At 36.8% G+C, this 144179-nt stretch overlaps 1 protein-coding gene across 2 annotated transcripts; it reads left to right on the forward strand.

The window, feature by feature from the left end:
- The first annotated feature begins 21215 nt into the window (after positions 1-21215).
- LOC139123053 (prolactin-releasing peptide receptor-like) lies at positions 21216-71507 on the forward strand. Of its 2 annotated transcripts, XM_070689021.1 has the most exons (6): positions 21216-21558; positions 21786-22263; positions 51703-52104; positions 64258-64473; positions 65519-65730; positions 70761-71507. In XM_070689021.1, exons 2-6 carry the CDS (start codon positions 21805-21807, stop codon positions 70837-70839), a joined length of 1368 nt encoding a protein of 455 aa, XP_070545122.1. In that variant the 5' UTR covers positions 21216-21558; positions 21786-21804; the 3' UTR covers positions 70840-71507. The 2 variants fall into 2 exon arrangements, with proteins under 2 accessions (XP_070545122.1, XP_070545121.1); XM_070689020.1 differs by lacking the exon at positions 21216-21558 and having other exon boundaries at positions 21699-22263; positions 70761-70975.
- The last annotated feature ends 72672 nt before the right edge of the window (positions 71508-144179 follow it).

Consider the following 144179-nt stretch of genomic DNA (forward strand, 5'->3'; position numbering starts at 1 on the left):
TGTGGCCAATCAATTCCATACACAAAACAGAGAAGCGTAAAATACTTTAAAATAAACAAAACACACTGAACACAAACAATTGAGATATGAACAATGTGTGCAGTTGCTTTCCCTATTTCATAGATAAATATTTAAGGGATAATTCTTCAAGTGAGATCACAAAATTGATTTATTACATTTATGGTTGACAAGTATTCATTCATGGGTGATTTTTCATCACATTTATGGCTACCATTTATTACAATTATGGTTGGTGTTTTTATTAAATTTCTGCTTGATTTTTGTTACATTTATGAGTGATATTACATTTATGGGGGCATTTTATTACAATTATGGTTGATCTTACATTTATGGAGATTATTACATTTATGGAGGTTACAGAGAATGTGATATATTGGATAGAATTGCGATGCCTGGGTACTAAATAAGGAAGTTTATATCTCCTTCTGCATCCTGCATCGAAATAAATGACAGTTGTACAATCTGATTCATCGTTTTTCATCAATCAGACTTTCTGCCCTCTATTTGTACATCAGAACCATGTATTGCCATATTAATTATGCAGTTTTATACAATTTTCAATGTATTAAAATCTGCTAAAATATGTGACGACGAGGCGCGAGTGATGGCAATGAAAGATTATCACCGTGCTTGTATTGTGTGTTTGAAATTCAATAATGCAGTTATGCCAGCCAACAAATACAACCTTGCACTTAGTTTTGTGTAGTGCATGTTGGGATGTTATATCCCGAGGAATATGTCTAATTCAACGAATAGGAAAATTCTTCTAGGATGATATTGCACTGCGGTGAAGAATTTTTCTTTTTCAAAAAGACTGTCAAAAGTTCGGTAGTTAATTGACTTCCCTGCCCTTACAATCTATTGATTGTTCTAGGGACTACAGAGTTACGTACATGAAAGCGAGTAATGCCTTTAGATATGTCGAATCGATATAGCTCATAGAGCATGGAAGCATCACAAAAATACATCAATTGCGATTTTCAAATGAAATAGGACACCATAGTGAACTAATGATGAAAATACAATTCCGGGAAGACTTACACGCTTTGGCCATAATATGTTAGCGATTTTGCAGCAGCGAAGAGGTCAGAAGCGAAACAAAGACAAAGTTGCAGTCATCGGTGGGTGGATTCATTTTCGTCACTTCCTTAAAATTCACTTTTACAAGATTTTTGTTGTATTTGAGTGTAAAACAACGTTGATTCTGCTTATGGTGGTTGTCATGACAACAGGCAACTATAGAAAGAACTCTATCATTGCAGGAACTCTATCACTGTCGCATTCCCTTGAACATCGTTTGATATTTTGATGTGTTCATTCCGACACATAATATCAAAAAAAAAATGCATAAAAAATGTTTGTGATCAGCTTTAAATGTGGCAGGTAATCACATGAAAAATAAATAAAATAAGCTCGTCTCCTGTTAAACTTTAATTCTGAAAGCATTAAAATGGTAGGTTCGATCCTGTGTGATAACGGTGAGTAATTTGTGAAATGGACATACATAATTATCGGGGTAAAAATACCCTTTGCCAGATGAAGATGTAAATTTAATCGCCCGGTACAAAAGGATATGGTACTTAGGGAAATTAAACTTTTGAGATCACTGACGAATCGGCATAGGTCATTTAGCACTAGTAATGTGAAAGGTCTTCTTAACAAACGTTCACTAAGAAGACCAGCGTCGATTTAAGATAGGCAAAAGGCATAAAGAACATCTAAAGCTGTAAGTACGCTGTGATGGTCTATGGCGTGTAATTAACAAAAGTGATTATTGCTTACAGAATAAGTCTGAAATGGCTCTAAACATATTCTTATAACACAGTGACCACAACTAAGCGTAGACTCTTTAAACTATTATGAGAACATATTAACTCAACATATGCTAAAGTTGGCACACCTCTTTGCCTGGAGCTATTCATATCTCAGTTACTTAGGCTTCGAGTGTTTCTCAGTATGTCTTCTCATTTGCGATACAACAACAACAGTCGTTTGGTTTACTAACACATTAGTAGTCCACAAATTGTTATTTATAAACATGTTTGGCTATATGATCTGTTATAATAATTTTCGTACCCCAAGGCAAAATAACCCTTACGAAAAATGTAGAAACTGTTAAGAAATACTGTGATCTAGGTGTTCATCCTACGTCCAACTTTTAGACTGGAACACCTATATCGATTTCATTTGCATAAAATCTGAGCGATTACTTGGTATGGTAAAACATGCTCTCGGGTATAAGTGCAACACAAAAACTATAAAAGCTCTTCATTGTTCACTAATTTGTAGCCACCTGCTGGAGTGTGGGAGTGTTGTTTGGACGGCAAATTCTGATTGAAATCTAGTCAGATTAGCAAGAATCCAGAAAGCAGCGACTAGATGCCTGTTCCATTATCCTACTGGTATTAATTATAAACAGAGATTCATTTCGTTCCACTTATACACCTGCCCTTATGCAAATAGGTGTTTGACCTTATATTCTGTATTACTGGACTATATTTTATGAATAATTAATAAGTTTGTCGAGGGTCATCTTTTAACATTTACACCCGTACTCGTGTAAGTGCTGACTCAGACATAATGCGAATAAATCGCTTTAAGACTCTGTTTTACGGCCACCTATTTTTTAAGCCACATTGATGGGGTAATTTACCCAGGGCATTACTGACCATCATTGTAGCGCTTACATTTACCCGGGTGATAAAAAGGGTATTAGAACAAACTTCATAGTTCATCTGATCTTCAAAACATTTTTGCATGAACAATCGATCAACTGCTTTGCAATAAATATAGACCTACATAAACACGGTTTTATTCTTTTTATTCGTTTTACTGTAAATTGTTTTATATTTTACTTCAGCTTTTCATTTTTTCTCTTTTTGTAGTGTGTTGAGGGATACTGACTTTGTGTAGGTGATTTGCACCTGTTTTGGTCACAGAATCCTATGTATACCCTTTTTTTGCGATAAATGATGGAAAAATCTTAATAAATTAAGAAAGAGACAAAAAGAAAAAGAAGAACAAATAAAAATAGGATTCTATGAAATCTAAGTTTTCTATCAATAGAAATGGCGCCAAAACTGTATAAACTTTTATAGAACTTCTATAGTCATGTAAAGAATATCTATGAGCTATAGAGATCTGTAGAATTACTTTGTCTTTTCATAAAGAAATTCAACACAAGCAGATTCTTCCTATTTCGTTTTCTTGATTGACTTAATTTGCGCCTTTTTGTGTGCTTTTTTCGAACTGTACATTTTATATTTCTTGTTTATTGTTCCTTTATTTGCACGTTTCGTCTTTATTTGCACGATTTCGTCATATTTGCAAAAAAATCCAGATATGTCAAATTGAAGTCGTTTACATCACAGACGCCGGCCACAACCTGACTTCCGTGTAAGTAACGTCTCACAGCTTATTGAGAGGTTGAATGTTTTCAGCTAAGTTCTTCCCTTTAAATTTTGTCGGTTAGAAGGATTCTTGCGATGTTAATGGTTTGTGCACTTACTAGGTATATAGAATGACTCTGAATTATTTTAACACAAAATCCATATTCTGACAACAAATACACCAGAACTCTGTAAAGCAAATTAGAAGATATTCACTCTACATCTGCTCATTTAATTCCATTTGGACAGAAGATGCTCACCTGGACAGGTGCAGCCAACGAAGCTGTTAGTGTAAAAGGTGTTTGTTCTCAGACTTTCAGCAGGCAGGCAAATTGAAAGACTATTTACTGGGCAGGGAGAAAAAGTCAAATTTTACAGTGGACGGGGAAGAAATTTCAGATTTTAGAGTGAGCGGGAGGAAATTCCTGGCGATGGGTAACGAAATAGATAGAGGGAGGGGAATGTCGTGGTTGATAGAACTTCAGGGAAGATGGAGCACTTGACTCAGAGGGGAGCAATTTCCGAACGTTGAGATCATAAGTATAACAGTCAGGTAGCTTTACACTGAAGACGGATGTACTTTACATCAATGGACTGAACACCAGATTATAGATAAATAGTTGCAAAATGAGAATATGAGAATAGGTACGTATAGCAAGCAATGCGGAACTTTCAGTGGCAAGGAGATGGCTGTAGGGCGCTTTAAGTGTCGTGCGGAGTGGCGAGCGGGCAAACCATAAATACCGAAGGGCAGTGGGTATCACAATTTAGTAGGAGTGTATATTTTAGGAATGTGCAGCCGGAGGGCAGTTACGAACAGCTCCACTTCCCTCCAAATTTTAAGGTCAAAAATGATATTATGTTAAATCAGTTATCGGCCTTGATAATTTTGTAAAATTGACAGTTGGCTGCACATGGATGTACGTTATTTAGGAATGCAAATGTTCCTTCAGCTTGCCATGTCATATGCTAGGGGATACGATTGCAACCATCAATGATTTGGCATACTACGGTACCCCTTTCGTTAGAAAAACTACCATACGTTGCACTAGGTTTGGGAATGAATAATGCGATATTATTTTGTGATTGATACAAGAGTAGCTGTTCTGTGTAAAGTCATTCACGTTCGGTAAATAGCTCCGTTTAGCAACTTCTTGTGTTGTCTGATGTAAAATAATTAAATAAGACAAATTACATTGCTCGATGGTCAACTGCTCGCCTTAAATGATACAGAAGAGATAACAAAATAGATTTCCGTCGTTTTTGTACATGACCAAACTGATGTTCGTAAATGCATATTCCAAATTCCTTTATACCTTTTCCGTTATTTGTACGGGTTTCATACATTTGCAAAACATCAAAGATGTATTTATAACGTAACTAGGACTTCTGTATGAACTGTTTATATTTTTCTCTAAAAAACATTCAGATACAATTCGTTGAAATATGACCCACAAAAATAGTACTTCGTCTACAATTATACGGTCGAATTTCGTCAGTGTTTGATTTTCATAAAAATAATATTTGGATCAAATATGCGTGATTATGTGAGATTTAAATGTGCATCAACGACAAAAAGATGGCATAAAATGATTTTTACGATTTCCGATAGAAGTAAAGCTTTGCTGGAATCAAAAAAGGAAGAAATTCACGTCATGATACACTTTGAACATAAGGACAGATAAATAGTACAAATGCCTACCCTGTAAAGTAATCTTTTAAGCGTCCCGAGGAAAAAGTAATCAGCAATACTTCACAGATTTAAGTTTAAAAGATTCGGAAGACGTTATACACCATACCAACTTGTATATGTAAAGACCATTCTTTTAGAGACCCTAACTGTAGAGAATTTGTAAAATGTATCTTTTTTACAATACACGAGATACAAAAGGAAACCTCTGACATAAAAAATTACAAGTTGCCATATGCAGGGCAAAAATCTAAGTTAACTGTAACAAAAAGAGACACAATCATAATTCAAAAGTTTATAGTAATGGGGCTATACGACCGATTATACGAGCACCCCCTCTGTACAAAAAACCACAAGCAAAAAACGCTCGCATTGCATTAGAAAAGAATACGCACTATCCTCACATGAACTAAGCCTCCCCAAAAACGGCACATCCTCCATAGAACGCGATATCGGCTGGCAGTCAGCACGACTCCATTAATTGAATACACGATGAAGTGAGCTGTCATAATAAGGACGTGTCATTGCTGGTTTTGGGCGCGGTAATACGATCGTGCTCCAATGTTTGGCCAGATACTTCTGCAATCCAAGTCATCTCGAAACAATATCGTAGCAAGGGGCGTCCAGGTTGACCGATGTGCATAGCATACTCATTCCATAGTTGTAAAGTGTCTAGAGCATCCATGCGGGCCGCCGGCGCACCAAGGTCTCCCGTCTACTAATCTCTTGTATCATTTGGCATTTACGTAATGTAACATTATTCTTTTAAGTGTCACCATGAGTGGTGCGTTCCGTGATATGAATTTGACACTGTGAAACTATACCAACACTATCTGATTAATTGATTGTGCACATTTATTGCATTCCAAGGCCTCCGGCCAATATGCAAGAGTTTATAGGTTAAAGTTTAAGAATTAGGGGGTGGCGTACAGTTAATTAACAAGTATCACAAAAAAAAAAACTCTTACAGTTGTGGAATAATAATTTTCATTCTAACATTGAAGGCTTTGAAAAAGGTGGCAAGTATTAAAATTAATATCATTTCGGAATCTGATGTACTCATGAGTTTGTTTAACCTACGAAAATTATATTCATTAGTTGCTGTTGAGAGTAAGTATTCCAGAGCATACAGTAAATTGGACATACTAAAATAAAGTGGCATGAACTCAGCATCGTATCTTGATCTATTTATTGAAATTAGACACACATGCAATACACACCAAGTTGTATGATAAAAGGGATGATTTTAATTTTGAAATCATTAACTTTCCCTACTTGACCAGTAATATTCCGTCGAGTCCAGCTTATGGTGTGTACATTTCACAACTACTGAGATACTGTAGAGCTTGTGATTCATATGGAGACTTTCAAGAGAGACACAGCTTATTAGTCTTAAAGCTGGTGAGAGAAGGATTTTCACAAAGTAGGTTGGTTAGATCTTTTAAGAAGTTCTATGGTAGATATGGAGATCTTATATCTAAATATGGCAAATCTGTCACTCAGATGATGAAAGACAGTATTCCCGACTTTGACTCAGAACAGTAATTTAGCAGATAGCTGAATTACCGTACAATAACTTTGTCACACTAGTTCAATCTTGACGGGTGTAGCATGCTAGCAGGGTACGCTTACCCATTCCGGACACCTGGTACCACCACTTATATAGTGGTTCAAGATTGTACTACCGATTTTGTCAGTGATCTTATGTTTCTTTGTGTGTTTGTTTTTTACTGTTTATTGGACCTGGTAATTTATTTGCCTTGAATGATAATGATTGCTGGAATCGATTTGATGTCATATTGTCTTGTTTACAAAAATGACATATTCTCGCCAAGGGCAACATTACATGTCTCCCCTCTTCTATGGCTAGCGGAAGTGATGAACGTCGCAAACAAGCAAACGTTTGAATACAATTCCAGTTACAATTCTACAATAAGCATCTTTCCGGTTCTCATAGGCCTTTAAACTGACAATTAGATTTCAATTTTGGTTTTTTCTGCAAGTGAGGCTCTCCATTTCTGCTTAATATAAATTTCTTAATTCAAAGTTCGCTAAAATTACATCTTTGTGTCCTATTTCTTGTGCAATCTATCCATAACCTAACCCATAAGAAAAAGTAGTTCTTTGATGCCCACGTATGACTTCCTTAATTATCTAGATTACAGAACACAATGTATGCTTGCTTCGGAAGACTATCAAGAGGCCTTTCTAGAAGCGTGATCCAGAAACGTCTACAAGGCTTTAAAGTGTGATAATACACAGGGAGATTACAGCTTCATTTGCTTCTTGAATCGACACTCCCAGAAGTTTCCTACTCCATTTTCTCTGAATCTTTACTACGAAATCACAATACTTGAAACACTAGAATTCCGCTCCATAACAGAGGATTGGCAATACTATAGAGTCAAACAGTTTAAATGGCTTTCGTATGGTACAAACTCAAGTTTCTACCTGGGAATGGACAGCAAATTCAGCTCTTTATTGGCTTGGCTTGCGAATGTTTGTACAGCTTTCGACCAAACATTTCTTGAAGAAAGGAGTAAGCCTAAGTATTTATACAATGATACAACACTAACTGAATCGTACCAAAATGCCGGTGACCATCTTTAAGAAAAATGCCGATTTTTATTTTCTCTAGATTGACTTTCATTTGCCACTTTGGCGGAAATGAACCTCAATCAAAAATAGAATTGAAAATTCCTTCTAACATAGGGTAAAACATTTGCTGAATACTTATAAAATTCACAGAAGCCAATCAGGACTAGGGGCTTTCCCTCACTTTGACTATTTTATTGAACTTAAAATTTCTTGTTCTGTGATCCTGCATTTTAGTATGACGGTCAAATCTTCTTCACTTTCCCTTTAATCTTGTTCAGGTAATTCATTAAAGTCACTTATTTCTTCCTCTGCGGAATGTAATAAGTAAAGATCTCCCGAATGTACATCATTACAATCAATGTGTAAAGAGCTGAAAAAATTATACCATGCCTGCGTAGTAATATCGTTTCGTACACTTGCTCTTTTATTCACTTCTCTTTCTAAAATGGCCCAGAACTCGCCCTAGTTATAACATGCAGCATCTATAACATGTCATTGTATTCTTTTGAAGCAACTCAGAAAAATTCTGATCTTTACTGATCTTAAACCATATGGAAGCAACATCATTTAACAAAAACGACGATGAAAGTCTTCAGCTATGTGTAATTATCAATGACGAGTACAAACATCACGACCAATACGCATATCCGTTGGGCCATAAACAACTTTCACCTACCTTCTCAGGAATGGAAGCAATGATACCTTATGATCATGATACTAACCAGACGCTCAAGGATGACATTCAATCTACTCTGCATCTGGTCTTGCTATATCAAATTTCCTAACCAGATATGAACTGAATATGCTCACGTGTTTTACAACAGGTTCATTAATAGTAGTGCGCTTCACAGAACAATGAGATATATGTTATCACTATATGTAGCAGGTTTTTCAACTTCGCACAGTACTCTCAGAGTTTAATCACTAATTACAAAACTTTATTTAATATGCAAATGAGCTGTTCATTAACTTGACACTGCTCAATGCTTTATGGGACAATTAGATATCCATCAGATCAACATTTGTAGCACGTTTTATTTAATTTAATGCTGTAATTTTAGAGTAATGTCACTAATTACAAAGTTCATTAAATATGCAAATAACCCTAAATTAACTTGACACTGTTCAATGATTCATAGCACAATTAAATATTTATCAAATCAATATCTGTAGCACGTTTCACAAAATTTTGGTGCCGAAATTTCAGAGTTATATACCTAATTACAAAGTTTATTAAATATGCAAATGAACCCATAATTAACTTTACACTACAAAATGCTTTACAATAGAGTTAGATATCTGTCGTATCAGTATTTGCAGCAGTTTTCATCACATTTGATGCAGTTATTTCGGAGTTATATGACTAATTATAAGACTTCATGAAATATGCAAATGAGCTAATTATTAACTTGACACTGCTCAATGCTTCTCAGTACAACTGGATATTTATCAGATCAACATCTGTAGCAAGTTTCAGCAAATTTAACGCTGTAATTTTGGAGTAATATCACTAATTACAAAGTTTATTAAATATGCAAATGAACCCTTAATTAACTTCACACAACTAAATGCTCTACACCACAATTAGATATCTGTCGGATCAGTATCTGCAGCAGATTTCATCACATTTGGTGCAGTTATTTTTGAGTTATATCACTAATTACAAAACTTCATAAAATATGCAAATGACCTATTTGTTAACTTGACACTGCCAAATGCTTCTCAGTACAATTAGATATTTATCAAAACAATATCTGTACCCAATTTCACTGACTTGGGTGCCGTAATTTCAGAGTTATATACCTAATTACAAAGTTCATTAAATATGCAAATGAACCCTTAATCAATTTCACACTACTAAATGCTTTACACTACAGTTAGATATCAGTCGGATCAGTATCTGCAGCAGATTTCATCACATTTGGTGAAGTTATATCGGAGTTATATGACTAATTACAAACCTTCATAAAATATGCAAATGAGCTATTTATTAACTTGACACTGCCAAATGCTTCTGAGTATAATTAGATATATATCAGATCAATATTTTTTGCAAGTATCATCAAGTTTGGTGCAGGAATTTCAGAGTTATCTCACTAATAACAAAAGTTCATTAAATATGCAAATGAGAAGATAATTGACATGACACTCACAGTATCATCATAATGTTCTTAGATTGTCATCTGTGGAAAGTTTCATGAAATTTTGTGCAGTATTTCTTGATATATGTCTACACTGTCATTACCGTCTCCATAGGCAAACCATTGTACGGAAAAAAACGATATTGCATAACTTCATTAATATGCAAGCCACACTAACCAAAATCTAATCAGTTCTTGCAAGTAGCACATGGTACTTGTGTACCAAATCTGACTTGAATCCGTTCATGCGTTTTTGAGTTATCGTGTAAACAGACAGACAGACACACACACACACACACACTAACACACACACACACACACACGGACAGACAGACAGACATCGCTATGACAATAGCCCACGTGTTTACACACGTGAGCTAAAAATGAATGAAACAAAGAGTGCTTGTATGTCGTACACGGCGAGAATGTGAATTGGAAATGTTATCAGGTCACGCAATATTGATGTCCGTCTAATAACGTTCATAACTACGTAAACACAGCTTGCACGCACTAGCTAATAGCATCCGAAATGAAAAGCATAAGTATATACTCTTAGATTGAGATTGGCATTCGTTTCAGTACCGTAGAATAAAACTTAATCAAGTTTGACTTCCCACTGTAATCGCATTCAATGACAGAGAAGTACGAATACTCTCTATGATTCCCATGACTACATTTATATACCCATTCAATATCACTACCAGCAGATTCTGCACAAAGCATGTAAATGAATTGAACAATTTCAACATTTTGTATGTATCCAGTAGAAATATTTAATGTGCCATAAATAAGTAGGTTTTGATGTTGAAATATAATTCATATCAACATTATGTATTCAGCATATATACTAATAGTCATAAAATAGACGTTGACTTGCTTCTCAATTTCAAATAAACTTGAATAACTTTATCTTTTTGTATGGCGTGTCCTAGCTAGCTAATGACGACATAATACAAACTGAAATATAGAACATGAGATGATAATATGCAGACATTCCCAAATTGTAACGATATTCATGTGGACCTGTTAACAGGCTATCCTTGTGGCTATAAATACCTCGCATGCAGGTTTCTTTTTGTGATAAGCAGTCGTACAAGTTAACATTTTGCGACCATATAATTCAGTAAATTTTCGATCGGATTCGAACTCACAACGTAAGTCACCCAGTCACCCAGCGAAGACAACACAGTCAAAACCGCTCGGCCAAATCTCCATTCTTAAAGATTTTGTGGTCCAATTACCGAGCTAAGGCTGTTACAATTATTCTAACTGCGACCCCTTCACACACTGTAGAGTTCATTAGGCTCTAGTACCAACAAGCTCTTACTTTCTTGCTTAAAACATGAATTCCGTTTGCATCTCAGCAAACATGAAAGGCAACATTAGCTTTGCTGACTGTTGCTGAGTTGCTGTCAAACTGTCGATGATTCATCTCTTAGTTCACAATGCAACATATATCAGTACAGCTAGTTTTCATACGGGTTCGAACCCACAACATACGGCATCAGTCGCCTAGCGGAGAGGCCACAGAGAGAACCGCTCGGCTAAATCTCCACTCCCAAAAAAGAGTGGTTCAATAGCCGGCTAAGTTGTTACATTTTTCTGACTGAGACCGCTCCAAACTATGTAGAATTCGTGAAGCACTCACGCACGCGTGCTCACTATCACACATTGCACATACAACTTTATCGAAGCGAAGAAACGAATTCATCGCTTTAACTGGGCGAATGATAACCTCGGGGACAATTCTGTCCACCAGCAGAGTTACCAACCCAGGGTAGAAAATACAGCTAGTTTTCATTCGGGTTCGAAGCCACACCCCACTCAGTATTCATTCATGCAAAATACAGTGATATTGTTTCGATATGAAAATTTTATACCAACCATTCCTTATCAATGACAAATATCTATGTATCTAGCATTTCAAATACATATGCTTTACACAAACAATTTTACCAATCAATAATTTCTCCAAAGAAAGTTGTCAAGTTTAAAACATACGAAAATCTTGGCAACTGTTGTCATGATTACCGAACTTTAAACAGAAATATCGACTTCAAAGTAGCACATGTTCACATACATGTAGCAAGGCATGAGAAGTGTTGTTTCTAATGACGGGAAATAGCATTAGACAAATGTCAATCCTCTGATAATTGCAGTGCACGATAAAATACAATCATGCCTTGCTTCCGGTATAAGACTTTTTAGCATGTTGAATATAAAACTTCTTTTATAGTCACTGTCTGTGCGTAGTCGATAGGAAATCAAATGAAGTAGTTCTTCTGCTCGCATTCAATTTCGTTAATATTTCTACAAAACAATAAAAAGGCAATTCTTTACATTAATGTGTAAATTATGTGCCATTTTTTTTTCTTTTTCAATTCTTCGATACCCTAAATTCAAAGAGGTAAATGGAAAATTGCTAACACATGAACTTTAATAGTTTCCTTAAAATATCCCCAACTTAATTATTGGCTTCGAGATCGAAACAATCTTATTTTAACTTTAAGCTAATTCTTACTGTGGGAGATGGCTTCTGCTAACAGTGATAACCATGATTTGTTTTATTCCTTCATCCTCTACATTCCGAAATGCAGATGGACTTTTTGTACGAGGAAGGGGTTCACAGCTGATCCGTGGTGATATAGCCGAAAAGAATTTAATCAACTTCCTTTAGGTTTCCATGTGTCGTCACAAACTATGCTTGACCAAATAAAATACCGACATTTAGTATGCCTTCTATGGTCAAATGTTATCTTCCGGACAAAATCCAGTTGAAAGCAGAATCTGCATATAGCATACACATTGATTTTCTTATCAATCATAAAGTTAAATGACATAAATTTAGCATTTTTGCATAACTAAGCACACCTTTTTTTCAAAAGTAATATCGACATAATACAGTATGCAACATTTAACAGCAACTGCGTATCTACTCACACTAGTACAGTGTACATACCGAAGTCCATGCACACGTTAACAGGCTATGCTTGTGACCATAACCTACATAACCTTGCATGTAGGTGATTTTGGTAACACGTAGTAATAAATTCAACGTATTTTAGCTGGATGAAACTGTTTGCTGCATCTGTTTGTTGTATTTGTGTACAGAATGGAGGAGGTATGTAGTCGACTTTCACAGAGTGTCCTGTCTAACTGGGGTTGATTCAATCAAACAAAGCACAGGGATGAAAGATTATCAACTTTTAAAGGTTATAAAGGAAATTGCCAGTCACCAAAGTTCTGTTCTTTCTTCTGAAGACGTTTTGTCTAACAACTAATTTGTCAAAGCGATGAAGAGAACAATACTTAATTTAGAGTCATTTTTATTAAAAGGTTACAGAACAAGGCAAAACATCTTTTATTTTAGACGCAAACTCGGCTTTTGGTCGAATATTTGCATATTCTTTCATTTTTGCTACATGCAAAACCTGTACTGTTTGTTTATATTTATTAATCATTTTCGTTCGTCATTCGGAAATGGCTCAATTAAAAATACAAGAAGTAATGAGAAAACCGTGTCTTTCCGTATTGATCAACAGAACATAAAAAGTGATATCTAATTCCAAGCAGCGTTTCCTGTCTGAAGAACTTGACCATGTGCCATATACTTGCTATCTAGAGGGTGTCAGTGGTTGTATGAAATGTACATAAGAAGTTCAATGACAGATTGTTCTCTTCGCACGACTTATTTTATGCATATTTTAAGAAACAACTCTAAAAAGGTGTCACTTTTAGGTAATATTGTACTTTAGGTGTCATTTATCGGTCTTCTTTTTCAATGTTGGTTAAATGTCTTGTTCAATTTACCAAATTTTTCTCCCCGAGCTTTGATGAATGTTTTTCTAATTTCAACCGTAGGGGTTGTGATGTTCCAGCATTTTTTCACAATTTGTGTTTGAAATGGTAACTACGGTTCCTGTTCTATTCCCAACAGCATCTTGAAATGTACAATATTCAGCTTGTTAACTGTCCTTGTGTTAACTGTACTGTTATTGTCATTGTTAACACGTGATTTCTGTGTCGATCAAGAATTCAGAAGGAAAACATTAACAGTACTTGCTAAATGTTGATAGTTTCAACATGCTTTGGCGAGTACAACAAGAACTCGTAATTGACATATAATTTGATGAGTTAAAAGTTACAAAAATTACAGCTACTCATATTAAACGTTATCAAAAGTTACAGCTACTGGTGTTAAATAATGATCAAACTTCAATATATAAAATATATTATATATATATATATATATATATATATATATATATATATATTATATATATATATATATATATATAGCTTGTAGTCCTTCTGTCAAAGGTACACAAAAGTTAATAGATCTCTGTACTCATTATAGTGATATTCACGACATCATTTTCAACAGTAAAAAGACTAACTGTATGTGCGTGTTTGCGAATCACAGTAAGATTCGGCGCATTCCATGTGTGTATCTGAACGGGGTTAAATTAACCTTTGTTGTTAAGAAAAAACATCTAGGGTTCGTGTTAAATGACCATTTCAGAGATGATGATGACATTGAGCGGCAGACGAGATATTTTTACGTAGTAGCGAATATGCTAATGAGAAAATTCCACATGTGTACTTTTCATGTTAAATGCATTCTATTTAAAGCGTATTGTTATCAGTTGTATGGGGGACCAATATGGAATAGCTATTATGCAAATGTCTTGAGAAAATTGAAAGTTGCTTACAATAATGCAGCACGACTGTTATTGGGTTATGAGAAACGGAGCAGCGCGAGTCTAATGTTTGTATCTAACAGAATAAGCAACTTTGATGCTCTTCTGAGAAATCAGATAAACAGCCTGAGACAAAGACTTTTGAAAAGTAGCAATGCAATTGTACGAAATGTATGTAAATCATTGTATTTCAACTCAGAGATGGTAAAGCACTGGAATAAGTTACTCTATGTTTAAATGTCTGTTTAAAAAGAAACCCATTGGATTATGTATGTAGATATAATCAATTTTTCTATCTTTTCAACCATAATTTAATTTTGTAACTGAATTTTCATACTATAGCCTTATTTGACTATTATATGGACGCTCAAGTCCGAAATAAAGATATAATAATAATAATAATAATAATAATAATTATAATAATAATATATATATATATATATATATATATATATATATATATATATATATATATATATATATATATATAATATATAATAATTTATTTGGACTGAAGTACACTATAATTAAAAATTATAACTGACTTATATTTCATTGATAAATCTGCGTATTTATTCTTTTATTTATTTATTTATTTATACTTACATTTATGTACATACATTTATTTATTGGAGTGAACTTTTTATTGCCATTCGGCAAAGTTATTCCCATTATCCTGTAAGTACCCCGGCAATTTTAGTTTTTTATGAAAATTTAGAAACATCATAGAAAGATGTTACTAGAACCACTCATCTAGTCAATATCAATAACGTAGCTTTGGAAACCTCGTCACAAGATTACAAAACGACAAATATCTAATTACGGAATTTTCCTCGACAAACGGATTCAGTCGAATAAATCGGAGTCGATTCGCAATTTGTTGACCTCTCCAGGTAATTACTTATATAAACGATCTATAAGTGTTACTAATTAATACACTTTTATCAAACTTTGCTGAAAATATTACAAGTTATATCTTTTTTGGAAAATATTCTCAAATCCCTGGCAACAATAAACAAAAGTCTCTTGAAATTTGTAACTTTTGCTCAACAAATATGATTGCTTGTTAATGAAAACAAATCACACTGATGTTCATTACGTCTGCACAAAAATATTTCACTATGAAGTATCGTCTTGTTTATTTGAATAATGTAACCTTCATTTTCGGCCAATTTACATATTCTTTTCTCGTCCATCTTGTCAGGTCCAAGCATTTTAGGCTTGGTATCATTTGTTGGTATCATTTGTATATATTTGTTGTGATTCGACCTTAACAGAAAGGCGTTTTAATGGAGTAATCTAGATACAAAGAGAAAGATCTACGAAATTGAGTATATAATCGCAGATGTTATACAAACGTTAATGTTAAAAGATCAAATTAGTTCGACTTGCACCTTGAGTTCGCCGACAAAAGTTACCTTTTTTGGGTACACTTCAGGGTCATGTTATTCATGTGATGTACTTTTCATGAGGTTGGAATCTCTTTGGAACATCTGTGATTCACACTGGCACAAGGTAATCATCAGATTGATGTATATGAAAATAAGACGTCATACTGTGGACTGACAGACATCCAGACACAGAGTCTTTGACATTTCCTTGAAAATATGCCATCAAATATGACAAGCAATGGTCTTACATGGTAGAAAATAGGTAAACGCTTTTGTTATAATATTGCACTTTGGGTCACAAATGCTTATTTTCAAAATTAGACCACAGACTTCGTTAGCAAAAACTTTCAAAAACGGAAAGTAAAATAAATAACTTCGCATTATTTATCCTTAATATATTGATTTTTGACCATAACTTTAATGCAAAGTATCTTGCTTTTGTTGAGATTTTCATATATATATATATATATATATATATATATATATATATATATATATATATATATGTTTCTCTGCAATAATAGGAAAGCAAAGAAATTTCGGAATATGTCCATAACACGTAATTATAAGACGTTTGTAATAAAGTCAGAATAATATTTGTGCCAAACAGGCATCGACACATATATAGAACAGGAAAGAGCAAGTACATGTTCATTTCAGGTTTCAACTTGTATGACTAAATGTCATGGACATACTTTTGTATCAGCAATAATTTTCCGCCACACCAACCCTGGAACGATCAAGTGGCGTGCCCTGGTGTGATGACGTCATTGTGCTTTCAATGGCACTCGTTTTGCTAAAATTGTGAAAGACGCGCAGAGAAATGATAAGTGGTGCATAAAATAAGAGGTATTTAGCTACGGTACACCGCTGTCGTTCACCAAAGAAACATTTTCTTGGAAGTAAGAACCCGTCGCAAATTTTCCTCAATATAGTAACCTTTTCCATCCCGTAAAGTAACGATGGTCACGACGAAATTATGTTTATAGTTGAGTTCAAATTTTAAGCACTCAATTCTCTGAAAGTTAAAAAACATGCATGGCAATTAACATATGCTTTTTTGTTGTGAACACCTGAGAAGTTGTGCTCTTTGTTAATGCACCCTGATACCTGTGAACTGTATATCATCATTCCATGGATTGCCCAAAGTGCGTAGACCTGCCTACAACAGTAGCCGACGTTAGCCGAAATGTAGTCACCCTTTTTCATTATATGGTCTCCCTCAACAAAAATTAGCTAAGCAAACATATCCTTCAGTCCGACCACTAGTGTGTAATGGAGCTCTCTTGTTTGCTCCCTCATCCGCTAAAGAACTACACTCTTCAAATATCTTCAGCCAAAAGACCTTTGAAGACTACATCGCTTAGGAGTTGCTAAGCCTGCGAACAGAAGTTTTCCATTTAACCGTAATGCTCACACTGATGGAGGAATTTGCTAAGCACATCGTTTTAGAGGTTTACAACATTGTGAGACTTCAGTGTAAGCAAATCAGAACCACTGGAGCAAGATTTTTGACTATGCGGTGGATTGTTAAGTCGTGGAGGGCATATATGGCAACATTGTACATGTGCACTCGGAACATTTTCGTAGTGGAGGAGAACTCCAGAGACTAGCTTTCCTCTTTGTTATAGCTTAGAGAGTCTTCCGCTCCACTGTCTAGGGTTAGAGTAATCTGCTTAGAAATGTAGAAAACGCCTCGGGGTAGATATTCGGACTCCCACACACATTTTACAATTCTTTTTGATCTACCACTTTTGGGGACTCATTTTAAAAAATTTGGAGTAGGGAAAATTATGTCCCCCTTAGTTTTTCGAGAATCGATAATTGTTTTTTCCCTAAAGAGTTAAAACAGACATGGTAGCCATTTTGAATTTCAAGTATCAGTTTACTATTGATGATGACCCCTGATTTTTCTTTTGGGTTTGGTGAGAGAAATGTTTCCAAGTTTCTTTTAGGAAATTTGAGCGAAAACTTATAAGTCGTTCATTTTCGAGGCGCATACTTACTACCTTATACGTAATCCTTTTTCCAAAGTCTTTTTATCGTCCAGAGAAAATAGTAATCAAAGATTTATCTTCCATTTCGTTTGTAATCACTATAAAATATAATTTGGGTAAATTCATACTTTACCAAGATACGTATGTTTAACAAACTTTGACAAAATATACTTTTGCCGCGAACTTTTTGTCAGTCGATATTATAACGTTTAACGTTGTTCTTAAGCTCGCTCTCTCTCTCTCTCTCTCTCTGAACATTAACGGTAAAGAAACCGACAAATATATATGCATACACTCCAATGGTATATTGCAGTGCACGTGACAGATCCAGTGAATTCGTTTATACTTGTTTCACATTTAAATCGTAAACATATCGATAACAAAACAGTTACTTTGATACTCTGACGATGGCAGAGTCCGCAAACACCAAAATACTTCAGAGTCTGCTCAGCCAAGCGCACAGATCCTGTAAAAAGCATGTTGTTTGCCTAAAGCTACATGTATGTCTTGAAATACCTTTCCGTCTCGACCTTTTCATATTCGCCATTTATTATTGTGTCATGATAAATCAAAGTCATGCGATGCATTTAAAATCAGGAGTGTTGTTACAGCGGAGTGAAAGCCCTCGATAAATGTACGCTGTAAGGCATACGTGCACTCGCAAAGTATCACAAAAACACCCCAGGGAATGCTAGGGAATGTGAATTTACAGACATATGTTTCCCAGACAGTACGTGTCACGTGAAAACCAATTGTTTTTAAATATTTCTCGATTTTGTGTTTTTAAGATGTTGAATACAAAAATTACTATAACTTGAACGGGCCGTGAAAAATATCTAAAATTTCATAACATCATTGAGTCTGATGTTTTTGGAAAATCATTGCTCCGAGCTTAAATTCATTTTCTTACCAAAGCTTAGTCGACATTAATCAAATTCGCAAGAGATTTTGATACTTCACAACAGTGTCTTGCATACATAATTTTCCACTGGCCCTTATGTTGGTCATGTTGAGTATATTGTACTACATTCTACTTCTAACCAGCGGCCTTAAGGTGATTTATTGTATCTTTATAATATGGGGAAGGGGGCTTTTCTGAACCACTGCACTAAGTACACTCAGCTTTCCCACTTATACTTTAGAGGGCTGTCAGTATGCTATAATCGCTCTCCTGTTTTTGGAAACGTCGCCGTACACTGATTTGTCATGGCATATCACAAATTGCTATGGTTTCTTGAGATTTTGAGAGGAAAAGTATTTCTCGACATAGCTTTAAGGGTAAAGCATGCTTTTCGAAGATCTGTGTGCCTGTCTGAGCAAAGGCGTGCCTAGTGCGTTTGGGTACTAAGAGCGTATTTGTCAAAACATATACATCACTTTAGATATAGACAGAAATTTGTCTATAGTTTCATTTTATTAGAGACGCCAAGCTTTTAACTCACAGCGAGTAGTGATCATAGTGTCGAGTCCTCGCAATTTTGCATCAACTTATCACAGTCTTGCCGCCATGAAAATGTTTCCCAAGGAAAATGGTTTCAAAAATGCTTGCTTTTCCTTGCTGAAGAAGAGCGCAAACAAAATAGCAACTCTGTAAAGTCGAATGAATCGTAAGCACGTATATAGAAGCATCAGCGAGTGGTACTAGTTGGCATACCGATTAGACTGAAGTGGAAATTTGTCGTTAAAGCGACTTTTGCAGCAGGAGCTTGTTCTTCCTGGCAGTAACAAAGTAATCTCAACATCTGAGAAATGTTTTTCCCTGCTGTTTTTGAATACTCCAGATGGGGTCAGAAATCCTAAAAATTATTGCATATATGTACATTTAATGAAGCGTTAATGTACCCCCTCCCTGTCCATAAGGGACGAAAGCAAACTTTGCGCGACGTAATATGCGTGGCGAATCTGAGTACATTATGGAGGGTAAAGTTTACCAGAGTCTATTGTCGGCCAGGAGGGGTTGGATTTGTAGATGTAAAAAACATCTCGGGCCATTATCGAGGATAATCTGACGGGATGACGTCACAAATTTCACTGGTATTGACAAAGCTATAATATAATTGATAGTGTTACATGTCTTTATTGCATCTCTCGTCAATAAAGCACGCAGCCCTGACTCTCAGGTGAAACCTGTTACGTGTTAGTGCTTTTCTTGATAGAATATTGGAAGAATGGACGCGATATGGCTGTTGATTAGGAAAACAGTCTTTCGCTGCACACTGTGATATCTCTGGACTGCTAGCCAGTGTCAAATACCGCCACCACAGGGCCGGAGAAAAGCATTACGACTTTCTGTACGACAGACGCGCTGCCCATGTTTTGCGTTCCCTATTTTCCAAGTGTGAAAGGTTTGACTGTTTGGAAAGTAGCAATTGTACAGCAGAAAAGGATTCTATAGGTAAGGTACTTTTTGATTGCTTGATTAACAAAGCGTAATTTGCATAATTCTCGGTTCGAATAGGTTACTCCTTTCAGACTAAATCCAAGATCTCTATGTCATTTTCGTTCCGCCATACGTATTTCAAGAGTCAGAAGGCGTGCATTTTATATACTCAAAGCATTTGTTGTAGTTTTGATCCGAACACTGTGTATAAATAATTAGAGTCCAACTAGTCACAGCAGCTAGTCAGCAAAGCCTGCGTGTTTTGATGTACGATATTACTGTTGACAGCAAAATTTAAATACCCGCGAATCTCCCGTAGATCAGCGTGCAGCATGTTTATTGCTTTAGTATCTCGACTTGCGGCCTGTAGCTTCCGAAAGTTCACGGTTGTGTTCGTTTAGTAGGGCTGAGGCGCAGTCTGACAATTTCTGCAAATAGTTCTTGTAAATCTGAGGATCAACCTACACTAGCAGCTGACAAATGTGCATGTAACCAGTTACATTTCATTTCAAAATAAATTATTTTTACTAAATGCCTCAGGCTGCTAAACATTTGATGATAGAGGGCGCAACATTTCACAACCATGAGATAGACATGTGCCCATCTGAATCATGATCAAAGTATGAGGGATAAGTTGTACGGGCTCGAATGTTAAATATGGCTGTCACACCGGCAGATATGATTGAAACTAGCACACCCATTAAAATATGTTAAGTCATCGTTAAACCTATCTTGTTAAGATTAAGAATGATACTAAGTCAACAATAACAATGTGGTTTCGATGCCGATCACAAACGACAGCGCGTGCCCTCACATCTGTCATGACTCATTGGACATAGTCCCACTGTGATCTTTATTCATTTTCCGATAAGAAGCCTTGCAGTAGCAAGCACCTAGATCTTTCCATTGCCATTAGGATGCGGCTGGTATCGAAGAGGGATGCGTCTCGCTTGCTTTGCATGTGACAAGTTATGCACCCGGCAGGTGGTCCGGTAGCTTACTATCTTAAGGGAATGTGGACCTGGAGATGAGCATGCGCGGGACAAACAGGCTTCACAGACGTCACGCGGAGCCCTGCAGAACGTGGACCAATTTTACATAAATAGCAATGACATACATGCAGCCCTGGGCAATCGATATTTGATAGTGTTCCTCCGACGGATATTACAACGGTATTCTATTTTCACAGCGCAAGAATCCATCGTTGACGAAAGCTAGAAGCTCGCTACGGCATCCAGTCATTTCAGTAAGGTAAATTGTTTACTGACTACTTGTATACGTATTGGAACCAGTAAAAAAGAACTCAGCTATATGACCTATCATCAGATTGTATTTATCAGATTCGGTCCCAGTCCACCGAAATAGAATTAGTCGTCTGACTCAGTCGCATGATCAGCAACAAATAGAGGTATTCAAGATTCGCCCGTGAATTTTTCCGAGTATTGAACGGTATCACAAGTTCTCTCATATTCACACAGGCTACATCGACGCCAAGATATGGATTACTATTATAATTACGAAACCAACTTTACCGACGCTAACTTTACAGTACCTTCCTGGCAACTGCTCGAACTCACAGCACTGTTACTGGCTAAAATTACCCGCTCTCGACAGCGGGCGGCAATGGCAACGGTTGTCGAGAACGACACAGTAAGTGACAATGTGACTGAAGAATTCATGGATTACGAGGAGATGTCACTTCCCTTTGAGTGGAGAACAGCCTTAATTTGCGCTTTTAGTATTAATATTGCACTCTCGATCATTGGAAACATTGGAGTCATCGTAGTACTGCTCCTTGGTCGAGCCAAAACAGTCTTAAACAGGTTTCTGATGAACCTTGCATTGGCTGATTTGACGATGGCCATATTCTGTATGCCGTTTACTTTTCCTACCATCATGTACGGTCGTTGGATATTCAGCTCTGGGATGTGCCCGACAGTAATATTCCTACAGCACGTAAGTAAATTGACCCCCTCTCTCTCTCTCTCTCTCTCTCCTCTCTCTCTCTCTCTCTCTCTCTCTCTCTCTCTCTCTCTCTCTCTCTCTCTCTCTCTCTCTCTCTCTCTCTCTCTCTCTCTCTCTCTCTCTCTCAACATGAACGTGTATTTGATTGTTCATGTTCTCATATTTGGCATAGGCTTGATTGTCTGTTATTGCTGTATACAGCGTATCCACTTGTTTACGTTGTAACTGTTATATACTTTTCGTTTTTGTATTATATTTTTATTTTCAAACGAACCTGTTATTGGGGCAACCTGTTGGTTCGAGATTAAATAAATTAATGTTGAAATGTATTAAGTTTAGCCTTTTTTTGCTTTCCAATATAATATTTGTTGTGCCCTACACTGGGATCGATTGAATTATTGATGTGTAATATTGTGAGATAATCCGCTGCGAATTGATACCAGCTTCTTACCACTTATGAGTTCATCTTGGCTGAAAGCCAATTGTTTGAATAATTAAGATTTTCTAATACAACTCGCTGTACACTTATCTGTGAGTGAATTGATTGAGTAGACGAGCGGCCGATTCCGGAAAGAACCTGAAAAACAAGGCAACATGGGCCACTTGGTCGGGTAGTGGACTCTATTTCTTAGGGTAATGATTTTCGAGACCAGGGACAGTCAAGAGTAGCAGACTCAGGATGATAAGATTGTGACGCGTGCATGATCTCGTACCCAACAGCAAGACACTTTATTCCTCGTTGCTTCACTCGGTCATGGACATAAGATACAGGATCCTGTAATAGGAAATACATGTACGCCTTTGAACGATGGATAAAGCATAAAAAATACAAAAGGTTTACATTTGCCCTTACCAAACCGAAGTTCTTTTCTGTTTTGTGTGAGCGAAAGAAGCCTTCGTCATGGCGCACTTGTTGATTTGGCCACCGACAGGCAACGACCCGCATCGCCTTAGTATTGTAAATTCCTCCATTTCCAACTAGGTTTATTGGTCCTCATACAGCGTATCCTTTTGACACCACAAGTTCGATCACACCACTTAGTTTAAAGAGGCAATCCGGGTAAAAGCGCATCCTTTTGATGTCACAAGATCGATCACATCATTTAGTCTAAAGAGACATTTAATCTTTTAAAGTATAACAATAAGTAGCTTATTGATAAAGCCCATCGTCTTGCACTGCCATATGCAGTGTCAACATACTCTCATCGTCCATTCAGAGATGGCTAAAACTTAGGGAGAAAACTTTGGTAGCCTCAGTACTGGAGATTCAACACTAAAAGTGAAAATGAACAGTGTTTGGTATTTATACGAAAACGTATGTTATTATTAAATGTCTGAAAATTTAAATTACTATTGTATTATAGATATTTATTGAAATCAGAATTTATTCCGTGGCTGTGTATCCTCAATTTTCGTGATTTAATCACCGATTTTTAAGAACAACACGTCAATGCGATTATTACTTCAACAAGAAGCATAATCAATATAAGGCTTTGACGCAAAACATGTTGTAATATGCCTAGACACGTGAAAATTCATTATACTTTCGTGTAATCCAATCAAGTAAGGACGGTACGAAAGAAAGATGTCTTGAAATGGCCTGGTTAAATTTATGAAAACCTAATATTCAGGAAAAAGACGCAAGCACACACTGTACGGACATCAAATTATAATATTTCTTATCCCTTCCTCGCATGATTTTTCTATACTCTGACGTATTTGCACATATTAAATAGTAGACCTGTTAATAGGGAAAATTCAATAATACGATTTTATGAAACAGAGTGTTAAATATTTTCCTCTTAAATTAAATCTGTAAATTAGTATGTGGATCTTGAACATTGCGTCTGCTATCTTTTAAATACTTGTCATGGAATCATGGTGGAGATAATTTTTAACTCGTAAGTTACCGAAGAAATATGATTTTCCATTTTACTGTAAGTATTCCTGGTTATTTTTTGTTGTTTTTCTTATTTTGAAGTCTTGCTTTACTTTTTGTGCTAAAAAGATAAATTAAAAATTGATTTACTGGCAGTGATATTTTACAAACTACTTTGTTATAGAAAAGGCCTTACGTGTCTCTGGTCATATTTCGCAGGTATTCAAGACATGTAAATCATGTATTCTTCCTCTGTAGGCGTGTATTCAGCAAAATCCTTAGCTAGCTGTGGGATTACACGGAATATCTCACCGATGGAGTCAATAGACACGATATGTGGCGTTCCCTAGTCTCGGGCGGTGATGAATTACTAGAAGTCGCTGGAAAAAAAACTACATTACCTTGATATTCTCATATTGCAGTGCTTCCTTGATATTCTCATATTGCAGTGCTTCAGAAAGAAATACAGGAATTGAGAAAAAACGTGTGTGTATTTCTGTCACATGCCTTTAAGGAATAGAACAGATCGGTCGGGAACTTTTTTCTCTTTTTTTAATGGGGTGGGACCCATCAACATGTGCTAAATTTGACGATAATCGTACATGTACGTGATTTTAAAAAATGCGTCAGAGGGGTATAATAGGGGATAAAGGATTACAGAATATACACATTTTATTGGCCTAACAAGGAAAATCGCCTTTTATTTTCTAAATGTCGCGGCCCTGAATTATATATATTTTCTTTCTGGTCCTACATCATCGTGATCAGTCCCTCCAGCAACCTCCGGAAACGGACTAATCCGACCCGATACACGCTCATCTGTACATCAGACCACAGACAAATAGAAGAAACAGACTAGCAACGTGGCATGGCTTTTGTTCCATGGCCTTTTTATATTAAAATGAGCTTCACAGGTGTTTGATTTTTTTGAGACCTTTGTTCGTGGTTTATAATTGCACGAGATTATGCAAAAAGTACGACCAGATGGCATCGTGCTGCTAGTCGCGTAGCAACCAGACTTATTTGGTGAACTCTCAGGCCAGAAACACAGCTTCACGCCAATCAAAACATAACACGCCCGCAGTTTCATAAACACGTCCTTCAATATCCAACTTTTAATAGACGACCGTAAACCATTGAGTAAAACCAGACATTATCGATAGAAGATTTTCAAATTTGGTTGAAACACACTCATTATATATTCATAAAAATGTGAGAGGAATTTTTAAAATGGTAAAAACTCACTTTCCCGAAGCTCCCGTTTTCGCCAGCATGCCGATTCCACTCATCACCACATGAAAACAATAACACAAACTTTGCCGAACAAACTTTCGCTTAAAAATTGGCGAAAATCCGGAAACTTCCTAAGGGTGCATGGTCGGCACTCTTCGGAAAACCGAGGCGAGAGCTACAGGAGGCGAGGCGAACATGGATGACTTACGCAACCGCTTCACGCCTTGAACAATACCCGTTACAAGTCTGTTTCTATTTGTCTGTGATCAGACAAAAGACGATATCATCATAGACATACTTAATATGTTTTTTCCATTCAAAACTCTTTAGCTTTCCAAGTCGACAAACCTCATTTGGCTAACACGCATAATTATTTGTTTCTTGCCCGCGGGCATGCCCGCCACGGGGCGTACCTTTGCCCTGTTTTCCGTCACTACCTGTGCGAAATTATAGAGCTATGCCTTAAACATCGAAGAAAGGTCATGAAGAACGTTTGTCGCAGCGCGAAAGATATGCACGGTAACCGAATGATTTTCACAGCACAGAGCGTGAAAAGCCAGGTGAATGCGTTGGGTAAACTTGCAAATAGCACAATGCCAAAGAAAACTACATAAACGGTAGATGAGTGAGACATATTTAAACAAAGGCAGCTAACTTTGAAAGATAAGAGCATTGTTTAACATTTAGAATCACCTATGTTTCATAATAAACTCTCTCTCTTGCATAAAACCTTTGAGTCACACTAGAAGAATGGCAGTTACAGAGAAAGCCTGTCTAAGATTTCTTAGCAGTCGCTCATTGACGACCGGGTGCAGCTGGGCGAAAAATAACACAGTCCATTAAGTTGAATAGCTGTAACAAATACCCTGGGCCCCATTTTCTGCCGTAACTACTATGCTGACAAATGTAGAAAATTGAGTATATTGTTGCAGTCAGTAAAAAATACGAGAATATTTTCGTGGATACGATGGCAGCATTACTATTAACTTGATTTCGGACCGTGTTTAAAATAGAATGTGCCTCGGAGACAGATATTCAGACACTTGAACTCTTGCAAGACTCTTTTCGGGGCTCAACTTGAAGCTTATGGAGGAGATAAAGCTTTTTCCTGCTTAGTTTTGTGAAAATCGGGAATTTTATTTTCCCTATAGAGATAACCTGGTTATGGCTTCCATTTTTAATTTCAAATATCGGGAAATATTTGGTAATTCGTTTCTCTAGAGCTAATGTCGCAGCAATGTCTGTCTGTCTCTCTGTCTGTCTTTCTCTCTGTCGGCGCGATATCTCAAGAGCTGCTTATCGGATAATGCTACGAAGTTATCAGATTTTAGTGGGTGTGGCTTACATATTTCATACTCATTTGCACAGTTCATGATTTTAGAAAAACCGACATATATTCAAAATTGACGAAACTTGTTTGAAGAACAATAATGAGCAAACTCGGTTTATATTTTTTAGAACAATTAATTACTTAGTTGCATATTCGACGAAATTCCTAATTAGAGACGTCTATCTGGCTTTGTGTAATTAAAGTTGACAATATGTGCTGGGTTCATTGAAGATACTAAGTTAAAGATAAACCATTATGGAAATCATTTAGCACTTTTAATGTAGTTAATTACTAATTTGCGTTTTAATGACTTTTCGTAAGTTGATGAAGCTTGCTATGCACGTTGTAGATACTATGATATAATATTACCAAAAGTCAGTTTTTAAGTTTTAAAATATCATTACTAATTTGCATATGTAACGATTTTTTTCTAATGAGGGATATGTCTTTAGTGACTTGATTCAGGGTCGATGGAACTTGCTATGTTCACTAAAGAAATGTGATAAAATATAAATGAAAGTTATTTGGCATTTTTACATCAGCGATTTACTAATTTGCATACTTAAATAACTTAAATATCTTCAGGGATATCAGACTGGAAGGACTTTTAAAAAGTTTATGAAACTTGCTAAGTATATTGGTGAAACAATTATGTTGTATTAGTGAAAGATATTTAGCATTTTCATTTCAGCTAATTTATATTTTGTATATCTAATGAGCTTTCAAAACTTGACATCAATAGCTTAAAGGACTTAACCAAAGACAATTTCACTTGCTATATAAAGTTGTGACACAATGACAGCAGTCAAAGAAATTTAGTATTTTTATTTCAGCTAATTACATATTTATATACTTAATGACTTTTGTAATTGATCTGTGGTGAATATTGTTCATGATGTTGATCATACCACTTTCAATGAAGTTGCAAACGTGTGGCAAAAGTTTAAATTTACAGACGACTGCAATATACTGAAACACATTTTCAGTTCATATCTGGGTATTCTTGATTGTGAAAGAGAATGGGTAATAGTTCGCTTGAGGAAAGTTTGGGCAAATGTTTAAATCTTTCATTTAGCTTGAGGAAAGTTTGAGCAAAAGTTTAAATCTTTCATTTTCGAGGCGTGAACTACGAGGGGTGAATTTTTTTAAGCGAACTAAAAGCACTGAATAACATGACTACAAGAAGGGAAACATGACGGCACCTTTGTTGTCTCTTGTATTACGTGGTTGTTATACTAGAAGTAAGAAGAAAACCCGGAGCATTGAAAATAATATAAAACATCTCCTCACATAAAACTGTAGGGGGTCGGAGAGTAAGTAAAGACAATGCTATTTACGGCATTACAATTTCAAACTAATAAATCACGTATGTATTCACTGAATTTATTCAAACAATCAATTCCGATTAAATAGTATATCGTTTCAAAATCACCATATTGTGAATTTATATAAACCATTCGCCCTTGCAGTGTCAGCAGCCAAGGCATACGCTCACTCTGTAAAGTCGAAAAACATTAACGGCACATCGCATCAGGGATATTATCACACGCTTTGTATGCGTGCTGACGGCAAGATTTTCTGCTATCGATGCTGTTTATTTCTAGTGGAAAACCCATTTGTTATCTTGATTTCTATCGTATAGACTTTCGGCATTGCTTCACGAATGTAGATAACGAAAAGAAATGAATTTCAAAATAGTATTCTGGTTTATGGCTGCATATTATCAAATATTTTATAAAACGAGGACCTTATTGGTCACAAGCTGGCATGTGTATGCATAGACAAGATATCGAGAGGCTTCCTTCCAAAAGAAAGGTCAAGCCTGAGTAATCGGGTCGAGGGAGAAACATGCACGGACGAATAGTAAATTTGATCTGGTCTTAGACATATATAAAGAAGCAAACAATATAAAAGTAAATATTACGAATAAAAAGCAAATGTAAATATCACATTGCGGGATGGGATGCTATGTGATGTTGGGTAAGTCACAATAATTATTATAAATTGTAGACTCAATTGTTTTGCAATCATCCATTGCACAAACACTCAAATTGTGTTGACAGCAGAAGATAGACATAAGCTTTGACAAAGTACTGCAGAGCTTTGCTTTGGAACGGGAATTGTACTGAAAATCAACCATTCAACTGCATACTTAAAACCATAGATGCAACCTTGGCGTTAGTAGAACTGGATACATAAGAGTTTCCCCTCTGGTCACATTGACTCCGCAGAGTGTTTAGCATGGTACATAATTTATGGACAGGATATATATATATATATATATATATATATATATATATATATATATATATATATATATATATATATATATATATATATATATATATATATATATATATATATATATATATATATATATACGAATGAAAAGTGACCCATGCGGGACTCGAACCCACACTCCCATCCCCGAATACATTTCGGTTGCTCTACCAACTTAGCTAATGGATAAGACGGCTCAATGTGGGCGGTCCTGTCTCTTAGAAGGGGCAACTCTTCATTCTGTTGTGCGTGAATGGTGAGTAAAACAGCTTAACTCATGATCCAATACTGGATTCAACAGGGTCTCGCGCACAAGACACCAACATAGGAATCGGTTTGTGGTAATGAGGATCAATCACATGAATGATGCAAAGCCAAAGCAGCCAAAGAAGGTTAAGTGTGAACTGACTCACCATACGAAATTTATTAAATACATTGACGAATAAAAAGTGATCCATACGGGACTTGAACCCACGGTGCACCCCCGAATACATTTCGGTTGCTCTACCAACTGAGCTATTTCACGCATACACGCGGTCGTCAGATAGGTAGATTTTGTTGTATAAAATTTGCTTCAGGTGCTTACATATAAGATCAGGTTGGATCAAATCATTTGTTGTGGTGGGTTGGATTTAAATTTGACAAGTAAAATTTGTTTTCATGTCGGCACTTGGAGACCAACTTGGAACGCTATTCATAACGAATGCAGATAAGTCCAACCTTTCAAACAAACGTTCCGAGTTGGTCAGAAAGAGTTGGTAAAAAGTTTGATTGACTGATATTTCAAGGATGTCCAAGGTAAAGCAAGTATGTCTTGCTAAACTGTTACTGTTATTCTCAATCGAAGATATATAACAGTATTTCCATGGCATTTTTGCCTATTTACTTAGTTTTAGAAATGGCTCTTTCCATGACTGAAAGTTTGCTGCAACAAAAATTGGCATTTACACATACAATATGCTAAGAGCAATATCGGATATGGCTGCAGTACTGTAGGTTGCGGTTTTGCCTATTTGGGTGGATTTTCGTCTGACCCATAAACCCAGGCAAAACTTCGAGCTACAGTACTTCAGCTCTATCGGACACTACGTTCAGAAAGATGGACAACTTTTGTAGAGGCCGCGTCCGTGAGTAATTCTGCGTGAAAAATCGACATATTCACTGTGTTCTATTTATGGTATGACACAGATATGAACTAAAAAAGCTCTTTTGCCTTGGTATTTGGGTCGGATTTTTCGTCCGACCCATATACCCAGGCAAAACTTCGAGCTACAGTACTTCAGCTCTATTGGACACTACGTTCAGAAATATGGACAACTTTTCTAAAGGCCGCGTCCATGAGTAACTCTGCGTGAAAAATCGACATATTCACTGTGTTCTATTTATGGTATGACACAGATATGAACAAAAAATGCCCTCGTGTTTCAGTACATGCTGCAGTTGTCTTAGATTAAATTCTCTGACAATATTACTTATTTGACTTCATTAAAATTTGTATAATATTCAACATGATGGGCAATATTTATCATGCATCGCTTCGATAAATTTGGTAAGTAAAAAAAATAGTAATTAGCTGAAAAAAATGGAAACCATAAAAAAATGCTAAATTTCTTCCAAAAATGTTATATCATTGAATCGTCATCTTATGTAACAACTTAAATTGCCTTTTGTCAAGTCCTATAAGTTTCATATGTAATTTAATAGAATATTAACATATTCATATGAACATGCGATATGTCCTTCACTACTGTAATAACATCGTCTTATCTGACATAATAAGTTTTCTCAACTTTGCCATGTCCTAGCAGTTAAATTTTATCAATTGGTTAAGGTAATTAAATATGAATATAATCATTCATCTGACATATAAATGTCAAATGTCTTTATGTCCTGTTACATAATCATACCTTAACAGAGCAGAATTCATCCACGTTGGTAATGTCCTTCCAATCTTATGTCGCTAATTGATAAAGTCCATTAACAATGCTAATTAGTAATCACCCGATGTAAAAATGCTTGTACGTACATAGAATGTTTCATCAACTTTGGCAAAGTCTGTCCCATATATATTCTTAATTAAGGTTTGTTAAATTTGCAAATTACTTATTTGCTGATGTAAAAATACACTTGACTTTCACTTATGTTACAGCTTACAGACAAGTTTCATCAACTTTGGTAGAGTCAATCCAGATATATCCCCAATTGGAATATTTCATTTAATATGCAAATAAACAGTGCCATCGTGATGAAAATACTACTTGCGCTTGAAAACAGTGACGTGATTCTTTGTTTGACATATCTAGAAAGATTCAAGGGATATGATACTAAATTTGCAAGTCACATCTACTACAAGGTACTCAGTTCTTGCCATTCCCAAACAGTATCTATGCACCATATATGATCCCGATCCCACGAACATAGATACATATATTGCGACAACAGACAGACAGACAAACAGACAGACTGGCATACAAATAGACACCTATAAATATATTGACATACAGACAAATAGACAAACGTTGGTACATCAATTACACGTGTGTTAGAACGCGAGCTAAAATTTCTAGTCAACACACATCCTCAACTTTAGAGATCAAGTTTAAGCCCAAAGATTCAGTTTACCAAATCGCGGAGCATTTGATAAAGACATCTGTCAGATATCGAAGACATAAAATCGATCACACTCACGACATATATATATTTAAGACACGCATGCAGACTATCACAGGCCAGCCGCCAATATAGGCTCACTTACAGGGGACAAAGCAATGACCGAAATGACCACCAATGTTTTAATTATATTAAAATATCATGTTCATCGATTCATAGGTCGTAAACTACATGACTATGGTAACGCCTTAATTAAATGTTTAATACATTTTTTTATCCCTTGATTTCTGTATTTTCTTGTACATTTGCATAATGTATTCAATGCATGGAAATTTATTGTTAAATAATATTGGTTTGACTCTCTAAAATTTGAATTCAATCTATAAAAGGTGGCGTTGATTTATCACCAATAATTATTTACAGTTTCTTCTAATGAGCAGAGATTGCATCTATTTCTTGTGTTAGAGTTACTCGTTTCCACGGATAAGATCAACCGTGACTAGCATGAGATTGGCAAAGCGTTTCTTGAAAACGTTATCACTGAGGCCTGTTCTAATCCCGCTATATTTGACTCCTATATTTGAGCGTTGAAGTATAAAAATAATTAGCAGCTTATAAAAACAGTCACGCTATCTGTGGTCTTTTTCCGGTATTACTCTCTTTAAAATGTGAAAAATGGCACAACACCAAGGCGACATTCAAATTAGTAGAGAATACCTTCATTCACAAAGTTGATCGATTCAAAAATTTTACACTACATATACCGCAATCACAAATCAGATAATAAGGTTCAGTCACACTCAATTATTATCTCTCGCTTTACCTTTTTCAAAAGCAAACTAAGTATCAAACGCTGCAATACCGAGAATTTTCGAGCGGTATCGCCATTCTAATCAGAATAAAAGCATTATTTTTGAAAAATTATTAAGCAAATAAATTTTACAGTGAAATTTAAAACATTAGTTTCCCTTCTGGCTTGTGCGAGAGCTTTCGCAAATGCCATTAGCTGGCTATCTTAGTGAACCAAAACAGGACGTTCCATCGGCCACAGACGATCTCTATTGATTGCCACAAATATGGCAACCGCAATCTTCGCTGTTTTCCTCTGCTATGTTAAGTATGTAAATGTATAGAAATGTAAAGTAACCGGGCTAGCTACTCAGTGTTTACGTATCGATGTTTCTGTGTTGGGTATGATATCACCCTACGGTGTTTATGTGCTTCACGTCACAGTGTCAACATCCCACTAGTAGACGCCTAAACTCAATCTTGCTGAACGTCTAGATAATTGCAGTTCAGATCGTGTTTGTACAGCTCCTTTAGAGAATTGTCAAGCCTGTCAAATGCAGAATATGTACGATGTCTTCGATAGAAAGTCTTTATGAGGCTTTCTGCTTGTGTGACTTTCTGCACTAATGTCTTTTTGGTTTTGATAGTTCTCGATAGTTGCTCCACCGCACAGACGATCAGATATGAAGATTTCAATCTAAAATACGTGCTAAACTTTTCCATTGAGGCAACTTGCTCCCTTGAGCGTCTGGGATTGTCATCAGATTCCTCATGGAAACTTTTAATGATTTCCATTCAAAGCGAAGAATGAATATAACTATGAGAAGCAATGCCTGGGCTCAGGCGGGTTGGCAAAAACGCCATTTTATACTAAAGTAAAAGCAAAAGAGGAAGAAAATAATTTATGCTTCGCAGTCACAAATGCTAATCAAATGACGAGCCTCTAGCAATGTTTGGTTATCGAACAGTATTTGTAAGCCTATAATTGATAACGTGCATACAACATACTGATGCTCTAATTGAATAAGGGGTTCCCCAAAATCGTAGCTCAGATATAAAAACTGTAGCCATTACGCAATTTTCTGGAATTTGTGACAGGTAAACAGGGGTTGATTGTAGACAGTCTGCAAGTTCAGTCGTCGTCCAAGTAGCTCAGACTGTGTTTGGATTGGACAGGCTGTGGTATATATTTACCAAATACCTTCTGGCATTTTCATTTCCTGCCATTTCCATTTTCGGCGCGCCTTTCGGGCGCAAGTTTCAGGTTATATTGAAGTATTGATGATCCAAGCAGCAAAGTGTAGGCAGAGGATTTATGTTGTCATGATTTCTAGTCACCTAACCCCTCTGTTGTGTGCTGTTATTGTTCACAACTGTCATCTTTAATGACTAAACGTTTCAACTTAACCTTTCAATAACAATGTGGAGATAACTTAAGTGATAACATTCTCCCGTTGACAATGCACTGGGTCTAGGTCAGTGTCAAACGTTCATATTGCCGTATGTACGTTTCAATTTTTGAGGACTTTCACAGAATATAAACTATTTAGAATACTGCACGGTATTTTCAATAAAAACTGGAAGCTTCAGGTCAAACAACCTTTAAATAACAATTTGTAAGATGATAAACTATGAGCCAAAACCTCCCATAGACAATACCGTACTCGACCAACATTGTCCCCTTGGGTAGCGTATGGCGTTTATTTCACTCTATTCATCATATTGTCATTTATTATAGTAAAATAAGTATAATGGGCTGGTACTCTGGTTATGCTATTATTTATTTTAAATTTGAAGTCCTTGCTCTGTAGCACTAGGTTATGGGCCTATAAACGAATGTAAATTATTTTCAAAAACTTGAGTGGATGGGGCTTGTGCATGGACAGGGGACTATACTCAGTTGAGTAATGGACCTAGTGGATGTTAAATATTATTTTATTTTTTATTTCATTTTATTTTATATTATTTGCTCATCAACAGCGCCATCAGGCAGCCACTTACAGACAAGAAAATAAAAATAAAAGGATAAAATACAATAAAATTTAAACAAACAAAAAAGTACTCTAAAAATCAAACAATGACAAAAACAAATTAACATGTCTTTTAAAAGTTGAATGAGATTCTTCAAAAACATTGACATCGCAAACCTTATCAATCAGATCATTAAAAAGTAGTGACGTACGTCCAATCGGGCCATTTTTATAACATCAATTCTACAATGAGGGATATGTAATAGAGGTCTATGTCTAGCAGTGTATCTGGGTATGCATAAAAACCTGTACAATCTGTAGAGTCATAAGAAGATAAAAGGCATTTACGCACAAACATACAATCAAATAGTTTCGTACGTAAGAACAAAGGTTGAATTTTAAGAAGATTACAGAGCAAGTTATAGTCACAATTACACCAAGATGAAAAGTCACTGTGACATCCCTGATTATGATGTAAATATCTAAGGAAACGTTTCTGAATTGACTCAATACGGTTTGCCTGACTCTCAGAAATTGAATTGAAAATGACTGTATTATATTATAAAATTGGACGCACCATAGAAGTAAACAGGTGTCGAAGGACAGCAAATTAAAATTGCGTTTAATGAAACCAATTATGCGATTGGCTTTACTCACAATAGAGTCAATGTGATGAACAAAAGTGAGTTTTGAATCAAAAATGATACCCAAATCCTTAATGTGAGAAACATGATCGAGCAAACATTTATCCACATGGTATTAAACTTCATAGGTTTCTTTTTTAAGGTGATGGTAAGTACCTTGCATTTGCTAGCATTCAAATCTAAGTGCCAAATTTTTGACCACTGAACAAGTTTATCTACAGACTTTTGTAAGTGCTTGCTATCATCAAGAGTTTTAACACAACTGAAAAGTTTGGCATCATCTGCAAACAGCAAAGACGGAACCGTCCCACACTGATTTTCAAATCTTGATATAACCAAGTGACGTATGCATTATACGCCCTCCATATACTTGCAAGTACTCACATCAATATGAATAGCCCCCTGGTTTGAAAATAGAATGGGAGTTTTCCAACAATCCAATGCTGCCGTTAAAGCACGAGACCGATCGCTCTTCGTGGGCAAACTTTCAAGAGTGCGGGGGCTTGCAAGATACATGCCAGATTTCGAGTTGACTTGCGCTCTGGTTCTCGAGAGGAAAACATTTTACATTTTCGGATAATCCGACTTCGACACAAGGCGTCGTGGTCAGTCGTAATGAAAAGATCAAGTGCAGGAGTTAACATAGGCTTTCCGTCCTGTGCCAAGTTTGAGGTGCTTACATGCAGTGGTTTTCCCAGGACAAAGCTCAAAAAGGAATGCATATGGTGGAAGAAGAAGCAGAAATAAAACTAAAACCAATTGGGCCAAACTGGCTTGAGTCTCTGTACACCGGGAAAGTTAAAAGCAAATTTGGCAGAAGCCAAGCAAAGTACCGAACATTTAGCAACACATGAAATTCAAAATGACCGCTATCTTTGTGTTAACACTATTAAGAGTTGGGATTAAATTTTCACTTTTTTATTTACTTCAAGAGCTTCAAAACGAGCATGCACAAGCGGTAGGCCAGGAAAGTATTGTAAAGATCTGAGAATCCAAATAAGAAAGGAAATCACAGGTCTACGTTGTAACAGTTCATTTTGCCTATGTTGTTTGTGTATAATGCTTTTGGCTCGTGAAGTATTTGAGTGTTTTGAATGGACGTTTATTAGATAATGTGTCGTGTTGCATCGACTTTTTTCACTTTTCGATAGGTAAATGACTCCAGGTAACAAAGTTTAGGGAAGCAAAGATAAATTTAAAAAAGCAACAGTTTTTTAACGCCATGATGTCCACGAGTTTCTGTAACGAACATTTCTCAGACATCGCCGTGTAATTTTGTCAATTAAATGACGTCTTGTCGTCTAGTTTTCGCCTGGCTGTTCGCGATTATTAGTTAGAAACGTGATTTAGATTCTTCTTGCTAATCTACTACGCCGCTGCAAATGCAATTTTGCTAATCCAAATGATGTCGCCAAGCCACCCATTAATATATATCGTGCCTTTGTCGTTCACTCTTGACATTTCCGACACTTTTTCCCACATTGTGCTCCGTTTCTTACTTTGTGTGCCCTTTCAAATTTTCTCGCCTTTCAGTGTCCAGGGTATCATGAGTCAGTCATGATAAAAAGTGTCTGAAACATCGTCTGCAACATAGTAAAAACGTAGACAAAGGAGAAAGCCTAATCGAGTTGCAGTCTAATGGGTAAAATGCATGCATGATTCCCGATCTGATGATAAAATCAACAACCGATCCGCACGGCTAATTTAGTCGGTATGGTACTGTCTCCCTAACCAAGCCGTGCGTGAAAACCCTTATTATCATTTGCTGCCTTTTGCCAACAGCATCAATAATATTCGGCGAGGCGAATCAGTAGTGAAGATACAAATTAAGCCATATTGGGGTAGTTTAGGTGACGCAGAAGGGCTTGCAACATCTTGTTCTGCCCTTAAAAAAGACATTTCTGCCGAGTATAATCCAGTTGACCTATTTCAAGGTCGCTCGTAAGCCCGCACTAGTTAGCCTATGTTCGAAATAATCTTGACGTTTACACGGCAGCACTGAGGACTTTTGTAAATGGAAATTTATTGGCCAATGACTACCTCGTGATGGCTCTTAGCAATTACACCATTTGTGGGCCTATTCAGCCATGGGATCTTTTGCTCGAAGGAACACTGCTTGGCCACTGAAGATGCGCTGACGCGAGTACTAACACCTTTACAGAATTACACTTTATTTACCTTTTGTGGCCGATCGAATTACCAAGACCTTCAAGCAGTATTCCACGTAGCAACCATAAGAAAAGGAGGAAGACTAACCAAAAGGTTGATTCATTGTTTCTTACTCATCAGTTGCAATGTCGACCCAGGCCTCCCTAACGCGCACGTCTACTTTAAAGTTAAGAAATATTTACGCACGGATTTGGTTATGCATTATGAGAAACGTCACAACTCTTAATAATATGTCAAAAAACCATACTTGTTTGCAGTGTAGCCGGAAGGTATGTGAATTTGTACAGACAAATCCATAATAAATCCGATCGATGAATTCCCCCGTCTAATTTGCCATATTGTGTCAATGATTGCTACCGTATTTCATCAATGAGGTGATTAAATTTCATGTCAGTACGCCCCCTAAGTGCCATCTGTTTCAGTTCATGAGGTTTTATCATTCTGTTCTTTGTTGTTTCTAATTGAATAACTACCGGAGGTATCGAAACATTCTTCTATTTGCTATTATGCAGAGCAGAAAAATAGTGTGGTTTCGGTTACCCGACCTACCCTATTTATGAACCGCCGATCCTCAACTTTTGAGTGCCATACGGAAAGGCTGAACTTAAAAAATAAGAAATCATGAAGAAGGGCGAAATATACAAATCGAGTGGGACATCAATAAGAGATGCATCGTGATTCATTGTTGCACGCTACAAACAAGCAAAATTGCAGACAGCAATGTCCATATCGTGCACTCCATGTCATTTAGCAAATACACCTAGAAGACGAGGAGTCGTTTTGTAGGTCTCTGTCAATTTCAAGCGGACTTTCGAACACACTTTAGAGGAACGTCTACCAGGTCTTTATATTGATTACGCGTTGGAGTGATGTTGCTTGATTGTGGTTGGCAGTGCAGTATATAAATATCAAAGTTGAATGTTGGTAAAACTACAAAGAACTTGAACATAAAATATGTTTGAGCAACTTTAATGGCAAAAGCGTGAAAACATTGTGAAGGAAACTACTGGCAAAACCATAAACGAATTTCCAGTTCCTAAACAATTGCGTTTATTGTTTGCAATAATTTGCCCTATTTCGGCTGACAAGATACAATATTGAGTAACTTATCATTCATCGAACTAAATCAGGATGTTTGAAGTTCTTTCATCAAAATATTTCAAGATAATATAGAGAGTTAATAGTTGTATTTCAGATCAAATGATCAAGGATTTTAAAACGTTAAGTGGCAAGCCAGTGAACTTGAACTTATGATCGCACAATATGTTCGACATGAATGAATAACAACTTCAGTAATGCATTACTTTAACAACAAAATTAGTTTCTTCGATCTTAAAAGTAAAACGATTGTAATGTGATGAGTCTGTTCACTGTTGATGTATACGCTGTCTTGTATTGTGATGTAACAAAGTATCGAATCTGAATACGTGCAGAGAAGGGATTATCCTTCACAGCTGCTACGGAGATAGTTATCTCACACAAGGGTTTATGCGCCCAGCGGTCATCGACAACAATAAAATTATTAATTAAATAACAAGATCTCAACTACACAAGTCGATATGAATAAAGAATCAAATTTGCAGCAAAAGCACAATCATGCTTGTTACGTTTTACGAGGGTATTTAGGGAAATGGGACATATCATTTTATCATTAATTCATATCTATTGTGTAATCAAAGCCAAGCCTTAAAGATAACGTTTAAACACCATTCTGAAATAATACGAGGGAGGAATGCAGTTGACCCACGACATTTAGACCATAGGAGAAGCGCACTTTGGGCGATGGCACCTGTCAAACATGTCTACCGAGAAATAAAGCCTGTGTGGTACAAATGAACGCTGAACGTTTTGTGTAGCCAATACTGTAAAGATTCCAAGTACCACCTCTAGTTCGGCCAAGACGAGCCCATGAGAAAATAACCACAGTCGCTTATAGTAGCATGGTGGAGAATCTGGGAACCTAGCAAACTGCACAAAGACGGAGAGGTAGTAACCGACAACGATGGCGACAAGAATAACTGAATAGGACAAAAGACATCAAATCTGATACTTAGAATTCGACTCAGTGAGTAACACTATAATATGAACCAATACGGTTTATCTTTGAATAAACGGACTGCTGAAACATCATCTAACCGATCAACGCAATCCGAATAACGAAGAATAAAGCCGCGAGGTGAGCAACTCATAAACCTCTTTAGTGAAGCAGCCTGTAAATATCGTGATGACGTTTAAGGAATCAAGAACTCTGATTACCAAGAACTTTCAATGAACTCTAGGCCTGAGTAGGATCCAGCAATGAACATTATTTATCTGTTTTGTTAAAGTGTTTTACGGTGGATGCCAAAACGAGGGCGCTTTTGGTTCTTGTGGAGTGAGCCACGTTTTCACATGGCTCCCGGTTTTTGACGTCGAAACCAGGGATATTTGCTGACTAGAGACCTGTAAGGTAGTCAGAAAGACATGGTTTGGTAATAGTCCACTGACTGCATGTGTTTCCAATGCCGAAACGTTCAGAAGAAAAAAATTCTCCAAAAGTGTGAGCAGTTCTAGTGACAGTGGTGGTGTGACTCCGAAACGTGTCAAGATGGCTGCAACAGGTGTGAGTAAAACCAGTCCTTCACATTGTTCTGTTTCTGAGAGTCCTGGTAGTCTAGAGCAGTCTCCTTGTTCAGAAAATATGGAAATGTCTCTACAAGATGTATTTACCAGACTAATGGACAAACTGGATTCAGTTTCTACAGAACTTAGCACCGAAATACGGGATTTGAAAAAGAGCCTGTCGTATTGGACGACACTGTTACCGCACACGACGTAAAAATCTTGGCCCTAGAAAATGAGGTGAGCAAAGATAAAGAAGAAATTCAACAACTCAAAGAAAGACAGAGAGATTCTGAACAATATCATAGAAGATACTCGTTGGAAATTCATGGATTATACACGGAAAATGGAAAATAAAACGTTTGATGAAATTAGTGCAGCGGTTTGTAAAATAAGCCAAGCAGCTGGTGTCGCCATATCAGTCAACGATATTGACAATTGTAACCTACTAACACGTTCCAGTCAAGGTTTACCAATGTATGTGTTCAAAGTCAAGTCAAGCTTTCTTGCTGCCGGGTTTTACGCTGCTGGAACTTAATTAAGCCGCGTCAAAAACCCTGACATTTAAACTTCACCACGGTTGAAACAAATATACATAAATGATAGTTTAACAAAGGAAAATGCTGGAATATTTCAGAGAGCCTTGAAGATGAGAAAGGAGAGGAAATGGTGCAGTATATGGACAAAGTTCGGTACGACGTTTGTGAAAACTGTTAAAAACGGCAGAGCAGTAAAATTCAATGAACTGAGTGTGTAAGGAAACGTTGAAAACGTGTATCAAACTATTTCCTTATATCAGTTTTTAGTCATTGGCTACAGTAATTTGAGAATGACGCATGTCAAGAGTTTGTTCAGCTAATATCTTGCTTTCTTCTTTGCTTGCGTCCTGTTTTCTGTGCTTCTGTGCCCTCGTCTTTTGTTTTTTATTTTTTCCCCTGGTTTTTCTTGTTTGCTGCGGTTTTTTGGGGGTTTTTGGCTGTTCGTTTTTCTTGCTTGTTTTTTTCATGTTGGGTTTAAATTTCTTTATTGTCACTAGCATTGTATCAAGAAATAGAAGTTATTTTTCTAGTTCATGCCAATTACAATCACAGTTTAATTGTGATGATCGCAAACAAACTTTAACACATGTAACTTATGAGTCATAACTTGAGTATTATTTCTTTAAATGTACGTGGTTTGCGTGACACGTCCAAAAGAAAAGACGTGATGAATTGGTTACGTAAAAAAGACGCCTCCATTTTTGTTTGCAAGAAACCCACTGCTGTTCAGAAAACGATTTTACCAGGTGGCGCCTAGAATGGGGTGCACCTGTTTACTTTAGTGCAGGTGACAGTAATAGCAGAGGTGTGATGGTACTGCTCAAAAATAATTTTGAGTTTCAAGTTCATTTTGAAGAGAGTGATCAAAACGGGCGTTATATTCTTCTTGACTTAACAGCTGAAGGATTTCGTTTTACTTTAGTTTGTTTGTATGGTCCCAATGAGGATGACCCTACGTTTTTTGTAAATATCAAAGAGAAGATCGACATGATAGGTAACGATTCGGTTATTGTGGTTGGGGATTGGAATGTTGTCAGAGATTTCGATAGTGATACTGCTGGGCGTACAAAAGATTCCCATCGCGATTCGCGCCGTGAAATTGATCTTCTTTGTGATGAGTACAACTTGACCGATATCTGGCGAATGACACACGAGACCCCACCTGTCAATTTACTGGCGCAGGCGTAACCCTACTTTTATCCAAAGTAGGTTAGATTATTTTCTTATTTCTCCAGATTTTGTTCATATGACTTCTTCAGCCTCTATTCGTGCCGGTTATCGAAGTGACCACTCTATGATAAGCTTGACACTGTGTTTAAATCAAAATCAGCGTGGTAAGGGCTTTTGGAAATTTAATACTTCGCTCCTTCGCGATGATACGTACGCTGAGTTGGTAAAAAATACTATTCGTGAAACAGTCAATGAGTATAGAGTAGTAGATCTTAATGAAGGCACTTCAGATTTTAGTATTTCCGATGAGTTGCTGCTTGATATGATTAAAATGAAAATTCGCGGTGCCACTATCCCGTATGCAGCCAGGAAAAAGGCTGAGCAGATTCAAGCTGAGAAAAAGTTGCAAGCAGAGATTGAGGTTTTAGAAAAGCAGGTTAATTTTCATCCTTGGTGGCACCGTTAGATGAGCTACATGCAAAACAGGAGCAGTTAATTGAGCTTCGTAGTAGGCAGGTCGAAGGCAGTCGAGTTAGGGCACGGGCTAGATGGTCAACTGAGGGTGAAAACCTACCAAGTACTTTTGTTCTTTAGAAAAGAGAAATTTTATTAACAAAACCATTGGTAAGCTTACTTTAGAAGACGGTAGTACTGTAACAGATGTCCATGCTATAAGTAAATGCGCAATCCGCGTTCTATAAAAGTCTCTATTCTATACCTGGGTATTTGGATAATAGTGTCGAAGGTTTGAATAATTTCATGACACATGGGAACACACTTCCAAAGTTGAGTAAGGAGGATGGGGACAGTTTGGAAGGGCCTCTAACTATGCAAGAATGCGAATGTGTTTTACGCTCCATTGCCAATAACAAGTCTCCCGGTACGGATGGTTTTCCCGCTGAATTTTACAAGTTTTTCTGGCAAGATATCGGCGAATATGTCGTTCGTGCACTAAACTCTGCTTACCATACAGGTCAGATGTCCATTTCGCAAAGGAGGGGAATTATTACATGCATTCCGAAACCTAACAAAAATAGGTTCCTTATGAAAAATTGGCGCCCCATCACCTTACTTAATACTGATTACAAAATAGCCTCGGGTGTTATGGCGAATCGCATGAAGAAAGTTTTGCCTACCATTATTCATTCTGATCAGAAAGGGTTTTTAAAGGGGAGATTCATTGGGAAAATACTAGGTTGATTTACGATGTGTTGCTGACTTCGCAATTGGATAACATTCCTGGTTTACTTGTTTTGTTAGACTTTGAGAAAGCATTTGATACTCTTTCATGGAAATTTATAGATAATGTGCTTAACTATTTTAAGTTTGGGCAGACTTTTCGTAAATGGGTCAACGTTTTATATTCAAATACTACCAGTTGTGTAATTAATAATGGTAACTTTTCAGATTTTTTTTCTTTGGAAAGAGGCGTCCGCCAGGGGGATCCGCTATCTCCTTATTTATTCATCACGTGTGTAGAAATTCTAGCTCATGAAATTAGAGCAAACACGAACATAAAGGGTATCAAGCTGAGAGATGAAGTTTTTTCTTGGGCAGTACGCAGACGATACATTTTCATTTTTGGATGGGACTGAAAAGTCATTGAGAAATTTGTTAAATGTTTTACGTGACTTTTCAGAGTTATCTGGTCTTCGCATCAACTACGAGAAAACAAAACTGGTCTGGATAGGTTCTAAACGCCATTCCAAGGATATTTTGTACCTGACATGAATTTGCTTTGGGTTGATGAACTCTTTACTGCACTTGGTATCGTTTTCAGTGTTGATTTAGACAAACTTGAGAATCTGAATTTCATACAAAGAATGCAGGAAGTGAAAGTTCTTTAGATAATTGGGCATGGCGTCCATTGTCGTTATGTGGTAAAATTACTGTAATCAAGACTCTAGTTCTTTCAAAATTTATTCATTTTTTTCGTCTTTACCTCCTTTATCTAATAGTAATTTAACTATTTTGTCGAGTTTTTTACAATTTTATTTGGAATTCAAAACAAGATAAAGTAAATAGATTACGCCTCTGTTGTGATTACGAACACGGTGGCTTACGAATGACGCATCTCCCTTCTTTTATACAAGCAATTCATGTGTCATGGGTTCACAGGTTGATGTTAAATCAAGATTCACAGTGGGCTAAATTGTTTACTATTTGGGGTGGTATCAGTCTCACTTACCTTTCGCATTTTTCGGCCGACCAAACTATAGATTTTGCAAAGAAAAGATTTTCGAGACATAATTTTTGGTACTCAGTTTTGCTAAGTTGGTCCAAAATACAGTTTAAGAAACTCAAGAATTATGTATCCCCAAAGTGTATTTGGTTTAACCCGGATGTGAAGGTGAATAATGACACGGTCTTTTATTCAAGTTGGTATCAGAATGGAGTCAAGTATTTGTCAGATCTTTTAGATGAGACTGGCTCTTTTTTGACATTTCAAAGTTTTTGCGATAAATATAGTTTTACTCCTAACTTTTTAAAATACATGGGATTAATAAATGCAGTTCCAAGACGTTGGTTAAGGAATTTCCGTCAGTCACGTTTTAATTATGTAAATGATTCACTTCCCAATATATTTTTGTCAAGGGGATCATGTAAAAAAAGTTATGCTATGCTTTTTGAGATATTTTCAATGGAACACTTGAAACCAATGAAATGCAAACAGAAATGGGAACGCCAATTTGGGCACTTTGATTCTAATATATTTTTTTCTTTACCATTTACTATTACAAGTGACTGTACTTTACGCAATTTTCAATATAGAATTATCTGTAGAATTCTGACCACTAACAAATTTTTGAAAATAAGAGGAAAGGTCGATTCAGACAAATGTTCATTCTGTGGTAAGTTTGAGGAAAGCATTCTACATCTTTTTTTTGAGTGTGAATATGTTCTAGATCTATGGAAACATGTAGAGATTAGATTACAGAATAAGTGCAACATAACGATTGAGATTTCTCCTTTTGATGCTTTATTAGGTATTAGAAAAGATTCTGATCTGTACTTGTCCAAGAAAACTTGGAAATCAATGAATTATTCTTATTGCTGGTCAAGAAGTTTTTGTTTAATCGCCGCTGTAAAAAAGTGAAGCAAGTATGAATGGACTGATATCTTTTCTGAATATTGTACAAAGCGCAGACGCTTATCAGGCAAAAGTGATGGGAAATGACATCCATCTGAAATACTGGAGTGATTTCACGCATTTTCTTGATTTAATTTAGTATTATATATTCAGTTATGTAACGGTTTTGAGTAAGTGACAATAAAGGGGGAAAAAAGTGTTTTACGGTGAGTGGGTACTTATTCAAGTCGACTTCAATCTTTTCATTAGGTAAAATATTGGATAGAGATTAATGACATGTAAGACAAAAATTACTATCACATGAACAAGCCAAGTTTGTCGTCTCTGAACAGAAATACCGGCATTTATACTCTGGTCGTTCTACATCACTACAAATCGCGTCTACGTCATTAATTTTGATGCGTTGGATCTTTTTTGCGTGGATCTTCGATACATTGCGATGTGCTCGTCATTTTTAACAAACGATATGGCGGCCAATACTGCTACATGTCGTAAAACAAATTAATGTGCATATGTATGACATAGGTCAATGTCATTGTACAAGCTTTGAATGATATTGGTGGAAATAAGTCTGAGTTATGGCTCCGGAGGTGAAAAATTGTAAAAATCAGCTATCTTTTTTTGGAAGTCTGAAAAAAACCATCCACTTTGAAAATTTTGAGTCCTTTAGTTTTAGTTTTGTTACCAATATGGGGGCTCGTATTATGTATAGACACAACCCCACCCTGAACCTCTGACGCACGGAGTACACGTACTGGCGGGCGCGACGTTACACAATGTGCACGTTGTTGGGATTCAGGCAATTTTTTATTATCGAGAAAAATAACGTATCTTTGTTTGAGTTTAATTTCTAGGCCTATGCTACCTCTGCAATCGTGTATAAACTTCGCGGTAGGTGCCTGTTGTGTGAGCTCCCTGGCATTTGCTCCATATACAAACGTACCGCTAACGCGACCGACGACTAGAAATGATTGACAGCTCGCCCACGGCGTATGAGGAACTGTTGTGAAAAATTCATTTCATTTTGCAAAATCGGCTTTTGCAATGTGATAAGTATATTATACGGTTGACGTAATGACCGTGTCACCACTCTTCTTCGACTCGTGGTGACACGGTCATTATGTCACTTGTACTTTCCTTCGCTGAACGAAGAAAAATATTAGGGAATAATATCTAATTATTTTGGACTTTAGTTAATTGCATGGGAATAATTGGAATTCGACGAAGAATTGCTTGTATTCTTGTTTATTTTTTCAAAATCTTACATCCAATCAATGGAGTGTTGTTTGACTGTTCACTTCAGATTCCCTTCTATCATACAGCGACCGTATAAGCAATACGGCTAGTTTTCAATGGGATTTGAATTCAAAACCTACGGCATCCAGTCGCCTAGCGGAGAGGCAACAGACAGAACCACTCGGCCAAACCCCCACTCTCAAAAAGAGTGGTTTAATAACCGGGCTAAGTTGTTACATTTTTTCTGACTGCTACCGCTCCACACGTTGTAGAGTTCTAAAGCACTCACGCTCGTACACCCACTATCACACATCGCACACTCAAACTTTATCGAAACAATGATCGCTGACAAAACAAATAAGAAATTTATCCTCTGATTTTTCATGGTATGGATTTACATGACTGATTGCGAGCATAAATGTAATGAGGCCTTAAGTGTAAATGAGTGTGTCTATGATGGAAATCCTACCAGTTGAATTATTAAGATACATATTTGTATCAGCCGATTGGTGCCATACGGTATGGCGAGTAGAAAGTAAACTCCGTTTCACCGTACAATCATTTACCCCGATGTAACATACTTTTTTGTAAAATCATTCTAGGGTTTCAGTCGTACCTCAGTAATCGATACATTGTCTGTGTACACAATACGTGAAGAAGAGCAAAATGTCTTGCTTTATGTTTGTATATGTAGAAGCCGAAATTTTAAGAATTGAGACATTTTCTGACATTTTAACATAGTCGAGATGAAGAAAGGTGACTTTTTATGTCCGAAATTGTGTAAAAACTTCACATGGTACCGATTACTTTATATGTGTCATTTGACGATGCATTTGTTGGAGCATCGGTGTAAGATTAGACTCTCTTGATCTGAGCATCATTTATACAGAAAAGTGAATGCATATTACGACGTTGTGATTCAAGTTGCCTATTCTTTTTGCATAACCAAGCTCACGAAATTCTTTCCTGGTGTTCCTTTATTCTTTGTTTTTCACATGTTCAACAAAAAAGGGAGAGAAACGGCTGTACGAAAATTTATGATTATTTAGCCCCTAAAAGGGAGCCACGTGAGGCGAAAGCAAGGGAATATTTAAGCCGTCAATCTCGGAAACTGATATGAGAACTCAGCGATTATGCCACTCTGCCTCTTATAATGACGAATATGTGCTATTAAGTTGTCAGAAAATATTTAAGTTTGAATATAAGAATCAATGAAATTGTAATAATGGGAAGATGACGTCATGATGAAGAAGGAAAAGGAAACAAAATTGCACTTGTTTTCTTCAGAGTTCGCGAGGATGGCCATTTAAGTATATGTAATTTAAAAATATATCGAAACAAGGAATTCCTTTGTGTGGGATTATTTCCAGTCAGTATAAGTTGTTGTATAGGAATGATTTTTTTTTCTTTCTTTAGACTTTCCAAATATCACTGGCTTATAAATTACAAGGCACAATGCATAGCTTGAAAGATGAAGAGTGTAACGGAGATAGTTTATCTCACACAAAGGATAATGCGCCTAGCGGCTATTGATAACACTTAAATTATCAACTAAAATATCAAAATATCGACTACATCAGTCGATATGAATTCAAACCATATGCACAATAATGCTAATAACGTTTTACGAGGGTATTTACGGACGTCTGGATAAGACAAGAATATATTTGAATGATATTAAGAATTATGAAGGTACTCAACACTTAATGAAGGCACGTGAAGGGTTTCCAACGTGTCACAGTGACGTTTGAATATTTATTGTGACATGTGTATTGATGTTTATGATGTATCACTTTATCTTTAATTCAGATCTAAAGTATGATCAAAGCCACGCCTTAAATATAACATTTAAAACCCAATTCTAAAACAATATTAGGAAGGAATACAGCGGAATGAAGGCATTTAGACCACGGGAGAAGCGTATCGTGGGCGATGGCACCTGTCAAGCTTGTCCACCGAGAAATAAAGTCTATGAAGTATCAACGAACTCTGAACGTCTCGTGTGAAGATGTCTTATACTTCGCAGCAGGCTAAGATTAGCCCATGAGAAAATACGCACATAAGCTTTGGTAATGATACATGTTTTGTACAAATGTAATACTGAAGAATTAAGAATTCAAATCACATTCACTATATGTGCCAACCTATTTTTGAAAAGCATTTTATGGGACCCACCCAATTTTGAAATTTAGCCTAATCTATATCCATGGGGCTGTGAACATTGGAGCGGGTAGCCATTTGCCGTTATTGTGTGCCACTCAGGCACAAATACCATTTGACCTTTCACCTGATATTTTACGCGCATCTCAGTAAACACAGTTTACTGTCGAAACATCTATTGAATCGAAAACGAATTTCTTGTCAAAATTAAAGGCAAAAGTTCGTGAACCTTTTACATAACGAACTTACATAGCACATTAGGCACAGATTGGTTCAGACTTCTCTAACAGACACTTATACATTGGCGAGATGATGGCTCGTAATTAAAGTCAGTTTATGGAACACGTATGAGAGAACTTTAAGAAATCCTAAGCGAAGCGTCATTAATTTAATCGCATGTTTGTCCGCTATGTAAATACTCAACCACGAAAAATTCAAAGCGATGGAAAACTCGAAACGGAGTACGGGTAGAATTGTGAAGGGAAATTTTCATTTTATAGGGTAGTGCGCTCCTCGAAACTGAAGGATTCAGACTTTTTTCAGACTTTTCCAAAGGGAACTTTTAACCATGCTCTTACCGAATCGAGAATAAAAATCAGGGGTTACAGGGCAAATAATGTGAAAACTAGAGAAACAATTATCCAACATTTACCGATATTTCAAATTCAGAACGGCCGCCGCCCCTGTGCTAACTCTATAGGAAAAAAAATTACATCTTCTATTTTTAAGAAAACTAAGACGGCGTGAACTGATATACTCAAAGAGCTTCAAAATGAGTCTACACGAGCGTTAAGTGAGAAAGGCATCGTAAAAACCTGAGAGTGGACCTGAGAGTGGCTCCGTATATCTATCCTCGAGGAACATTCTACTTTTATTGATTCTACGTGCCCAATTATCTCAGGCATCAATCGTTCGGTCACAGGAAACGGAAGAAAATTAACTTCTTTAATGTTCTTCGCCAATTTGTTTTCCCTTCAAATCCCCCGCTCAACCGAGCAGTTAAAAAGAAACGGCGTCGCTCCGGATTTTTAATAATACACTCCTTTACTTTGCATATTTTAGGCCATTCCATTTCTTTTACTGACCATAAGGATAAAAATTAATTTTCTTATATTACGTCAGGCCCTAATATGTCCCTATCAAGAACGGTTGTCCTTGAGAACCACATTTTTCGAATTTACCAAAGTTTGAACAAAAAATACGGATAAGACTTAAGTGCATTAAATATTTCAATGTGCATGTCAGTATTATTGCTTGTTGTATTGGGTCGAACATGAATGGATAATCTTTCTTTAAGGTACAATGTGCCTTGGAGACGATATTTTGTCTCTGAAACATTTACCGTTCTTTTCTGATCAACCACTTGTAGGGTCTCATTTTAAAGCTCTTAGTGTAGGAACAGTTTTCGACGTCTTAGTTTTTCGACGATAGTTTTTATTTTTTATCGATAGAGATAACACAGGTATGACGGTCATTTTAAATTTCAAATCTTAGGTCATTTGTTTCTCCGGTACCAAAACATTCAGGGTGGACCCCTTCCCCGATTTTTATTCTTGATTTTAAAGGAGAATGGTTAAAAAAGATTCCTAGAGAAAGGTTTGAGCAAAAGTTAAGTCTTTCACTTTCGAGGTGCATATTGCCTCAACACTAACCCTTATTGAAATGTATAGTTTGACGAAGTACTGTGCCTATTCACTCACACATTGTTCCAACATACAATTTCAAATCCATGTTCAGAAGCAGTATAATTACTTTTGTGCCTCATTTGTTCGACAATTTTGAATTATATTGATCAATTTGAATTTAAAACCCAAATGAAGACCTAAATAATGAGAAAGAGGATGTAGTACGGTTAATGTTTGATTTTGAATGTGGAATATTCTACTCTCCATGGAATAAGGCATATGCTAAAAATTGACCACAAAGATTTACAACCGTACTCTAAGGATTTTACAATATTGAATAAACACCATATTTTTCTCTATTTATCAATAGAATTGTCACTCGAAGATAATTTTGTAGTCGAAAGGAAAGTCAACTTCCTCTCGACGCTTGAGGACAAGGAGTCCCTTGGTCATTTAGGATTCGACGGGGTCGAGCGCAATTTCCACACGATAACTCGCAAACCACCGCGTGGTCGCCATAATGGCGGTCTTCACGGTGTCTTTGTAATTTTCAAGAAAATATTTCTAAGAAAATACTCATCACAAAATGAGATCGTGATGGCGACAAACGCACGGCATACTTTCTTAGGTTTCAAATAATTGCTTCGCTGCGGAAAATGTCTTTTGAACGACTCACATGACATTCATGAGCACTAAAACTATTTGTCAATTAAGGGGAAAACCCAGCACGTTCTGTCTATTGAAATCCTTTACGATGGACATAATGATGATACTTCGAACAGATTAAGTACAAAAAGTACCTCAATTTAACTTTTGCAAAAAGTTGAATCAGCAAATTGATTCCATCACATGTACAGGATAGGAGAGCTGACTCTCCGAAGGAGTGACAGAAGTCATAGAAGAAGTAGTGCAGCATTATCACTTTATGTAGTTTAAAATTCACTTGTTGCCTGCAACAAGTATAATGGCTGGTCTGAATTGATTGATTTCTTCAAAGATTACATTCGGCAAAGGGCTAGACCAGAAAAGTTGAGAAGTATATGCATGAGTGAGTTTGATAATTTGGCTTGATTTCAGGTATAACTAACGTGCAGCCTACCATTTAATGACTTGTTGATTGTCACCGTAGCGGACAACATAATCTTTAAAGTTTTGGACAAACACATTCTTAAAATTCATGGTGTAATGTCGTTATTGTTTTTATGGTCCACCTTTGCACACATAAAGTATAATGCACCTCGGGGACAGGCATTCGGACTCTAACATTTACACATTACTTCCCTGGTCCACTACTTGTACGGACTCACTTTGAATCTGGTGACGGAAATGACGTTTTGTTTTTGTTTTCTATGAAATTTCCCCAAGGCAGTTAACATAGGGTATGACGGCCATCTTGCATCTCAAAATAAGAAAATTTATTTAATTTATGCTGGAGTACACACCTTTGGTTGGTGATCCCGAAAATTTACTGTAGATATTGAGATAGAATGATTTAAAATTTTCACGTGTAAATTTTGAGTGTAGGTTCAGAACGTTGAGTTCTGAGATGTCCGAATTTGAATAGTCGAACGATTTGAAGAAACATACGGAAAAGTTGTTCATTGTTGAATAATGACAGTCTCTCCATGGTGTAATGCTGAAAAAAGTATTTCAAATAAAATCATTTGTAAAACAGAACAGTGACAACAGCTCAAATATCAAACAAGCCGAAGCGGACTGTTGACCACAGACTAGAATCATTTCATAGGTGCAGAGGCATGCAATATCTTCTTTTTTCCAAAACAACCTTTCGCAGTGCATTCAAAGGATATCCACGCTACCTTAAACTGAAATATGGTAACTTTTGGCCACTTTGACCATGGAAGTAGACTACGGCTTCTATGCTGTAAGGCAGGTACACTAAGTACACTAAAGTTTCACTGGGGCTTCGTAGATGCTCAACCCAGTCACTAAATGGTGGCTGAGAAGTGATACGTTGCTCTTATAAATATCTTTTTTCCTATCGCTGCATGTGACCGAACTGATGAATGGGTAGTGTCTTGTGCATATTTGGTATATATATTCCTTAATCTCAAACCTTTATTCGTTCATCTTTACCCACCAGGTTTCTGTCTTCGTGAGTATATACACACTCACAGCGATCGGCGTTGATCGTTATTTCGCCGTCATGCATCCCTTGAAGATACGAATAACGAAGACCAAAGGCAAAATACTGATTGCATTTATATGGCTGATGTCAGTGTCACTATCCATCGTACAGGCTGTGTTTGCCAGGGCAAAGCCGTTTGTATGGGCTAGGAGGAATATTTACCTCTGCACGGAGTGGTGGCCCTCCGAGACGGCGGCCACTGTCCATGAAATGTTCGTGATCCTCATTTCCTACTTTCTTCCACTGATCGCTTTGCTCTTCACATACCTTAGGATCGGTATAAAGCTTTGGGGACGGAAACTTCCCGGAAACGCGGACGAACAACGAGACAAATCGTGTGCAAATTCCAAGAAAAAGGTAAGTATTTGTTCACAAATGATTGACAAGTTAGCATATTGTACGGACAAAGCCAACGAAGGAGATTACGATTTGATGTAGTCGATTGTTATGAAATCGGCCAAAGGGAAGAAGAAAGAGTGATTTTCTTGTTCCTCCTGTTTCCTTCTCATCACTTGGTAGTCTCAATTACCTTTTTAGGAAGACACCAATTTCATCATATCGCTTACTTTATAAACGAATGTTAATCTTTTCTTTGAGAAACACTAAGGTAGATTTTTCCAAACTTTGCTGGCGGTTACAAATGTTTGTGCTAAGTGTTAGTTGAGCCTGTTTTCTCAGGAAGTATGTAGTTTACCCTAGTCGACTTGTTAATAGTTTTGACAATTTGCAAAATTACATGTATAAAATGTATTGTAATTGCGAGGACAAAATCTATCAGCCGTTCTTTGCATGCTGCGGGGACATTTTACCAAAGATTGTTATATATGTAGTAAAACATCCTAAGACCTTACGAACCCCCATGTAGGCGTTGAGGTAGAAACGAGACTCTTTTCTACTTCCATGGTATAGGTTTACCATTCCACTAGCCGAGACTCCTTACAATTGGCTATGCTGAGCTGGTAACCATAGATACACCGGTCACTAGGGCGCGTTCGTGGTCGAAAATATAATTGGACAAGTGTTAACCGATCCCCAGACTTCCTACATCGACTTTAAAATCGAGCTTGTAACCTTTAAATTGGAGTTTTTCAGAGTGATTTGATCATCTGTACTTGTTGCTCGGAATAAGAAATAATTGCTTTAACGAAGACGTTATCAATCTTAAGCCACTTTGTTCGTTCGCCACCTGTACGTATCACATTACACAACCCACGCTTCTTTTACTCTATTGCAGAGGTCCCTCTTGGGGACTGCAGCTCTCTGCGCCACTGAAAGGTGACTTGCTTTGCTATCAATTACATTGGTTTGAAATACCCAATGAACATTAAATGACTATGTGCTTAAAGATATCTCCAGAGAAGTTTAAGTAATTTTCTACAAGATATGAACTCGCAATTTATGCTACCTACACACCTACAAAGGTATCGGTTTTCATTTTAATACGCAAAGATGACAGAAAAGGGTTTTTTGACTTGTTAGATTTGGAAGAAACCTTGTGCTTTCCTCTTATAACAGATATTGAACTTTTTCTACTGTATATTCAGGAAAGAGTTACCTTAAAAGGTAGAAAATTGCTTGTCGAGAAAGCGAATATAGTATTAAAAGGGTTCTTTGTGTTGAAGGAAGTTTATATTTCATCAAATTTGAGAATGACTGTGCTTCTCGCGGCAAAATCAATCTCGTCAACAATATTTACGGAAGCACGCCTTTTGGCATTGTTTTGTTTAAAAGTCCTTTTAGAACAAATCGCACTGGATATACTGCACTGTGAAGTTGTATTCTGGTTTCTTTTGCGATGAAGAAAATTAAAATGGCGTGAAAACTACAACTCGCTCGGTTTTTTTTCAAAAATGAAGATTTCTGTTTCACAGTAAATGACTATATTGATGAATGGTTAGGTTTTGAATAACATTTTAGACATTTTCAAGATATTAAGGGGTACAAATAAATTACAAAGTATTAAACCTCATTGGCATAGACTCTCTCAGTCCTCTTCGTCCCGGGTGGGACATAAGGCGATGACGAGTTGCTTCCATTGGCATAGAAGGACACATTTATCTAGTAATTGGAAATTTTAGAATTTTGATGAAATTTTCCCTGCGAAATTTTAAATTACTAATGGATATCAAGGTCTATCGTGTAAACCTTGGTATATGAGAAACAAAACCTTGGTATATGAGAAACAAATGAACTAACATTAACCAATATTTGAAATTCAAAAATGGCTGCTTTGCTCTGTTTTGTTACTATATGGCGGTAAAGATAAAGATATTCGCTTTTAACAAAAAAATAATAATTCTGTAGAATATCTACATACCCAAAATGTTTTAGTGAGGCTACTCAAGTGGCAGAACAGCTAATCATTGTAACAGTTTCCGTATACATAAAGCAAATCGCCGAGGAAATTTTCCATCTTAAAGGTGAAAGGTCAACCAGGTTATTGATTTATGTGCAATATTGTCAAATGTCGACGGAAGATCGGCTGCTAGGAATGATACTTTTCCAGATTGATGTCTTGTAGCAGAAACTGGAAACAACGTCATGGGAAATGTTTAAGACAGAATGCACCTCGGGGACAATATTCGAACTCTCAAATTTTACAATATTCTTTCAGCCTTGTGTGGCTCATTTTGAAGCTTATGGAGGAAAGAAAGTTATCAGCAGCTCAGATGCGCACCTTGATTGCACGAATATACATAGTAGTGAATAAAGCATTATTTCATCATTTAACAGGCGAACACCCAATTACAGGATTAAGTACCCACTACCCATACTGTAATGAAGAAATGAGGATTAAGGTACCTTGCTTAAAGACATAACACCATGCTCGATTCTTGATTTGAAACATTTATATTTGAAATTCATTTAGCGGAAGTTACATATTAGATGAGGATTTTGCCGCTAATGTCTACATGGCCACAAAACCCCATCGAGACGAATGTGACTCATTTCGCATGCAAGATATTCATTCTGAGGATGAGAAACGATGCTCTATTGATGAACGAAACTAACATAATCGTTATTGATTTCTTAACGCCTAATATTATCTATTCACAATTCCATTAACATCCCATAGGAGCTTTATGAGGGATGTGTTCCTTTTAGATACAGTTGTTGAATGTCTAACATCGCTATGTTTCTATATAACTGTGTGATTCTATATAGGTGAGCGACAGAGGCAATAATCCGACATTGATGGGCCCGGTATCATCGATAAGGCTATGCTATATAAAATTTTAGTGTATTTTTCTTCTTTTTTTAAAATGCCTGCTGTACTGCAAACATCTAGCAGTGTTACTGTGACAATCGACTCAGAATGAGACACTCCACGTTTTTCATTTTACCAACTCTGATTTTAAATCAACAAATCTATCAAAAGTAAGTTTTTTCCTCGTTATAAAAAGCAATGTGTTGACGAGAGAACGTTAAACTCCCAATTGCGTTAATTTTTCCGCTGAAAGCAATAATAATCAAATTCCATAACAAAAAAAAAGAAATGCTATCAGCTTTACTACTGCCAAAGCCAATCACCCTGCAGTCTTATACCTGTAACATCAGTATTTTAATAATAACACCCACACATGAATTTAAGAAATATTGATATGAGTTTCAATCATAAATTTAAGAATGATAAGTAGCATAAGTATCATAAATTTAGGGGAGAGTCTTCGGCTGTCTCCTAAGCTCGGGGAATGAGATTCGTTCACGTACTGCAAAAACCCATTGTCCTCCACTAAACGAAAGTTCAAAATTGCAAAATGTTGATGTCTGACAGAGGGTACAATAAAATGGTAACAGAAACAGCTATCGAATACCATCTCGCATATAACAACATATCGAAACAATGGTTGAAATTTAGTTTTAAACAAAATATTTATTGTACAAAAAATTTCGATTCGTATCGTTCGTCACTTTTGACAATGCTTTTTTTATATTTTCTTTGTCTATGGTTTCGCAACAGATGAAGAAAATAATACGATTTCATCGTGTTTCTTCAACAGTCAGTGTGACTAGAACTGGCATGAACAAGGATAAAAGCAGGAAGATTCTAGAAAAGCATAATATTATATAGGGCTCAGCCCTTGGTGTTGCGCCAGGGGTTAAGATTGGCAATGTTATTTGTATTGATTCATGATAAAATGTAATTAATTGTTACTTCATAAACGTTTATATGACAACTATGCCCAGTTTCCCTCTGATGAAAGCAGTTCACGTACATACACGACGTCAAACCCTGCAGCAGAGCAGGTATAGATTTTCTGTAACGTGTAAAAATTTTGGACAAAAATTGGCAATTTTTACAATGATAACAGCCTATTGCGTTAAACAAGGGACGTATTATGCAATCATTATCATTGCAATGGTAACCGCATTGCCCACCTTCCACTTGCAAGCTGAAAACACCGTCCCTCGTGCTGAAAACTACAGCGTTCCGTCTAAAAACTGGCAATTTTTAATCTAATTATTGACACAGGGGGCGCTTTTCTAAAATTAAATCCCAGCATTCTTTGCGTATGCCCCCGTTCATATGCACGACAGTTTTCTCCCTTTATCTACATAAACGATATTTTGTATCGGCGACAAGGTGCATTATAACATTTACTGGCTAAGAAAAGAGGTATATTTTATAAATGGCATGTTATATATTAGTAATTTGTTTCGTATTTGTTTATTTACGAGTACTCGAAAAAAAAACATGGCGGCGCCCATGAAAGAAGAGTACACTTCCGGTTACTCGCATAGTATATTATAAATATGCATATGCGTAGTCAGTAAGCCGCTGGCGCGACTATTAAAGCTTATGCTTTGGACCTGATATATTAGCATAAAAAGGGGTTACAAAAGTATGTATATATATATATATATATATATATATATATATATATATATATATATATATTTATCATATACCCATGCCCATATTGCTACATCCTAGTGACGTTCAACGTAAAATATCAGCCGTGATATTTCACGGTAAACGTCGAGATATGCACGATGAACGTCATCAGTTTTAGAGTTTTCCCGAACTACATTAGCAGTTTGTTGGTAAACAACGTAAACAACAAAATGGCTGCCGCTCCCCGCCTGCGAAGCGATGTCGCCGACTTAAAAACTTGAAGGGCTTCGAGGAACACGGGTATTTCTGGTTGCAAAATACGGAAATATCACGTTGAGTCTTGAAATGTTTTCCCATGGTATTTTTTTGGTCAAGTTCTAGCAAACATTCTGCCGTTCGCACGGCGCCGGCACCGTGCACTGTCTCCAGTGAACAGGTAGTGAGTGCGTGGCGTGACAGCGATGTCGGGCGCGCAACGACTGTTGACATGGCAACTCTAAAGGTAAACTAACAAAATGGCGTCCCCTCTCCGCGCGAGCTCCGTGCCGTACGACGATCGAAATCAGGATAGATTTAAAGCTGAGCAGTTTTTGGTCGGTTACAGTTGTAATAGCATATTGCACCTTAAAATGTTCCTTCTGTATGACGATTTTTGTATACCGGTGTCTTTCTTCTTGGGTTTCATTGAGATATGGACGATGTCGCGCGTGATGTTGACATCTTCGTCGTATCATGCGTATACTTTATGAATGAAGCCTGTTCACATAAACATTCTGATATTTATGCGCAAGGCGTAATAAAGTAAAGCCTCAAATTTAAAGGTTTTTCGTTCTATTAGTAAAAATTCCCTAAAATTATGGGCATGGGTATATGATAAATCGGTTATTACCCAATATCGCCAGTTCCTTGTGTCGTATCAGCATTCGTGTCATTTGTGCTGCGTCAGACACTCGACTTCGTCTCGTGTCTGACGCAGCACAAGTGACACTCATGCTGATACGACACAGGAACATGCGATATTGGGTAATAACCTCTGAATATATAATGTTCGAGCTACACATCGGTACTGAGTAGACTTTGCTCAGGTCTTGCAGTAGATTGCAAAGTTTGCTTCAAAGCAAATCATGCTCACTTCTAATTTAAGTGCAAGAGTAACGTTCACTAATCGGGTTTACCTTTAAACCATATCCTTACACAATAGATTTTCACTTTTTGCTCTTCTTCGACTATCTGAGACAGAACATGAACACATTGCGCTTGCACTTTGCACTGTCGCGGTATTTCGATCTTTATCCCTTGCACAAGCCACGTTTGTCGTCTCTAAACAGAAAATACCGGGATTATTCTCTGGTCGTTTTACGACTGTCATCAATTTTGGTGTGTCGGGAATTATTTGCGTCGATCTTCGATGTGCTTGTCAAAGTAAACAAACAATATGGCGGCCCGTATTCTGTAGCGATCAAAATTTGTAAAATCAGTTTTTAAAGTCTGACAAAATACATCCACTTAGCAAATTTTGAGTCCTTCTGTTTTAGTTTTGTCGCCAATATGGGCGTTCCGTACAGACCATATCGCCGCCAGAACTTTCTACGCACAGAGTACTCACGAGCAACAACAAGGGGAGGCATGTACTAATTATTCATCAAGCTGTACGCTTAGCCTCAAAAAGTTGCCTAATGAAATCAATATTTTCATAGACTACGAGTGTTACGCTTGTATATTCCCAAGGAGTTTTGATAATAATTATTGGAAACAGCGGAAGTCGAAGCCGGTCGCATTACCGTGGGTTGGCTCTTGCTGTGCAATGAGGGTACGGTTGGGAGCGACGTTGCACAGTGTTAGCGCCGTTTCGGTTCAGTCGATTTTTGTTCTCGAAATATAACGTAATTTTTTTTTAGTTAAATTTCTACGCCTTTACTATCTTTGAAATCTTGTATAACTTTGTGGAAGGCGTTTGCTCCGTACACAAACGTAAGCCCCTTGTTCCTCGCTCACGCGACCGACGACTAGAAATAATGGACAGCTCGCCTATGGTGTATTGATATTTTCAAAACGTAGTTCAGTAGTTTAAACGTGGATTTGTTTAGGAAAACTACTTTTATTTTGCAAAAAATTATGAATTCTTGGTCTGTGCATGTGACAAGCATATAATTCCTTTATATTTTTCTTCGTTCAGCTCGAGAAATACTCGTGACGTAATAACCATGCTACCACTAGTCTTCGACTCCTGGTGACACGGTCACTACGTCACTCGTATTTTTATTTTCTCTATTTTATGTGCTTAATATTTATTTAGCCACAAAAAAATGATGTAAATGATGCAAAAGATGCAAAACAATATTAAAGGTATACTGTCACCTGTTCCACATTTGCCACAGTTACCATGGAAAGAGAAAATCTAACCAATCACAGATTTTAAGCGGATGGCCGCTTCTTAACAACAGCACCCTAACATGGGTATTTTGAATACCAAGGAACGCCCCTTTGACCATATATAGGCATGTTTAGATTACAGGTGACTGTATACCTTTAACACCAGAAAAATGAAAATAATGCAAATCTGACACATATACAATATTAGCATCATAAAAGTGACAATAATAATACAATCACACAAAGACAAAATCTGGTGAAGACCAAGAAGGTAGTTCTTCAAGAACTAATCTTGTCCTTGGCCAGGACAACAAATTTAATAATATTTTTCTTCCTTCGCTGAACGAAGAATATTAGGGAAGTATATCTGAGCACATAAATACTGACCTTTCCAATTACTTATGTTCTGCAAGTATACAACGGGCCTATAAAATTTTATGTGAACTGTGCAAAGCATATGCTTTAAAGATGCGTTTCAGGTGAATTACACGTGGTTCATTCTGTGGTCCAAATATCACTGGCTGGGCCAACAGCTAACAATAGTGGTTTAATCGGAATATTCTAGGTCTAGAGCATCTGGCAAAAATTGCAAACATAGTTTGCAAGATTGGTACAACACTTTTTGATTACGCAAATTTTGACCAGAAACACTGCAGGTTTTGCACAGGGAAGGTTGTGTTAAAGTTACTAGTGTTCAAATGTACTATCACGTGATCTTATGTTTGCTCTGGTTACTACATACATAGGACAGCATTTGGCAATATCTATGCTTTCAGAAAATGTACACTTTAACGGAGTTACAAGCTCGGTTGTTTGAGGACAATTCATCGCCTTGAAGGGTACAATTGTTTGCAACTTCAGACTCGAAAACTTCACGCCTTGTATGCTTTGATAATATGGCGTGGATGTTTGCACAAAACAGTAATCACCGAGCTTTAAATTTTAAATGACATTTATATGTCATTTATGTCTCGACAACGTTTAGATTTCCCAAAATGCACCTATAAAAGATGTGCTTAGCCTTGTGAGAAGTAGGCGAACACACTTAATACCACCTTGGAATATCTTATCTCACTTAGATCTCTCTTGAAGAAGTTGTCGAAATCGAACTAAATGTATATGTATTAGATTCGCTTTAGCTTGGTGTCATTTGCACTGTCGGATTGTTGTGGCTGATCCCGAGGGATAGCTCAGCCAGCGTAACATTAGATATACCATTTTCAAATGTTTCCCTAGCTGATCCCCTGGGATTGTTCACCAGTGGTAGTGTTTGGGTAAACGTCCTTCCTTTTATGCCGGGGTAAATTGTTTTGTGCGTTTACTGTTTTATAAGACAGATTCGGCACTTATTTGTCCGTGTTTGGTAATTCTTTAGTCGAAATCGAAAATACCGCAATATTGCTGACAGATTTAGAATTCGTTAGCTTTGGGGTTGACAACATATTGAGTTGTTTGATATGTAAAATGTTTGTAAAGCGATGATGAAGATAAAATTTTGATGAGTTGAAAGTGGCATATGCCACGAGTCAAAGGGACGTACACGCTGTTCATGATGTCGTACTCAGCAAGCAGAAGACATGCATTGTTGATACTATCTTTCGTCAGCAAAGAGGAACGCTGACCACATGAGAATTAGCACACATAATATTCATGATTCAAGATGATTCTTCCTGAAATTGTAATTTTTGTGTTTATGCGACCTGGTAATTTTATTACATTGTATGATCAAATTATTGGGTTTGTTTTAATTTCATACTCATGTCAGTTAACATAGGCTTGTGTGGATTCATTTTGTTGTTAATGTGCACTGAAAATCGTACACGACTGATTGATTTAATAATGGTTATTTGTTTTCCACCTTCCCTTGAGTGTGTCTGTTTCTGATTAAATTTTCATGATTTTCAACTATTAATGCATTTTTCTGTTCAGTATTCAATTGTAAGTGTCTTATTTCTCCAGGCGAACAAGTATCAAATCTTCATTGTCATTTTGTGTGAAGGTTTCTTTTGAGAAGAGCGAGTGTTGGGTGTTGTCTGGAAAAGATACAAAATGGAATTGTACACTGTCTCTAGAAAGCAACTCCTAGGAATTTTCAAAGCGTGCATACGGCTGTAGACCATCAGTTTCCTACATTAAATGTTAGTTATCTGAGCGCGCATTGGTATACGTGCACCATTGAGAAACGAAAAATGAGAACCTACTATAGGAGTTTCGTGTATCATTCATTTCCAGGACCTTTTCTTGGATTGTATAAAGTTCAAGAAATTGAATCCAAATCAACGCAAAACTTTTAGAAATTCTTTCTTACTCGGCCTCTAAATTTTTTACAACTCTTTTATGGTCTACCACTTTTTGGAGCTCATTTTGGAGCTCTTGGAGTGAATAAAGTTTCCGCCATCTTTTTTGAGCAAAAAGAAAAATAGGTATGATATTTCCTAACGGAGTAAACACAGGGATGGGCCATTTTGAATTTCCTATATGGGGGAACATTAGATAATTTCTTTCTCTGTTACAATACTTTGCACGGTCACCCCTGACTTTCATTCTTCTTTGTTAAGAGAATGGTTGAATGCTCCGTTGACGAAGGTCAGAGCAAAACTTTAAGTGTTGCAATTTCGACTCACGCACGAGCTTAAAGATAAGACTGCTAGGGCGAGTGTCATATCCCGTCATTTATGCATCTCTTGACGTACCCTCCCTTGCACAGCATTGTATGTGAGAAGTCGAATTTGTGGCAATTATTGAGCCTCAATAATGCATTCTCAACATATGCCGTAACATGTTGAAACATGTTGAATTCTGCCAACTTCTGAAATTGAAGTGAAATGTATCTTAAGTGTTCAACATATTACAGTACCCATCCAACTATGCTCAAACCAACATCGTTGGCTTAAATATGCATATGCACGATTTCGACGTACACCAACATCATCATCAACATTATCTCACTTATGCGCGAGTTGATATGATAACATGGTTAAACGATTTGCAATGAAGGGTGACGTTTAGTTCCATAGTTTGCAACGTTTCAACATTTTACAACTCTTAGACATGTAGAAGAAATTACTTTTGCTCATAACATAAAACCAGTGAAAAGTAACTTTCAGCTGGCTGGTTTTTTAATGGTGACAAGCATAAAACCGATTCTTATGCACAAATTGAAAGAAGAAAATGGAGGAAACTGATGCATATTCAATTAATATAAATGTGCAACAAATGTGAATATCCCATCAAAGCTACCACTGATCTATTTTCATCAGCTCTGAATGGCAGTAATTTGTTTTTTGAGGTTACTGCTTGATTTTTGCGGACCATGTAAAGCCCACTGTGCCAACCGAAATGGATACAACTGTCCTGCAATTGACAGCAACTTTCACAGTAAATGTTAAAATTCACGGTCTAAGAATAATGATTTAAAATATTGGAATATACCAAACAGTGATACTTGTCTATGAATTAATTATCACTTTCAAATCGTTTGCATTAATTTATATTTTAATGTGCATTTTGAAACCTTGCACTTGGCCTTGATTACCATGATAGACTTGTTTTATGCAGTCCACATACTGATGGAGTTGACATGTTTATGACGCCCTTTTTGTGCATTGGCACCCTGGATACGTGTTCTGAGAATGACGTGAATGAGCTCTTCCTTTGTTTGTTTCTTTTTAGGGCAATGGTTGGCACATGGATAAATTACTCAGTCCTTATGACGCGCGATATAATAAGCACAAAAGTCGCGCTCTCTTTGTGTTGGGTATCACAACAATGTTTGAGCAAAAACGATGTCTCTGTCCCGGCAGTCATTCGTGTAGACTAGAAATGTCAGCCCCACCCCAATTAAGAAAAACATACATTCACGTCACACTGTTTGCCTCCACTAGCGTAGATGTGAGTGTTTACAGGATAATATTCTTGGTTTCTCTAAGTATGCTGCTTCACTTCTTTGGAATTTTTGTTTTTGCCCGCAAACTGTCTTACTTGACCTTGAGTGATTGTACGTGACAAAATATGATTGAACAGTTTGCATACGTTACGACCAATGGACACAAACCTTTGAATACTGAATGAAATGACTTTCTAGGGCTTACTCTCTGCGGACCCCGTCCCTAACCCTGACAACGCCCTAGATTACCAGTGATTGGTATGAAACGCTGTCCGCGTCAGCAAATTATCTAGGCAGTGCAAAAGCACACAGTCGATTTGACAACAGTAGCAGGCATTACTTTGATATCGTGACTTAGCCGTTTAATTTATGGAAACAACTTAATTCTGCCTTTACTTTCATAAATTCTCACGGCTGAATACCACTTTACTGTTCAAAAAGGCATGAAATTATTTTCAGTCGCACATCCATCAGGATTTCGGCAAAGAGGAAATTTGATTATTCAATTTGGATTCAAATTTAAGAAACGTAAATCATTGGGGAAAGCACACTTACGGCCGACTTTTTCCATTATTATTCGGTAAAATACACATGTACACTTAAGAAGATCCTAAAATCGGCCATGTTTCGATGTTTGCGTTTTGTCAGTTTGGCGATCTGTGTTAAGGCAGAGTACGCCCCGGGGAGAGAATTTCGAACTCTCAAATTGTTACAATTCTTTTCTAATCTATTACCAGTGGGTACTCATACTAAAGCTCTTGGAGTGAGAAATTTTTTTACCGTCTTAGTTATTTGAAAATCAAAATTTTCATTTCCCCCCACTGGGGAAAATGCTTGATATACGTTCAGTATATTTACGTATATTGACGAATATGGAACACAAAATTAGTTGTACATGTTACGTATATCTTTGTATATGGAACATATCAATACGTTGATATACGGAGCGTATATCTATATGAAGAATAAGAGTATACGTAATTCAAGCAGATCTTCTCACATCAAGTGTACACTGTACTTGTGCATTTAATAGTATACGTACGTGTATACCTAACGTATTTGACGTAGGTTGAGAGTCAGTATGTGTGTGTGTGTGTGTTGTTGTATATCAAGCATTTTGAGTAGTGCCCCATAGAGTAAACACGGGAATGGTGGCCATTTTGAACCAGAAGTATCGATAAATGTCAGGTAATTTGTTTCTCTAACACCAAACGTTGCATGCCCACCTCCCGCTATTTTACTCTTGATTTGGTTGGAGTATCATTGAAAGTTTCATCTAAGAAAATTTGTCTTTGACTTCCGAGGCGTGTACTACCTTAAGTTAAACAGCCTTCAGATTTGAACACTAAAGACGCATCAAAATCACGTTGATTGACTCGTATTGACGTAATATTTACTTTCAATTTTCTCACAGGTAATAAAGATGTTAATCGTGGTAGTGCTTATGTTCAGCATATGTTGGCTGCCTCTACAACTTTTCAATCTGGTTGTCAAGTTTATGCCTTACATTTTTGACGACCCATCACGTCAGGACATGCTGAGACAGATTAATGCCTGTGTCCTATGGCTGGCGATGTCAAACAGTTTTATGAATCCAATCATCTACAGTTTCCTGAACGATGGATTTAGGGTAAAGTACTTTCAAAATTGAAAAAATAATCTAGATAAGGGCATTGTAAAGTTTTAACTGACTTATTACTGTTTCACAAGTGTGGTAAGCAGATGCACAGACAAATAGAAAGACAGACTAGCAACGCGGCATGCCTTTTGTCCCATGGTCGTCTCGGTAGACTATGGCCTTTTTATATTAAAATGAGCTTCACAGGAGTTAGATTTTTGGAGACTTTGTTTGTGGTTGATAATTGCACGAGATTATGCGAAAAGTACGACGAGATGGCATCGTGCTGCCAGTCGCGTAGCAACCATACTTACTTTGTGAGCTCTCAGGGCAGAAACAGTGCTTCACGCAAATCGAAACATAACACGCCAGCAGTTTCATAAAGTCGTCCTTCCATGACCAGCTTGTAAAAGACTATAAGCTTATGACTGACCGTAAACCATTGAATAAAACCAGACAGTATCGATAAAAAGAGAAAAGAGAAGCGAGAGGAGCCTGAGGAGAGGCGAACATGGATGGGTTACGGAACCGTTTCACGCCTTAAACAATACCCGTTGCGAGTCTTTCTATTTGTCTGTGGTAGATACAACAGTTGTGTGACCCAAAAATTAAAACACCGTTAGCTGTATCTTTTAAATTTGCATTGTCTTCACCGGGAAAATGGCATCAAATCTTCAGAATATGTTTTGGATTCCTATTTCCATCAAGAATATCTTTGAAAATGTGTTATTTCAATCTTTGGCGACGTATACAGTCTTTTGTTCACAGTGTTGGTAAAATGTTCTGTGGTCACTCTTTGGTAAGCATTGTTACCAAAGCTGCTTTTGATTTCAAACCATCATACGAAACAAAACCGTTTGTAATGCCTCAATTACACACACACACACACACACACACACACACACACACACACACACACACATATATATATATATATATATATATATATATGTATGTATGTATGTATGTATGTATGTATGTATGTATGTATGTATGTATGTATGTATGTATATGTATACGTATGTATATATATATATCTTTGTGTATTTCGATGCAGACCGACATGAGAGGCCTTTTTCATCGGTTTGTCATGTGTGGACGTCTGTCAAGACATCGAAGTGTATCCTGGGTATCCAGAAAACGATCCCTGTTCACATCAACGACACACTTGAGTTCGAGTCGAAAATCTTCAAACCATTTATTACGATTGTCTAACCAGAAGAATCAACAGTGCCGGTTCAAAGACGCAGACGAAATCGATGGAGAGAAGTATGTAATGGGTACTAAGAATAAGAAAGAGTAGAGTCACTTTCAGTTCGATGACACAGTCAACTACTTGACCCGTATGTGTCAATGAAAAAATTGTCCTAGGATGTATGCTTTTCTACATATTATAATGAATCTCTCTATACGGCAAGACGATTAGTGAAGCAGTGAGGATGCACAAACTTCCTAGGGATTGTTGCTTTTTAGCTCACGTGTTCACACACATGAGCTAATGTCGCAGCGACGTGTCTGTCTGTGTGTCTGTCTTTGTGTTTGTGTGTCTGTTTGTCTGTCTCTTAGCCCGATATCTCAAAAGCTGCTGATCAGATCAGAATCGAATCTTGTACATAGATTCAGTTTGCAAATGGAAAGAATTGATTAGTTTTTGGTGGGTGTGGCTTGCATACGTTTTGCTCGTTTACATAATTAATGATTTATGAAAAAACGGATAGACATTGACAACGACTGCACACAATTTGAAGAGATTTGATCACATTAGGATATATCAGCTGCGAAAGATATTAAGGGGTGACATGAAAGATGATTGCTAACTTGCATATTTGATGAACTTTCCTAATATGGGATATATCTCTAAATTGACTTGATCAAAATTAAAGAAACTCGTATATATATTTAAAATCTTATGATTTAATATTATTGAAAGTCACTGAGTATTTTTAATTCAGCTAATTCTTAATTTATCTATTTAATGACCTTTCCTAATTAGAGATATATATCTTCATTGACTCGACCAAAGTTGACAAAACTTGCTACAGACATTGAAGACACTTTGATAAACATTCTTGAAAGTCATTAAGAATTTTTACTACAGCCAATTCCTAATTTGCATATTTAATGAACTGTCTTTATTTGGGATATAGATCTAGATGGACTTGACCAAATTTGATGCTATACTATGATACATCATTATTCAAAGTCATTAAGCATTTTCACTTCAGCCAAATCCTAATTTGTATTTCTAATTAGCCATATATAACTGGATTTACTTGCTCAAAGTCAGCGAAACATGATGGTACTAGGTTGAAACAATATGTGAAAGTCATTTCACATTTTCATGTCAGCCAATTTTTAAATTATATATCTCATGAGCTTTCGCAGTTTGGCATGTACAGCTTGAAGGACTTGACCAAAGGCAATAACATTTACTGTATTAAGTGTTGATACAATGAAAGCAGTCAAAAAAATTTTGTATTTTAATTTCAGCGAATTAAATATTCGTGTACTTACTGACCTTTGGAATTAATCTGTGGTAAATATTGTTCATGATGTTAATCATAGCACTTTCAATGAAGTTTAAAACTTGTGGCACAAGTTTAAATTTACAGGAAACTGCAATATATGATGATACATGTGAGCAATTAGGTTCATATCTGGTAAGCTCACGTGTACACACACGTGAGCTAATGTCGCAGCGATGTCTGTCAGTCTGTTGGCGTGATAGATAAAGAAATGCTTATCGGATGGCAATCAAATCTGGTACATAGGTTTTGTTTAAAAATAGCAAGAACTGATAACTTTTTGGTGTGTGTGGCTCTCATCTTTCGTGCCCATTTGCCTACTTAATGAGTTTAGAAAAAACAGACATATAATGAGAACGGCTGCGCAGAAATGGATAGGATTTGCTACATTTATTGATAACACAAGGAATTATCGGCATTGACAGATACAAAGGGAAGACATCAAAGTAAAATGCCAATTTGAATAACATATATCTTGAATATATGAATTTACCCGATCAAAATTGACAAAAATTATATATATATATATATATATATATATATATATATATATATATATATATATATATATATATATATATATATATATATATATATACTGAGAATCTAGGAACTTGTAGTTGTCACTCTACAGGTTGTTTCATGCGCTAAGCAATCATCAGGAGTGAAGGTTTGGCGGGAATTGAACTGTTATATTGTGTTGCAGGTGAGTATGCATATTCAAATAAGCGGTTGTGGCCAATGGCAAGTCAGTTATTAATGAGGAGGAATTTGCTGGGTGTCTGCATTTTGAGAGGAATTCTACTCGTTTGTTGAGGGTTGATTTGCTATCTGAATAAATTATATGGAGTTTTTCTGTGATGCAAAGGTTGCAGCGTTTGGTTTTATTTGAATAGGTGGGAGCTCTGTCGATAATTGACCATTTGATATCGTAGTTTATGTTGTTGCCTTTGAGTTTCCATATGAATTTTGAGAGTTCTGTGCTTGGGTAATTTGAATGTGTACTTGTGATACGTGTATCTTTGTTTGAAGGTTGAGTCCGTGAGTCAAATGTAGTGTTTCTGATCGTTGCTTGTGGTAACAGTGGCTTTGTATATTACTGAAGAGGTGAGGCAGTTTCCTGAAAGTGGACAATCGTCTTTTTTGCAGCAGTTGCACAACTTCTCTTGCTCCCTGTCTTTATGTAGTATTTGGTTGTTGTGGGCTTTGATTATACTTCCCATGTTTCTGGAACAACTGTAGCTTACTTTTACGTTGTTTTTGTTGAAGAGCTTGTATAGACGGTGGCCTTCTCGAAAGTGGGTCTTAATCAAGTTAAGGAATGTTCTGCCGATGTTGGTTTTCACTGCCTTGTTGGACGGGGGATTGTACCAAATGATGCGTCTGCTTCGTTTTCTTTTGTTTTCGTTGCTTGGTGGCGGGGGCTCGCACTTCATTTTGTATGTGTATCCACTTTGTTTCAGCGCCTTTTCGAAGTCGGGGGCTTCTTTCTTGAATGTTGTTTTACAATCTGGGATGTTTGATATTCTGCTGTTGACTGAGGTAGGTATTTGTTCCAGGATTGGCGGGGGTGGTTGGATCGCCTGTCGACGTAGAGAAGCTGGTTGTTTGGTTTGCTGTATGGTTGGTAAGAAGCTTTTTCCAGGTTACAGCAAACCTGGAAAAAGCTTCTTACCAACCAAAGACAGGGAGCAAGAGAAGTTGTGCAACTGCCGCAAAAAAGACGATTGTCCACTTTCAGGAAACTGCCTCACCTCTTCAGTAATATACAAAGCCACTGTCACCACAAGCAACGATCAGAAACACTACATTGGACTCACGGACTCAACCTTCAAACAAAGATACACGTATCACAAGTACACATTCAAATTACCCAAGCACAGAAATAGCACAGAACTCTCAAAATTCATATGGAAACTCAAAGGCAACAACATAAACTACGATATCACATGGTCAATTATCGACAGAGCTCCCACCTATTCAAATAAAACCAAACGCTGCAACCTTTGCATTACAGAAAAACTCCATATAATTTATTCAGATAGCAAATCAACCCTCAACAAAAGAGCAGAATTCCTCTCAAAATGCAGACACTGCAGCAAATTCCTCCTCATTAATAACTGACTTGCCATTGGCCACAACCGCTTATTTGAATATGCATACTCACCTGCAACACAATATAAACGGTTCAATTCCCGCCAAACCTTCACTCCTGATGATTGCTTAGCGCTTGAAACAGCCTGTAGAGTGACAACTACAAGTTCCTAGATTCTCAGTATTACCGCCCTGCAGAAATGCATTGACCACTTTACTTTGCCTGCATTGACAAGCAAACCATTTTCGTATATATATATATATATATATATATATATATATATATATATATATATATATATATATATATGGAAGATATTGAAGATATTATGATTTAAGATTATTGAAAGCCATAGAATGTATTCCTTATTGGTAAATTTAATGAACGTCCCTAATTAGACATATATATTCTGACCAAAGTTGACGAACCTTGCTATGTACATTGCAGATACTATGATATAATATTACCAACAGTCATTTTTGATATTATAGAAAATCGTATTACTTATTTGCATATAACTTTTCTAATTTGGGATATATCTTGATTAACTTGATCGAAGTCGATGAAACTTGCTTTGTACATTGAAGAAACGACAATAAATATTAATGAAAGTTGTTTGCATTTTTACATCAGCATGTTAACTTACTAATTTGCATTTTTATCAAACTTTCCCAATTAAGGATATAACAATAAAATGACGCTTAAAAGGTTTATGAAACTTGCAATGTTTATCGATGAAACAATTATGTTGTATACTATAAGTGATAGATACTTACATTTTCATATCAGCTAACTTATAATTTATATATCTAATGAGCTTTCAGTTTGGCATATATGTGTAGCTTGATCGACTTGACCTACGGCAATCACGCTTGCTATGTAAATGGTGATACATTGACAGCAGTCAAAGAAAGTTAGCACTTTTATTTCAGCGAATGACATATTTGTGTACTAACTGACCTTTGGAATTAAGCTGTGGTGTATATTGCAGACTTGTGGCAAATGTTTTAAATTTACAGAAAACTGCAATATACACTGAAATACGTGAATACAGGCGAAGCAAATAGAAAGTCACACATGAGTCGCTGTGTAGCCAACTGCTAAGGTCTGCCTGAGGGCACGTTCATCCTGTAAAACGAAGCAGCCCCGAAAATGCACTGAACTTTTTGTGCCATTTGGCTTTTCGGGTAGATGAACGTATCATGAGTCTGATCGATATATGCCGACTTCGCTTACGCTGATGGAGCTCCCATATGGAAGCTCAACAAAATGCTTTGATTTCCAATTGAAGTACCCTCGGCGGAGTTTTGCGGACTGATATATTGACATGCTTACCTTGCTAGTTCATTGACTTGAAGACTCATTTTGAAGTCTGTTTAACAAATGAGGCTTTCATCGTCTTGTTTTAGTAAAAATGGACACTTTAATTTTTCCAATAGAAGCATAAAGTATAGTGCCAATTCTGAATTTCAAGTATCGATAAATGTCAGGAAATGTGTTTTGTAATCGAAAATGTCTGCACTGTGACCCTTAATTTATATTCTTAGTTTAGGCAGAGCCGGGTTGACAGTTTCAGTAAGCAAATATCTATCTTTAACTCTTTGTCCTTTTTTCTCTTTTCAAAAATCTAATACAGAGTGTCATACTATTACAATGTATTTGTCTTCCTATCTTTTCAGAGTGAGCCCTGACCCTCATGCTCCAAAGAGAGAAAATCCAGAGAAACGCAATGCCTACACGACACAGCCATTTCATTAAGAAGTCAGCCAATGAAGAAACCATAATTCTTCGGCATCTAGGCAATCATTGCTGACAGTGTGCGCGCAGTTTGCACGTTACACTTCACAGACATGTCTGAAGAAGGAGCGAAACGGCATTAGTAATCATGCAAAGCTGTTTTACGACCCGACAGAATGCGAACACAGTAGATAAGGTTATCAGAACTTTTTAATCTTCCCTGCAATCAGATGACGTTCACAGATTCAAATTTTCGCCCTCACATATCATAAATAATTTTCTCTCTGTGAATGCTTCAAATCAGAGGAAGCACGGGGCAATTATATTAAACTTTGAAAGACTTAAGGAATTATCATAATATTTATTGCTGTATCTTTCTAATTAATTGAATTTGAATTTGAATTTAGAACTGACTTCACTATCATTCTACATTGTGTATACCTTTTAATGATGGAATTGCCATGCAAACATTAAGATGTATGCTCAATCATAACCATTTCTTGGATCTTTCTGTACGGAAAATACTACGGTTTATGTTGGCAATCAAAACTAATGTCACTTGTTTATTACTTTCAGATATTTTCATCAACCATAAAGGACAATATCGCATGAGAAACCCTTAACGCAATGCATTAACTAACGTCACTAAATTGGTAGCATCGATATTTTGTCAATACCTATGAATCAATGCATGTAGCTTTGTATGTATTCACAATATATACGATATTGGTCTTCGTATGTGTCAAAACTTATGTTAATACTCACGTACATACATACATACATACATACATACATACATACATACATACATACATACATACATACATACATTTACTGTAAAGTTGAGTAAGTGACTTTCTTTTTTTTAAAGATTTCTCAATTCTCTCAATTTATACGTTTGTGTTATTTTCTGCGTAGCATACACCGGAAATTTGTACGCGTTCAGGCTATTCGCCGTGATTATTTATAATGATCACTGAAAATGTTCGCCGCAGCTCCATTTAGGTCAATGACTTAAAGAATTAATGACCATTTAATAAGAATATCGCATTTTCTGAATAGTTTCCTATAGGTTGTGTTTTTTGATTGAGGCTTCTCGGGAATGCTGGGAGAAAGCCTCTTTGTAATTTAGTAATTTTATTGTCTTGAAGTGTAAATTTCACGATAAACAAGTTAGACGTACGTCCGTAACTTACTAATGCTCCAATCCACGGTACAAGTATTCCGTATTGCACCCTTTGAAATTTTCTGATAAACTTTACATGTACCCATCACTACTGCACGTATTAACATGTTCACACAACTCCTGTTGAGCATTTCTTACAATGACGTCACAATTCATTTATGCACTGACGTTAAAAATTACAAGTACCTAAAGGTGACGTTGAACGTTCCTGGTTCCCCGAAGAGTTAAAGCACCACTCTTTAAAGCCATGTTCTCGCATTAGTTCACATAGACACTGACGAGTTATGTTCGTCTTTTACTTGCCCGAGCAAATGTTACCAAATTATTGCCTGAAAGTATTTGTGCCTTTAAAATACAAGGTCTAAGTTTAAGTCACTACATGATAACATCAGAACAGGTACACAGGAACCGGTCAAAATAAGCTGATTTATGAGAATGAAAAGAGAGTTCTGCCATGGGAACAAAGTCTGCCGTGAATTCAGTTGAGAGGAATTTCACATTTTGTAGCGTTCGATAATGTTTCGTTTAAGTCTTTACGTGATAACATCAGAACAGGTACACAGAACTGGTCAAAGCAAGCTGATTAATGAGAATGCAAAGCGAGTTCTGCCATGGAAACAAAGTCTGAGGTGAATTCAGTTGAAAGGATTTTCTGATAAAGTGAGTTTGTACTACAAATCTCAATTTCTTCTCAGTGCCCTCTGATTTGACCTCGAAATCATTCGTTACAAAATGTATCTGTCTGGCGTTTTATTTATCGCTACAATACTGCATCTGTAAGCTTTATTTGTCTCCAAGATTATTCAGAGGTTATAAACGGCAGGCCGAGGGTATTTGGTTGCGGATATATGATCCTGGGATGAAAATTAACACATTTGTCGGGAAATAATCACCAAGTGAAGCTGACTACACTTACACAAGTGAACGTTCGTGTATGAACGTACAAGTTTATTACAGGGCCAACGTTCGATTATAATTTTTTCAGATAGCCCTTTATACCCTAGCAGTCGATGGGTTTCACAGATTTTCAACTCCCTTTACACAATCATTATCATAGGCTTGCTTTCTCCGGGTAAACATTATCGAACGCTACAAAATCTGAGAGGAAATTACACTCCTATAGATACATGTCACATCGCGAACGATATATGTATGTGTAACGTATAGGAGTTTTAAGTGTGTTAATTTTCACCTATAACCACTGTATTATGAAACTTTAGGTGCATAGATGTTATGTGTCTGTCATTTTGAACACCTCTTTCACTGATACAACATTAGTGTTCATTAAATTTTTCGCATTAAATATTAAAGTTCACATATTACCTATATTGCAGCTTCAATTACTATACATTCAAAGTATTAGTTTCATACCACTCCACTTTTAAAGAAATTGCAATGATTATTTTTACGTCAATGTATAATTTTTAAGATTTTAATCAGCACATTTAAATGCTTTCATGGTTCAGGTCCTACCTATCTCAATGAATTGGCCAGTCTCTACATCCCGAGGTATAGTCTACGTTCCACTCACCTCCTTAAACTTAAAACCGCCATAGCTAGGATCAAGAAGCATGGTAATAGGGCTTGTGGTGGTGCTTCCCCTGTTTTATTGAAGGCCGTCCCTCTCCAAATCCGTCGTTGTGACAATTTCAAAGATTTCAAAACTTTTCTGAAAACACATCTTTTAAAATTGTGAGTTTAAACTCTTTGGTCTGGATTTCTACTCGCTTTGATGACTTCGTTTTAAGATTTTCTTTTAAAAAATTCAGATCTGGAACTTGTTTTCTGCGTTATACTTACCCTAGTATTGTATGCGAGTGTTAACCGCCAGTGTGTGATTTTGTCGCTGCATAAAAATATATCATTAATATCGCAATAGGACTGAGCCCATAAGCTCGCACAGCTATTTCAACATATTTAAGTAACGCTTCACTGTACACAGTAGATTGGTTTTTGTTAAGATACTCTTCGTCACAAGTGTTGATTGCTTCGCTGGCCACATGAGCAGTACCTCGCTACTACGGCGTTGACCCTTGTAACAAGCCAAGACGGCCTTCATCGTTTAGTGCACGCACGGCTGATGCTAGTAATTGAGCAATCCCAAATGAAAATATATCGATATGCCTTTTAAATTATTTTCAATTTTTTAAAGTAATCAAAGTGCCTGTGTAACGTAATTGCTTCCTACCTTGGACAAAGTTAAAACCAGTGATGACGTAATCACAACATGAATCATGGGATTGCAATGGCGGTGACTATTTAGGGTCAAGGAAAAACATCTTACCACGCTGCATTGACGAAAGTACATGTATCATTGAGCCGCTTGCACGAGCTATTATTTGTTGTTGAACTTACATTTTTTTGTGGGAGACACATAAGCAAGCGATGTCTGAAACCTCCGGCAATATCTGGTACTCTATATAGTTATTCTTGAAACCAAATATGCGGGATTAAAGCTCATCGAATGGGAATTTGGCTTTTTGATATCTTTTGACAGAAATCAGACATATCAAAAAACTTATCGAACGTGTTTCTAATATTGTATAACACATTCTAAGAAACCATGTTGTTTTCCATTTAAGACTCTGACGCTCTAGAATCTCTCTTTTTCGCTACTAAATATCGGAAATTCGAGAGGTATCTACCTTGTAATGCCTTAAAAACACGATTGGAAATAATTTGGGATAATTGAATCATCATATTTTTTCAAATTTCTCAAAAATGTTAGGTGCTCTATAGCTGAATGTCTCTATATTACAAATTACTTATAAAAACAAGTGTGTAATATAAAAGAAAAGAAGATGAGCTTACATTTGCAGATTTTAAAGACATTACTTCAACATCCAATTATCACAAATCAGTTCAAATCTGAATGTCCTGTAAATTCACCAACCTTGCTTGCACGGGCATCCATTCTAGATATCTCATACACAGATGGCAGATTTACTTGTTCATCCGGCATAGCTTTAACCTTTGACTTAATTGAATGTCGACACTGTCATGTCTATCCAATTGTGTCGATATATAACTTCGGGTCTAAAAATATACAGTGTTAGTAGCTTGAGCTCCTCAAGCAGAAACCTCTGATTATTACAGAAAAACACACACATTAAGGGATTTATCAGTGAACTGAGCATAAAATATCAAGATTATGTTTTGAGGCATCAACTCTTCAGCGAGGTGCTTCAATGGTCTGCTTTGGGGTAATTCGAATCACAAAATGAAGAAGACCAACTTATAGCCTCGAGTATAGTCGATCTGACAAGAATTGTTGATTAAGGTGCAATGAAATTATGTAAACTGAAATAGTTTTTTGAGGAATGAGTACCAAAAAAAACATGTCAAGAAGATTCGTCGGAGTACATTGTCTAAGATGATAGACTCAATCTTTATTATCACTGGTCAGGTACGAAGTTATTGACTTTACAGACAGCGTTCATAGCACACTGTCTAGACTAAGGTTTGATCCATTCCCACATGTCTCCTGTTCGTCACTCTGCATTATAATTGTTATCATTGTATAAAATGAAAGCACCAAAGTCTGAAGGTCTTGGTGGAATCAGGGTTTTATAAAGTCAATTGTACTCACATTTATATATCTGCTCGTTCTACAAAAGTATTTTTTGAGAACAACAATAATATAACGTAACATGCATTCCGAAAAAGTACTTTGACACGCTGGAGGGATATTGTTTCATATTTATGAAGCGCAGTTGCATATTTAATCAATCGCTGCGGTGAGACAACTTCTTCGATACGCCCATCCTACAGTAAACAAATTGTAGACCATACCAAGTCATGTAGAGCCCATATTAGTTTGGCCATAGGATAAGGCAACGTACACGACCTCTTCACAGCTGAGTTGACCTCAGGAGACTGATTTCGAATTCTTCGAAAGTGCTGTTCAGACAAAGAGTCCCGAGATATCGTGCATCAAATTTTAAAAAGGTTCTTTCACGCTTTCCACTATATGTAGACCTATTTCAAGGGCTTTAAATATCCTCAGGTTAATGCAATCCTTCAGTCGCGTTAATGTTTGAAGTTTCTCCTTTCCTGCGCGAAAGTACACTGAATATAGATTTAGTTATCACAAATATTGTCGATGACGGCCATATTATAAATTTTAGTCTTAACTTCAAACAAGGGCAGCAATTTTTTCATCGGAGTCGACCTCGCAAAGTGTGATTACGATGATGATGACGACGACGATGATGATGATGATGATGATGATGATGATGATGATGATGATGGTAAAGATGACGACTACTACAATGTCGTTATGCTATTCATTAATAACATTAAGACGTTATATGAAAATCGATGTAAATGTTGTATAACAGTATAATTATCTTGAGTTGTTTTTCTGTAAATTACCCATTGCTCTTTAGTATAATTTTTGTGGAGTTAACAGAAGCGATAAGCTCCGCGCTCGAAAATAATCAAAGGTCAAATGTCTATAGACGTGAATCATGGGTGTTCCTTAATTCGACAACGTGGCTAATACAAAACGCCAATTTAGAATTTTGACCAAGGCATTATGTTCATGCAACATTCATCGCCCATGTGATGCTTAGTCATTATTCAGTACGCTTCGTTTCATCCGAGGCGCGATTCTTATCAGTCCATGACGTCTGTATCGCGACACTATGGGGCAATCACACAAATATCGCGACATAAATATGGGGCAATCACGTTAACAATCTTGATAACGGGTATAGAACTTGGAGTTGCCAATTCCCCTGACAAAAGAGAGAGATTCAATTGACTGACTTGATGTCCGTGGAGATTGATAGGAGATGGCAAATACCTAGACTTGTATCTGAGGTAATTTCCTGGACTGCAAGTCGTCAGTCTTTACCAATAAAGGAGCCGTCACTGTTTACGGCCTGGGTTGGCAGAATGGGAGGGAGTCACTAAAAATGATGACTAGAAGGGGTAACTCAAATAATGATGAATAAACAGGAGGCGTTACGAAAAAATGCCAACATGTGACAATTGTTCGAGTCGACCAAAGTGCGTTATTTCAATGCAAAATTGTTTCTGTATTAGAAGGGAAAACCTCTCCTTGCATCGGCTTACGTTTGTTGCATCTTACTGCTAGAGGATACAGGGTGTTTGGATAATTGGTATAGATTTAGTGATTATAAACATAAAAACACCCAATGTATAGATGGATATTTGATGCACATCTGTAACCTTTACCCTGCCAGGCTGTATCTGATACTGTAATCAAGGTTTTCATTGACTAAGCTTGCTGTGGCATACCATGCCAAGTTGTTGAAAAAACTCTCTGAGTTTTGGCCAAATACTACCGCTTTTTCCTCATCGGCAGATGTAATTTAGGGAGTCAGCACAGAAAGAATGCAGAATGTGTTTCTAGTCAAGGTTCGCAGTGAAAACCCGTGAATAAAATGCAAAATGAAGTATCATCACCATCATTGTTGATCTTGTCACTTCCGATGTTATCGGAAGCCACTCTACTTCTACTCCTGGCCTTCTGATCAATGATCGTGTAAACCCAACAGTTTAAAAGTTGTTCAAAAGACGAGGAATTTTTTTTGAAACGTAAAACTCAAAAAATCGAATGAATTTTTTTCTTACTAAATAAAGTTAAATCGATGGGTTATTTCTTATTCATAATTAGCCTCGTTTAATTATTGTACTGGAGTAACATTAGTGAATGAGAGTAAATGGATCGTGCTAGAATGAAATTCTCGAAATGTGTTTGATCTCGAACCCCTTCCTCCGTCTCCTTAACTCGCTGAACTGAAGGAAACGATATTTTTGAAATGAAAATAAATTACAGCGACTTCAATCGATTGAAGTAGAAGACAGAAATATGTCTATGGATTTGGATATGCTGGCAGTATGACACGCACCGAAGATACTGAAATTTACGCTTTTGTTGTTAATTACTCATTAAAGTTGACCCCCACCAGGCACAAACTTTAGACTGAATAAGTGGAGACTATTTACTGGTTTACAAATTCTCGATAGTTTTAGACAGGTGCACGTAGAAATTACAAACTTTTTTCTCGGGCTATGCATGTGGTATTTCCATTTTGTTTTTGTTGTTATTTTTCAAGAGTTTCTCGCGATTTGATAATAATTGCAAGGACAATAGTCCTTCAGGAATATACCGACTATACCCATGTGAAATCTACGATGACAGGTCACAATTACTATTCTCAAAGGTGGCCATACCGGAAATCAGCATATAAAATTTCTAAGGGAATAGGTAGATAACAAAACATTTACAAACTATTCAACCAGATCCAATTCGTGATAGAATCATATATGAATCTACATTTCCTCTATAAAGTAACTTAGGCGTGATGTGTGATATTTGAAAACGAGTGAGTATGTCCTTCCTGACATATGACATGCTAAATATAAGTCATAAACAAAATATGGGCTTTTTTCAATGGCATGTCACTGATGCTGTCCAGATAATTTGTTTAAAGGGTATACTTGACTTTCTCGATATTCTTGAATTAGTCATAAACGAAAGATAAATGCATCATGTTTGAATGCGGAGAGAAACCCTTCACCGGAGAATATCGCGTACCTTCTCTTACAAACCAGACATCGAAAGAATGGTGGGAAGTAATAAATCATCGGTCCAGTCGATTTTCTACGTAGAAAGCTGGCTACAGACAGTTTTTAATGGTAGGAACAGGATATGCTAACCATCAGGAACGCTCTCTCTCTCTCTCTCTCTCTCTCTCTCTCTCTCTCTCTCTCTCTCTCTCTCTCTCTCTCTCTCTCTCTCTCTCTCTCTCTCAATTTCTGTAGATGTAGGGGCATAGAATTGAAAGTCTCTGAATAAAGAAAACGCTTTACTGGAAAAGCACTACGTTGTCGTCACAGAGTCAGTGTTTGTCGGAGGAGCACGAGGCGCCTCGAGGGCATACAGAATTTGATATTTACATACACACGTTCTAACAAGGGCTATACACAGATGCCAATTAAAAATATATTATAGATAAGAAAGCCGATATTCCGCTGTCAAAGTTTCCCAATGGGCCGCATTTTCTCAAAAGGCCTTGAAGCTTGTCCACTCTCATATTGCCATCGAAACACTTAAACGATTACACAACCTGCACTGGACGGTGGTCTTTACATTACACTAACTTTATTCCATTTGATGGAAATATTGTAAGTAGCTGTGACAACATACCAGATTAAACAAACAGCGCAAGAGGTTTTTCTTAAATAACACCGAGTGAAGAACTTTATCCTACCCTGCGGGCGTCCGCTAAGTTTTGAAAGTAACAGTAAAAGATCAAATTCGCGGATTATTTTATGAACTCCCAATAAAGGGATCGACAAAATAGCTCTACACAAATTAATACAGAAAATTAATACAGAAAAACGTTAAACGTTGAATTAAACAATGGAATTTGTGCTTTGGTTTTTATGACGCGCTTATTTCCTTTACTTTTTCAGTATTGTTCTGATTCCAAAAGCCCAACTTTATGAAACACGTGACATTGGCAAACAACATGGGAGGCACAACAGTGAAAGTACTGTGATATGACAAAAACTGCATTATAATATCGAAAAATGTACATTCAGTTATGACTTTCCGTATACTGGTCTCAGAAACTCACTGGAATACGGCGTAACGGTACCTTTCTTGGTATTTGTTTTGAATTTGTTTTTGAAATAATCAAGGGACATCAATGACATCAATTATTTACCGATGTTGCACTTTAGTTCAGGTCAAAGGATTGCGAGTGTGCCTGTTCAATCTTTTCCTTTGTAAAATGATAGGTTTTCATTATATTCGTTTAAAAATAGCTCATTCATATGGCAACTGAGATCTGCTCAAAGTGTGACATGTGGCCTACGGCACAGAAGTCTCTCAAGTCCCTTTCGAAATTTTGAACTTTACTCCTTGGTTCATGGTTAATGGTATTGTGCATCCCTGGAGGAAGAAGCGATACTCTAGCTTCTATACCTCCAGGGTGTATCTGACCCTACAGTTGGCCTTTGCGTTGCATGTTTTATTCGCCTATACTACGTTATATCTTCACGTCATGATCGAAAAGTTGTAAAAACGTAGGTGTGACAAAAGCTCAGGATCGATTTTGAATGATTGTTGATTTCCTGTGTACCTTGGGTAGGAGGAAGAGTGCACGTACAGCCGATAAGATGATAGCTGCGCACAAGTATGCGTTAAAGTTTTCAAGCTGGGCTATTCACCCAATTTGTCCCTAAAACTAGAAATGTAACGTACAAAAGTGTGGAATTAAGTGTACATAACGAATGTCATCGGATCTCCACTTTGTATGCGGCGGTCTACCTTTTAAAACTTGGATAGGCTAATTCACCATTTAATAGCTAAATACAGAATGACTGAGCAATAAAAATTTGATTGTTCTATGTGTGTTCGTGAATCCAACACATAATGTGAAATTTTAATATATATTAGTTACACTCCAATGTTTTTGTTTTTCCAACCACTGCTGAGTGTATTTGCCGGAGTATTCGGTGGGGACGTGCAGCGGTACGGAAGGTTATACCTAATAAACTGTCATTATTAACAACAGCTTCGTAAGTCTGAAACTAGCGTTTATCTGTACCTGACCAGGTGTTTTTAAATAATTCAATAAGAGCAATAAGTTTCAAACTACCAAATGGGTAGGACTTTCTGAAATGCTGCATGTATTTCAGAAACGTTAATAACAACCTAAATCTATCAATGAAGGAACCATTTAGTATATATACACTGGATTGAGAACAGCTTCTGAACATGCTGTGTGCATCTCATCCACTGTTGTCAGAAATTAAGATAGCATGCACCTCGAAAGTGAAAGACCTAAACTTTTGCTCAATTTTCCTTAAAGGATCTTTCAGCCATTCTCTTTTAAAATCAAGAATAAAAATCGAGGGTCACCGTACAAATTTTGGTACTAGAGAAATAAATCACCCAAAATTTACCGATATTTGAAATTCAAAATGGCCGCCATCCCTGTGTTAACTCTATGGAGAAAAATAAAATTTTCGAATTTCGAAAAATTAAGCCGGTGAAAAGTTTTCTTACACTAAGAGGTTTAAAATGAACCCCCACAAGTGGTATATCAGAAAAGAATAATTATTATATAAGTTTGAGAGTCCGAATATCTGTCCTCGAGGCGCATTTTACCTGAATAGCCTGTTGTTACCTAAGTTTTTTAAGTTCTGCTATAATTTATTTAAACGAAATTTTGGCGAAAGCGAATATAAGTTGACACTAATTTCATTTTGCATCAATCACTAGTCGCCTAGGCAGTCATCAGTGTGTGTGTTTGGAGCATAGTTAGAGGCCCCTTTGGTTCGTAACTAAGGTTTAGACGACATTATAATCGATACCTTAAATACAATTTTGCCTTGAGTCATAAAGGTCTCAGGAGGTGGACCATATTTTCAATCTGGCGGATTTCTACAGGCAGAACATATAAGATTACATAAGCAAAAGTAAATTTTTATGTTATAGAGGAATTTAATGCCAAAATGCCTAAAAAGATAAATGAATTTAGCCAGTTTCACGAACAAACAGAACTTTCTGCCGTGACAGCCACTACTTTTATGTAAAAAGTATTTATGAGATCACTGTCTGAAACTCCCATGGTGTTGAGAAGTCGACTTTTTACCCACAATGCATTTCATTATCATGTAGTTCCCCCTCCCCCACAAGACAATTAAGGTGGAGTTGCACCCAACACAGCGTATCATGCTCAAAATTAATTTTTTGCAAAGATTTATTTCATTTTCATTAAAGTATTGTTGGGTTCACCTTAATATGAGTCGTAAATTGAGTGAGAAAGAAGCGTATATTTACGTATATGTATACAAATCACTCGATTTCCCGGCCGTTTTCAATATTTCAAAACAAATTGCTCTACTCTGGCTGGGTTAAATTTTGTGAAATTTTCTTATTATGTTTTTAAATGCTATACAAAAAAACGACAATTTTGATCAGCAACGAAGTTCTTACATTTTGAATACGAGTAATTTTATCATGATTTTAATCACTTCTTTGTAAATCTTTCAACCCTGCCATTTAAGAATGATAATGTATAATACAAAACAAAATTGTCGGGTTTTTTACTAATACTCTAGTTTAAAGTGAGAGATTAAATTTCATAAATTTATATCAAATTTTTACCTTAATTAATTTTCATAATTTATGATAGCCAAATTTATGATTTTTATCCCAAATAATATGTACTCCATCATTTGAGCATACTATTGCTTTCATACAAAACTTATATTCTTTCGTTCTGATAATATATAGTATGACAGAGTTTTCATGGCAGTTTTGATAAGAAATATTGCTTTGAAAACAGTCAATTGGTAAAGTGCAATACAACCTTAAAATGTAAGTTCTTACGACTAGCTACAAATCATACTTTGTCCATTCTTGTAGATTATTTGAAACCAGTTTTAGGTTTGGGGATCGGACAATGGAGCTGCTCACAACGGCTACGCTTTGCCTCTGACTGTACGTTCTATGTTGTGACTATCATTCTAGCTTACGTATGGTTACCAATCACCTACCTTTAATCGATGAAAGAGATTAATTCGAATAAAGGTATTAGGTAATGATGTAATAAAACATCAGTTGCTCTTGAGCTTTGGATTGTACAATGAAAGTTATTTGAAGAAGCGTAAATTTTCGATTATTTATTCTTCCCGAATATAATAGGATGACGAAAAAAGCATCAATTTGCATAGTCATATCGATAATGAGACCACGAGCTCTACCTGGCGCCGAATGCTATGTGTAATGCTGCGAACTGTTATTTTGACTACTTGGTGAGGATGTTGGTCCCGATAAAGCGTCATACGACCAGTCGTCAGAGTTCTGATCACCATTTAGCATTCAAACAACGCATGAGAGCAAGGGTCAAAAATCACGATTTGTTGCACGCCCAAGTTGATAAAGACGGTAATATCCATGATGCCCGACCCGAAGGCGAGGGTATCATCAATATTATCGTCTTGAGCACCAGCCTGAGGGCAGGCAACAAATCGTAATCTTACCTGTGCTATCACCCGTAATAAATTTTATTACACCCACATAAAACATTAATTTCCGTTATTATCAACTTTGGCGTGATTGTTGACCATACGTGATGCAGAATGCCCCTCGGGGAAAGATATTCGGACTCTCACATCTCACTGATCTACCACATGTGGGGGCTCATTTCAAAGCTTTGGAAGTGGGGAAAATTTACCCCTTCTTAATTTGTCGAAAATCGAAAATTATATTTTTCCCCATTGAGTTACAACAGGGATGGTGGCCATTTTGAATTTCAAATATCATTAAATATTAGCTTATTTGTTTCTCTGGAGAAAAAAAACTTTCCTCAGTGATCAGTGATTTTTATCCTTGATGTAGTAAGAGAAAGGTTGAAAGTTTGAGCAAAAGTTTATACTTCCGAGGTGCCCAGCCTACTTCCTAAAGCATACTGACTCAAAAATATTATACAGTGTTACTGCCCAATACATCATTTTACAGTATGCTAACATGCTAAAATTGATATACCACTGTGATTTCAGACTGAATTACTACCATTCATATCGCAACTATAACTTAAAGCAGTAACCCCGCCCCAGGCGGATATGTACACGAGATTTTAGTTCAATAGCGCTGATTGAAAACTACGTCAGTTTTTTCTCTCGTGTATATGCATAAATGAATATTTGTCCGCCCGCATAAACCATAGGGGAAAGAAATCAGTCCCCTGTGGTGGGGAGGGAGGGTTTTTTGTGCAACGGTTTACCTTATTTTATTATATTAATTTTGACTGTGATATTTCAAATAAAGAGTTCAACTCCAAATCGTCTGACTGCTTTCTTTATTACTACAAGTAATTTTATTAATTTTGACTGTGGTATTTCAAATAAAGATTTCGACTCCACATCGTCTGACTGTTTTATATATTACCGACAAGTCCTTATCTCCTCTCCAACTTGTGTATACACCACTGTAATTGCTCCGAAAACATTGCCAACTTGCTAATCCGCTGTCCTTATCAGCGGATTAATTGATTGAGTCAACACCACAGCCGTCCCACATGCAGTAAAATAAGGAAAGGGTTGAAGATCACAGACACAGTGTCACGATGTCGTCCGTAAAACTAGTGGACGCTTAAAATATTCAAGAATTCGTAAATAAACAGGAAGTTACACAACTTATTATTCATAAATAAACGGCAAAGGAGCTCCCTAGTGACCGGCCATTGAGAGAAATTACTGAAAAATGTCGAAAACCTGAAAGCCACAATCTCGCGACCGGCTGTGTAGACAAATGTTGGCAAAAATTCCACACTTTACACTTACAGCCACGACCCTACGATCGGTCGTGGAGAAAAATTACCAGGTAAAAAGTCAAAGCCTAAAAGCCATAACCTCATGACTGATCATTAAGAAAATGTCGGGCTAAATTCAGCAGTTTACAGCCACGACCCCACGACCGGTCGTTGAGAAAAATTACAGGGGAAAAAATCAAAGCTTGAAAACCATAACCTCATGACCGATCGTTGAGAAAATGTCGGGGAAAATACAACACTTTGCGGCCACGACCTGAACCGGTCGTGGACAGAAAATGAAGTCGAATACCTGAAAGCCACGGTCGTTGAGAAAATGTCGTGAAAATTCAACACCTTACAGCCACTACCTGGCGCGATCAGTTGTGGAGAGAAAATATTGGGGAAAAATCGGAAACCTGAAATCTACGACCGTGGACGCTTAAAATGTTCTTGTGGAAAGAAATTGAAGCTCCTTGTCTGTGATGAAATCAACTAAGGCTACCATCCGACCGTTCAGGAGAGTAAATGTAGAAAAGTTAAAAAGTCAATACTAACAAACAGCCATGTGGAAAGATAGCTCAGAAAAAATTAAAATAAATCTGGACGGCCTGAAGGAGAACAGCAACGTTACAAAATTTTTGATGACATAGATTAAGTTCCTGACTACATTTCCCAACCCTATAGGACTTTAAAAAGCTAAGTCCATGCTTTTAGCTCATTCATATTATGTGCTGCCGTCGTTGAGTTGCGTGTTGAAGAATGATAATGGTGGAAATGCATAACAATACAGCGAAAATATATAAAAGTCAGCGTGGACCCTCTGATGTGCCGCGCAACAACCTAAACGCAGCCGCTGACGTTTTTACAGACAGAATACACAGACAATGTATCAAATACCATGAAATCGTTTTTATTGAAAAGGCGTGCTTGCAGTACCAGCACCTTTACATACAAGAAACTGAATAAAAAGTTGATGATGTTATCCATCTAGTTCTCGGAAACTGAAGCGTGGGCTGTCCGTCTTTGAGGAAAATACTATAACTTATGCTAGACATGGACGCGGAAGGGAAAGAGACACTTACATTTTAAAATGAGACGGGCAAGAAAAAGTCGGCAAATTCGAAAGCCTGGTAATACCCGGAGGTAATACTAGGAAGTCTAAGTCGTGTTCCTTGCCATTCAAGACGTTTTGTTGATACGATGTGCACATGGTGGAGGTTCTTTTGGAATACCGGCAGGTAAGAACTTCATTGGTAAGGATAGTCGCTGATGTATCAGCGGGGAGGCCGAGCAAACGAGTCGGTCACAGTCGATGACGGTGTGCTACGTTTACGATAGACGCTACACAGTAAGTGAGGCTACCCACATGCAATTCTCCATGATCTGTACGCACAGAGATCACTCACTGAACTGAAGCAAATTTCTTCTGTACACAGAACAGCTCGGTCCATATTTCAAAATTCTGGCAACATAGTTCTGATAATCATAATATTCTGATTTCTCACTTTGAATAATGAGAAGATCAACCCCTTTTCAGCGGAGGAGATAGCAATTTTGTAATTTTGTCGACATAGAGTTTTGACAGCCATGCGCAATATTTTCAAGGAAACTAAGGGAATAAGTTGCATCAGTGTTGGCAAAAGAAAGGGTATGGATTTTTATACTGTTCGTAACAAAGGAAATTTGCATATCTGACAGGTGGTATGATGAGACCATCTTAGTTGCTGATAACTTTATCTTGAAAAGTGTGCAATTTTTAGCACCTCCAAACATCGACTTCTCATTCAATTTACTCTTGAGTTTTAAACATAATCACTAATTTTGGAACATAGTTTTAACAAATAATCCTGAACTGATATTGTAAGTTAAAAATTGTTAAGAAACTAATAAAATTCAAAACGCCTATAGCAAAAAATGTCTGAGTGAACAAATCAAGGGGAATTGTGGGTAGCCTCACTTACTGTGAACCCTTTCCTTATTTCACTACGTGTGTGACGGCTGTGATGTTGACTCAATCAATTAATCCGCTGATAAGGATAGCGGATTAGCAAGTTTGCAATGTTTTCGGAGCAATAACAGTGGTGTATACACAAGTTGGAGAGGAGATAAGGACTTGTGCGTAATATATAAAGCAGTCAGACGGTGTGGAGTCAAAATCTTTATTTGAAATACCACAGTCAAAATTAATAAAATTACTTGTAGTAATAAAGAAAGCAGTCAGACGGTTGAGAGTTGACCTCTTTATTTGAAATATCACAGTCAAAATTAATAAAATCAAATAAAGGAAACCGTTGCACAAAAAAACCGTCCCTCCCCACCCTTCCCCCACCCCAGGGGTCTGATTTCTGTGCCCTGTGCATAAACGAAAAAAATTATACATGCTTTTACAATGGCTACTAAAAGTCACACTTATTCGTGTGAATTTATGGCTCAGACTACAAGCTGCAACAACAGTCGCGCATACAATAAAAAAATCTGTCCGAATTTTAGGCAGCGTTGTCCGATGTCACACTCGTGCAGCTATATTTAGCAACAAACCCGATGAAATCGCGTGCAACGCTATGGCATATGTGCACATTTGGCTTACTTTCAGCCCTGATGGGGGCGAGCGCAAGGCCATCAGGGCTGAAAGTAAGCCAAATGCTCCCGGGCCAGTTAAGCAGTTCTAATAGCCAATTTTTAAATTGTTTGCATTGTTTTTTAAACATTCTTATGTATTTAATCATTGAATTAATTCAAACGCCGATTTTTCCTGCTATCTAAACTCCGTCTGTCTCAGCATTTACCTTCTATGCTAATTTAGGGGGCCTTCTGGCACATGTTTATCATAGCCGGCGTCAGCTCTCGTCCAAAAGGAACGGCTTCCTTATCAGCATGCTTTACACCAAGCTAATAAATTATACCTTGCAGACCACGTTGAACTATTACATGCACTGTCTGCAGCGCTGTAGCGCTGATGGACCGTAAGAGTCATTGAAACCATTGAGGGCTCTGATGTTTTGTACCATTTTTACAGGAAATTACATTAAATCGCCCCTAGCGTTTTAATTTAGACAGCTTGAACAGACATGGTATTATGTATTCTTCGAATTATTCGATTTGAAATATAGAGTGCGAGCGTCAGTGAATTGACGAGGAATTTTGTTCGTCTCATGTCAAAGCTCTGGCATGGATTACTCACAATGAGACTATTTCATACCCATATGAAGATATTTAACGTGTAGAAGTGTAGAAGTCTGGATGATATAATAGAGCATTTATCTGGGATAGAGAAGATCACCAATTTCGGGTTTTCAATTTAATCTCGTGAAATATAATATGTGCAATTACTCGTGAATAGAATGAGAGTTCCCTTGTTTGTGAGAGAATGATTCGAGAATCACGACCAATACCTTCGCATGCAAAGTAACCCTCATTACGGTGTCGAATACATGTGTGATGTTACTTCATATTAATCGGATAACGTTCCAAAGGTTTTATGTTAGGGTCGCCGAAATGTCAGCAAATTCACATAACAAACGACAGCGCCATTGCGTCTAAAGCGTCCCTCATAGCTCGATATTGGAGTCAGTTACGTAATTCTACTATTCTATGGCTAAATAGAAAGTTACCCTGCCAATAGTCTGGGGGAGGTTTCAGCGTTCATTTTGTTCATATACTACGTCAGTCAAAATAATTTTTTGACTCCTCTTTAAACAATCCAAAAAGCGACGCAGTTGATTTTTTATAAAAATGTCATTCACGCCGGGGCATGAAACAGCACTACTATTTATCAAACATTAGCGATTTTATAAAAGGTGAAGAATTATAAAAAATTACAAATTTAGGTGTTTCGGTAGAATTTCTTCTTGTATTGTAAAGGGTAATACGCTGTACACAGGCTTGTCTAAGCTGTAATCAATGAATAAATAATGCGAATCTATTCTTGTAGTTTACTTAATGCACTATGCATCCATCCCGCTTCCTGCGGCACGATGTTCAACGCAATTGTTCCATCCATTCCTTGGGCAAACTTAAGAAATCGACTCGATGACCTCACCAGAATCGTTAGAAATGTAAAAAGTCACTATTAATCAGCTATACTTCCAGTCAAAAGTACTGAAGTACTTTACATACAAAAAATTGTACCGCATAAGTTTTGTGTGATTTTCAAAAATTCTTATATCTCGATTTAAACATGTGAGAAAAGAGAAAATGAAATGGGTTTTTCTGCTTCGTTGGCGAAAACAATCATAAATACCTGTGAAATGCAGTTAAGACTAAAAAAAATATTTTGAAACCCAGCTACTTTTCGTTTTGATTTCCCAAGGGAGAATATACCTGTCGTGGCGTTTTGATGATCAAAATTTCTTGCAGAGAGACTGTTCATGATATGTTATATCAGGGTTGATGCCCAGATTTTTCTCAGATCTAGTTATTTAACCCTGCACAGATACCTTCAGCTGCAAAATGCCAAAGTCTTTTCCTGGGGTTATTTTTCCTGGCACCAACCATGCTGCCAGCAAGACAAAAAGTCATGGACGTTCACGAGTGAATTCAGCACTATATGGAACATACCATATTTGTACATATTTTCATTTGTTAATTTCTGAGATTTCAATGATGAGGGTCATTCATTAGATTGCAACCATCGCTTCAAGGTGTATCAACTTCAACTGTTGGCTTTTATATTTGGGACGACCGTTAAATCTTCTTGATACTTGCACGAAACGTGTCCAGTAATCATACAGCTTGTGCACCACTTTCAGTAATGATTGCTAAAAAGTCACTTACACATCTTGTCTGCGAATATACAGTTATGTTAAACAATTATTTTTGCGAGCATTTATCTAGGCTATCTAGGCCAACAACCTGGTCTTTCAGCCATCCAGACCAGAAAAGACTTACAAAATCTATTCTGCGTGTTGAAAATAAATATCTTCCCATATCCTGACTTCACAGTGTCGGTAACACATTTGTAAAGATACACTCAATACTTCATTGCTGGTGGGATAGAAAAGCAGGACGGTCATCTTTAGATATCGGTAAATATCAGCAACCCACATGCTCACATAGAGCGTTTTGGAGAATCATCCTCAATAGACTGAAAATGCGTTCAGAAATAAGTATGACTCAATATACCAGCGTGACGTGTCATTATGGATAGCTCGAATAAAACATTTGGAAAACAAGATCACCAGTTTATCATCCTTACGCTTCGTCGGAGATGTTTTGCATGTAATTAAGCGTACGTCTAACGGCAGCGTGGTGTGTAAGGCAATCAGTACTACTGACGCGTGACCTTTTCGGTTTACTTGTACGTGCGTTTCCCATTATTTTGCTAAAATATTTGAAAACATGTGAAATTCGAGTACTTTTCACGTAAAATTGATTCCTTGAGCTGACTAACTATCTCTAAACTTATGCCACCATTGCATTAGATTGACTGATTTGTCCAGTTGAGTTTATGACATCACAGTAGAAGCGTCAGCTAAAAAGTAGAGAGAATACAACATAGCTTTCTTCTCAGAAAATCACAGCAGTAAAGCTGCTGTATATTTTACAACATACTCAAATGTCAAATATGCTGGCAATTATATGGTGATTATTTACTAATTTTTTCGCCTAAAATTGGCAGAGAAACCTCCAGAAATCGGAGACAAAATACACATTAGAAATTTCATTTGCCTTTCTGAACGGCTGTGGGAGGTCTGATTATTACGTAATAAACGCGTACTGATCGGATGTGAATACTTGTAAATAGCACAACTACCTTGTCATATTGAAGGTAGCACGCAATGCTGAGACAGTTTTGACTATCAGCTTTTTACAATCCATTGCTGTACGCTCCTTATGTGAACTCGTTTTGAAGCTCATGGAGACAACTAAGTTTTCATTGTTTTGGTTTTTTTTTGCGGAAATTGACAAATTGATGTTTTGTAGGATGATTTACACAGGTAAAGCGGCTATTTTGATTTTTTAATATCGCTGAATGTCACGCAATATGTTTCCCTTGTACCAAGTTTGCACTATGGCCCATAATAATTCTATATTCCGATAGAGAAATGCCAAAAGTTTCATCGACGAATGATCGAGAAAGTTTTATTCTTCTGGTTTCGAAAAGCAGGCCGCATTAATGGTATACTGTCACCTGTTCCGATTTTACAACAGTTACCATGGAAATAGAAAATCTAACCAATCACAGATTTTATGCGGGTGGCAGCTTTTTAAAAACAGCGCCCTCACATGGGCATTTTGAATACCAGAGAACGCCCCTTTGACCAAATATGGGCATGTTTATATTACAGGTGATTGTATACCTTGTATACCTTTAAGGTGTGCAAGCAAGCAATGACTGCTCCGTTTTCATGACGTCTTTACTACTATTGCAGAAGTAGTCATGGTGACATGACTTCAACAGTACCTATGGAAAGCAGTTAAGAAACGTGCGGATGATGCTATTTGTTCTCCAAGTATACGACATCGCCTGCAACCGGAAAAAAGACCTACATTTTTCTCACTGTCACGCTATCATTTCAAGTACAGCAACAAACTAAGGTTCTCACATAATGAAGCGCTCTAAGAACTTGTTCACGCTCAATGGCTAATAGCTAGGAGTAGCGTGTTGTTAGTGAATTACATTGACTTGCACGTACAATTTCAATTCTATTTACTGATGAAATTTGCTCTGCTCCGACTGTAGGAAAATTTAAGTCACAGTCTAAACAATACCCCTTTCAAATAGCTTATCGCTATTAACTCTGTTCAGTACCAGTGAGCATCCATGATGGAAACTAGGTGCTACAATGTGCTCCTATCTATCTATCTATCTATCTATCTATCTATCTATCTATCTATCTATCTATCTAATTAATCAGAAACCAGTGTGCGTTGCATAAAACCATAGGCACGATGTCTATGAGCATCTTGTCTATGTATCGCAAAAAAGAAAATTAGGATACTACTTACCTAATAATTTTATATAATTGTACACACATACACACATATCTATACCTATCTATCGATTATATATTACATATAAATGTATGTGTGTGTATTCGTGTGTATGTGTGTAAAATGATGGTGTTCTTGCTTTTGCTTCATCGTCCTTGAAAGGACAAGTTTGAGGAAGGGCATCGCTGAGTTCTTCCTTGGTCAACATATATAGGTGTACTGACCTGTACAGAAACGTTAATTTGTTCAGTCTTTAAAAAGCTAGCGAGTGAAAAAATCACACCTTTGAATAAGTGGTGATTCTGGCAAACATTGAATTCGTAGGAGTGTTTTCGATCTGTTTTCGTGAAAATGTGTTCTCGTTCAGGGAGGTCATCTTGTCCATCGTGATTGCAGGTCTTCTTTGATGAAAACCCGACGATCCTCAAGCATATATCGAAATGAGTGTGCGACAGCAGTGATTAATAAGGGGCCGTGGATAATTAAAACATGCGCACGGTAAAAGAAACTAAGTGCGTTTGTCCTCAACTCCCCTCCCCCCCTCCCCTAAACGAAAGTTTGGAAGTGCGAAAATCCAACCAAGCCTCATTCTGTATCTGCATCCAACAATGGGTGATTACGTCGCTATGAAATAACGCATACGCTACCGACCGCCCCCCCCCCTCCGCATACCCCTCTAAAATCAATCTCTGTTTAGTGCCAACTCAATAATGACGCAACCAATAGAATGAAATGAAACAGTGTATCCACAATGATTGTTATGTCATTTTACTAGAGAACGGATTCACATGTATGTCAGAAGTGCTTGTGTAGCGCCGGTGCCGTACTGGCCTGGTACACGCCAAACAATATGTAGCGAGATATTTTGCGATACAGAAAAACGTGTAGCGAGATTGCGATAAAAACTTGTAGTGCGATTTTTGCGCACGGTAGTCGAAATACAGCCAAACCCCCTCCCCCTAAACACAGAAGTTGCGTTTACCGTGCGCGTGTTTTAATTATCCACGGTCCCTAACACCTAGCGGTGACATTTTAGTGCGATATCTGCACTAAGTGCCTGTTTGGGCGAACGAGTAGATAGAAAATAGTGCACATCGAACCGAGGTAAAGGAATCATTTTGAATCACTCAATCAGGGATCCGCTCGAAATAACAAGCAACATGTAATTCGACGTAATTGTGGGAAGGAATGTCGACAAATTGTCCAGTCATATTAATCAAAATCGCCTTTTATGATATATTCAAAGACGTCACTGATTCTTTCAAATGCATCATCTGCCGACAAATAATTGAAATTACACATGATATAGGTTTCAATGAGAGAGGTGACAAATGTGCACCTGTTACTCATTCATGAAATAAATACACAGTGTTGTTACATCCGCTCGCATATACTGTGTTTTATTCTGGTGTATGTAATGTGTATGTACTTTAACCCCCATTCGAGACACTGTCAATAATCGTTGACCTGTTCGAGGAAACTTGGAAACCACAGCATTAAATAAAAATTCAACACAATGAACACATAGGCCTACGAACAAGAATAACTGTCACTCCGGTGATAAAATTCTAGAAATATACGCTATTTTCTCTCTCTCTCTCTCTCTCTCTCTCTCTCTCTCTCTCTCTCTCTCTCTCTCTCTCTCTCTCTCTCTCTCTCTCTCTCTCTCAAAAACTGAGAAAACTAAAAAATTCTGCTACGAAAAAAACCGTGCGTCATGAGATTGATCCCTAAAGCATACATGAGTTTGAGGAACTATGGGAGTCTCATTTTCAAAATCAAATCCACGCCCTTAGCATGTTATTCATTTATTTGTATTTTGATGGACATTTTTCTCCATATCGGATATGTGATCTTAGACAGAGATGAACGGTTTGTTGACCTTTTCATCTTGATATCTACAGAAAATTCTCTGGTGATTATAGATGATTATATGAACACAGGTTATTATATGCAATTTTTGCCCGCTCTCTTGTGATTTATACACGGATCCGTTCAGAAATAAGGATGCAGTAATCAAAACAACATTAATCTTTGTACTAAATTGGACAAAATGCAAGGTTATAATTGACGAATATCGTAAAATTAACCACGAGGGAAGGTCCTTTTCTGTATTTAACATTGCAGATGTTTTATGGAAGTCCTCTTGGCAACATCTATTCAGATGTGTCCACGATTTGCAATACAAACCAAACTACCGCCCCATCATTGTATGTCTACCTGACGTCGCTGTCGCTGTTTAAGTTTTGCCTACGTGCAAGAAACTTATGGAGAGAGAATCGGTTAGCTGAGAAATGAGAGAATCCCATAGCCGGGAAACGTGGTCGCCATCGCGTGGACACGAAGAAAGCGTGCAAAACAAACAAACAACAGCACGGGAAATGCTGACGATGTTGCGAAGGTTTCCAATTTTCTTTGTCTGATTTCGCGAAAATAATCGACATGGGTGGGAAAATCAAAATTGAAGTCCGAAACGAATTTTTTCAACTTAAAGCTCCGCTAGCTGAAAATGATGCCATACAGCTTAAATACTAGTCTTCCCAAAATTATTTGCTAGACCATCTAATACTGATATACATACCACTGAGTATTCTTCCCCGAGTTTATATACCGTACGTAATGGCTTGTTAATCTAGAACAATGATCTCAGATCGGGATTCATAAGACATGCAATATTACACGATTGGAAGTATTTTAGGACGTTTGATTTGCATAAAATGTGAATTTATGAACAGCTTGATGATATGTGACTACATTCTAGAGGACAAATTTGTTTAACTACAATTTGCGAGGGATAGCATGTTTTAAAACCCGTTTCGCGTTTAAATTGATTTTCCGTTGAATGATGCGTTTTACAGACTGCATCCGTGTTTATAGAAGATTGCATGCTTTGTCTTCCAGTTTTAAATATATAGATGTGTTTTTATATATAAGCGCGAGTTACTCAAACCACCATTCGTAGTGTTAAGTTAATTAAGGGTTCACTTGGAAATTTGATAAATTTTGTATTTATCGATATATATATCTGAAATTATGTCATCAAATTTGTTGAAACCTGTTACAGATATTGATCTTATGAATATCCAATTGTCGCGTGAAGCGCTGAGCAGTATCAAGTTGATTAACGGTTCATTTGCATATTTAATGAACTTTGTAATTAGTGATATTACTCCGGAATTACAGCATAAAATTAGATGAAACGTGCTGCAGATTTTGACCTGATAAATATCTAATTGTCCAATAAAGCAGCTCATTTGCATATTAAATAAGGTTTTGTAATTAGTGATTTAACTCAGAGAGTACTGTGCGAAAGTTGATGAAACCCTGCTACATACAATGATCTGACAGATATTATCTGATTGTTCTGTAAAGCATACTACTATGTAATGAACATGTTGTAAACCACGTGAGTACATTAAGTTCACATGTGGTTTAATCAATTGACTAGGAATTACACAGCTCGTTAAACGAAAATATGTTACATTAATGGTGACAGAGGTGGGTCAGCTGTAGATCGGCCTGTCTGCAAGCATTTTAAGAGACAGGCAAAGGCAATCTGTGGAACGATCGGTCGACCGATTGGAACTAACGCCGATTACTAACTAACATTTAATCTGTCTGATGTGGTTATCGTCGGATGGTGTGTTCCTTTACGACAACAGGCCAGGGGAGTGCTGCAGCTTAAAAGCTTAGACGTCCGGCGTTTACTACAAGGGACATGACAGATTAAACTTTAAAGTGATCGATGCTGAGCTTCAAATAAGGGATTCCAAAGCAGTTCATTAACTTATCTTATGATAGGGTTGCTTAGGCATATTTAGGATAAACAAATTTAAAATCAATTCTCTAATGAGGATGCGCACTTAGCTTGAACTATTATACAGAAATAGATGTGTTTCGCTCATTTGAAGACCTGGAACCTAAACACGTCACCGTCACAAACGGATCTCTGTTTCTTGCAAGATGAAACACTACTTTAAAATTTCGACAAAGCTGCTGTGTTTTCCGCATAGGCTGAAACCTAGGTCAGCTACTTGAGTGGAGTTGCAACGTAGGAAAACGAATCAGTATGTGACCTATTTACAAGCCTTCAGTGTGTTCCACGCGATGAAGCGATTGAGTCCAGTACAGACATTTGCGACATCGGATAAAAATCAGATAATCCAGATGATGAATGTTTTGTCAAATTGTTTAAGATGGCGTTGCACTTAATCACCACCTCTTTTTTTCAAAACAATATTTCTTATCAGAGATGACAAGAAAGCCCCTTGTGCTATATCTTTTCAAAAAAACACAAATGAATCTAGAAGATAGTTTAATATGGGATCAATAATGCACTCGAAGGATAAAGGGAGTACATTTTGGGTATAAAAACCTAACTTTGGTATTATGATAAAATTTAAGTCAAAAACGTTATACTACAAAATTACGAAATTTAATAACTCATTTTAAACTACAATATGTATAGACAAAATTGACAATTTTGCTTTCAATTATCTTTTTCCATTCTTAATGGTAGAGGTTGAAAGACTGACATCAAAAAAAATTGTGATAAGCAAAATTGAAAGTAGTCTTATTCAAAATGTAAGAAATGTATAGCAAAACTAATATGACTGTTTGTCTTGTCTCATAGTATTAAGTAACATGATGTAAAAGTTTAGCAAAATTTGACCCAGCCAGAGTGGAGTTACAGTATTTTGAAATGCTGAGAAAGGGATAAACGATAAACAAGAAAATAGGACGATTTACACAAATTTACATAAATGGCACATCTTTCTCACTTAACTTACGACTGCTTTTCATGCTTCAAGGTGATCCAAACTAATATTTCAATCTTGGATAAACAAATAAATGAAAAATGAATAAATCTTTGCGAAAAGGAGATGCTGAGCAAAATACTCTGTGTTATATGCAACGCCACCTTAATATAAACCGTGCCGGTCATTAGCCGACGATGTCCTCTGTAAACCTCTGTAAACTTCTGTAAACCATCAAAGGTTTTGCTGACATAAATCCAAATGCTCACGATCAAATCCCCACTTGGTTTTCTGAACACTCTGTGAGTTGAACTGTCAAGGGATCTGACCTTATGGGTTCAGATAGGATTTTTCCGGCGGCAGTGTCGTTCTTCTTGACGTTCTAATGACGTAAATGCTATCTCAATATCATTGCTACTTCACAAGGTCAGACTCATCTACGAATCTGATGCCACCGCACACAGACTCTGGGCGCGCACACCTTGAGTATGTCCAATTTTCTGGACTGAAAATTGCTGTTTACGTCAACTGCAAACAGAGGTACACACAAGTGAAATGAGAAGTCATTGCAAAGTTACATTTACGCAATGATCTATCCCTCCCGGACAATAATGGACGAAAGGAAACCTTGCATCACATAATGTACGAGGCCACGGAAGCCGAGCACATTATTGAGTGCAAAGTTTGTTTGAGTCCGTTTTGGCCGGGAGGGGAACATTATTACTATTATTTTATAATTTTGGCAATGCCTTCTCGGAATTTTTCTATATAGAAAACATGTTGGGCTACAATATTGCATAAGGCGCCTTAAAGACAATTCTTTGTTTGCCATCTACATGCGGATAGGTTTTCGGGCGAAACCTGAAAAACAAACACAGATCGTCTGCTCGAAAACACGGAGCACTGTGCCCTTTCTTTGTCCAAAATGACACATTAAGAATGCTATCACGCAGCAGTTGACTGAAATGTCGCAATAAAGCACAAATGTTGTTCGATCGTTTCAATGCAAATTACACTGCCTAATGTAAAAGGGTATGTCAGCCGCTGTATGTAAAGTGTGCATGTGCATATGTGCACGTATCGTAACAGACTCAGGCTGCAGTGCACATACCATCGATCGACCGTTTCATGACAAGTTGATTTTCTCCCTCAAAGTTTTCATGTCGACGGGAGGGTGTGAAATTTTTGTCTCAATGAAATACGTATCGAAATCAATTATTGAATTGCTTGGCTTCGAATGTGGAATGGAATGAATATCTATCAGCTTTTTGAACGCTTTTCATCGCCAGCCAGAACGACGTGAACAACCTTAGATTCAAATCATGATATCTGCGCTCCGTGGCTAATGACGGCCAAGTAAACTTCTACTCTTTCCTGAAATCGACGAATTCATATTTTGCATAATTTCAATATTTGGGGTTAGATTTAATTCAGACACTGCATGTTGTTGTACTCACCATTCATAATTCGATACTATTTTCAAATTTATTTTTGTTGTTATGATCCCGAATTTCAAATTCGTTTTTGAAATTCAGAAATCGAAATCGGAAAAAACAGAAACGAACAAGGTTGAATTTCACACGGGTGCTAGGGAGTCTCGCAATAGATTGTCACATTTGGATATCAACAGTGTAGCGAAGATCAGAGAAAAGCGATCCTAATTAATGTCTCATTCTAGGCCTTTCTGTCGTGTTTTAATGGCGATAATCTTCATAATATCCGCACTAGACAATATTTATGACAAGCGGTACATGTTTTAATCTGTAGACACCACACATGCCGAGTGATTCCAAAGTTGTCATTGCTTAGTCATTGCTGATTTGTTATGTAGTGCACTGGGAATACGATTTTATGTGATGCAATAAAACACTCATCGTAATACTATCAGTCAGTGACGATACTAGCTTACAATGCACCACAATAGGAAAAAAATTATCAACTAAAGTAGTTCATCAAGGCTTATGAAAGTCTTTTGATAAATACCTCTAGAGGGCAGGAGGATTGACCGGGGGAGAATTGGAAAAAAAATTTGAGGGTATGCCGGGACGGTATCGAAAAATACCGGGATGTGGTATGGAGAACTTGATATTGTATTGGCGTCCTTCTCAGTATGCACTATAAGCACCATTTTGTCTGACAATGAAACATATTCTACAGAAGCAGCCGAGACAGCCCCTCCCGTATCCTACCCTACTCATACACTACTTGTACCCCTTTCAAGTATTACATAACAAGAGATGCCGGATAAACAAAGTCCCCTACCTACTCATGCCACAATTTAACATTTGTAATAGACCATAAAAACAGAAAGAAGCTCGTCCATGTTGTCTATAGTATAGTGCAGTCTTCAGTACAGGAGCCTGGTAGCTACATACCTTATAGACACTAAATCAGATTTTTTTTCAGTTATAGAATTCCCAAACCCCAATAAAGTATATACATTTTGAAAGCTCTGATATTGGGAAATCCGACAGTGCACAATACACGGTCATTATTTGCACAATTGTCACGTGGCAAGCGTTTTCTTAACCTTCCAAAACTCGGTTTTTCCTTCCCTTAGAGAATACGCTGCACGAGTTCCAGTTGAAAGTTATGCATTACAAGCCTTGGCAATACCCTTCAAATCCGTGTATGCGATGTTTTCTCCAAGCCTCCATTCAAATTAAATGGCGCGACAATTACAATGCCTTGAAAAGTTCCTTGGTCAACACCTTTAATAGTGCATACAACAAAACAATGGCATATAAAGGAAATCGCAGACACGAATTTGGAGAGTATTAGCAAGGCTTGTCAATGCACAAATTCCAACGGGAAATCGTGCAGCGTGTGCACAAAAGGGAGGAAAAGCCGATTTTTGACTGATTTAAGCAAAACGATTGTTACGTGACCATGATGCAAATAATGAGTATGTACTGTGCATGATCGGATTTCCAAATATCAGGGCTGTCAGAAAATATATACTTAATTAGGGTTTGGGAATTCTATAGAAAAAACATAAAAATTTGAAAGTGTCTACAAAGTATGTAGCTACCATAAGTCACCCCTTTTTTTAATGGACAAGTACTTAAACTTTCGGCAATTTTTTAGTATTACAACGTGCTTAATGAAGAGCTCAAGGAATATTGTTTAGTTTTTATACTCGTGACAAATAAATCGATTGGAAAGTTAAAGTTTACGGGATAGATCTATGTTGTGTGTTTTTTCTGTGTATGGGTTTTTGTGAGTTTTTCTGGCTGGCTGGTAGGTTTTTCAAAATTCTGAGGACGGCAAACAAAGAATTTTCTTTAAATGGCTTAAACGGATATCATCAGCAATAATTTTGGAATGACGTCACAAAGTCACTAGTATTGACAAAGGTACGGTATAATTTTGAATAATCAAGAAATAACACCTCAGGGGCGTGTGCGTGTCTGACTCTACAGAGAAGGTTACTGGACAAATCAACTTTCGTTTTAATCAGCGGAAAACTGAAGAGTCATTACGGATAAGAGTAGGGATAGGGTATATATAGCTCGAGGTTCGAAGTACAACCATTTTAGTTTAAACATTTTCGTTCTGTCCATAGGTTTCCTTTGAGTCATCTTCACCGTTATCCAAAAATCGCGATTAAGTTTAGTTGGCGAAATGTAGATGTACAGGGACAAGGTGCATTGCAACGCCATTTAGGGAGCCTTCAGTAATTACAGGGGGTTGGCCGGGGAATTTCGCACACACCTGTACCGTAAAATGGGACCTTTCCCCTATCCTCCTGTCTAAAATGTGACGCATCCCCTTGTCCGGCATTCTAAAACTTGACCCTCACCACCAATGCGGTTTTCTCCCCAGGAATAAATGAAACAGTGTCAGTTAATTTATATAACAATCGGCTCAATTGTTATGCTAGTTAGGGACAAATTACAGTAGGGAGGGTTGGTGTTTTTGAGGACAGTCGCAATTTATCACTCAATAATTTTTGGAGAGACAGGTATTTCATACGGGAGGGTCACCATATTTTGTGCAACTATAAGAAGGTAAGATGTGACTGATGTAGGCTTCAACCAAAAATATCAAATCATAATACATAGAGTCTATCAGGTAAATTATTGACAATTTTCGCCCACAAATCATGCTATATCTGTATATTATATATGTTTGATAATGTATTTAAATGAACTTTGCGTGAATTTGGAAGAAAAATGTGCATTTGTGTTCAAGAAATTGATTTTGGAATTCATCTAAAATGTTTGTTCTCTATACATGGTAGTCTGTGATGAAACTATGAATATATTTTTTTTCAAATATAAAAATAGGTAAATCTGTGAATTTGTATACACTTGATTATTGATATGAATGTTCTTGATTAAACTAGAGTGGTAACAAGTCCATGGTTGTGCAAGAAATGTGATTTGGAATTTCACCGAAATGTTGATTCAATATGCACGGCAGTCTATGATGAAAATATGAATATTTTTTTTCAATACAAAACTAGGTAAATCTGTGCATTTATGTGCGTTTGATTATTGATACTAATGCTCTTCATTAGACTAGAGTGGTAACAAGTCTATAAATGTGCAAGAAATGTGATTTTGGAATTTCACCGAAATGTTGATTCAATATGCACGGCAGTCTATGATGAAACTATGAATAATGGTTTTTCAATACAAAACTAGGTAAATCTGTGCATGTATGTGCGCTTGATTATTGATACTAATGCTCTTGATTAGACTAGAGTGGTTACAAGTCCATAAATGTGCAAGAAATGTGATTTTGGAATGTCACCGAGATGTCGATTCACTATACGTTGCAGTCTATGATGAAACTATGAAGAAATTTGATTTTGGAATTTCACTGAATAGTTGATTCACTGTACATGTTAGTTTATAAGAGAACTATACAAACTTTTTTTCTCATATAAAACTAACAATATCCTTGCATTTATGTACATTTTGATACTTGATATACACTTTTCCGCCTGTTGCATATATTTTTGTCTCTTGTCTTTTACTAGTTTTAACTATTCAAGGTGTTTAATGTAGGATACCACTGCCATGAATGTCTCAAGTGGCGCAATTCTACAGACAAAGCCCGTAAAATTACAGAAATCAATATAAAGTTTCAGGTAATAACTGAAATTAATACCGGAAATGCCTGAACACAGTTTCATGAACAAACATAACTTTCTAGCTATTTTCATGAAAAACATAACTGTCTAGTAGCTAGTTGCATTAACAAACTTAACTTTCTGCCATGAAAAAGATTACATTTGAGTTAAAATTAATTATCAAAGCACTCTCTCAAACTCTCAGTGGTGGGAGTTCGACGTTATACCCACAGTGCATATCAATATTACCTTAGCACAAGGCAGAAGCTATTTGTAGTGGCGAGGATTAAGCGTCACAGTTGCCAGTACTCTGAAACAGTTTGCGTTTGCAAATATGACAAGCTATGATTCGTGTTTCCAACATCAGTTCGTTACAACCATTAAATTTTCAAAAGATTTCTGTACTTTAATAGTCGTCGCAATTACAAATGACTACACAGAAAAAACACGATTTAATGTAAATAACGCCTTTGCTAATATGCATAATAATCGTTACTACTTAATAGAAAACAGGAAGATGACATCTGACCATGTTCTGACTATTTTTATCTGATTTAAAGCACTTTTGAAAAATATTATGAATGGACCATCTTATACTTTAACAAATCAAAAATATCATGTATTTGTAAATTGTGATTAAACAATTTGTTGTCTGAAGCTCAGGTGTTATTGAATTATTTCCAAACAGCCAATAGGGTAGAGAATAGCCCTAGTTTTAGAATCCTTAGTTGCTGTCAAGAATGACAATTTACCAATGAGATATAACCTTCCTAGCCACTGCACATTGTCAGACTTTTCATGATGCACTTATCACTCGTTGACGATTTAATTATCACTACAGAATTCGAAGGAAAATTCGCTTCAGTAAAATGGTGAATTCTGGACTGTTTCGTTGTAAGTTTTCGTATCGGCATTACTTTTGACCGAGCAGATGGTCTGAGATTTACTATCCTGCAAACTGCATCTTTTCCACAATGTGAGAATTCTCGACTGGTTCTGTCCATCTTCTTTGCATGTATTTGAGCTGTTTATTAACTCATACATTGTATGTATACAGCGATGTTGCATATGCTCCCCTATTCTACATTTAGCTGGACAGAGAGACACTTCGGTCTAAAAGTTCCATGTAAAGACATGCAACAGGCAATGCACTAGTACGCTGTCACCATAACTCAATCATCGCCGTAAAACTTATTACCTCTATCGCCATAAAACTAATTACCTCTGTCGCCGTAAAACTGATTACCTCTTTACGACTACTGTTTGTACCAGCTGCCTCTTCTACATGCGACTATGTTTAGCTAGACTAGTATTTTAAATCTATATAGCTGTAATGCTAACGTGTGGGCAAAATGTAAGCTCAGACCGGAGGGGAAAAATTGGCAAAATTTTTCCGTAAAGCTACAGAGGCGACGAGCAATATTATTTATTTATTTATTTGTTTATATATTTATTTATCTGTCTCTCTATCTTTTTATCTATCTATTTATATTTATTTATTTATTGCGAACCAGCGTAATCCCCAATTGATACATTGTCATTGATGACTTTGCTGATGAGTAGATTTTACGAATCGTCAACAATAATAGAGGCATTACATGTACAGACAGTGTTGACAGAACAAAGTCCGAGCAATTCAACATGCTCTCAGAAGGAAACACAACTGTAGATATATTTGGTGCATTTACAATCACAATTTCCTAATGGTCCGCGGCGATTCCGAGGAACAATTTAATTATTCTCCCTGCCCTTAACAGCAAATCAAATACAAATAATCACTCAAAAAGACAGATTACGTGTTGATCATCTTTGATTATTGTAATGAATATCTTCCATGGAAAAATGTGAAAGAGAGGATATTGTCACTATGAATTTGTTGGTAAACAAAATGTAACAATATTGACTATCACCCTCAATTAATTAGCTGTTAAGGGGGCGCTGCACCCAACACAGCGTGCTTTGCTCAATTTTTTTTTTTGCAAATATTCATTCAATTTTTATTAATTTGTTTGGTCGTTTACACATTTTAAATTGTCAAGCAGTCGTAAGTTGCGTGAAAACGAAATGATAATTTATGCAAATGTATGCATATACCCCGATTTCCTGACTTCTCTTTTCTCCCAATTTCAAAATTTCCAAAGAATTTAACTTCACTGTTGCTTGCTCAAATTATGTGAAATTTTCACATTATGTTCATTTAATGCGATATTAAAAAAACGATTTTATTGTTTGGCAATAAAGTTCTTACATTTTGAATAAAAGGCATTTTAATTTTAAATATCATGTTTTAATCACATTTTTGATATATCAGTCTTTCAAATCATGCCATTTTGGAATGAGGACAGACGATGCAAAATAAAGAAGTCGTTTTTTTCTACACATACTCTTGTTTCAAGTTAAATATTGCATTTTAGAAAACAGTATCAAGTTTTTGACTTAAATGAATTTTTATCGTTAATACCAAAATTGAGTTTTTACCTAAAATATACACAACCTTCATGCTTCGAGTAAACTATTGCTACTATATTATACTTTAGGTTTTCTGCTTTTTGAAGTTATATAAAGTGAAGGGTTTCCTTATCATCTAAGATGAAAAATAATCCTTTAAAAAAACTGTTGGCAACATGCAACTCAACCTTAAGAGTTAGCTTTTGATGTGACCTTATTTGAACCCTGTCCAGTTTACCTTTACAGCTTATTCTAGTTCGTATGCTTGGATGAAAAAGTGAGCTCAACTTTTACGTGTTTTGGGAATCAGACGGATATTTTACCTGGTTCCTATGACATAGACTAACAATTATGCCGAACTACTGATGCGATCAATATTAAATGTACTCGATTGTGTGTACTGGACAACTCGCAATAGATTTCAAATCACTGGTGAATACGAAGACTGCAAATACGCACATCCGATGCGCCCCATGAGAATTGGAAAACCGGCTTAAATCTCTCTAGTGAGACATGTCTAGACCAGCACGTAGGATCGATTCAGTTTGGATGTAATGTCATCTGTTGCCACTACGGAAAACACATTGCGTTTAAAGTAAAAGATGTAGAACAGTCACCTTAATGCTGTGCATATTACATAGAGAGAGAGAGAGAGAGAGAGAGAGAGAGAGAGAGAGAGAGAGAGAGAGAGAGAGAGAGAGAGAGAGAGAGACAGACAGACAGACAGACAGACAGACAGACAGACAGACAGACAGACAGACAGACAGACAGAGGCAGAGAGAGAGAGAGAGACGGCCAGACAGATAGAGAGTCAGACAGAGACAGAGACAGAAAGAGATTGGGATGAAATGTTTTTGCCCACGATATTGAATGACATTCTGCGGTATAGTCACACAGGGGTGTTAAGGTTTATTTAAGCTTAGGGTTTTTGCCGTGCTAAGTTACTTATAACCATTAAACAGATTGAAATTCGCCTACAGAGATAGCTTTCCAATCTCCTCCTAGAGAAATAGATTAGACTGTTAATTGACATTTATTGTATGGCAACAGTTGACATGTTTCTGGTGATTTATGAGCTTCTTTGCCGTAAAAGTTGAAGTATACTCACATTTTTTGAAGGCACAGTGGGGCAGTGTTTAGGGGCCCGGTCTCACTATCAGAGGGTGTTGGGTTCGAAACCCGGTAAGTCCAGAGTAACGAGACCCGGAAAGTCCAGAGTAATGGACTGACTGTCGGAGGATGGTGAGTTCGAGATGCTAATTTCCCTTGAGCAAGGTACTTTACTCCTTGTTGCTCCATTGGGTAGTGGTACCTCATCCTGTAATTGGGCGTTCGCCTGTTGGATGATGGATTAAATAATAAAAAATAGGGTTTTGTTTGGCTGATACTGATACATGTACAAGCCCAACCCTGTTGCCGTTTTAATCAGGGCTGTAAAATAATCGCTATCATACCAATCTATAATCCAATAACACTAAATCAAAATTTGTAAGACAATAGTTGTAAACATAGACACAAAACAGCACAGAACAGACAGTAAATAGACGGTAAGTCTTCAATGCCACTGGAATTGTCAAGCTGATACATATATTAGTGTCGAAAAATACGTAATGTACAGAATCAAATCAAATTTCGATGCTACGTTTCGAGATAAAATCCTTGACTCTTTATTCTCCGATACCAATGCTATTGAGAAATGCACCATGGTTATTCAAATATTTCTAACCTACAGAGATTTCTAACCTACTTTCTACCGTACGGAGAGAGCCAATACAATGTACCTAGAAATTACCATAATAATATCTTTACGTCATAGACTTATGTGTCTGCACTTTTTCTCTATGGCTTAATTATTATTATTCTTATTATTAATTATTAATCTTTATTTCAGGCCATAAATGCCCATAATATGAAATAAATAGATGCAAAAAAAAATTATACAGAAGTTAAAAATGAGCAAAAAACTTAATAAAGAACCTTTCTACAATGTTTCCAAAAAGCTGAATGAAAATACGAATCAGACTCTACACAGGTACGGATAACTGGGTTTTCATTCACAGACAGACGCTTGCAAAATGCGAACAGCAGTCTAAGGTGAAGGGAAGCAAAATTAAAGATGTTCTTGGTTACAAAATTGTGACTAATACTGACGTCACGCTTCAGATCAAAAATCAACCTCAAGGCATTATTATAAGCTATCCTCAGTTTTGACATTAGTTTAGCACTAAAAATACACCACACGTTCAAACAATAAACACTATACAAAAAAACTTTTAAAAAGGACACATTTTACTTTATGAGAGCACTGGCCAAAGTTACGAACAATAAAATTGGCTCTCGCATAAAAACTATGAAGCTGTCTTTGCATATCTGCATCGTCCATCCCAGTGGAGGACATAATGTAGCCAAGATATTTCTTCGAACTTACAAATTTAAGAGAATTACCATACAAACATACATGGGGAATCCTATCCTGCTTCCAAGATTTCGGAAAAATAGCCATACACTCAGTTTTCTCGGTATGAAAGAGAATATCATGCTCGTTACCATAGTGTTCACAAATGTTGATCAATTTTCGTAAAGTTTCACAGATGGACAAATCAAGACCAGATCAGCATAAAATAAGTGATTAATAATATAATTCGCTAAGTAACATCCTACGCCTGCAGACTGTAGCTTACTACTTAACTGGTCTACATAAATAGCAAAAAGTTTTGGTGAGAGAATACTTCCTTGTCGCATGCCATTAGAAACTTGAAAAGGATTGAAATCAGCTGATGCCCAGTGGACAAAAAGCAGCTGATTACTATACCAGTACTGCAAAATACGAACAATAAACAATGGAATATTGCGATTGATCAATTTTCTAAACAAAGTCCAGTGGTTGACCCTGTCAAATGCTTTCGTGGCATCCATGAAACACAGAGAAACTGGCGAATTTTGCCTTTTATAAAAATCAACAATTTCCTTAAGCACAAAGATACACATGTCAGTAGACTGTTTGCCTTTAAAGCCGAATTGAAGAGCACTCATTTCTATAAATGAATCGATCCTGTGTAATATACATAATTCCAAAGTCTTCGAAATAGCTGTTACAATTGCAATGGGCCTATAGTTGTCAACGGACGTAAGATCTTTTGACTTATCTTTCACAATAGGGCATATCGTAGCATACATAAATGTGTCGGGTAAGTAACCATGTACAAAGAAACTGGTAAAACACAAACTCAATAGAACGTATAAAATTGAGCTAGCATAAATCAAATGCTCTGCGGCAATGCCGTCTTTACCACTGGCTTTTCCCTTTTCAAGCATTTTAATACAACGATTAATTTCGTCTACAGTAACCACCATATCTTTGTGAAAATCAATTTCTTTCAATGACGACAAAACAAAATGCCTGTAATTGCAGTTTGAAACTGAGCTAAGCAGTTTTTTTCCACATATCAGCAATGTTATCGTGCCCATAGCAACCACCTACATTAGTTGGAAAGGGACAGCTCCTTGTGGCGGTAACAGATTTCCAAAATTTGCGCGAACCTCCCTGCGTCAGATTGTTAGCTAATGCATCCGCCTTAGCTTGACCTTCTTCCCTTTTACATGCCCTGAGTACAGACTTAAACTTAGCACGAGTTTTACGCATGAGATCAAACAGCGGACCAGTTCTTGTCCTACCATTAGCGGTCCATAATTTAAACGCATCGCGAGCGGCATTATGAAAGTTACGCACATGCTCATTCCACCCTGGAACCATGTTGAACCCCGTTCCAGCAGACGTAGTAGGAATACTATTGTGAGCTGCTGTAGTGAGACTAGTAACAATATTTGAGTACAGGAAGTGCAAACCGTCAATATGGTCGATGTTCTTGCAATTAGAGTCACGACACTTTAAAGCATCTACTGGCATATCTATTACACGAAGTAACCGATCTGAAATGTGCTTGTAAGTGGACAAATTTTGTGGAGTCGCTTCGTTCCAATTAAAATTCTTCTTAATATTGTTATTATCATGACCAAGAGGATCAGTATGAACAAGATCTACAATGTCAATATTAACAGAAAGCGGAAAATGATCCGAGGAAACATAATCGTACAGAATGCGAATACTAGAAATAGCCTTGTGCACTGCATGGGTACTCAAGATATGGTCTAACCAACAAGTGCTACCATGAGCTTCACTAATGAAAGTAAAGTTATCACTGCTTCCACCAAGCTTTCCGACATTAGAAACATGCAAATTATTATCAATACAGAAGTCAAAAAGCTCATTTGCAAATAAACTGCCTGGGTTTGCATTAAAATCGCCTAAAATAATCACATTTGCAGTATCAATCTCACGGACAATGTAATTTATTTTCGCCAGATAATGCATATAACTGTCAAAATTGTCATTCGAACAAGTGGGAAGATAAGTACATAAGACAAAAAGTTTCCCTGAGGAAGTTAATATCTCAGAGCCTTAGAGCCTTGTGTCATTTAAAAATTTGATATTGACATATTGACAGATGGACTTACGCCACATGAAAGCAACCCAACCAAATTGACGCCCAAAACGAATTCCACATGTATCATCGATGGCAGTAACACCGACGGCATCGAAATCCTCATGAATATTTGAAAGCATTGGAAGCTCTACTTTAGTCAGCCAATGTTCTTGAACAAGTATAATATCATGATTACAACACAGAGAATTTACAGTGTCAATGGATGATTTTAAACCGCAACAGTTATAAGAGATAAGACCTAAAGTCATAAACTAAAAAATGATTAGTATGAAATAGTTCAATTTTTCATTGGCTTTTTGCTTGTTGTTTGACAACTGTGGTTTCTCCATCCATATTTGGAAAGGAATTGTCTTTCAGGATGTATCAGTACAGTCGTCATGTAAAAGTTAATTCTTAGTTTGTATTCCTTTCGAGTTAGAAGAGATTTTATGGCTCGATGTAATACACGATCCCCTTTCTCTACTTCCATCAAGCCTGATTGCGACAAGTTAATTACTCTAATTGCACTGTCATCCAATATGTTATAGTTAAACAATCGACACGTAAGGTAGTCAATTCTTGTCTCAGGGAAAAGGTTACATAGTCATTACTGTAATGGCACCACAATCCAATGTTTTATGTTATATTGACACAATTGACACGAAAAAGCGTCGCTCTTTGGCAGCGTTCAGAAAGTTCTTCTTTTCACATGTGCAAAAAATTCGGTAAATCCTTGCTCCCAAAAAAAATTGGCTTCCCACTTAAAGGAAGGTGTAAAAATTCCATAATCTCTTCCTGTAAGCCATTAATAAAGCAATTTTCTGACCGGCGAATCATCATGCTCCGAGAAATATTGCATATAACTGATTCATTGCCATGCATGAAGGGGAAGGAATTTGAATTTGCCACAGACAAGTTGGAATCAGTGAGTGACATAGACCCAACGGGGAAGAAGGGCTCAGTCCCTTTCAAATATCTGGAATGATATGCTTAGAGTAGAACATAGAGTTATATTGTTATTTCGATACATCCATTGCTATACTATGGTAACCATAAGTTTAGATATAAGTTTAGACAATGTATTTAGCATTTTGATCCATGTACCAACTCCTGTTTCCTTGTCTTTTTCGTACATATCTGCCGCACACTGTTGTTTTTGACAACGAAGTTCAATTCAAAATACAAAGCTGATCATCGACACTAATAATGCAGGATGCATATGTATATATATATTGTAGCAGTCAATGTTGCCATGCTGAATACTGGTTATTTTAACACGCTGTGTATGGCAGACCTAGAAGCAGTGACAATATGCAAAACATGCGTTAATAAATCTATCCACCTACTAGTATCTGTCTACATAATCTATTTCCAATTATCTATCTATCGATCTATCTATCTATCTATCTATTTTTCTTATTTCACGTGCCACGTCACTGTTTTACCTAGATTCAAAATTTCTTGACTTTTCTCTCTCTTTCCCTACTTTTCTGTTGAGTCCAGAATACATGGTATGTTATTGCATTAGCCTAATTTCCTTTAGTCAATAGATTTTAACAATATTCACTGAAATCAGCACTTATATACCACTAGGGCTCACTTTTAACCAAACATTGCATTTTCACATAAATGTTTGAAGTTACATTTACAGAATATCGCCGAAAATGATGACGTCATACGTTCCGTAGACACAGCATAGTAGTCCATGGTAGTGGCACAAACTGCAATGTATTGCGAGTACAACTTATGTTTTTTAATACTGTCATACAACCAAAATCACGAAAGGGTCAAGAAAACGGCAAACTTCGCAGGCCAGGGTACCAGGTCTCATGTAAGGGAGAAGAAGAGAGAACTGAATGTATAGTATTTGAGAAACAATATCGCAGCCATGCCTAGGTGTGAGTCTTCATACTAATGGCGGACCTTTTAGCCACATTACCGTGATAACATATGATACAAAAATATATTTAAATAATAACTTCCGCTGCTGGCGTGTATTACTTACTTATGTTTACTTAGGTAGGTTACAGGACGCAGGTTGATGCCTGTATACCTAGATCGGCCATCACACGCAGTGTAGGAGAGGCAGATAGTCTAAAGTTATATTTAGATGGCTGTCCGTCCCACTATTTCTCCAGGCGGTGCTCGAACAAGTACAGAGATGGTGCTGTAACAGTGTGTTCTAGTAGAGAGTTGAATAAATTTACCATCCGATTTGTAAAAGTATCATTACGTAGGTCCAGCTTGGCATGATGTTTCCAAGGGCTAATTCAAGCGAGTGTCCGGGTTTTGTAGGATTTGTTTAATGACAAGAATGTTGCTACAATTGGACAGTAAAGACCGGTGAGAACTTTGTAGGCTTCAATTATGTCACTTCTGTATCTTCTGTGTGTGAGTGTTGGTACCTCTAATTTCTTCAGTCGATCTTCGTAATCTAATTTACTTTGTGTATGAATCTGCCTTGTAGATCTTCTTTGTACGTTTCCTATTGCTTCAATGTCTTTTTCATCGTAGAGTTGCTATGAACTACCAGCATTTTCAAGACGAGAACGAACCAAAGCTTTGTAGAGTAAAAATAATATTTCGTCATCAGGATAAGTACATGTTCATCTGGTATATTTTGGCGAGGGGGTTACTGATGACTACCTGTATTTCTACGAGCAGTTTAGAGTGTAACCATCTGGTCCTGGAGATTTAGAGATATTCAAACTGCTCAATTTTTCGTCACTATTTCCCGTGTGACAGCCAATCCCTTTAAACTTTCTCTTATATTATTGGAAGTAAGTTTTGGTATGTGTCCATATGGTTCTGCCGTAAATTCACTGGTGAAAAACTTTGAGGGAACTGCAGCTGTTCCCTGTCACAGAAGGTTAACGTCCATTATTTTCAACAAGTCATGAATAATATGCTCTACTGTTGTCTTTGAGTTAATATAGTTTCAAAATTTCTTCGGCTTCGATTTCACCTGTTTAGCTTGTAATCTTCTCATAATTTCGTTGTAGCTCTCTTGTTTCTCTCTCCACTTGATTCTTAATTCGTGTAAACTCTAGGTATTTGTCTTCCTTCTTGTCCTACTGTATCTCTGCGAACATCTATGTTTTCGTGCTTTTTGTTTGAAGACTTTCATTGAGTATTGGCTTGCATTTCGTTATAGTGGGACTTACTTTCCGATCGATTCTTCTTGGTGTATATAGTCCAATGCTTTGATCATGTCTTGATGTGAAGACATTCCACATTACAATACAATCTTTGCAATCCTCAAACTCCTTACCCCAATCAATGACCAGGTGATGTTTGATTTACTTGTAGTTTCCTTTATCATAGCAATAGTAAGTTTTTGTCCTGTTTGTAGACATCAAAGTCAGAGATGTAGTCAAACATAATGGTACAATGGTCACTCTTACCGCTTGGAGAGATGAAATTTATGTTTCTGGTAATATCTTCTTCAATTTGTCAAAATCAAGTCAAAAATATGTGGCACGTTTCCTAGTCTTCCGCGGGCTGCTTGTAGAGTATGTTGATAAAGAAAACTGTACCTTATACAGAACTACTGCTGGCTGTAATCATGTGTCCCAGTTTATATCAGGATAGTTGAAGTCTCCCATGATTACAAAGCGGCTTGCACCAGTTCCTCTAACTGATCTTATGAGATTATTTAATTTGTTGTTGTTATCCGAAGAACTGTTTGGGTTCCTATACATATATAAAACCGACGATAAGCTTGTCGTTTCCTTTCAGCTTTATTTCAGCCCAAGTTGACTCTTGATACTTACCAGTGAGTATGCTTGACCAGGGTGATGGTTTTAAAATCTTATGGATATACAATAGCGCTCCTCTCCCATTTAGAGTATCCAAGTTCATGTAAATAGTCATATTGATTATTTAGGTTATACTCTTCAACAGATGTACTGTATCTCGTAGACTTTGGCTTCGTTTCTGTTATGCCAATAACGCGTGGTGGTCTTTCCATATTAGTGATTAATGTGCTTAATTAGGATAACTCATGATATTCAGTAGAAAGTCTGCATTTGTATATAAGCATGGAGCATCACTGCAAGTCGATCTTGTTTGATGTCCTGGCTTCTAATCTTTTTCTTGTTCGATCCCATGGTGGTCCCACGACCTTGTAAATCAAGATTCCCGGCGGATCTGAAGGTTGACGTTCCTTTCCTTCTTCAAATTATGTTGATTTTCAAGCCGCTCCTGTTCTGTCATATTTTTATTGATAGTAATGGCCATACGTATGTTGTATGTGCAATTTTATATGCAAGTTTCAAGATTTTGCGTTTGTCCCGTTCAGTCTCCAATCTCACGAGTATTGGTATTTTATTTGATTCCGATGGTTTTCCCAGTCTCTGGATTGATATAAATTTGTCTTTGACTTCTTGGACGTCTGATTCTTTTGTGCATAGTTCTAGGAAGTGGAATGAATCATACTGTTTCCTGAGGTAAACGTCTCGTTCGCTACTTTCCTGAAGGTTGAAAAGACCTACATTATTTTGCGGGCTTCACTGTCTCTTAGCTAATTGATTCCTTTCTTGATCAAAGACTGAACGTTTTCCTCTGACGTTTGTAGAGATGTCTCAGACAATTTGTGATCAATTCACTTCTCGAGCTGATCAAGATTTGGCTTTAGCTTCACTTCCTCTTCAATTTGCTTAAACCGTACCAAAAATCTCTCACATTTCTCTTCGATTGATTTATTGCACAGCTTCTATCGCCTTGGACTCGAATTTCACACAATACTAATGCAGATTATCTGACCAGCGCAAACATTTCACACATGACAAATTTTTGCAGCATTCACACTGGATACAATTGCCATAGTCATTTAGTTTCTTTTCGCACTCTGTAAATGACTGTTCAGGGTCAAAGCCTTCGTTTGAAGCCTGTGTGACGCAATGCAAAATACCTTGGGCGCCATCTTGTCTTCCATTGTCATCGATACCGTTCAGAGCCTTGGAGTCACTTGTTCACTGACTTCTTTGACTCTTCTTACTCATTACTCAAGGAGCATTTTTTCGGCTTGAGTTGAAGGACAGGTATTCATACTGTCATACTGCTACAGATTTTTGAGTTTGCCAAAACAATACCAAATTTTGACAAAAACTAAACAATTTACTCCGAACGCTGAAGACGCGAGGCTACTACTTCAAAAGCACCTTCACTATTTACACGAGAATACACAAGATTTTGATACAATTCGAGACATAGAGCACGAGCCGATAGTCGAGTGCTATACGGAGCGACTTGTATCAAAGTCGAGTGCATACCCGACTGCAGTGTGTGTGGAGGGGGGGTTAACTACTACTACATTATATCACCTACACTTCTGTACATCACCTAATACCTCTTATCGTCTTATTAGGGTATTCTCGTCAGTTCAGGCTCATATACAGAAAACGGACGTCTGCAAAATCGAAAGTCCGAAATTAAGCGCCCGAGACGGAGCATTTTTATCCAGTCAAGCAGACAACAAAAAGTAACATTGCAAGGATGACATAGTGCCAAACCTACAGTAAGGCATTTATACAACGGGGATGAAAAGTTGTACACCTGTACCGTGTTTTCAAAATACTAATTATTAAATCTATCATTTATTTTTTTATTTAATTGTTTATTTATTGATTTATTCATTTATTGCCCCAAAATTTCCCTCGAGCTAAATACCCTTCACATTATTGGTTTCCGCATTAATCCTCTATGCTGGTTTAGGGGCCCGATTATGTAATGTTAAAACAGTATTTAAGCATCGCTGGAATTAGCTCTCGCACAATCAGATTGCCTCGTGATAGCATGATAAAGAATGCGCATCGGTGACACCTATTCGGGCTTTCAAAATTTTAGGATACTTTTCTGGTATACCGCGTATGAGGGCTCATTTTAAAGCCTCACAAAAGAATCCACTTAATTAGTTTGTCGAAAATCGATTTTTTATATTCTCAATAGAATTAACATGGGGATGGCAGCCATTTTGAATTTCAAATGTCGGTACTGTTCGGTAAAGTTTTCTGTAATACTAAATTTTGCATGCTAGCCCCTTATTTTTAATCTTAATGTGGTTAGAGAATGGTTGAAAGTTTCATTGAGAAAAGCTGTAAAATAAAAGGACCCCCATAAGCAGTAGACCAGAAAAGTATTGAAAAAAGTTGAGAGTCAAAATATTTGTTCCCCAGGGGCATTCTGCCTTTAAGTAACACGTTTCCAACGCATATAAGGATATCTTTTATCACAGCTTTCACTGAGCTGAAAACAAAGCATAGACTTAGAATCTTTACATAAACATGCACAAATCGGTGTGCTCATCCGAAAAAGTAATTTATATACGAGAGTGTCTGTCTCTATGGTTTTTCGGACAATAATCGTCAGAAATTACCCTTGTGATGTGATAAATTTCTAAAATGTTTTTGTGCAATAACATTGCAATAAGAGGGAAACGGCTTTAGGGAGCTCTTATACATATTGCATAAGTGCGGTTATTCAATCAGTTGCTTGGTGCATGGGGCAAAATGACACATATTAATTTCGTCAACCTCTTCACTGATTGCCGGCATACCAACAGGTATGCCTGTTATACTTTAAAACTATAAAATCCCTTGGGAATGAAACAGGGAAGCTTTGTTCGTCTTTGAATCAGTTCTTAGCAGCATTTCGGTATTTCTGAAATGATGCCGTTGCGATAAACTATCAGCCTGCATGATGCCGACGACATTACACAAGAAACATAATCTCGATGACGTCGAATACTTTTAATTTGTTTACGAACTGCAAGATAATCATTTTCGTACGTCTGCTAGATGGGGAAGATGTCAGTCGAGTCGAGCCAAGTTGCCCGGAAGTCAAACTGCATTTGATACGTGGTTTCATGCTACAATATTCCTATTTATAGATGAAATTTACCTTTCATCACGATGTCGTTGCTTCCTGATAATTATTGAGTTTCAACAGCAATCCCCCCCCCCCCCGTGGTCGGACCATCACCGCAATTCGCCGATTCGATTGCCCGTACGTTTTACATTTGAATTTTAACTAAACTCCTAGACCTATCATTGCTTTCCTGACTAGGATGGGACCATAGGGTACTAATCGTCATATGGATTTTTTTAGTTTATGCTATCATTTGCTGATATATTAAGGACTTCTATTTGCTGTTATCATTGTCTAAAGCATAGCCATTGACCTTCTGATAACAACACTATACCCCACACTGTCTCCGATACACACGCAAAAGACGCAAGCTAGGTAACCTTATTAGGCTTACATAGGGAGAACCTGTATCATATCTTTACCAAACTATTCATGGCTTTAATTCCATATTGCAAACCAATGGGCACCAGAACAATAGTTCCAAGCCATAATTTACGTCATAGTCATAAGTTCCATGGTGTGTGTGTGGGTATATATATATATATATATATATATATATATATATATATATATATATATATATATATATATATATATATATATATATATATATATATATATATATATGTATATGTATATATATGTATATATATATATATATATATATATATATATATATATATATATATATATATATATATATATATATATATATATATATATATATATATATATATATATATAACTTTATAGCTGGGTTTGCGCAAAATTACAGTGATTAGAGTGCCGGTTACTAAAGGCAGAGCATTGTAAATAATAGTAAAACAAATTACCAGTACTTAAAGTACAACGTAATTACTTGGAATAGAAAGTAACTATATCTGTTACTCAAGTTTCAAGCATCTAGCAATAAACAGATATAATAACTTGTACATGAAGATATATATATATATATATATATATATATATATATATTATATATATATATATATATATATATATATATTATATATGTATATGTGTGTGTATGTATGTATGTATGTATGTATGTATGTATGTATGTATGTATGTATGTATGTATGTATGTATGTATGTATGTATGTATGTATGTATGTATGTATGTATGTATGTATGTATGTATGTATAAATAAATATATATATTTGTTGTTTGAAAACTGTGGTTTCTTTTTCCATACTTGGAAAAGAAGTGACTTTCAGGATGTATCAGTACAGTCGTCAGGTAAAAGTTCACTTCTACTCTATCTTCCTTTCCATTTGGGAGAGATTTAGTGGCTTGATGTAATAGACGATCCCCTTTCTCTACTTCCATCAAGACTGATTGCGCCAAGTTAATTACTCTAATGGCACTGTCATCAAATGTGTTCTATTTAAACAATTGACACGTAAAGTAGTTTATTTTTGTCTCTAGGAAAAGGTTTCATAGTTATTACACTAATGGCACTTCAATCCAATGTTTTATGTTATATTGATACAATTGACGGGAAAACGCGTCGCTCTTTGGCAGCATTCAGCAAATTCTCCTTTGCACATGTGCAAAATTTAAAGTGAATCCTTGCTCTCTAAAAAAGGTTTCCCATTTATAACAAGATGATAACAATTTCAAGATCCCTTCCTGCAAGCAATTGTTTTTAGATTTCTGACCGATGAATCATTATGCACCAAGAAATACTGCAGACAACTTCTCTATTGTCGTGCATAAAGGGGGAAGAATTTGAATTGGCCATAGACAAGTTGAAATCAGTGACTGACGTGCACCCAGCAGAAGGGCTCAGTCCCTTTCAAATACCTTGAATATTACAAGCTCAGAGTGGAACATAGTCTTATATTGTTATTTCGATATATTTGTTCCATGAACCTATCTATCCACCCATCCTTCTATCTATCTATCTTCCTATCTATCCACCAATCTATCTATCTATCTATCTATCTATCTATCTATCTATCTATCTATCTATCTATCTATCTATCTATCTATCTATCTTTCTGCAATTTTCAACCTCAAATTAAATTAAAATGGATTCAGATGCTTCTGAAAGTTATTTATGCAACTGTGCTGATGCAAATTTCATTTACCTCTCCAACATCCTATATAAACAGGAGTATTTTCTTGCTTTTACACGCCACGTCACTGTTTTATTTAGATTAAAAAATTATTTGAATCTTTCTCTCTTTACCTGTTTTTCTGTTGGGTCCAGAATACATGGTATGCTATTCCGTAAGCCTTATTTCCTTAAGTCAAAAGATTTTAACAATATTACCTGAAATCAGCACTCATGCGCCACTGGGCTCTCTTTGAACCAAACTTTGCATTTTCACATAATTTTTGAACGAACCATTACAGATGCGATATCGCCACAAAATGATAACGTCATACGTGCCATAGACACATCACAGTAGTCCATATTAGTGGCACGAACTGCCATGTATAGCGAATACAACTGCTGTTTTTTGAATACTGTCATACAACCAAAATAGTCAATATGTAAGGTCACGAAGGAATCATGAAAACGGCAAATTTCAAAGGCAAGGATACCAAGGCCTCAGGTCAGGGAGAAGAAGAGAGAACTCAGTGTGTAGTATTAAAGAAACAATATCGCAGCCATGCCTAGGTGTGAGGCTTCATACTAATTGGGGAGCTTTTGGTCACATTACTGTGATACCACATTATACCAAAATATATTTTACGATAACTTCCGCCGCAGGCGGGTATTACTTACTTAGGCTTACTTAGCTAGGTTACTAGACGCAGGCTGATGCCTTTATAACTAGATCGACCATCACACGTAGTGGAAGCGAGACAGATAGTCTTTCTTTTAGGCTATATTCAGATGGCTGTCCATCCCACAATTTGACAAGGCGGTCTGCAAACGAGGTGATGGTGTAACAATGTGTGCTAGTAGAGAGTTCCACAACTTTAATTCCATTTGTAAAAGCATGGTTACGTAGGTCCAGCTTGGCATGATGTTTGGGCATATTCAAGTGAGTGTCCCCGGGTTTTGTCGAACTTATCTAATAACAAGAATGTTGCTACAATTGGATCGTAAAGGCCGTTGAGAACTTTGTAGGCTTCAATCATGTCACTTCTGAATTTTCTGTGCGTGAGTGTTGGTAGCTCTAATTCCTTCAGTCGATCTTCGTAATATAATTTTCTTTGTGAATGAATCCGCCTTGTAGCTCTTCTTCACACGTTTTCTATTGCTTCAATGTCTTTTTCATTGTAGGGATGCCATGAACTACTTGCATATTAAAAACGAGGACGAACAAAAACTTTGTAGAGTAATAAGAATATTTCTCGCAAATTTCTCGCAAATTTCTGTAACAAACAACAGTGGGACTAGCACGCCGCCTTGCTTAATACCATTAGTGACATTCCCCCAGTCTGATTGAGTGCCGTTAATAATCATTTGCTATCTTCTCTGTGTTAAAAGTGCTGAATCCATCCAAATATTGGTTTTGTAGTTCCATAAGTAGCAAGTTTATTAGCAAGCCTCTTGTGCGGACCTTTATCAAAGGCTTTAACAAAATCCATATATATAACATCCTCCTTCATCCATGATCTTAGTCAACTTGTCCATAACCTGTAGCAACTGTAGATTTTCTCAACGTGCTGAAATGAAACCAAACTGTTTATCAGAGAAGAGATTATTAGTTTGCATGTCATCATTGATGTGATCTCCAATTATGGATTTCAAGACTTTGCAAATAATGCTGGTAAGACTTACAGGGGGATAACTTCCCGGTTGCCGTTTATTCCCTTTGTTAAAGATTGCAGATATATTGTCTTGTTTCCAGATTGGCGGTAGAACAGATGTTTCCAGCTATATTGATATATTTTGCGAAGGGTTAACTGATGGATTCAATTAGTTCTACGAGCGGTTTAGGGTTGCATCCATCTGACCCGTGAGATTAAGAGTTTTTCACACTGCTCATTTTTTCGCAATGATTTACTGTGGATAGTGTGATAGTCAATCCTTTTAAACTTTCTCTTATATCAATGGAAGGAAGATTTTGTATGTGTCCATAAGCTTCGATCGTGAAAACACTAGCGGTAAACTTTGGCAGAACGTCAGTCTTTTCCCTGTCAGCCTTGGCATATTTAACAGAAGATTCACTTCCATTATTTTCAACAACTAAGCCTGGAATACGATGCTTTACTTTTGTCCTTGAGCTTACATAGTTTCAAAATTTCTTCGGGTTTGATTTCACCTGTTGAACGATACTCTGCTCACAATTTCGTTGTAACTTCCTTGTTTCTCTCCTCACTTGAAATCTTATTCTTACTCCAGGTATTTATCTTCCCCTCTAGTTTCAATATATCGCCACTAACATCTATATTTTCCTGATTTTGCTTGAAGAATTTTATTCAGTAGTGCTTGTATTTCGTACACGTGGGATTTACTTTCTGATCAATTCTTCTTGGTATATATTTTCCGATGTTTTGGTTAAGTCTTGATTTGAAGACATTCCACATTTGAATACAATCTTTGCAATCCTTAAATTCCTTATCCCAATCAATGTCCAGGTGATGTTTGATTTCCTTGTAGTTTCCTTTATAATAGCAATAGCGAGTTTTTTCCTGTTTGTAGACATCAGTGTCACAGTTGCAGTCAAACATAAAGGTACAATGGTCACTCTTACAAATTCGAAGTATGAAATTTACGTTGCTGGTAATTTCTTCTTTATTTTTCAAAATCGAGACAAGAATATGTGACACCTTTCCGAGCCTTACGAGGTTTGGTTGCAGAATATGTTGATAAAGGAAACTGTCCCTAATACATTCAATGAACTGTTGCTCTCATTAGTAGAACTACTGCTACATTCCAACTTTTCCCCACACAGAAAATGGGCAGTTTGGATTATTCATACCTATCTTAATCCTACTGTTCGTAATGTTTATGTCGTAAACACATCTATCGCACACTTTAAACACCTTTCCCGGGTTCATGAACCCGGTTGGTCAAAATTGGCTGTTCTGGCCTTTTTGATCACCCCTCTTAAAATCCTTGGATAGTTGACTTGGAAAACAATTAACATTAAACGTTTCATTAGCAATTAAGCCAAACACCGGAGACATCATGAGACACGAACAATCGCAACAACACCAATTCAAAGAAAAGTCAAATTGGACTCCACGAACAGCAAAAATACAAAAACCTGAAAGCTATCTCAAGTTGCTAAACTCGCACTTCTAGAGATACCCTTTCAAACAAGGAAACAAAACATGTCGCGTGCCCAAAGAATCGCGATAAACCAGCTTGCAAACAGTAGACAAATTACCTTAAAAACCCTTCGACAAGGGTCGGGTTTTGTCTTTGCCAACACAAAAGATTACGTACACGAATGCGAAAGGCAATTATGCAACACTAAGTATTATACACAACTAGCCAGTGATGACACAGAACAAACAGTAAACAAAGTACACGAACTATTAAACAAAATATACGAGAACAAACACATTGATCATGATACTTGTAAGTATCTTGATCCAGAAAACATAAAATCCGTACCCGCAGTGGTACTTATTGCCTAAAAATTCACAAACCTCGGCAAAATTCTAAAAGACACACCATTCAAAGCAAAATTTACTGAAGTAAAGAAACATAGAACAAACAAACTGAACCACCAAACGGACTCACAAAGAGACCCAAACATTAATATACTTGCCTCGCTACTCGAAGAGCAAGACCACTAAAATGCATTAAAATAATTTTTCACAAACACAAACTAAGGAAAGAATCAGTCTGCGACTGATGAGAAACCACACTCGGGTTTCGAAACGCAAGCGTCAAAGGGCCACTCTATCAACTCTGTAACGCAATAGGTCCGGCTGCGTCTCGCCATAAGCTTTCCCCACACAAACAAAACATTACCGTACACACTGATCCAAACTTCCCTACAAATATTCGAGGCGAAACAAACATTTTTGTTAACACAAACAATCGGATAAGAATGTAGGAACACATTTTTGAAACAAATCAAACACAAACTCGACACAAAAACATTTTGGATAGTTAGGTGGGAGCCTCTTTCACACTTTTTACATTCATTGCTCTTGTGTGGGGGTTGTCAACCTGATGTAATCGCAAATCCTCAGATTTCCATCTGATATAAGTATGTACGTAAACAAGAAAAGTAAACTCATGAATTTTAATAGACAGGGTGGCTATGACCAATTTCAAGCCAGATTGGTCACAGCCACCCCGTCTTAGTCTGTGTGGGGAAAAGTTGTCATGTAGATGTAACCATGTATCCCAGTTTATTTCAGGATAGTTGAAGTTGCCCACAAGTACATTGTGGTTGGCACCAGTTTCTCCAACTGATCTTACGAAATTAGTTAATTTGTTGTTGCTATCCGAAGAACTATTTGGGCTCCTATGCATATATAAAACCGATGATAAGCTTGTCGTTTCTCTCAGCTTGATTTCAGCCCAAGTTGACTCTTGATACTTACCAGTGAGTGTGCTTGACCAGGGTGATGGTTTTAAGACCTTATTGATATACAATAGTGTTCCTCTCCCATTTAGAGTATCAATTTTCATGTGAAATAACTCATACTAATTATTTAGGTTATACTCTTCAACAGACGCACTATATCGTTTAGGTTTTGGCTTAGCTTCTGTTATCCTGATAACGATTTGTAAGTAGTCTTTCCATATTTGTGATTAATGTTCTTAATTCGGATAATTTATTCAGTAGAGAGTCTACAGTTGTATAAGCATGGGGCATCACTGCCAGTCTATCTTGTTTGATATCCCGGCTTCTTATCTTTTTCTTGTTCGATCCCATGGTGGTCCTACGACCTTGTATATCAAGATCCCGGCGGATCTGAAGGTTGACGTTCCTTTGCTCCTTCCAATAATTGTTTATTTTCAAGCCGCTCCTGTTTTGTAATATCTTTGCTGATAGTGATGCCCCCATAAGTATCTTGAGTATGTACAAATTTACATGCATGTTTCGGGATTTTGCGTTTGTCCTGTTCAGTTTCAAATCTCACGATTATTTGCCTCTTATTTGATTCTGATGGTTTTCCCACTCTCTCGATTGATGTAAATTTGTCTTCGACTTCTGGGACGTGTAACACTTTTGTGCATAGTTCTTGGAAGTGGAATGAGTCACACTGCTTCCGGAGGCTAATGTCTCAGTCTCTACTTTCCCTAAGGTTTAAAATAACTATATTATTTTTGCGGCCGTCATTGTCTCTTAGCTCATTCATTCCTTTTTTGATCAAAGACTGAAAGTTTTCCTCAGACGGTTGTAGAGATGTCTCAGACAATTTGTGATCAATTAACTTCTCGAGCTGATCAAGATTTGGTTTCAGTTTCACTTTCTCTTCAATTTTCTTCAGACGCACCTCAAAGCGCTCCATTGATCTTTCACATTTCTCCACGATGGGTGTATGGCATGGCCTCTATCGCCTTGGACTCGCAATTCACACAATACTTATCCAGTTATTCAATGTTGTGGGGGGCCTTACGTAACTGCCACAGCAGCAACATGCTAACAAGACCGGCTCTGTAAAAACTTTTGAAAAACCAGTCTTTGGCTGTACATATCGTTGCATCCTCTTCTTTACGTCTTTTTAACAGTACGAACCCCCCTCCCCCATTCTGCAAAATGGGTGTTGATCTGGTTATATATAGAGCCAAAATTGGAAGTTTCAGTGGTCGAGATCCCGCCAGGCAGATGAAGCTAAACAATATGGCGACATGGGTCATCCCACTGGTCAACTGCCACGTGTCATTTTCAACCAAGTTATGCTTATTTGGCCTACTCGTTATTACCGGCAATGTGGAACACAACTCAGGACCAAGGACACGTCAAACTGGTTCACCTGGTATAGAAGCAGATTTTGATACGAAAGAGGACATTCGAGGACTGGAAGCAAAACTCGATAAAATTATTGCAGAGTCCGAGTACATACATAAAAAGCTGGATGGATTGGAAACCAGAATGAACAATATTGAAGACGATATGGTGGAATTTCGTGACCAGTTGAATCAAAACTCTTCCAAGCTGACGGAATTAGATGCTAGGAATGTTTCGCTTGACGACATAAGAAAGTCTCTAGATGAAGTGAAAACAGAAAATGCAAAACTGAAACGCGAGAAGGACGATATGGAAAATCGGGTAAGACGTAACAACCTAATTTTTTATGGTATTCAGCAAGATGGTCCTCACGAGTCTTGGGACACTTCAGAAGAAAAAGTTAAAGTGCTGTTAAAAAACAACTTGGAAATTGAGCAAGACGTCGAATTCGAACAAGTTCATAGAATGAGCAATGCGCCATCCATTAGAGGTGCTAAACCCATCATTGCGACATTTTCCAAGTATAAAGACAGAAGTCATGTGCTGTCTAACGCCAATAAGTTGAAAGACACTAATATCAGCATCGGAGAAGACTTCTCAAAAAGAATACGATCTGTTCGATCCAAGCTATTTTCTTTCCGTAAATCTCTCCTGGAAGAAAACCCTAACCAGAACATAAAGATTCGTTATGACAAATTGGTTCAGACCAGCGACAAGGGAGTCACGACAATTTTCAAAGTCAACGATACCACAGGTCAAGTTTTTCAAGTGCATCAGCATACAAGCTAGGAAATCGGCCAAGGACCAAATTGCAAAGAACTTGCTATTTTATTTTAGAACATCAGAGGTCTTAAAACCAAGGTACACGATCAAGATTTCATCTCGTTCTGCACAAAATATGATATCATAGGTCTAGTAGAAACATTCTGTCTTAGAAAGATTTTGTTTATTTCCTACCGAAATATACTGTCTACACATTTCCTGCTGTAAAACACAATCGTTTTGGTCTTCCCAGTGGAGGTACTGCTCTGTATATTAAAAATTCTATTGCGAGTAAAATTCACAACATTTCTAGTAATATAGAAAACTGAGTTTTCATAAATATAGACAAATCTCTGTTTCACTTTGACAAAGGTGTAATTCTAGGATGTTGTTATATCAGACCAGAGAGTATATTGGAGACTTTTGATACATTAGAATCTCAGCTCATTGTCCTTTACATTAAAGACCCAGAGAAATATTTCATTTTAGGAGGGGACTATAACGCAAGAACTGGTGTGGAAGATGATTTCATTTTCGATGACTCAGCAGACCACGTTCCTATAGAGGGTGTTGGCTATGAGTCTTCTTATTTCCATATGCCACGCAATTCTAAAGATAAACTTGTTAATGAAACAGGCAAAGCTCTGTTGAACGTTTGCAAACTATTTGATTTGCATATTGTCAATGGTCGTCTTCCCAACGACAGAGAAGGAAATGTAACATGTTACTCCAAATGGTTAGAGTGTGGTAGACTAATGTATTGTATCTTCAGATTTATTTTCTCATATAAATCAATTTAATACCATTTCAAGAATCGATTCAGACCATTTTCCTGTAGGTTGTCATGTCAATATTCCAAATATTTTGCCTTCCTCACAGAGTGATTTACGCGGCAATTCTACAGCTTCAAAATATGTTAGATTTCACCTGTCAGAATAAGGCAGATATTCATTCCAACGTAATCTCAGTTCTCCTCATATTCAAAATTGCTTTGAACAGTCGTCAACAGCATTGCTGGATGTCAGCTGTGCTATTTCAAATTTAAATAAAGGTTTAAAATTGGCAGGTACAGGTGACCAAAAGGCTGGTAAGGTCAAATGGTCGAATCAACCACCCTGGTTTAGAGAGAAGTGTCAGCTGGCAAAACGTGCTGCGTACGATAGTTTAAAAGCATTCAGAAAAGGTGGCTCCGACGACTTATTGAAACAATACAAGGCTGCAACGAAGAAATTCAAAGAAACATGTAGAGACAGCAAGAAAGCATTCCAAGATAAAATAAGAAACGAGTTTCAAAATGCTGCACGGGGAGACTCTGGTGAATGTTTGACTGTACTGAAAAAAGTTGTAAATCGTAAAGGTAGCGCAAATGAAATTTCTTTACAGGCTTGGTATGACTATTTTAAATCTCTGTACAGTGAGTGCTACGACGTTGCTTCAGGGGATGTTGATTTTTTACTCTCTACCGAAGATAAGTTAAAACGTTTACAACTAGAAGATGAATCTGATCAAGACAGAAATGATAGTTTCTTAGATATTTTGAATGATAAGATTACAGAACAGGATGTTTTGCGTGCTCCGAAAACCTTAAATCAGGCAAAGCTCCTGGTCTCGATGGTCTTCCAAATGAATTTTACCAATATTCTGCACATGTCATTTTACCACTTCTAGTTGAAATCTTTAATTTCATTTTTGATTCAGGAATATTTCCACTTGAATGGTCTGTCGCTATCGTGATACCACTTTTCAAAAAAGGAATCAGATCGGATGTCAATAATTATAGAGGAATTTCTCTTTTAAACGTTTTGGGGAAAATCTTTACTTCCATACTAAATGAGAGATTGTCCAGGTGGTCTGATGTAGTTAATGTTGTTTCTGATTGTCAAGCCGGTTTCAGGAAAAAAAAAAACAGCACTATAGATAATATTTTCACTCTCCATGCCATAATCCAAAAATACTTGTCTGTTAGACGTGGGAAATTTTTGTGTATTTTTGTTGATTTTTCCAAAGCGTTTGACAAAGTAAACCATTCTTTTTTAATGTACAAGTTATTTTGCCTTGGAGTTAAGTGTAAAATGTATAATATTTTGTTCTCAATGTACAGTAATGTAAAGGCATGTGTCAGATCTAGGGACATTATGTCTGAATATTTTCATTGTTCGACTGGAGTGCGACAAGGATGCATTTTGAATCCTATACTGTTCAGCTTTTTCACAGAGGAATTAAACTCAATGTTGATAGCATTCGGACAGATGGGGATACAACTTACGCGAGCAACGTATGACCGTTTCGCTTTATTCTATGCAGATGATATTGTTATATTTGCTGATTCGGTCTGTCATCTCCAAAATCTTATCGACATCTTATACAATTTCTGTTTAAAATGGCGTATGCAGGTTAATGTAGAGAAAACAAAAGTAATGATTTTCCGAAAGGGAGGTCATAGAGCTCGTTCCGAAACCTGGCATTTTGGCAGTACACCAGTCAGTGTTGTCTCTTATTACAAGTATCTTGGTTTGCTGCTTTCTTCGAGAAACACGTGGTCCAAAGCCGTTCATAACTTAGCATCTCAAGCAAACAAAGCACTTACTTTGCTGTCAATCGCCAGGTGGAGGCTCGAGTTCTTTCCATTCGAGTGTTATTTTAAAACTTTTGACACTATGATCCTACCAGTCATGTGTTATGGCTCAGAAATATGGGGCTTTCAGTACTTTGACGCTTTAGAAAAAAATCATAGGAAATGGTGTCGTAAATTTCTTGGCTTACCAAACATGCTTGCATTGGAGATGAAATTGGAGAATGTGGTCGCCTTCCAATTTTTTATCATACTCTAAAACGCTGTATAAGTTATTGGATTAAGCTTTTAGAAATGCCATCAGATCGTCTCCCAAGACAGGCTTATAAGATGCTTTTTAATCTTGATAGCATGGGCAGACATACATGGGCGACGTCCATTAAATATATTTTATTTTCATATAGTTTTGGCCATGCTTGGATATCACAAGAAATAGGCAACAAATCTGTTTTTCTGGCAAATTTTATGCTTAGACTATCAGATATACAAAACGACAGTGGGAAAACTAAAATTATGACAAAACCAAAGTTACGTACTTACACCCAGTTCAAAACCCTGCTTGAGCCAGAAAAGTATATTTCATTGAATTGTAACTGGAAGTTAATTAAAACCTTTGCCTGTTTTTGCTGTTCTGCACTCCCGCTAGCTATCGAGGAAGGGCGAAGAAATAACATTGATACATCAGCTAAAATATGTACACTGTGTAATAAGGGTGACGTAGAAGACGAGTACCATTTCTTGTTGATTTGTTCCTTTTATGTCGATCTTCGAAAGCGGTACTTACCTCAACATGTAATAACTGAACCAATCTTTTGTAAATTTACCAATCTTTTACAGTTGATTGATTCAAAACTGATCCTTCAGATGTGTATTTTTTGTATATAAAGCATTTAACCTTAGAATGAAGACTGTCCGTTCAGTACATCGTTAAGTCATGCTGCATTTATTTATTACCGCTTTGATACGTAAGATATACCATGTTTTGTGTACAAACTTAACATACAAGTAATGTTACCCCCTTTGTATTTGGGCCGGAGGCCTTGGAACGCAAATAAAATCATTATCATTATCATTCAATGTCGTGCAACAACTCGTATTGAGTATCTGACCAGCGCAAACATTTCACACATGACAATTTCGCAGCGTTCACACATTTGGATAAATTTGTCTGAGCCATTTAGTTTCTTTTCGCACTCTGTACACGACTATTCAGGGTCAAAGCCTGCGTTTGAAGCCTGTGTGACGTAATGTAAAATACTTTTATGCCATCTTGTCTTCCAGTGTCATCGATATGTTCAAACCCTTGGAGTCACTTGTACACTGACTTCTTTGAATCTTATAAATCAATACTCCAGGACCATTTTATTCGGCTTCATTGAAGCTATGGTAATCATACTGGAGTTTGCGAAACAATTTACTCCAAATGCTGAAGACGCGAGCCTTCTACTTCAAGAGCACCTTCAGCGTTTAGACGAGAATACAGACGATTTTGATACAATTCGACGCATATAGCACTAGCTGATAGTCAAGTGCTATATGGAGCGACTTGTACCCAAGTTGAGTGTGTACTTGGAGTTAATTACTTACTACCACATTATATCACCTAATACATCTCTGTCATCTTATTCGGGTACTCTCGTCACTTAAGGCTTCAAATGTAGAAAATGGACGTCTCGGACATCGAACGTCCGAAATTCAGTGCCCGAGACTGAGCATTTTATCCAGTCAAGCACACAACAAAAAGTGACATCGCGAGAATGTTAAAGTGCCAAAAGTACTGTGAGGCCATTAACGCGGAAGAATAGATCTACATCAGTCCTGTGTTTGCAAAATACTAATTATTAAATTAACCATATATTTTATTTAGTTATTTATATATTGCACCAAAAAATCCCTGCCAGCTAAATGCCCTTCCTTTCCGCATTAACCCTCTACGCTAGTTTAGGGGCCCGATTAAGCACTGTAAAAACGGTATTTTAGCATCGCTGGAATTAGCTCTCGTCCGATCAGATTGCCCCATGGTAGCATGAGATAGAATGGTTACTATTAAGAATGCGCCTCGGTGACAGATATTCAGGCTCCCAAACTTTTACAGTACTTTTCTGTTTCACATCGGGCTCATCTTAAAGCTTTGCGAATAAAAAAATTCATATTCTTAGTTTGCCGAAAATCGAAATTTTATATTCCTGATAAAATTAACACAGGCATGTGTTTTAATTTCAAGTGTTGAAAAATGTTGAAATTTTTTTCTCTAGTACTAAATTTTGAATGGCAACCCCCGATTTTTAATTTAAATGTGGTAAGAGAATGGTTGAAAGTTTCATTGAGAAAAGTTTCAGCAAAGTTCTTACTCCAACAGCTTTAAGATGAGCTTTAAAATAAATGACCCGCACAGGCAGTAGACCACAATCGTACTGAAAAACAAATGGGAGTCAAAACATTTGTCTCTCAGGCGCATTCTATCCTTAAGTAACACTTTTCCAACGTATAGAAGGGTATCTTTTATCAATTGAATTCGCAGAGCTGAAAACAAAGCATAGACTTAGAATCTATAAATATATATGCATAAACAAATGTATTCATCCGAAAAGGTAATTTATATACGACGGTGTCACTTCAGTCTGTTACTATGGTTTTACGGACATTAATCGTCAGGAAGGACTCACGTGATATTATTAATTTCTCAAATGTTTTTGTGCAATAACATCGCAATAAGAGGGAAACTGCTTTATTGAGTTCTGAAACATATTGCATAAGTGTGGTTATTTAATCACTTGCTTGATGCATGGGGCAAAATGACATATTAATTTCGCCAACCTCTTCACTGATTGCTGGCATACTAACAGGTATGCCTGTTATACTTTAAAACTATAAAATCCCTGGGAATGAAACAGGGAAGCCTTGTTCGTCTTTGAATCAGTTCTTAGCCGCATTTCGGTATTTCTGAAAAGATGCCGTTGCGATAAACTATCAGCCTGCATGATACTGACGACATTACACGAAAAACATACTCTTGATGCCATCGAATATTCTTCATTTGCTTACGAGCTGCAAGATAATCATTTAAGTGATTAGGAATATGTTAGTTGATTCCAGTCGCCCGGAAGGCAAAATGCATTTGATACGTGGTTTCATGCTACACTCTTCCTGTATACAGACGCAATTTACCTTTCATCACGGTTTCGTTGTTTCGAGATAATTATTGAGTTTTTAACAGCCATCGGCCCCCACTCCCCCCCCCCCCACCGGGTGGTCGGACCATCACCGCAGCTCGCCGATTCGATTGCTCGTAGTAACTAAAGTCCTAGACTTTAATTGCCTTACTGACTAGGGTGGGACCATAGGGTATTAATTGTCAGCTGGATTTTTTAGTTTATGCTATCATTTGCTGATATATTGATGACATAATTTGCTGTTGTCATGTTTAAAGCATAGCCTTTGACTTACTGATAACAACACTAGACTCAACGCTCCTTCGATATACACGCAAAAAAGACGCAAGCTAGATAACCTTATAAGACTTACACAAGGAGAACCTGTACCATATAATTACCGAACCATTCTTAGTTTTACTAGCATATTGCAAACCAATGGGGACCAAAGCTGTAGTTCCAAGCCATACTTTACGTCATAGTCATAGGTTCCATGGTGACAAACTCGATATAACAAACACAAACGCTACAACAAAGATACACAACAAACAAGTACAGGTACATGCAACAAAGTCAAATCCGCAGAATAAAATTATATGGACCTCCGGTAAAGACAACCTAGAAGTAATGTAAGGTGTTTCGAAAATGGTGAGCGAATTCTGCCCCACATACAGCCGCCAGCTATATATTAATCTGTCAATCAAAATAACAAACCACATTGCGTTTAAAGTAATAAACCTAGAACAGAAACTATTGTTTTGCATTATATATATATATATATATATATATATATATATATATATATATATATATATATATATATATATATATAACACATATATATATATAATAACTACACAAAATTACTTCAAGTACAAAGTAATAAAATCTGTTACTTAAGTTTCATGCATCCTGCAATCATCAGACACTAATATATATATATATATATATATATATATATATATATATATATATATATATATATATATATATATATATATATATATATATATTACTTTAAGTACGAGGTAATAATATCTGTTACTTAAGTTTCATGCATCCTGCAATCATCAGACATAAGAAGTATACTTCGATAAAATTAATAGATAGATAGATAGATAGATAGATAGATAGATAGATAGATAGATAGATAGATAGATAGATAGATAGATAGATAGATAGATAGATAGATAGATAGATAGATAGATGTACGCAGTAAATGTTTATTAAAGTTATTCCTGGTAAAAGGGGTTAATTTCATATAATGTGCAATAAGTAGGATTAAGGTTGTACGCGCCTCAAAATTGAAGGACTGTAACTATTGCAAAAGGAAACTTTTAAGAAGTTACCGTGTAAATGCTGGTACCACAGAAAAAGTGCCCTAAATTTACCAATAATTGAAATCCAAATGCCCACCATATCGGCATAGAACTAACATAGGGAAAATTTCGATTTTCACAAATACGGGCACCGTGAAATATTTATTTTCTCAAAGGCTTTAAAATAAGCTCCTCTTCAAAAGTACTGTGAAAGTTTGAGAGTCCGAATATCTTTCATAGCGGTGCATGCCACCTTACAAACTTCTTAATGTTAGTCTATCTTTGCTTATCAGTAAAATTCTTTGGGAAATGTTACTGACTATTCTTAGTAAAGGCAACTTTCTCTTAGAAGACAGAATTTGAACAATATCCGCTATTATTATTTATTTAATCGCCATAATTATTTCACCTCAATGACTTGCTGAAGCAATAATACTCCATTTGATTGAAATAAACGCCGCTTCTGATAAACGTATTCAATTTGGATAAAATGTTTTCTGCGCACACTATGAAATATCATTCCATGCTATAGCCACAAAGGGTTGTTCTGGATTTTTTATATAATTTGCCGAGCTAAGTTTATGATAACTACAAAACAGACCTCTATAAAATTCGCCTACACAAACAGCTTTCCAATCATTCTAGACAAATACATTAGCGTCGAGTATTGAAAAAACTGTTACCAGAATATGACAACCAACTCTTTTTGAAAGTTTCAATTGGCACTTGTAGTGTGGTAAGAGTTGACATTTTCCCGGTGACTTATGTGTTTCGTTGCAATAAAAATTGAAATATAATCACATTTTTAATAGAGGAACCGTGGGGCAGTGGTAAGGTATCAGGTCTCACTATCAGAGGATGTTAAGTTCTAGACCAGGCAAGCCCAGAGTAACGGACTCACTGTCGGAGGATGGTGAGTTCGAGACTCTAGCACGGTTTTGCACCCTTGAGCGAGCCTCTCCTCGTTGCTCCGTTTGCTAATGGGTACCTAATCCCGTAATTGTGTGTTTGCCTGTTTGATTATCAATTGAATGGTTAAAAAGGTGTTTGTAAGATTGTTGTTGAACAGGTTATTTCTTAAGACACGACTGAACATGTACATGTCCACCCTATTGCCGTTTTTAATCACGGATGAATTGAATAATAAAGATAGTGTTTGTTAGACTAATGCTGAAGAGGTTATTTCCTTAGACATGACTACTCTATTGCCGTTTCCAATCACGGCTGTTAGTCTTCCGTGCCACCGGAATGATGAAACTGATATTAGCGTCGAATACGTGGTGCAAAGAATACTTTATCCCTTCAAATCTCTTTCCATCCTACGTTTCGAGATGCAATGCTACATCCATATGTAACACCAACGGTAATTTATTCTCCGATACCATTGCCATGGAGAAATGTACCATGGTTATGCAAGCATTTCTAACCTACAGACATTTCTAACCTACTTTCTACAGTACGGAGAGAGCCACACAATGTACATAGTAATTACCGTAATATCTTTATTTCATAGACATATGTGTCTACACATTTTCATTATGGCTTGATTTTTCATACCTTCACTGATTAGCACACATTAGTTTGTTTTCATAGGCTTTTTTCTTGTTGTTGTTTGACAACTGTGGTTTCTTTTTCCATATTTGGAAAGGAATTGTCTTTCATGATGTATCAGTACAGTCGTTCGGTAAAAATTATTTCTTAGCTTGTCTTCCTTTTAAGTTGGAAGAGAGTTTATGGCTCGATGTGATGGACGATTCTCTCTCTCTACTTCCATACAGACAGACTGCACCAGGCTAATTACTCTAATGGCATTGTCATCCAATATATTATAGTTAAATAATCGACACGTAAAGACGTTAATTTTTGTCTCCAGGACAAGATTACACAGTTATTACTCGAAAGGCATTTCAATCCAATGTTTTATGTTATATTGATACAATTGACTCAGAAAAGTGTTTATCCTTTCGCAACGTGCAGCAAATTCTTCTTTGCACATGTACAAAATATACAGTAAATCCTTGCTCTCTAAAAACTTGGTTTCCCACTTATAACAATATGGTAACAATTTCAAGATCCTTTCCTGAAAGCCATTACTAAAGCAATTTTTTTTATATTTCTGGCCGTCAAATCATTATGCTCGCAGTAATATTGCAGACAACTGTTCTATTGTCATGCATGAAACGGGAAGAAATTTGAATTGGCCATAGACAAGTTGAAATGAGGGACTGACGTGCTCCCAACGAGGCATAAGGGCTAAGTCCCTTTCATATATCTGGAATGTTATGAGCTTAGATATGAACATAGAGTTATATTGCTATTTCGAAACATCTGTTGTTTGTTTTAAAGCTACAGTAACCATGAGTTTAGGCTATATTTGGTATATCGATCCACGCATCAACTACAGTTTCCTTGTCTTTTTGTGCAGCATTTTGAAATGTCAAGTATTTGTTTTGTCAGTGCCTGATCGCGTGTGACGCACGTTTTTGTTTTTGGCAACGAGTTAAAATACTAAGGTGATCATCTACTGGGTAGTCTATGTTGACATACTGAGTACCGGGTATTTAAACACCCTGGGTGCGGTAGACCTAGAAACAGTGACATATGCAAACACGCGATAATAAATCTATCCATCTAGTATCTATCTCCCCTATCTATCTATCTATCTATCTATCTATCTATCTATCTATCTATCTATCTATCTATCTATGTCTCTCTGTGTGACTGTCTGTACATACTAACCACAAATTAAATTGATATCGATTCAGATGCTTCTAAAAGTTATTCATGCAACTGTGATGATGCAAATTTCTTTTACCTCATCAACATCCTATATACAGGACTTTTTCTTGCTTTTGCACGCCACGTCACTGTTCTATTTGGATTCAAATTATTTGAATCTATGTATCTGTTTCCCTGCTTTTTATTAAGTCCAGATTACATGGTATGCTATTGCGTAAACCTTATTTCCTTTAGTCAATAGATTTTATTAATCTATTGACTATTGACTTATTTCCTTTAGTCAATAGATTTTAACAATATACAGTGAAAATCAGCACTAATAAGCCACTGGAGCTTACTTTCAACCAAACTTTGCATTTTACATAAATTTTTGAATGAACCATAGCAGAAGTGATATCACCTCAAATGATGGCGTCATACGTGCCATAGACACAGCATAGTAGTCAATAATACCAGCACTAACTGCAATCTATTGCGAGTGCAACTTCTGTTTTTGAATACTGTCAAACAACCAAAACTGGCAAAAAATCGTGAAAACGGCAAATTTCAAAGGCCAGGGTACCCAGGCCTCAGGTCAGGAAGAAGAAGAGAGAAGAGAATGTGTAGTATTGAGAAACAATATCGCAGGCATGGCTAGGTGTGAGGCTTCATACTAATGGGGACCTTTTGTCCACATTACCGTGATACCATATAAAACAAAATATATTTAACAATAACTTCCGCCGCAGGCGGGTATTACTTACTCAGGTTTACTTAGGTAGGTTACTAGACGCAGGCTGATGCCTCTATATCTAAATCGGCCAACACACGCAGTGGAGGCGAGACAGATAGTACTTTTTTAAAGTTTTATTTAGATGGCTGTCAGCCTTTTCCCTTTTCCCTTTCAGCCTTGGCAAATTTCACAGAAGATTCACTTCCATTATTTTTAACAAAAGAGTCTGGGATACCATGCTTTACTTTTGTCTTTGAGTTTACATAGTTCCAAAATTTCCTCGGGTTTGATTTCACCTGTTGCGCGACACTCTTTTCACAATTTCGTTCTAACTGCCTTGTTTCTCTCCTCATTTGAAATCTTGTTCTTACTCCAGGTATTTGTCTTCCCTTCTAATTTCAATATATCTCCACTAACATCTATATTTTTCCTGATTTTTGCTTGAAGACTTTTATTGAGTAGTGCTTGTATTTCGTACCAGTGGGATTTACTTTCTGATCAATTCTTCTTGGTATATATTTTCCGATGTTTTGGTTAAGTCTTTATGTGAAGGCATTCCACATTTTAATACAATCTTTGCAATCCTCAAATTCCTTATCCCAATCAATGTCCAGGTGATGTTTGATTTCCTTGTAGTTTTCTTTATCATAGCAATAGCGAGTTTTGTCCTGTTTGTAAACATCAAAGTCACAGTTTCAGTCAAGGATAATGGTAAAATAATGGTCACTTATACCGATTGGAGATATGCAATATGTTACTGGTAATATCTTCTTCATCTGTCAAAATCAAGACAAGAATATGTGGTACTTTTCCAAGCATTCCGCGAGTTGGTTGCAGAATATGTTGATAAAGGAAACTGCCCCTAATACATTCAATGAACTGTTGCTCTCATCAGTAGAAATACTGCTCTCATCAGTAGAACTACTAACCATTTGTCCCAGATATGTCAGGAAAGTTGAAGTCGCCCATGATTACAATGTGGCTTGCACCAGTTTCTCAAACTGACCTTATGAGATTATTTAATTGGTTGATGTTATCCAAGAACTATTTCGGCTCCTGAATATACAATCGACGATAAGCTTGTCCTCTACCCTCAACCAGAATTCAGCGAAGTTGACTCTTGACACATACTGGTGAGTATGGTTGACCAAGGTTATGGTTTTAAATCCGTATGGATATACAACAGTGTTCCTCTCCCATTTAGAGTACCCAAGTTCATGTGAATGAAGTCATGCTGATTATTTAGGTTATACTCTTCAATAGACGCACTATATCTCTTCGACTTTGGCTTAGCTTCTGTAATCCTGGTAAAGACTAGTAGTCTTTTCATATTAGTGATTAATGTTCTTAAGTCGGATAACTTACTTAGTATAGAGTCTGCATTTGTATATAAGTATGGGGCATCACTGGCAGTCAATCCTGTTAGATGTCCCGGCTTCTTATCTTTTTTATATTTCGATCCAAGGGTAATGTCACGACCTTGAATATCAAGATTCCCGGCGGATCTGAACGTTGACGTTCCTTTGCTCCTGTTTTGTCATATCTTTGCTGATAGTTATGCCCCCATAAGTATCTTGAGTATGTATAAGTTTACATGCATGTGACAAGATCTTGCGTTTGTCCAGTTCAGTTTCCAATCTCACGACTATTTGTCTCTTATTTGATTCCGATGGTTTTCTGAGTCTCTGGATTGATGTAAATTTGTCTTCGACTTCTGGGACGTCTAACACTTTTGTGCATAGTTCTAGGAAGTGGAATGAGTCATACTGCTTCTTGAACCTAACGTCTCAGTCGCTACATTACCTAAGGTTGAAAATAACTACGTTATTTTTGCGGGCTTCATCGTCTCTTAGCTCATTCATTCCTTTCTTGATCAAGACTGAACGTTTTCCTCAGACGGTTGTAGAGATGTCTCGGACAATTTGTGATAAATGAACTTCTCGAGCTGATCAAGACTTGGTTTTAGCTTCACTTCCTATCCAATTTCTTCAGACGCACCTCATAGCGCTCCAATGATCTTTCACATTTCTCTTCGATGGGTTTACGGCACAGGTTCTATCGCCTTGGACACGCATTTCACACAATACTAAAGCAGTGATTCTCTGACCAGCGTAACATTTTCACACAGACAAACATTTCACACATGACAAATATTCGCAGAGTTCACACTGGATACATTTGTCTAAGCCATTTAGTTGCTTTTTGCTCTCTGTACACAACTGTTCAGGATCAAAGCCCTTGCGTTTGAAGCCTGTGTGACGTAACGTAAAATACCTTGGGCGCCATCTTGTCTTTAATTGTCATTGATAGGTTCAGACCCTCGGAGTCACTTGTAGATTGACGTCTTTGACTCTTCTTACTCAATACTCCAGCAACATTTTTCGGCTTGAGTTTAAGCTCGGTTATTCATACTGTTCAAAATTTTGGCGTTTGCCAAAAACAATTATATACCAAACTTTGACAAAGTTAATCTAAACAGTTTACTCAGAACGCTAAAGATACGAGGCTACTTCACCGAGAGCACCTTCAATGTTTACACGAGAATACACAAGATTTTGATACAATTCGACGTATATAGCACTAGCCGATAGTCGAGTGCTATATGGAGCGACTGTACCGAAGTTGAGTGTATACCCGACAACGGCGGGGGTAATTACCACTACATTATATTACTTAATAAGTCTCTCTAGTCTTCTTAGGGTATTCTCGTCACTTTAGGTTCCAAATGCAAAAATCGAACGTCTGAGACATCGAACGTCCGAAATTCAGTGCCCGAGATCGAGCATTTTTATCAAGTCAAGCAGATAACAAAAAGTGATATTGCAAGAATGGCATAATGCCAAAAGTATGTAGTGAGGCATTTAATGCGGATGACAAGTTCTACACCAGTCCTGTTTTTGCAAAATACTAATTATAAAATTAATCGTTTTATTTATTTATTTATTTATTTATTTATTTATTTATATATTTACTGGCCAAAAATTCGCCTGCGAGCTAAATGTCCCTCCCTTTATTGATGTCCGCATTAACCCTCTATGCTAGTTTAGGCGCCGGATTAAGTACTGCTCTCGTCCAAGCAGATTGACTCATGGTAGCATGAGACAGTATAATTAATATTAAGAATGCGCGCCGGTGTTATATATTCAGGCGCTCAAAATTGTGCAGTATTTTTCTGGTCTACCTCGAGGCTCATTTTAAAGCTCTGCAAATGAAAAAAAATTCACAATCGTTTGTCGAAAATCGAAATGTTATATTCCCAATAGAATTAACACAGGGATGGCGGCCATTTTGAATTTCAAGTGTCGGTAAATGATGAAAATTTTTTCTCTACTACTAAATTTTGCATACTAACCCCGATTTTTAATCTAAATGTGATAAGAGAAAGTTTGAAAATTTCATTGAGAAAGGTTTCAGCTAAGTTTTTACTCAAAGAGCTTTAAGACGAGCCGTAAAATAAATGGGACCCCGTAAGCAGTAGACAGGATAAGTTTTGAAGAAAAAAAATTTAGTCAAAATATTTGTTCCCGAGGCGCATTCTGTCTTTAAGTAACACGTTTCCAACGCATGGAAGGATATCTTTTATCACTGGTTTTCACTGAGCTGAAAACAAAGCATAGACGTAGAATCTTTACATAACCATGTTAGTGTTTCATCAGAAAAGGTAATTTATATTGGAGGTGTCTTGTCTGTTACTATGGTTATACGGATATTAATCGTCAGAAATTACCCTCGTGATGTACTAAATTTCTCAAATGTTTTTGTGCAATAACATTGCAATAACAGGGAAACAGATTTATGGAGCTGTCACACATATTGCATAAGTGTGGTTATTTAATCACTTGCTTGATTCATGGGGCAAAAAACACGTATTAATTTCGTCAACCTCTACTCTGATTGATGGCATACTAACAGGTATGCCAGTTACACTTTAAAACTATAAAGTCCCTGGGGATGAAACAGGGAAGATATTTTCGTCTTAACATCAGCTCTTAGCAGCATTTAAGCTTAAGTATTTTTGAAATGATGCCGTTGCGATAAACTCTAATTACGCGAAAAACATAATCTCGATGGCGTTCAATACTATTCGAAGTGCAAGATAATCATTGCGTCTGCTAGATTAGGAAGATATTAGTCAAGTCGAGTCCAGTCGCCCGGAAGGCAAAATGCATTTGATACGTGGTTTCGTGCTACACTCTTCCTGTGTACAAATAAAATTTACCTTTCATCACGATTTCGTTGTTTCGTGATAATTATAGGATTCCAACAACCATCGCCCCTATTGGTCGGACCATCACTGCAACTCACCGACTCGATGGCTCGTACGTTTTACATTTAACTTTTAACTAAACTCCTAGAGTTATCATTGCTTTACTAACTAGGATTGGACCATAGGGAACTAATAGTCATCTCAGCCACCATTTGCCGATATATTGAGGACATTAATTTGTTGTTGGCATTGTTTAAAGCGTAGTCATTGACGTACTGATTACAACACTAGACTCAACATTCTCTCCGATACACACGCAAAAGATGCAAGCTAGGTAACCTTATAAGGCTTACACAAGGAGAACCTGTATCATATAATTACCGAACTATTCTTAGCTTTACTACCATATTGCAAACCAATGGGGACCAGAGAAATAGTTCCAAGCCATACTTTACGTAATATTCATAGGTTCCATGGTTACAAACAAAATATAACAAACACAAACAGCACAGCACAGCACAGACAACAAACAGGTACCGGTACATGCATCAATTAAAGTAAAATCCGAAGAAGAAAAATATTGTACGGACCTCCGGTAAAGACAACCGAGAAGTAATGTCAGGTGTTTCAAAAATGGCCAGCGCATTCTGCCTAACACGTGGTACCCGCCATACACTAATCTTTAAATCAAAAGAGGTCTTAATGTACAGACAAATTCATCGATGTCATCAGTAATCATACATCATGCTTATTTTTCGTTTGACAAGCCTTTTTCATGTGACTTTCACATCGTATCTGGATATATGTTAAATACCTGCAGAGAAAGCTGAACACGCTTATCGTGCGGTTAAATGCGTCATTGAAATTTTGAATGTACCGATTACATTAAATTAGTTATTTGGAATAAATGTGCATGTGGGATAGAGGTTACAGAAGGTCATCCATCGCGTCGAAATTTTTAACAACCAAATAGCGAAATTTGTGTTATCACTTAATCGGCCAAAAGCTGTAACTCTTTACGATTTTCATTACTTTTGTTTTGTTTGTCAGTGCTTGTTTTACAAGATTTTGTTCTACTCCCAGAGCATGTTGAAACGCCTGTTTATCTTGCCAATATAGTATTCATACGAGAGCGCTGCACTGTTACTGTTTGCATGTAAATTCTAGTCCGGACCAGAATTCACATGTCAACAATACCAACATTGAATGTAGTCTGTAAAGGTACATGCCGAGATGACAAGCTAAACACTATGTGACTCAACATGCTATGGAGAGTGGAACAAGAAACTTTAGTTGACATGAAAAAAAACAAGTGCAAAAATCATCAAAAGTTAAAGCTACTGCCCCTTTACTGTCAGCACTATTAAAGCAATGCACCTTAGCCTTGCGTTCAAAGAACTACAAACACTTAGGTCCCTAGTAAATGTAATTACACCATCCGACGATTCTGAGCACAAAAATGCTGATTGTTGATGAAAAGTTATATCAATTGTAAATAAAATGATAATCAGATAAACAATCTGTGAACTTTTTAAATAATATGTGCATATCTTGCAGGCAATTGGGTAAAATGCTGCGCTTAAACTGAAAAAAATTTGAATCGAAAACCGTTCAAGCAGCCCTTTGTCGTTAACTATTAGAAAATATGTCGTCGCCATTGGTGCGCTAGCGTCATGTTACTTTTTTAAAATGTCGTCTACATCATTTATCAAGACGATGGTAGGATCATTTGTGTTCGCCTGTGATGCTTTTCTTATAATACAGTCTCGGGTAATGTGGACAAACTAGTATTTCAAAATTGATTAAAATCCTGCATAAAGAGAATATTTTATTTGGTTTATGATTATGGATGTTTTATCTGCAGCAAATGGCAGTCATAAATATCCATAATAGTTTACATCGAGGCCGTAAAAAGTTTAGTATTGACGAAGTTTTTAATTTTGTCACGTGATCTTTTCCTATATGTCAAAATATGTCATCCTTATATAACTAAGAGAATGATGTTGTATGAATTACACAAAGTCACAAATCCTTAGTAATCAACGCGGATACTATTAATGTAGCCAAGGGCGTTGGTTGGAGTACAGTACGCTACAACACACAGTACATTGAACATACATAATTGTTGACTTGCGTTAAAAATGAGAAAGAATCAAGTGCAGACCTGTTAAAAATGAGCGTTTTTTCCAAACACCACCAAGGATTGTTAAAACAATTAAGAAATTTTCGGAATAACTTAATAACATTCGGCAAGCAGTTACGCTGGCCTTTTTAATTGGAGCTAACGTTGGTACCATTTCTCAGGGGGTCACATTGAAGTACTGTTTCAGGAATGGATTTTTAGTTTATCACACAAACGTTTAGGTCTTTAATGTGGGTATTTTTGCATCTTTCAGATGACTTGTGGAAACTAAGGCACTTTCACGTTAGATCCATACCTATTTAAAAGTAACGCCACACTTATTGTTGCCGGATATTTTGTCAGCCATAATAGTAGGAACATATGAAACTTGTAAAGGAGTGATATGTGTTGAGAAATATGTGCACCACAGGACCAAGAATGACGCGACGTATAATAACTTACGCTTGTGAAGATGTGAAACGCAGACGTATAATCGATACAACACTAGTGGAAATGTTTTCAGAAAATGTAACTATTAACCGTTTGCACCTGAGGGGGCGTCATGAAAACTGATGTATGCGAAGAGTATTAAATCCCTTCGTTTTGATGCTACCCACTCCTTCCTCAAGAACGTTAATTCCTGTACGTTTTTAAGTAAGGAAAAGGACTATTCAAATGTAAGCCCTCCACCCCTTCACCCTCATCCTAGCCCAAAGAAGGAACTATGTTTTCTACGTTTCGGTTTTCAACAGTGACGACCCGAAAAGGCAGTGTAATTCGTTTAGTTTTCATTGTGTTTTTTTTATAAGGGAACATTCGTTTCTTACGGTAAGGGGTGGAAATCGGGGGATGACTTTTACAAAACCATTGGGGGCAAATTTTATTATCAATGACTGGAGGGGTCAAATTTTACAAAGGTTTGTATGGAGTTATGGCAAAAACAACAGAATTTATCAATAAATATATTAAACAGAATATGAATATGGCTTTATAATGTCTGTTCAGGTGATAACAAGCAGAAAAGAGCACTTTTAATCACAAAAATAAAATTTTGAAGTTGACCAAGAGCAATAAGTGTTATGCCATGTTCACAAAGTAACTTTTACAACACTTTGAATACTGCGAAAAATAAATCAATTTTTTGAAAACGTGGTATATGCAGTATTTGCAAAGATTTTTGGACTTTGTAATAACGTACATTTAAACAAGAAATTTGGTTTTGGACTGTAACTGAAATGTTGATTCATTACACATAATGTAGTCTATGAGGAAACTATGAACAGTATTTTCCCAATACAAACTAGCTAAATTTGTATGGTTAATTATTGATATTAATGTACTTATCAGACTGGAGTAGTTACAGGTGCATATGTGTGCAAGAAATATGATTTCAGAATTTCATCGAAATTTTGATTCACTATACCTTGTAGTCTATGAGGAAACTACGAATATTTTTCCTATACAAACAAGCTAAATCTGTGTATTTATAGGCGCTTGATTATTGACATTAATGTACTTGATTACACAGGGGAGTTACAGGTGCATGTGTGTGCAAGAAATTTGATTTTAGAATTACACCGAAATGTTGATTCACTATACATGGTATTCTATCAGGAAACTATACATATTTTTCCAATACAACACTAGGCAAATCTGTGTATTTATGTACATTTGATTATTGATATTAACTTACTTGATCAGACTAGGGTAGTTAAAATTCTATGTGTGTGCAAGAAATTTGATTTTGGAATTTCACCAAAATGTTGATTCACTTTACATTGTAGTCTATCAGGAAACTATGAATAATTTTTCAATACAAAATAAGCCAAATCTCTGCCTTTATTAATGTTTGATATAAATCTAAATAATGAGTAAAGGGCGTTTGAAAGGGCAAATGTGAACAACAAATATGACATTGGAATTTCACCCAACTGATCATTTGTAAAGTTCAAAAAGGATTCTTTAAAAGATCTAAGGTCAAATGAGAAAGTATATGTCAATTAAGATATTATTGATACAGACTGTGACATCTGGCGGAGGGGCACTGTGTTATGTGCATTAAAATTGGAGAGGGTCACTCTTTTTCTTGCAAACACTTTTGAAAATTCACTATTTTTCACCCCAGGGCCTTAAGGTTCGAAGGGTTAATGAATTAAATCCGATGAAAAATTTTGTTTTGTGTAGGGGAGTAACATTTTACAATTGGTGAATTAAAGGGTTTCAAATTTTAGAAATATGATGTGGAGGGGGTTGCGTTTTGCATTTCATTTGTAGCTTAAGTTCCAACGAAAACACTCTCCCGTAAAAGACGGTCTCGCAAAGTCACATTTAAATAATATAAGAGCGTTTCTCGAAGGAGCAACTATTGAATAATTGGCCTATCGGTTAAAACATTTACTTCTACAACTGTACTGACTCAAAATATGTTTAATGGAAATTATATTATGATTTTTCTATGGCATTATTTTCCTAAGATATTCTTCCTGCTTGTCATGTGCAAGCATTTGTGGCCTATGTGGCTGGTACTGAATAATTGCTAACACTATCTAGGTCATCATGCACAGCCATGCAGTTGCTTCGACTATGCACTTAGTTACATAGAACCGATCAAAGCTCGCCGAAAAGGATTCTTAGGATTGTTGAATCCTCTGCGTCATGTGATATTTTGTTGAAGAAATGAGTCAACCCGGAGGGGAATTCAGTGCAAGGAGGTTAGCTTGACGTTCATCTCGTTCAGGAACATACAGTGTGATCAGTCACACCATCTTACAAGTACAGGAAGATGGATCTGCCATCTTCACACCGTTTTATATTCAGCTGTGAGTGACGTGACGTATTCAGCAAACTGAAATCCACCCTGCCAACTGTCACTCTCCTTCGTGATTCCAAAATACTACTACGGTTACATAAAATACCTCTTACTCTGATGAGCGTGTGGCGTGTTATAAAACACCTATAACCTGTATATAGCACCTATTTATTATCCAGCTGATTTTTGTCCCCAAAGTTACTTGCTGTATGTGTTGTTTTTGTATTCTTTTAAACTTTTAGTTATATTAAACATAATGGGGTCGATAGAGCATACATTGTAGTTCATACGGGAGTCTGAAATGCTTGAGAATGCTACCGTACGAAATTAGCATACTGACGATAAGCGACATGTTATGAATTATGAGACTAGTATAAGCTTATGTAGTCAGCACAATGCTCTAAGGGTTTACGACATGCTAAACTACAGAAATTCTAGCAGCTTTGGAGATCACTTCAACCTTTATGTAATATTACTGCTTTCAATTTTCAACTGAGTGATGTAAAATTCTTAACAAAGTCGCCATCGGGCACCTACATCGGATTTTATTACGACATAAACTGACCTTCATATATGTGTTATTGACATGACTTGTGCCAAGCTTTAACACAAATGTTTGTGGTATATGATTTATTATGTCTCCGAACACCAAACCAAATTAAACAAACTGTATAATTTCGTTTGGCAGAATCAAGAGTTTGCTTAGTCACACACTGTACAAATATTAGATGCACCAAGAATGAATTGTAATCAGCAATGGACAAAGTAAGTATGCAACACGCCACATGCTCATTCCGTGTTGCCATTCGCAAGAATACGACACCTGACGAGAAAATAGACACGTCTAATCCCAACTGAATCGACAAAAGTCACGTCAGAGGGTATTTTGAAAGGCATTTTCCCCAAGGGAAATAATTTTTGCCCAAATTTGGAAAGTGCCCGCCATGCGACCATACGCGCATTGTCGTCTGCAACTTTGAAACAAAGGCGGCTGACTAGAACGAAAGCGCCCCGGGAAGAGCGACGAGCCTTTCTCTAAAGCAGTGAGATTTTCCAGTCCAACAGCACATGGACGACAAACAT

The sequence above is a fragment of the Ptychodera flava genome, chromosome 22 (genome assembly GCF_041260155.1).
Source record: "Ptychodera flava strain L36383 chromosome 22, AS_Pfla_20210202, whole genome shotgun sequence".
NCBI classification, from domain to species: domain Eukaryota; kingdom Metazoa; phylum Hemichordata; class Enteropneusta; family Ptychoderidae; genus Ptychodera; species Ptychodera flava.

Coding starts and splice junctions, on each gene's coding strand:
- LOC139123053 (XM_070689021.1), top strand. CDS start 21,805: ATGGATTACTATTATAATTACGAAACCAACTTTACCGACGCTAACTTT. Junction 22,264..51,702: donor CAGTAATATTCCTACAGCAC/GTAAGTAAATTG, acceptor TTTACCCACCAG/GTTTCTGTCTTCGTGAGTAT. Junction 64,474..65,518: donor TCCTGAACGATGGATTTAGG/GTAAAGTACTTT, acceptor ATTTCGATGCAG/ACCGACATGAGAGGCCTTTT.